General features: G+C 43.6%; 3 protein-coding genes across 3 annotated transcripts; all 3 read left to right on the forward strand.

The window, feature by feature from the left end:
- Nucleotides 1-3224: 3224 nt before the first annotated feature.
- On the forward strand, nucleotides 3225-25255 carry MATN3 (matrilin 3). Its single transcript, XM_056126272.1, has 8 exons — nucleotides 3225-3438; nucleotides 6917-7483; nucleotides 10802-10927; nucleotides 11931-12056; nucleotides 14042-14167; nucleotides 19255-19380; nucleotides 21272-21382; nucleotides 25200-25255. The coding sequence occupies exons 1-8, from the start codon at nucleotides 3225-3227 to the stop codon at nucleotides 25253-25255; spliced, it is 1452 nt and encodes a 483-aa protein (XP_055982247.1).
- A 5626-nt stretch (nucleotides 25256-30881) lies between these two features.
- WDR35 (WD repeat domain 35) lies at nucleotides 30882-94572 on the forward strand. Its single transcript, XM_056123261.1, has 27 exons — nucleotides 30882-31013; nucleotides 31877-31994; nucleotides 37069-37140; nucleotides 38495-38587; nucleotides 40437-40565; nucleotides 42835-42968; nucleotides 44796-44961; nucleotides 45099-45244; nucleotides 46512-46637; nucleotides 49783-49968; nucleotides 54249-54309; nucleotides 63517-63661; nucleotides 65404-65473; nucleotides 67402-67455; nucleotides 71528-71637; nucleotides 72876-73086; nucleotides 74850-74930; nucleotides 76681-76817; nucleotides 77073-77276; nucleotides 78421-78567; nucleotides 78982-79114; nucleotides 83583-83693; nucleotides 84565-84729; nucleotides 86560-86700; nucleotides 87241-87397; nucleotides 92885-93125; nucleotides 93561-94572. The coding sequence occupies exons 1-27, from the start codon at nucleotides 30990-30992 to the stop codon at nucleotides 93709-93711; spliced, it is 3513 nt and encodes a 1170-aa protein (XP_055979236.1). The 5' UTR covers nucleotides 30882-30989; the 3' UTR covers nucleotides 93712-94572.
- A 4395-nt stretch (nucleotides 94573-98967) lies between these two features.
- On the forward strand, nucleotides 98968-104087 carry TTC32 (tetratricopeptide repeat domain 32). The gene is made up of 3 exons (XM_056127479.1): nucleotides 98968-99266; nucleotides 102568-102734; nucleotides 103767-104087. Exons 1-3 carry the CDS (start codon nucleotides 99115-99117, stop codon nucleotides 103892-103894), a joined length of 447 nt encoding a protein of 148 aa, XP_055983454.1. The 5' UTR covers nucleotides 98968-99114; the 3' UTR covers nucleotides 103895-104087.
- Nucleotides 104088-144179: the final 40092 nt, after the last annotated feature.

The raw sequence follows: 144179 nt of genomic DNA on the forward strand, positions 1-144179 counted from the left end.
ACCCTTGGCTTCCTAGTGTAAGAACATATGTCTCTTGCAATAGGCCACTCATAGTGCGTGTAGTTAAATTATTGGCTACATACAAGTACATGTATATTTAAGATATTGATGAGTAGTGCAGTGTCACCAGAGGTGCACAAGGAGTAAGGGGGGCAGGATAATTCCTTTTAATTTTGTATCTAACAGTTTAATGCTCAGACCCATTTTTTAGAAGGAGTCCTCCAAAGGTATGCCACTCTTCATGATACTTTTGCCAACTAGATTAGATAGTTCAATGCTTTAGCTAGCAACTGATTATGCTTGAACTCAATGGTGCTGTGGGTGGTGTCCAGGGGCACTTCAGGGCTACATCAGGGGCATGACGTTAGTCAGGGACCATGAGGTGCCATGCCAGGATTCAAACTTGCAGAGAATGTGTCCTCATCTTTTGGGTTAGCTAGAATACTATAGATCTGAAAAACCCAAAACCCATCTTTCAAGATTCCCTTGCAGCTATGGGTGCCCTTGTGATACAGTGTGGCCAGTAACATGTCACCTGGAAATATCTCCTTTTTGCCATTTGCCCTTTGGGTTTTTTTTTTCCCTTCCTTAAGCCTGGAATGCTGACACAAGTCTTGGCAGTCACAATGCCCTGGGCACAAAATCCAAACCCTAAGGGTGGCAAGCAGGAAGAACCTTGACTCAAAAGGCTGTGGCTAGAATCCTTCAAATATAAGAAAAATAACCCTGCTACTACGGTGAGCCCGTCGCCTGTCAGAGGTGATGCAAAGCTAAAAATAACTAAACATTTGGTATAGTTATTTGTGCCTTTCATAAAATTGACCAAATACATATATTACCGATTCGAAAATAATTTTTTAAAAGTTGAAATGATTACAAAATATATGTAAGTTCTTCATTACTTTTATTTTTTAATGGTTCATGAAATTTGTTTGGCTTTTAAACTAAGTCTTAGATGATCAAAGCATTCTAGTTTTTCCCTGAGTGTTATACTCCAGTTTGGGCTGGTAGCTGGTGCATTAGGGATAGCCAGATAGATGCCTTGGGGCTAGGAGAAACTGCCAGAGTAGCTACCTCTGTTTTATTTAAAAGTCATTGGACCTCAAATGTGAGTGTGAACTCTTATGGTAAAAATTCTGGAGATACCAACCTATCAGACAATTTATATTCCATTTGAGGCGATGTAATATCACTTTTCCAGGTCTTTTGAGTTACTGGGAACTCATGCGCCCGTTTTTATCAAGTTGCTAAGTCCTTGATTTATTTTGAGCTCTTTGATACACCACCCCCTAGTGGTACTTAGAGGGAAACCTTATACTTCTAAGGTACTATTCCAAGTTGTCCGCAGAACCCATCCTAACTTATAAAGCACATGGAGCAGAAAAAGCATATGCACTATTATCTCAGAGTGAACATTAAAAAGTCATCCATTTTCAAGATGTCTCATGGTTATTAATATGGATTCCCAATTGTTCTAATACATGTGTGGTAGCCATGAATGTGAAGTTTCACCACCCATATGTACCGATGTCAAATAGCTCATTCTTGATTTCAAGAAGAGTCTGAGAGTCCAGATTGGAAGATACACAGACAAAAAAACAGTCTCAAATTAGTCTTTCACTTTGCTAGGGGGGACAGGTAGAGCCACGGCTTTTGGGTCACACATCCACCGCTCACTCCGAAATCCCAGAGCTCCAGCTGTGATCCCCACTGTGATCCTCTCCATGGCCTCTTTGAAAGCTGAATGTCTCCCCATCCTTAGAGAGTGAAGTCTGCAAAGCACTGGCTTCTCTTCGCCATTATAACATTCCCCCTCATTACTCTCACTGCTCTAAAAGCGGTTCCTATAGATTGATGGAGCCAGAGTATTCTGGGATGCTTGTTCAGATGAGAACATGTTTGAGAACCACTAATCTTCCTGGATGCGAATGAAGTGGGTACGGAGCTAATAGGTGCCAAGGCCACAGGTGCGTACAAGCCTGGCGTTTTCCAGGACAGAGGAAGACTAGTAAGGTGTGTGCCCTTAGAGTTCTAGATGTGATCAGTACCATGCGACATCAAAGCAAAACAGAACAAAAACTGCCACAAGCCTTCTTGTCCACAAAAAGGAGTTAAGAATGTTTATTTGTTTTGCTTTCCCGGCCAAATCAATGGTGCTTGAGGGCTACCCTTTGATCAGTGGTCTGGGGGAGCTCCTTATGGTTCTGGGGGTCATACTTGGCTGTACCAGTGGGATTGAACCTGGGTGTCCTGCATGCAAAGCACCTGCCTGTTGAACCATCTATTCCCCTGCCCTTCAGAATAGAGAGTTTACTGGAAGTGAAAAATGTACTGGAAGGTTTCAAAAGAGGGAACCATTTGAGATTTCCATAGACCATATTTGAAAGGGCAAAAGTCTGGAAGGTCAATAGCAGGAAAGTTCCATAGAATCCTTTGGGACTCCCATTCATCTTTTAAAGTGCCGGTCAAACGCCTTCCGCTTTGGGGAGCCTTCCTGGCTTCCTGGGAGCAGAGGGCGGCTGGTTTCCTCAATTCACCCCTCTCGATCTGTGAAGTTCACTTTTTCCCAGGGGCTTGGGAGGGTTTGGAGGAGCTTCTGGACCCCTCTAGCCCTGAGCGGTCACCCTCCCAGCCCGGGAGAGGAAACAGGGAGGACAGGAGCACCCTCTGGGGATCCTCTGTTTATCCTTCTTTTCCCGGCAATGATGGAATTCCAAGGTGTGCATGTTTGAGGCTGGGATGAAAGCGTTTCTATTCCCGCTGCGAGATCCCGGGGAGGGAGGAGTGGTGTGGTGGTGTTTCTGGTTCCTTTTTAGAACTCCAGCCCCAACTTTGGGTGGAGGAATGCGGAGTGGGGAGCGAGATGAGGCCTTGCGGCAGGCGCACCTGGACGGGGCGGGAGCCGGCGGCGTCGGGCGGGGGAGCTGGGGACGGAGGCGTCGGGACGGGCGAGGGTGGCGGGGTGAGGCCGAGCCAAGGCGGCACCCGGCCGAGCCCACCCAGACGCCCAGACCCCGGCCGCCTCGCCCCAGACATTCCGCCCCGGCCGCCGGAATGCGCGGACAAGGCTCCTTGTGGGCCCGGGGCGGGGTCCCCTCCCTCCTGCGCCCCCCGCGTCCCCGGGGCGGGGCCTCGCGCCGCGGGACCTTTAAATAAGCGGGGGGCGCGCGGGACTCAGGCCCGCGTGGACGGAGCGAGCGGCCGCCCGAGCCCCCCACCCCACGATGCGCCACCTCCCGGGACCCGTCCTGCTGCTGATGCTGATGCTGCTGCCGCCGCCCCCCGCCGCCCCCGGACCCCTGGCCCGGCCCGGCCCCCGGAGGGTGGGGACCCGCGGCCCCGGGGGCAGCCCTGGACGGCGGCCCTCTCCGGACGCGTCCACCTCCGGCGAGCCCTACTCGGGGGGCGGCCAGCCCGGAGGGGCCCGCGGCGGCGCAGGTAGGGCGGAGGGGGTCCGAGGGAGGGAGGACACGGCGGGACCGAGCACTACCTGTACCCTAGCCTGAGCAGGACCGCGGGGAGGGAGAGAGAAACCCCCTTCCACCCCTCCCCAGAGGAATACAGGGTTGGGGGGGCGGGGAACATGTGGAAACTGAGGCACAGGGAAGGCAGAAAAGCTTCCTTGGGTTCTCGGGGTCTGGAAGAGGACCACCAACTCCAGCAGCTGCACCCTGTGGCTTGGGCAGGGTTCCTCAGGGAGCAGTGGTGGCCTTGGTGGCACCTATGTACTTTGTAAGGGGCCACCTCTCAGCTCTCTGCCCCGTGCCTTCTGGGCTTCTACTTTGAATTCCTGGACATCATTCCCTCAGGTTTAGGTGAGAGGTGCGGGGAGGAAGCTGGCCATCCACCAGCTTCCCCCAGGGCCCCTCTGGTCACCATCTCCTACTCCACCTCCATCCCCCTGCCCCTGAGGGGAGGTTCTTTCTTTCTTTCTTCCTTTCTTTCTTTCTTTCTTTCTTTCTTTCTTTCTTTCTTTCTTTCTTTCATTTTTATTAGTGAGACACCATGAGGTACAGTTGTAGACTTACAAATTTTGTGCTTGGGTTTCAATTATACAATGATCAAATACCCATCCCTCGACCAGTGCCCATTTCCCACCACCACGAATCTCAGTATCCCTCCCGCCCCCATCCCCCCATCCCACCCTGCCTCTGTGGCAGGGCATTCCTTTTTGTTCTCTCTCCTTTTGGGTGTTGTGGTTTGCAAAAGAGGCATTGAGTGGCAATCCTGTTCGGTCTATAGTCTACTTTCAGCATGCATCTCCCATCCTGGGAGGATCCTCCCAACACACTGAGGGGAGGTTCTCCTTGAACAGGTGGAATAGCTGGGTTAGCACCCCGATCTGTGCTTGCTGCCACCCTCGGACACTCAGGCCCTTTTGTTTAGAAGTTGGCTTTGGTGAAGGTGCTGGAGCACTGGGAGACCAGGGCACTCACGGTGCAATGGTCCCTCTCCGAAGCTACATAAGCCAGCACTGGAGGGTCAGCGCCTGGATGGAAAACTCAGTGAGATGCCTGGAAGATTTTTACCTTCTTCCCCTTAAGTGGAGCTTTAGTCTTGCTCAACAAAGGCCGAATAGAACACTTTTCTGGGTGTGCAGGCTTGTCTCGCCAGATGATGCTTTGGACATTGGACAGGGATGTCCCCTGACCATCCTGCTACTTTCTGGGTGATGTGGAGAAGGGACCAATGGGTTCTTCTGCACCAGCCCTAGTGGACTTGAATTTGAAATGGCAACAGCATTATCACTGGGCCAGGAACTGCCAAGGATCACAAGGGTCAGATGCATTTGGTAGCCAGCTCCTAGCTCCAGGCCAGGAAGGTGATGATGGGAGTGGTGGTGGTTGGGGGGGGTGTTTGGGGGGCTGTGTGGGGGGGGCGTGAGGTGATAGATTCTGTGTGCGGTGGTTATGTTTCCCTTGTCAGTACTCAGTCTTTATTCCATGGAATCCAAACCAATACGGAAGAATATTCCGTTAATAAACACTGCATTCATTTCACATTGATCTAAATGCCTTTTTTTTTTTTATGAACAAGAAACAGTAGGGCTTTGCTATGGGCTTTTATTTCTCCCAGGACTGCCAGAAATGGGCAGTGTAATGACATAGTGAGCATGGAAACATTTTAGGAAGTTCAGATTCTCACTTTCTCCCAAGAATCAAAGTGCTGCTTTTTTTTTTTAAAGTATGGGGAAGTGAGATTTAAAAATGATAAAAGATGTTGTCTGGGGATTCCAAGCCAGGAGGTCATCAGTTGTTCATGGAATTGTCCACTACCCAAGTCCAGCCTCTTCTATTCATTTTTTATTCTTGCTCTAATAAAATGCCATTAACTTGGCTTAGTAGCAGCACGCGTTTAATTCCTCGAGTTCTGTAGAACCACAGTGTTGATACCAGTCTCCCTGGGTGGCACCAGTGCTGTGTTCCCTTTGGGTAATCTCAACTACAGCTTGCAAATCACTTTAGCCACAGAAATTAAGATTCTTGCAACTTTAGAGATTCAGATGGGGGCTTTTGGAGGGATTGGAGGGGTCACACTGGGCCATGCTGGGGGTTTGCTCCTGGCTCTGCACTCAGGAATTACTCCTAGTGTTGCTTGGGGGACCATATGGGATGCCGGGGATCGAAACTAGGTCAGCCGCATGCAAGGCAAATGCCCTCCCCACTGTGCTATCCGTCTGGTCCCAGACAGGGGCTTTTTTTGTTGGATGGGGGTGAGGTGGAGTTCTGCTCACTGTATCCTGTGGAACCTTGTACAGAGGGGCCTGTGTAGAAAACCAAGTCGAGAAGGAATGAATCATGCACACTTGCAGGAATTTATTTGTATTTGTAGGAACATTATTCGTAGGAACATTGCTACGTAGGAACGTGATGTTAGTATGAATGTGACGTTAGTAAGGCTGTCTTTTGGATGTTAGTGAAGGCGTTGTCATGTGTGGGGTCCATGCCATATGCTTTTTTTTTCACTTCAGTTTACGCAAAGCTACCTCCATCCTTCCCCAGGAAGGATTTCTGACACTGTTTTTCCTCTTTGCTCCTGATGCATGGTAATCAAGGGCTAGAAGGGAATTCCGAAGTTGTTAAAAAGAAAAAGGACTTAATTCCTTTCGACTTAACTAAATATATGACATAGAGCATGTTTTGGGGCTGTGGCTCACAGTCAGCAAAAAAAAAATGTTTACAAGTACATGAGCTAATGTTGATGTTTGTGATGGAAACGGTTGCCTCAGCGAAGCCACGAAGCAGTGAAAAGCCCCTGCAGGCTGAAGGAAGTCAGGGGACCCCACATCCCATCAGTACTCTCTCAGTTTCTCTGTCTTACACCTCCCGTAGCCTTAGGTCTCACCTGTAAAGCAGGCTTGAAAGTAATCTCCATATTGCTGTATTGTGATGACCAAATGGGGGGCAATTTGGGGCCATTCTGGAGCAGTTTCAGCCCCTGGAAAGCAAGGGAAGCTTCTGGAAAAAGCCCCAGTGAGCCTACCTCAGATTGGCTTTTCCGAGGGCCCTGAGTCCTGGGCAATAAAGAACACAGAGAGGGCACCTTGTTGACACTCCCTCCACCTGAGCAGGGATACTTTGTCCCATTGCATCCGACGGCTGTAGTGCCCAGGGAAGGTCTGGCATCTACCCATTCCCAGAGGTCAGGTGAAACCCCATGGGCATGAGGCTTTTATAGGACGATACAGTTTAGAGGTGAGCTCTTTGGGGGAGCTTCTCTCTTCTCTGGTGATTCCTCCAGAGTCTTCTGAAAGCTTTCCACCCGCAAATGGAGAATGGCAGTGGAGTGTTTGGGGGTACAGGCTGCTGCCTTGCCTGGCTCCCTCTCGGGGCTCACTGGGTTGTGCATGACCCCATTTCACAGTGAGATCCCGGGGTTGCTCAGCTGTCTCTGTGTCCCACACTCTCCTCGGCAGGTGTGTGCAAGAGCAGGCCCTTGGATCTGGTGTTTATCATCGATAGTTCTCGGAGCGTCCGGCCCCTGGAGTTCACCAAAGTGAAAACCTTTGTCTCGCGGATCATCGATACTCTGGACATCGGGGCAGCAGACACGCGGGTAGCAGTGGTCAACTATGCCAGCACGGTGAAGATCGAGTTCCACCTTGGGACCCACACAGAGAAGCAGGCCCTGAAGAAGGCTGTGGCTCGGATCACGCCTCTGTCCACGGGCACCATGTCAGGCCTGGCCATCCAGACAGCAATGGAGGAAGTCTTCAATGTGCAGGCAGGCGCTCGGGGGCCCAATGCCAACATCCCCAAGGTGGCCATCATCGTGACCGATGGGAGGCCTCAGGACCAGGTGAACGAGGTGGCCAGCAGGGCACGGGCATCTGGCATTGAGCTCTACGCCGTAGGTGTGGACCGGGCAGATAAGGAGTCCCTTAAATTGATGGCCAGTGAACCCCTGGAGGAGCACGTTTTCTACGTGGAGACTTATGGGGTCATTGAGAAACTTTCCTCTAGGTTCCAGGAAACCTTTTGCGGTAAGTCTTTGCTCCCCTCTAGAAGAGATGTTTGATTCAGACATTGTGTACTCCTAGAAAAAGAGAGTTGGGGGAGGGTAGAAATTTTAATGAAAACGTCAAAAGAAGCACTACTCTTTTAGCGCCTTTTTGGGTACCAACTTAAACACACTTTGTTGATTCAGGAATATAGAGCTGCCTTCTATATAACTTGGTTTGCTCATAAAATCTTCATGTTTGCATTAGAAATGTGAAGGTCTGCAAATATAAAGGACAAATGATCATGCTGTTCCCCGATGGGGTCAGAAAGAAAAATAAAAATAAAACCCTCAAAACGTCTCTTTTCTCCCTTTTGCCTACCACTACATTTTTTCCAGATATTTTCTTAACTTCACCATCTCTAGTTTTAACAGAACTCTGCTTGTTTTCCTGCAGAAGAGGAGAAAGGAAGGACCTATGGGCCAGTGTAACAGTCAGTGGACAGTTAGTGAACACTAGTTCAGGTTTGGCTCCTTCTCTGGTGTTTTTTGTTATTGTTGTTGGTTTTGGGTCACAACTGCTGGTGCCTGGAATACTGTGGGGTGCCAGGAATTGAACCTGAGACTCGGGCACTCAAAGCATGTCCTCCAACCTTTTGAGCCATCTCCTCTAAAGAGTCTGAATGGATAGGCAGGATGAGGAATTAGGTAGATTTCAGCTCACTCAAGAGAAAGCAATCATCAGATTTAAAAAAATATCCCTCTCATGTTGGAGATCTATTCCCAATGATGGAGGTTATGCTTTGCATGAAAGAGCCCCTGGTTTTATCCCCAGCACTGCATGGCCTCCCAATTCACTGCAGATTAGGGGGCAGTGACCTCAAGTGACCACACTCAGAGCAGCACTTGAGCACTGTCAGGTATGTCCCCAAGACACAAATGAGTAAGAAAAAAAATCATGATTACTGTCCTTCTACTTCTTTCTTCTTTTGGGGTGGAGTTTGAGGATGAACCTGCTAATGAACCATTTTAGCATCAATTAGCCAGTCTAGGACTATGAATTCATGGAAAGGCGGGGTTTTTTAGACATTAATCAGATGTATGAATCTTTAGATTATTATTGTTTGAAAATGTTTTTACTTTTCTTCTTATCTACTACCTTCTTGCTTTATTATTATTTTTTTATTACTTGGAGATAATTTTTCTCTTTCTTTTTGAAAGTAGAAAGGTTTATTGCAAAGTAGAAGAGAAAGAAAAAGGAACTCCCCAGGTGGGGAGAAACTTAGCATAGGACTAAGTTCACTTGGAGATAATTTTTCAAAGCCCTTTATGAAATTAGCCAAGGAAGTGTGGACCAACTTCTAGTTCAGATAAATTTCTAAATGTATGTATGTTTTTCCTAGAGAAACTATTCCACATTTATTTATTCAATTTATTTATTGATCATGGATAACACACCATTCCGGGGAGGGGGGGCTTCTACCTGAATTAATGTGAAAGTCAGCCATCACTAGTTTTTCAAGAAATGGAGCTGAGGTCTTGGTGTGGGGCAAGTTTGGCCTCATCTCAGACCTAGCTGGCATCTCCTCTTTCTCCTGTCCCAGGATACTGGACCATCACAAATCATCATTGACTTTGGTGGCATCTACTTGGTATTTGTTGATGCCACAGCAGAAACTGGCTTTCTTTCTCCCAGGAAAATCCCCAGGGCTTGCGGGTGAGGGCTTTTCCATAAAGATGCTGGTCTGTGGCTGAGTTGGGGTTAAAGCTAACAACTGGGGTTGGGCTAGAAGGCCAGAAAGGAATAGAGGTGAGTGGCAATCTTTTTTCGTTTTGGTACAAAAGACCTGCTTGTTCTGGGGGGCAAAATGTCCTCTCTATGGAAAACAAGACTGAGGGGCAGCTTGTTGTAGTCAGTGGGCTGGATCATTCTGTGAAAAAGCCCTTCTTGGGAAAATATTAGCCTTGTCACCTTGCCAAAGCAGGAGAGGCTGCCTTACCTGCCACAGGATGCCTGCCTCCTCCAGCACGTCTCCTTGATTTCTCAGAAATGACTTCATGCTTTGATTTTTCTCGCAAAGCATCTCACCAGGAAAAAAGAATCCAATGAGATATAAGTGGCTCCAGGAACAAGAAGATGAATGCAACTTGGCTAATAAAAAGCTCATTAATTTCTTTCTTTGAGTCTATTATCCTGGTAAATATTAGAGGTCTTGAAAGTGCATTTGTGTACATTTAGACTCAAGAGTCCAAGCTGAATATTCAGAAGGCAATGAACCACATTGCCCTCCACCATTTGTATGTTTGTATGTTCTCTTACGATGGCCACCCAAGAGAGAATGAATTCTGGTTCTGGAAGAATGCCTGTATGTAATTTCTGTGCACATGCAAATTATAGAACACTTAGGAAGTAGATTCTGATTGCAACAAGACCTCTACTTTGTAGATCTTTCAGGATGCATGTGATTATTCTTCCTCTTTTCTTCTTTCTTGTTTTGGGGTCAGACCCTATCAACGAGGGGTTATTGCTGACTATGTGCTCAGGGGTGAGGCCTGGTAGTACTTGGGGGACCATATGTAGTGCTGGGGATTGAACTGGGATTGGTGGGATGCTAGGTAAGTGCCTTAATACTGTTCTAGCTCTCTATTACTTTCTCCTCTTTTCTGAAGTCTTTGTCATAAGAGATCAGATATGTTGAAAAGAACACCAAGTTGTCTCACCCATGAAACTTCTCAGTTTTAGCTCCAAATTAAAAATTCCTGAGACTGGAGAGATAATACAGAGGATAAGACATGCCTTACCCACAGTCAACCCAGGTTTAATTCCCTGTACGGCATGCAGTTACCCAAATTACCACCAGGAATGATCCCTGAGTGCAGAGTCAGTGAGCACAGCCATGGGTGACCCCCAAACCAAAACCAAAACAAACCCAAGATTTATTTCTTTTTTGAGAGAATTGACAAGATCTGATTTGACATTAGTAACACCTTGTGTTTAAGATCAGTGTTTCTAAGCTGTCAGAGGCAGAAAATAGTCCATTTTTAATAGTGAACTAAAAAAGAATCAGAAAGGAAGCTGGAGTTTGTTTGTTTTTTTTTTTTTTTTTTGCTTTTTGGGTCATACCTGGAGATGCTCAGGGGTTACTCCTGGCTCATGCACTCAGGAATTGCTCCTGGCGGTGCTCAGGGGACCATATGGGATGCTGGGAATCGAACCTGTGTCGGTCATGTTGGCTGCATGCAAGGCAAATGCCCTACCCGCTGTGCTATCACTCCAGCCCTGAAGCTGGAGTTTTGACATGGCAGAAAATGTCCAGAGAGTTTCTTTGGTGTCATATTGTTGTAAACATTCTTTACACAGCTGTGGACCTTTGTATGCTTGGCACACACCAGTGCCAACATGTGTGTGTCAGTGACGGGGACGGCAAACACCATTGTGAGTGCAGCCAAGGGTATTCGCTGAATGCTGACAAGAAGACGTGTTCAGGTGAGATGGTCTGGGAGGGTGGCCGATTGACTGGGCCACCTTTGGGGACTCATCAGGCTTTGTACCAGCCTTGTGCTTTCTTCCTAACAGTTTGATTAATGTACTTATTTGGTTAATTTACTTATGCTTATGGGCCTGAGCAATAGCACAGTGGGTAGGATGTTTGCCTTGCACGTGGCCGACCTGAGTTCGATTCCTCCACCCTTCTTGGAGAGCCCGGCAAGCTACCCAGAGTATCCCGCCTGCATGGCAGAGCCTGGCAAGCTCCCCATAGCATATTCGATATGCCAAAAACAGTAATAGTATCTCACAATGGAGACGTTACTGGTGCCTGCTCGAGCAAATTGATGAACAATGGGAGCACAGTGCTATTGGACTGATGCTTATCAATCATTTATCCTGAAAAAGAATGAGGGAAAAAATTGAGGTAACATAAATTATCCCATTGATTTTTGAAAACATGCTACTGATTTTTCTAAAAACAGTTAGTAGGGAAAGGACTAGTAAGGGCATGGGCTAAAACTCTTGGTCCTTTAGATTAGTTGGAGATTTTCTTTAAGGAAAAGTGAGGATTTTACTGAATGAAAGACAGGCTGCCTCCTCTCTGTGATCATGGCTGTTCATGGAATCTAGACGTTGAAGAAAATGGAGAGTGATCCTCATGCATGTGGTGTGTAAATACTCACATACAGCCAACAAAGAGTGGAAACTAGATCTATTTTTTAAAAACCAGAGAAAAAAGTTTTTGAGAGAAAGGTTAGCGATTATTTAACATTTTTTATTTTATACCCAAAATAGGAAGAGCATGCTCCAAGAAGACTAGGAAACAGGTGTCAATTTGGGGCTCAGTGGCCTTTTTCTGGTGCTCCCTGCCCTGTGTTTGTGTGTGTGCGTGTGTGTGTGCTGTGTGTGTGTGTGTGTGTGTGTGTGTGTGGAGTGTCCCATCATTATTTACTTACCAGTTTCCTTGTGGTTCACAAATGTTCCGATCATCTTTTGATAGAGATTGACAAGTGTGCTCTTAACACTCACGGGTGTGAACACATTTGTGTGAACGACAGAACTGGCTTTTATCACTGTGAGTGCTATGAAGGCTATTCCTTGAATGAAGACAAGAAAACTTGCTCAGGTAAGAAGAGGCGGAGACTTTACTACTGCATCTCCCTGTTCCTCCTCCTTCCTTCCCCACCTGTTACGGAGTAAGTCACATGAATGGGCAAGTTGGTCTTTTGTCACTCTGGCCATCACTGGCTTTCTCTGTGTCTTATTTTGAGCATTAGAAATGTAGCTTCTATGTATTACCACTGGGCTGGTGTGTTGTGTTCATTTCTCTCTCTCTCTATACTCAGTCCTATGGCTACTTTCCAAATGCTAAAGGCAACTTACTAAGTTCAAATCAACTGACACCCTACCAGAGGTGTCTTCCTTACAAAGAAAAAAAAAGAGTAAATTTATAGTGGAGAAACTTGAACATCACCTGAACCAGGTGTCAAGGTTAATTAACATCATAGGTGTTGACATCATATGTTTTCTGATACGACATGCTGAGGATACAGCAATGCTTTTGTGGTACTCTTGAAAAAAATTTAGAATCATAAAAATCATTAGACAGATACACTTTGAGAGACATTCTAAAAATTAACTTTCCAGTCCTTTGCAAAAGTGACAAATTCATGAAAGTCCCAGAGAGATGAAGCGAATATTCCAGATTAGGAGGTACTACGGAGACATGGCAACTTAATGCAACGTGTGACCCAGATTGGATTCTGGAACAACAACAACAAAAGTAAAATGGTGGTGGAACAGTTGGCAAATTTTAAATAATTCCATAGAGGACTGTCAGTTCTATCACTGACATTCTCTTGGTTTTGATGATATGGTGATGATGATGATCTCTTGGTTTTGATCATCTTATTATGGTTGGATGGCATTTGGGGAAGTAGTACTCTTTGACATTTTGGTAACTATTTTTCTCTCCACAATCCTAAAATACTTCAAAATTAAAAGTTGAAGAAATAGAACGTGGTTTAAAGAAACATCACCCAAATCGGACTGCAGCTCATCAGTGAGGTCCTGTTTTGAGCCCCAGAACCACTAAAAATCATTTCAATACAGAAAGAATTGCAGTAGGTTAAAAAAAAACTGGGGCACTGAGTTCTGATGCTGCTGCTGAGTTCATTGACTCTTTGGACTCAAGTTTCCTTAATTATAACTTTCCAGTTAACTTTCCAGTCCTTTGCAAAAGTGACAAACTTATGAAAGCCCCAAATAGATGAAGTGAATATTCCGGATTAGGAGGTACTAAGGAGACATGGCAACTTAATGCAATGTGTGACCCAGCATGGATTCTGGAACGAGAGGGGTGAACTACGATATATTTAAACTTTCATTTTACGCTTTTCTGAATCTAGCTTAAATGAGCCACACAATTGTTGATGTTCTTCTGATTCAGAATACGTACAAGAAACTAAAAAATATTGCCTTATAGAAGTGTTTTATATTTGTTCTTTGGACTACACCTGATCATGCTCAGGGTTTACTCCTAGCTCTGAGCCCAGGGATCACTCTTGGCAGGCTCAGGGAACCATATGTAGGCACCAGGGATTGAGCCCGGGTCAGCTGTTTGCAAGGCAAACACCCTACCTGCTGTACTCTATAGCTCTGTCCCCAATATAGCAGCATCTTTTAACCTTATTTTTAGACTTTGTTTCCTTTTTTTCACTCCCCATCCCACTGGTTGGCCTTCTAGTCTTGTGCCCTTGGTTCCCTCCTCCCCCAAGATTTTCACCCTTGGAGTATCTTGGAAGCCTGCAGGAGTCATATGACCCCTGGTGTAGAAATACTTCTTTAGAATATTTATCAGATACTTAGACTATAAAAATTCATTGTAAATGACTTTGAAAAGGAAATGGGGAAAGTAGAATAATTATTGGCATGTGGGAGTTAGTTTGACTCAACTCTCTTCTAAGTGAAAATTCTACTAATAGCTTTAGCATGGTTCCATTTGTTAGTAAGTTTTCCTTTTGCTAGTTATAGTGCAAATAACATTTATATCATACAAGTAATAAAAGGTTTTCCCCTTTTAATTTTTTTCTCCTGGACCTCTGTTTGCAGCTCAAGATCAGTGTGCTTTTGGTAGACACGGCTGTCAGCACATTTGTGTGAATGACCAAACTGGGACCCATCACTGTGAATGCTTTGAGGGCTACACTCTGAATGCAGACAAAAAAACATGTTCAGGTAAGGCCTGCTCAACAAAAGCTCTCATTTTCACTCTTTCTATTGCAGTGAAATCCACTTGCAATTCTCTTTCAAAAAAGAGATTCTTTTTTTTTTTTGTCTTTGTGTTTTGGGTCATACCCAGTTTTACTGAGGACTGTGCTCAAGAATTCCTCCTGGCTGGACTTGAGGTGCTGGGGATTGAACTCGGGTGCACCATGTGCAAGGCAAGTACCCTACTTGCTTGCTATTGCTCCAGCTCATAAGAGAGATTCTTTTTTTTTTTTTTTGCTTTTTGGGTCACACCTGGTGATGCACAGGGGTTACTCCTGGCTCTGCACTCAGGAATTACTCCTAGCAGTGCTCAGGTGACCATATGGGATGCTGGGAATAGAACCCGGGTCGGCCACGTGCAAGGCAAACACCCTACCTGCTGTGCTATCACTCCAGCCCATGAGAGAGATTCTTATAGGTAATTTAAAGAACCTGGGTTCAGACATTACTGAGCTTATAGAACAAGACACACATTACTCAAGGTTCAAAGTTCACTAGGTTTTGCAAAGCTTAGATCACTCCGTAAAATTACCGGAAAGTGGTAGGGAGCACTGAGTATGAGAGACACTCACTGCACATGGGATTCTTTATTTTTTTTAATTTTTATTAGTGAATGAGATACAGTTGTAGATCTACAAATTTTTGTGCTTGGGTTTCAGTTATACAATGATCAAGTACCCACCACTCCACCAGTGCCCATTCTCCACCACCACTGATCCCAGTATCTCTCCCAACCCCCTCATCCCCCCCATTCCACACCACCTCTGTGGCAGGGCATTCCCTTTTGTTCTCTCTCTCCTTTTGGGTGCTGTGGTTTGCAAAAGAGGCATTGTGTGGCAATCATGTTCTGTCTATAGTCTACTTTCATCATGCATCTCCCATCCTGGGAGGATCCTCCCAACACCCTTTACTTGGTGCTCCCTTCTCTATCTGAGATGCCTTTTCCCCTAGCATTTTTTTTTTGCACATAGGATTCTTATCTAGGAAAATGTCATATCTCTTACACTGGAAATTTGCAAAACAGAAAAGTTTAGAGGAAGTCAGTTGGACAGTGACTATTTGGTGTCAGAGTTGGAATGTGTCTTTTTCCAGTTAAAACTTGGCCTGAACCTTTTCTGCAGTGTTAATGCTTAATTAGAAAAGGTTAATTATTTAGTAAAGGGGACTTTGTCATTGATTGAATTCAAATCATACAGATCTTCCAGTAAACTTGAAGCAAGTCATTTCCTGACAGCTCTTAGATGATCAGCCTTTGGTGCATCTGAACTTTCTGACTTGATTCTGCCAATACTCATTAATCCTATTAACTTGATTTCAATTCACTGGCAGAAACAGTGTGGCATTTATCATATAAATACACTCCTAAGAATAATTCCTAGTTCTCAGATGGTATTTTGATTTTTTCACATTCAATATTATTTTAGATTTTATGAATATTTTTCTCTCCCTTGATAATATCTATTATGTGACCTTTTCCAAGATAGATAAAGGGAAATGGCTTATCGCTGGTACTTACCCCCCTTTTAAAAATTTTATTTTATTAGTGAATCACCATGAGGTATAATTACAGAGTTTAAAACTTTCCTGCTTGCAGTCTAGTCACAAAATGATTGAGTATCCATCCCTCCACCAGTGCCCATTCTTCACCATCAATGATCCCAGTATCCCTCCCACCCCACCCCCGACCCTGCCCCAACCCTCCTCTGTGGCAGGGCATTCCCTTTTGTTCTCTCTCTCCTTTTGACTTACCCCCTTTTATTTATTTTTTAAAAGTTTTATTTATTGAATCACCATGAGAACAGTCACAAAGCCTTTAAGTTTATTTAAGTCTCAGTCAGTCATACAATCATCAAACACCCGTCCCTTCACCAGTGCACATTTTCCACCACCAAGAACCTCAGTATACCCCCCTCCCACACCCCCCCAACCACCTGTGGCAGATTTCCACTTTGCTCTCTTTCTCTACGTTGATCACATTTAATATTACAACAAAAGACCCAACATTATTATTTGGAATTTTCCCCAACATGCAGACCTGCCAAAAAGACATCATTAGATAATTTGTTTTCTATTGCTGATTATGAAGAGCATATGATGTTGTGTGGCTGCAATAGCCACACAATTTTGGATTTCTTATATTTTAGTAATAAGCCTAGAGGGATTATTGCCAAAAGCCCCTGGGTTCTGAGATTGGTTTGTGTGCCTCTGGGATCATGGTCCTTCAGGAGCTAGAGGAGGCGTTTGTGGGTGGCAACCCGGGGCCTTGTCAGGGAGGGGAGCAGGGCCGATTCCACCCCCATCCCATGAGGCCCCGTGTGCCTTGTCAGTGCACTCTCATTCCTGGCTGTCCATTAGGCTCTAAAAGACGAAGCTACCATGTCGCAGCCGCAAGGGGGGACAGGCGGAGGGACAAACACCCTTCCCCTCTCAGGGCTTACCTCCTTTTAAAGGGGAATACCAGCACAGAAGTAGGCAGCACCTCTTTTATTCCCGGGGCTATAGCAGAGACCTATAGGGATGCAAAGAAGCATACATTTCTACCCCTTACAGCCACATGCAGGCTGGGTGCAAAGAGAATCAGCACTGTTAGAAGGCAAAGGGTATTCAGAAAAAGGAAACATGCTGTCACTCTGGGTTGTGGAGAGGAGGAAGAGACAGAGCAGGGGGAAATGTGGGTGCGACAGGATGTGAACCGTGCAGGGTGGGGGAGAGCAGAGTACAGAGGAGTGACTCCTATTGGTTTGTGCTGGGGTGCTGGAACAAAGTCCTCAGGAGTGCAGATGACCCAAGGCTGCATCATTGGGCTTACAAGGACAGCAGGTCCTTGAGTAACATTGTTTGTTAGTGTTCTGACATTGCAATGATGAGAAAAAGCAATCCTGGGAGGCATTATAAAAGATAATCTTATTCCCTAAAGAAGACATATAGGCGCATATGCTGCCTGAGCCTATGTGTGCTTGTGCTTATGTGGCCGAGCACATGTGGTGCCCGCATCTCCCCTCTTGAGATGTGTACTTTCGTGCTTTCGTGTCTAATGCTAGGATGTGTGCAGGGGCTCTCTCCGCCCTTGGAGAAGCCCATGTTCTCTCTTGAGTACGTTACTCTCTCTCACTCTCTCCCCCTCCACACCTTAAAAATCCTCCAAATAAAATCTATTTATTTTAAAAAAAGACATATAGTTGGCCAGGAAACATCTGAAAAAGTGCCCATCATCATTCATGATTAGGGAAACGCAAATCAGAACAGCAATGAGATTTCACCTCATGCCTGTGAGAATGGCACATATCAAAAAATCTGGTTAACAGTCAGCATTGGCAGGGTTGTAGTGAGAAAGAAATCCTTACCCAGTTTGGTGGGAAAAAGTTGTCTGGTTCAGCCTTTATGGAGATCTATGCAATATGTTTATTTAAAGTAAATAAACAGGGCTGGAGTGATAGCACAGCGGGTAGGGCATTTACCTTGCACACGGCCGACCCGAGTTCGATTCCCAGCATCCAATATGGTTCCCTGAGCAACACTAGGAGTAATTCCTGAGTGTATGAGCCAGGAGTAATCCCTGTGCATTGCTGGGTATGACCCAAAAAAGAAAAAAAACCTGAATAAACAGAAAGTACCTTCTCCACAACCCCAAATTGTGCCTGAGGTTCATTCCAGTGATTCACCGGGTAGGGACTATTGCCCACTTTGGAAAACTGGCCTAACGATCAAGAGGAACTGCAGATCTGGGGTTCGAGGGGAACAAAACATTCAACTCTTAGGCATTTTTATGAAAAATAGCTTAATTGTTGTGATTCAGATTTAGAAGAGAAGAAGCAGCCCAACAGTGCTGAGGCTTACTCCTGGTTCTGTGCTCAGGATTCAATTTCTTGAGGGGATCATATGTGGTGCCAGTGATCACACTGGAATTGGCTGCACACAAGGCCCCAGCTATCTGCAAGAAGTAAAAAGGCAAAGGATGTGTGGCAGCTCCTTGACACCTGGACTCTTTCTCCAGCTCTCATGAGACCTTTTATGAAGATGATAGTGGTGGAGGCTAGTACTTTGCCCCAAGCTACTTTATAGGCTGCACAGAGCCCTGGCAGGTTTTTAAGCATGAACTGACCCTTGAGAGATGCAAGGGAAGCTGGTGTGGACCCCCACAGGGGTAGAGGGAGGGAAGTTCCTCTGGAAGTTACAAACAGAATTCCTACATCTCTTTGTCCTGGGCTAGTTTTGGACATGGGGCTTTTGGAGGTGCTTCTCTGCTTCCCATGCAAATTTGGGCAACCTGCCTTCCTCAGAAATATCTTTTCTGGGGATGAACCCTCACTGCTGCAGTAGCAAGTCACACACATTCTGCAACAGCAGGATTTCATATTTGTGTGTGGGAGGACGCGAGGGAGGTTTTCACTTCCTTCCAGGCAGAACCTCGGCTGTGGCCCATTGACCCGTCTTCTGGACAGCCTTGGACTGAGCTCCATGTGCACATAGAACCTGAGTTCTCTCTGGGAGCGGTGATGAGTCTTTTGAGAAGTGGAGATGTTGGCAGCTTGGATGGCCATCAGAAAGGGCAAATGGTGGGGCTGGAGTGATAGTACAGTGGGTAGGGCATTTACCTGGCATGCGACTGACCCGGGTTCTATCCCTGGCATCCCATATGGTCCCCCAGGCACTGTCAGGAGTAATCCCTGAGTACAGAGCCAGAAGTAACCCTTGAGCATCACTGGGTGTGACCCAAAAAGCAAAAAAAAAAAAAAAGAAAAAAAGAAGGCAAATGGTAAGTTTGGGCATGTAATGGAACCTCTGAGCAGCTCCAGGGTTGCAAGCCGGAACAAAGAGAATGCAACCTCAGATATCTGCAAGAAGTATAAAAGGCAAAGGTGTGTGAGAGAGCCAAGGTGAGGCTCAGGGGATATAAGATACGGACAAGGAATGTTGGGAGACTTGGAGCTCTTTGCTGATTGGAGGATCTATTCTCTGCGTGATTGTGTGCAAAGAACCAACCCTCCCCTCGGTGTGTTTGCTTTTCTATTGTGATATGTGGGGTCTTTCCCTCCCTGCACGCACATGGCCAGCGCGGGACAAGTGTGCCCTGGGATCTCACGGATGCCAGCATATCTGTGTGAATGACGGAGCCGCTTCCTACCACTGTGACTGTTTCACAGGCTACACCTTGAATGAGGACAAGAAGACGTGTTCAGGTAACCACGTGTCGATTCGTTCACAGGACGTTCTTCTGGGAGTGTGCGTACTTCTCCTTACTTTTGAAGCCTGGTGCTGAGTCTGTCTCCTTTGCAAATGGCTAATTGTTCCATAACCACACTGAAAAGGTGTTTTTATCCTCTATTCGCTATCTTGAAACTTATTGAAAATGAGTTGGCTACAAATGTAAGTTAATCTTTGGATTTTCAGTTCTAATTACACTCATCGACACAGCTATCATTATGCCAGTGCCATGCAGTCTTACTCATTGCAGCTTTGTAGTGTTTTCAAACCAGGAAACATGAGTCCGTTAGCTCTTCTTTTATGTTGTTTGTCTGTTTTGGCTTTCTTGGATTCCCATTTACATTTTTGGATCAGCTTGTCAATTTGTTTTTTAAATTGTGATTTACAATCCTGTTAATGGAAAGGGCTTCATGTATACGATATTACAATACCACATCTTTCACCAGTGTCTGCTTCCCTTTACCACTGTTTCAGGGTGGCCTCCCAACCATGCTTGACCCCCTGTTGGTATACTCAGTTTTGTAAACCAATTCTCAGGTGATGTTATCTTTGATTACTTGTTAGTCCCTTAGTGTGTGTATGTGTGTGTTTTAATATCACACATATGGGATTATTTGTATCTATCCCTCTTTCATTTTACTGTCACTGTCACTGTCCTCCTGTTGTTCATCGATTTTTCTTGAGCAGGCCCAGTAACATTGTGAGACTTGTTGTTACTGTGTTTGACATATCAAATACGTTAAGGGTAGCTTGCCAGGCTTTGCAGTTCGGGCGAGATACTCTAGGTAGCTTGCTGGGCTCTCTGAGAGGGGCGGAAGAACTGAACTCAGGTTGACCTGGTCAGCTGAGTGCGAGGAAAATGCCCTACCAGCCGATACACTACAGTTCTATTCACATAGTAGCAAATTGCCTGATGTCATCTTTTCTTGTAGCTTTTTGTGATAGTGTTTCATTCTGTATATGCATCAAAGTTGCTTTATCCAGTCATCTTTTCTTGAACATTCCGATTTTGTCAACTATGGCTGCTGAAACTTTTATACTGTTGAAAATATCAATCTGAAGAGTACTGGCATTTTAGACATTTTCCAATCCTTTACTGTGGCATGTCTTTCTATTTAGGGGTTCATTTCAATGCTATTTTGTAGTTGTGGTTTATAAATTTTGCATCCTATTTAATTATAGGAACTGTGATAGGAATGGTTACCTCAATTAATTATGAAGGAAATTGGATTTAACATTATTGTTCTCTTAGATTCTCTACTTAAATGTCAATACAAACCTGAAGTTTTTTCCCTAAGGAGCTTATGAATAAAAAGAACTAGAATTCTCGATTCAAACTAGTCAATGTAATAATGATTATTTGTTTAGGAGTGCAAGAATGATCTAGTTTTAATCCTTGAAATATTTTGACAATAAAATATAGAGGATTATTTCACTTCTATTTGTTTTTTGGGTGATGGACAATTAAATTAAGGCCTTCATACATGCAGGGTAGGTGCTATGCTCCTGAAGCACACCCCTAACCACCAATTTCCATTTTTTAATGAGGACACAACTTCACAAGAAGATTGTCTTATCTTTTCAGTATTCACTTTCCTTTATGCCAACTATTCTTTTTTTTTAAAAAAAAAACTACTTTATAACACAGAAAATTTTAATTACAGAGAATAATACAATATACTCACACATAAATCAGCTTTGACTGGTATAAACTCCTCTCTAGCATCTAATGCTTTTCTTCGGTGACATTAATATTTCTGTTTCCCCCTCTTTCTGTTTGCCTGGAAAATTGAACTTAGGCAACTATGAATTGTAGACTTCCTGATTTGCTGTCACTTCTAATTAGCTCTAACATTTTGTGTAAAGCCATTGAAGAAGCACGAAGACTCATCTCCACAGAAGACGCTTGTGGATGCGAGGCCACACTGGCATTCCAGGATAAGGTCAGCACATATCTGCAGAGGCTCAACACCAGACATATCCTTTCTGGAAGATGTTCTGTTTCTGCTTAAGGCCAATTTAGGCATGACACTAGAGATAAATATTGTAGGATAGCCCATGGGATCAGGATCCTAGTCATTAAGTGTAATGATGTGCAATACTAATAATCCTCTGATTTTATATATTTTAAAATGGACTATTTTATCCATTAATATATCTATATATATTGAAGTTGTCCTTCTTTCCTTTGTGTTTCTTCATAGCAGTATGAAGTTCAGCGTTCCAAATTGAGCTCTTATTAACACATGGTGCTATTGGCTATGCTGCCATAATGTGGCTTAGTTCAGAGTCCATACAAGTACAGCTGAGTGATGGGCTACGAATAATCAGGTGACAAGTGGGCTGGCCAGGTTGATCAAAAATTAGATTTCTAAGTGAAACATGGTGTTATTATAGAAATCTTTGCATTTAGATTGGTTTTATTTTTTCAGACAAAGGAATTACTGAGGAATAGTGTTCTTCATATAGTCAAACTTAACACTGTCACTGGAGTCTTAGCTGAGAGGAGGTCATATCCAGAGGTGCTTTATTTTGTCTAGAGCCTCTTTTCAGAAAAAAAAAAGAAAACAACAATCATTCAGGGGCTGAAGAGCTAGTATAGTGGATAAGTGCTTGCTTTGCACACAATCTACCAGGTTCGATCCCCGGTTCCCGCATTTAGTCCCTCGAGCCTGGAGAAATCCCTCAGAGTCAGAACCAGGAGTAAGATCTGAATACTGCTGGGGGTGGCCTTCAAACCAAAACCTCCATTCCCCAAATATCACTCCCTCCTGGAAATAAGTGATCAAATGGGAAGCAACCCCCAATTTCCTTTGAGCCTGCTGGAACCTTCCTGGATCACTGAGGGGATGTGTCACCCCCACTTTGCAAATACTGCATAGATGCCTGATGTATGCAGAAACCAGATTTTCAAGAGGCATACAGGAGGACTGCACACAAAATTTCAGAAGATTCATTTCCAGATCTTTCTCTTCCTTTAGTTCATCTTCCTAAAATGCACTTGCTGTCGGGGCTGCACTATTGTTTTCCCCTCCTGCTTCAGTTTTCCCATTCTCCTAACTTCACACAAGAACGGCAAACCTTTCCCTCTGCCTGAATCTTCCTTATACTTATTAAGGTTGAACTTACTGAAATAAAGTAAATTCTCAGACAACCAACAAAGGAAGAATTAAATAATCACCCAAAAAAGTCAATGATTTTCTGGGCTGGAAAGATATGACACAAGGGTTAAGGCACTGCACTTGCTTTTCATGTGGTCAACCCAGCTAAATCCCTGGCACTGCAATCCAATCCCCTGAGTACCACCAGGAGTGATTCTTGAACGCAGAGCCAGAAGCAAACCCTGAGCACAGCAGGTACGGTCCCCAAACCAAAATAACAAAACAAACAGTGATTTCCTACAGAGTGTAAGCCTGTGCCTGTCCACAGTAATTTCCTGTAGTCCATGAAAGTTATTGCTTAACACATACTGTATCTGTGTAAAAATTTTATTTTATAATGTTAGATTTAAAAATGAACAAACAAAATATTATAAATAGTGGCTTTATTTCTGCCTTAGGGATTCTTGAAGTATCTCTCCTACTTTCACTTTGAAAACCAGTCTTTTTGAGTGTTATCCCCAATTTTGTAACTTTATTAAGTCATCAGTTTAGTTACTGACTTTGAATATTCCAACACCAATGCCCCCACCATTGCACCTTCCTACCACCATTATATTGAATATACCAACACCAATCCCACCACCATTCACCTCCACACACCATTATTCCCAACCACCTTTTAAGTTTGCCCCTATGCAGGCCCTCAATAACTTATTTATATTGCTTGCTATAACTCCTTTGCTAAAAGGATGATCAATGTTTCCCTGGAAGAAATTTAGTGAAGATGGTTGTATCTCACCATGGAGCCATTAAGTCCTGGTATGAGAGATTGCTAAAATGCTGTTACAGGTCAAACCTTCTGTGTTTATATTTGGTCAACCGAGATTGGTTGCCTTCTACACTAAATCCCACCCAATCCTGGTTTATCGGTGTTCAGTGTTGTAGAGTTTGAGATGTTGCTCCAGGAAGTCCAAATTTTTCATGGGGTGATACAACCGTAATTAAGTTTTTCACGGGGCATGTGTGTGACTGCCAGAGCTTCTAGAAGTTCAGGGATATAGGGGAGGGGGTGAGGTAGCCCATCTCTGAACCTGTGAAAGCCTGAAAGTTTCAGTCACAAAACCTGCAAATCTGAGTTTGTCAATAGATTAACTTCTGGATGAGGCTTATCCGAGCAGTGGAGTCCAGCCAGGAGGATGGCAGCAATTGTGGAGTGTGGAGGTTTTTGGCTGCCAGGGCTCTATTTGGATGGGAAGGAAACCACTGTTTTAAATCAAAACTTCATAAAGATCCCGTCTCTTCTCTCCTCAAGCCTTCCTTTAAGATATACACTTCCAGTGAAATTTTAATTTATGTTTTAGTGATTTTGTGTCAAAATTTTAATTTGGGGAATCAATTATATGCTCAGAATAGTTCTAACAATAGTTTTAATAAGGTAATAGCTATAATAATCCAGATGCTTCTACAATTAATTGACCAAAGAAAATTAATTTAAAGGTAAATTTCAAAGACCAGAAAGATAGTACAGGAGGCAGGGCTCTTGCCTTGAATCTCTGGCACAACAAATGGTCTTCTGAACACCACTAGGTGTGATTCCTGAGAACAGAGTTGGTAGCTAAAAGAAAGAAAAGAAAAAGAGAAAAAAAAGGAAGGTAATTTCAATATAAATGTGCGTGCTTATTATTTGCTTAAGTTTACACTAGAAAAGTGTCATGACATTAACATCTTGAAGTCTTTCAAAAATGAATTTAGAATAAAACTCTGAGACAAAGAAATACAAATGCAAGGTAAACCAAATTTATTTCCTTAAAATATTTTATTTTAGAAAATGATGGTAGGCATCAATATAGTATATTAATATTACATGAGAAACTTGTAGTAATACATGTAATACTACATGAGACTTAAATGTTGACCATTTAAATTATATTGATTTATGATAGAAGTGCTCTATTTTATAATTTAAATATATGGTGAAAATTTTCATATAACTTAAATATGCAAAAGACATAACTTATTTATCAAAATATTTTAGGTGATATTTAAGGAAAATATTTGAAGATCACTGCTTTATATCATGCTCTCTAAAGAATATAATTTCTTAGATTTAGACATTTGATGAGAAAACAATTTAGTTTGCTTTTTCCTTTTTCAATATTTGGGCCCACCTTAGAAGTGTTCAGGGCTAATTCCTAGCTCTGCACTCAGGGATCACTCCTGGTGATGCTCTAGGGACCATATGGGGGGCCTGGGGATCGAACCAAGGCAAGTGCCTGTCTGCTGTACTATCTCACTGGCTCCAATTTTACTCTTCTTTACTTGCAATATATATATATGTATAGATATATGTGTGTGTGTGTGTGTGTGTATTGCTGTATATACTGTACTATACTGTCCTCCCTTTGTTCATCTATTTGCTTGAGTGGGTCCAGTAACGTTTCTATTGTTACTGTGTTTGGCATATTGAATATGTCATGGGGAGCTTGCCAGGCTTTGCCATATGGGTGAGATACTCTTGGTAGCTTGACTCTAAATAAATAAAATAGTAATATATGTGTGTGTAAATACATATATGTGTATATATATGTGTGTATGTGTGTGTGTGTCCTCTCATCTTATATAGGGGTGTTTAAAGCGTGGTTATGTCTTTTAATGTATAAGAGTAAATGGTATTGGCCTTAACAGATAGCCACTTGATGACATTTTAGAAAAGCTGCAAGCAAATGAATATGGACAAATACATCGCTAAAATGCTTAAAATTTTCACCTGAAAATATGGAAAGTTTGGTGTACATAATAATCCTTTTGTGCACTCCAGTGCAATGATAGCTACATGAGTATACTGGTTCAGAAGTGTGAGGATCTTCATTGTATAATTGAAACCCAGGCACAAAAATTTGTAAGTCTACAACTGTACCTCATGGTGTTTCACTAATAAAAATTAAAAACAAAAGAAACATGAGAATCATCTGGAGAAGCTATAATTTTAAAAATCATTATTAAGAGCAAACTTTAGTGTCTCTAAGTTATGACTGTGAATGGTAGGAAATAGTATGAAAAGTTTAATGTTTCTTATTCACCAATTGAGCCACTTAATTTTAAAATGATTATACTAATGAGCATATTTAAAATGTTAACTTTGAATCTATTTTTCCCTATTGTATTTATAAACATAATCATTTTTATGGGGAGTATAAATTGTACAAAGCATGCATAAAAAGATTATATAATTGAGTGAATATAATTGAAAACTATTTAACACTCTCTTTGCTCATTTCTCTAGAATATTATTAAAGTTTTTATCAGAGGATTTTTAACATTCAAAATTTGCTAAAACAGATTAAATCACTATGTATGTCACTTTTATTCATTCTGATGTTAAGAAGGAATATACAAATTAAGACTTTAGTTGTGAATTAAGAGTATTTTAACTTTTGGCCAAGGAAAATTCCATGCTTACTTTAGGATTTAATCATTAAGATGATATATTAACAGATATTTCTATAAGAAGTAATAAAACCTAATGTTTTCTTTTAAATTTTTTAGAAACCTAGCTTTTCCTCGTTTATATAACCCATTATATGCTTTTTTTCAGTTTTAGAGCTGCAACTTTTACAAGAAAGCAGTCTTGTAAATTGTATAATACTCAGTTCTCTTTCTGGTTTATTTTGTCTTTAGTATAATTAAAACATATCATTCAAAAGTCTTTACATTATTGTTATGCCTTCTTATGACATGTCAATTTTTTCTATTAATATAGTTCCTTAAACCAAAATAAAATTTGAATATCATTTCAAATGTATTGCAGTTTCTTTTGAATGGAAAGAATGTTCCCTCTATTTTCAAGTCAAGCTCTTGAAGTTCAAATTTTCAGGTTAAATAGAAAGGTTTTAATCAAGAATGCTGTTGGGGGCAAGGAGATGACTCAAAGGGCTTGAGTATATGCTTGACATATGATTGCTCAGGGTGGTTTTAAGACTTCCTGGTCTCCAGATCAGCAGACTGCTGTAGGAGGTAAGAAAACAAACAAACAAAACCAAAACAAGGACAAAAAAATGTGGGAGAGGGAATAATGCAAAATTACCAAAAGTGATAAAATGATGAAATTTACATTAATATACCTAAAGCAAATAAAATCTACTGAAACAAAGAGGATTTCTGGTGGTGCTTGGGAGACCATATGTGGTGGTTGGGTTAGAACCGGGATCGGCTGACTACAAAGCAAGTGACTTAACTCCTGTACTGTCTTTCTGGCCCCCCAAATCACGATCACGATCACCACCATCCTGTTGTTCGTCGATTGCCTCGAGCAGGCCCCAGTAACATCTCCTTCATCCTAGCCCTGAGATTTTTAAAAAAGTGCCATATTCAAGGCTCTTTCAGGGTTAGGAGAATGAGACTTCTCATTGTTACTGGTATTTGGCATATTGGGTACGCCACGGGGAGTTTGCCAGACTCTGCCGTGTGAGCAGGTTACATTCGGTAGCCTGCCAGTTTGTCCAAAGTAAGAATGAGATAATGAGATGTCGCACGGCCGTGAATGTGGCCGTGCGCTTCTGGGAGCTGAGTTTTATAGTCTCTGGGTCTTGGCCGTTGATGGGATTACACGGCGCTAGGGGGCCAGTTGGTGGGTGTGACCCCTGCCTACTGGAAGTTTACATTAATATACCTAAAGCAAATAAAATCTACTGAAACAAAGAGAATTTCTGGTGGTGCTTGGGGGACCATATGTGGTGGTAGGGATAGAACCAGGATCGGCTGACTACAAAGCAAGTGACTTAACTTTCTGGCCCCCCAAATAAGAGCTTTAAAAGAAAGATGTGAAAAATAGATATATCAGTGCAGACTATGTTATACAGAATAATATGTTGTGTCTCAGTATTTTTAAAGGACAATATGTAGAGCACACTTCTTTTCTAAATTTCATGTACACAGAATCAGTAACATACATTAATATATGACACAAAAATAGTGCTAGCAAAGGAATGTGCACTCTTATGCAGGGATTAGGGAAAGGTTTTTAAAGATTTTTTTTTTCTCCAAGAGTGTGACCATGAGTAGCTATTTTCAACTAATTGCGTCTTCAACTGGACCAGCTGTCTGAGATTCCATGGCTTAGCTGATACTCATTTGTGTCATGAGGATGCCATGGGGAATCACATCAGGTGCCAACAGCTCTGGGGAATTTAGTGCTGAAAATGCAGATACATTCCTTTGAAAACAAAAATACTCTCTCAATGGGATGGGATGAAATTTGGGAAAATTTTCTCTTTCCTGATTTGTGCATTTGCTTGGGCACATCATAAAGTATATAAAATAAACTTGAATGGAAAGCCAGAGAGACTGGCTGTGGCAGAACAGATATGGGCTTGCTGGGTGGGGATCAGGGAGGGCACCAAAGTATAGATTCTTCTGGATTGCAGGAAGATTTGATTTGGGCTGGAGCCCAAGTATGACAGAAAGGCACTAGGGACCATGGTCAATTCTTAGTGTGCGGGGTCCGGCAACAGACTTAGCTCAAAGGATTGAAATATCACTTATCTGAATTTGGGGAAGTCTCCAAGTGGATGAAATAAACTCCTGCTGTACAAAGGACAAAGGACATGCTAAATTATACAAATAACACTGTTGCCGCAAAACAAATCAAGTTACCAAAACACATGAGGTACCTATCTGTGCCAGGAAACTGTAGGTCACATATGAAAGACATAGAAGGAGACCTTAGGAAATGGAAAAGAATTCCATGTTCATGGACCGAAGAATCAATATATTGTCAAAATTATCATCCTACCTAAGTTGTTACACAGACTAAATTGCAATTCTAGTCCAAATTCAATGACATTCTTCAAGGATTTAGAAAAGTCAATAGATACATTAATAAAGTTTGCATGGAATAAAAAAAACCTCTGAACAGTCAAAAACAATGGTTTGAAATTTAGAGGTATCTAAATTTCAAAACTATCATAAAGGCTATGTTAATCAAAAATAGCATGGTGGGGCTGGAGAGAGAGCACAGCGGGTAGGGCGTTTTCCTTGCACGCAGCCAACCCCGGTTCGATTCCCAGCATCCCATATGGTTCCTTGAGCACCGCTGGGAGTAACTCCTGAGTGCAGAGCCAGGAGTAACCCCTGTGCATCACCAGGTATGACCCAAAAAGCAAAAAATAATAATAAATAAATAAATTAAAAAGTAGCGTGGTACTGGAATAAGGATAAAATCTCTGACCAAAGTCTTAGAACCGAGTACCCAAAGACAAATCCCCAGAGCTACCGTCAACTAATATTTGACAGAGGAGCTGGATACATGAAATGGAGTATAGACAGTCTCTCAAACAAATAATGATGGGAATATTGGATAACCACATGTGGAAAATGAAGCTGGATTAAATCTCACACCTTAGACAAAAATCAATTCAAAGTGCATTTAAAACCTTGAGGTCAGAGCAGAATACATAAAATACACAGAGGAAAATACAGGTATAATGCTCTAAGATTTGGACCTCAAAAATGTCTAAAATGATATGATTCCACTGACAAAGGCAATTGAAACAAAAAATAAACAAATGGGACTACATCAAATGAAAAGTATCTATATGGCAAAAGAAACACTCTCTAAAACTAAAAGACATCCAAGTGAATGTGAGAAAATAACCACCCAATACATCAGATCAAGGGTTAATATCTAAGATATATAAAGCACCAACAAAGATCAACAACACCAACAAAAATCCAAAAACCCTATTGATATGTGGGGAAAGGAAATAAACACTCTTCTCTGAAGAAGATGGTCAATGGCATAGAGAGGCAAGAAAGAGCTCATCTTCACTAGTCAGTGAAATCCAAACTGAAGATATAGGAGGCATCACACCAGTAAGAACAGCATATGTAAAAAAACTTGGGAACAATCTATGTTGGCAGTGGTGTGATGAAAAAGGTATTTTCATCCACTGTACACATCTATACATATGCATTATCTATACATATACTAGTGGTGCAGATACGGATATGTCTAAGGCACAGAGCCAACAATACAGTAGTAAGCATAGAACCTAAATGACAATAACCAAACTTAAAAATATTTCTGTTAAGGAAACAGGATTGTGTGTGTGTGTGTGTGTGTGTGTGTGTGTGTGTGTGTGTGTAACCTGGGGACATCTGTGAAGTTGACACTGGAGGTGGGTGGGATTAGTATGAGGCCAGTGTAGGCCTGAAACTCTATTAAGAACAACTTTGCGTATCAGATGTCTTAATGAAAAATCCAAAACAAAAACCAAAAAAGCACAAATACATGTAGAAGGGAAAATCAAACACAAAAACATGCATGAGACACAAAATAATTTCATGGCCTTTTTTTCTGCCCTAAGCCTATTATTGTAACTCTCCAAACATTCGTCTTGGGCAAAACAAAACTACGAATTGAAGAAAGAAATAAAGTGGAAAAGAAGAAAATAGAAACATTCTACTCTGGGAGAGAAAGGACCAAACATCCCGTTGTTTATTGGTGGTGGTGAATGGGCACTGGTGGAGGAATGGGTACTGGATTATTATATGACCAAAACCCGAAACGTAATCATGAAAGTTTATAAATCTGTAACTGCATCTCAGGGTCACTGTCACTGTCCTCCAGTTATTCATCGATTTGCTCTAGCGGGCCCAGTAACCCAGTAACAACAAAAGTCTCCAATGGAGATGTTACTGGGCCCGCTCGAGCATCTAAGGGTGATTCATTTAAAAAGTTTAAAAAAAAGTGGGGGGGGGGGCTAGCAACGCCCCCAAGTCAATTACAGGGCGTGAGGGACCCTGTGAAATATTCTTTTTAAAAATAGGAATCCTCAGGCTGCAGTAAGAGTTTAAAGCCCTTAAGAAGTCCTGAAATAAACACCGTCTCCTGCTCTCGGAAACAGCTCAGAACTTCTGAATACCCGCTGGCCGCAGACCCCCCAACTGCAGGCGCCAGGGAAAGCCTTGCAGCTTCAGAAAGCTCTTCTGCATTCGGATTTGGCGCGGGTGCCAGCACACCGAACAAAAGACTTTCTCGGATCCTCAAAGTCGGGGCTTTGGGCTCCCAAAACACCCCTTGGGGGTCTCCTCCGGGCGTGGTACTGACCCAGGTCGACCACAGCCTTCCGACCTGGTGCTTACACCGCGCCTGCGCGCACAGGAGGCAGTTGGGGTCTCCAGGAGGGTCGCCCGCAGCTCCCCAGGCCCGCGCGGTAAGGTCTAGAAGCCGGGGGGCCGAGCCCCCTGCAGCATCCGGGCCTGGGCGCCCCTGGACCACTGCCCAGCATCCGCGTCCGCGCAGGCGCACGGCGCGCGTCTCGGACAGCGCCACCCCGGAAGTTCGCCCCGCGGAGCCCCGGATGCTCCGAGGCGGCGGCGGTTGCCAGGGCGACCGGAGCTTGCGGGGAGCTGCGGGCTCTCGGGATCGGCGACGCAGCCCAAGTTTCCCGTGGTGGACTCTGAGAGTTGGGGGCGTTTGCAGAATGTTCTTTTACCTGAGCAAGAAAGTGAGTTTCCCCGGGAGCCGCCTCTCCCGGGCCGCGGTGGCGCTTCCCCGAAGGTGCCCGCATCCCGCTGCCGCTGCAGCCACCCGGCCAACCCCCAGCCTCCACCTGCATCTCCCCGGGCTGCCTCCTGCGGCTTCTTCTGGCTCCTGCGCTCCTGCAGCAGGTCCTGATCGCGGCCAGCAGCCGTCTCGCCCGCCTGTCCTCCTGCCCCCGGGGCCTGGCCCTTCTCCCGAGGGATGCTGTGATGGGGAGGGACCGGCAGGACACCGCAGGCCAGACACGCGTCTCTGTTTCCCGCGTTGCTGATCCAGGTGATCCCGTTTGGGATCATCGCTGGCACTCCGGGCAAGAGAAAAAGGCATGAAAGTTAGGTAGCTGGGCTTGGAGATGTGGCTCAGGGGTAGAGAACCCTGTGCGTTGTATGCGGGAAGCTCTAGGGTCAGAGATTGTGGCATGGGTGGCCCTCGGCGCACGTTTGGCAGTGAGGGGTCCCAGACCCCTGAGCAACCTCAGAAGTGCCTCCCCTCTCGTAGGACAGCAAAACAGAATAACCCCCAACAACTGGGTAGCTTAAATGTTATGAGGAATATGGATTGACGATAGGTATGGATTTATACTTTTGTTTCCCCCTTAAAAAAAATAAAATCCATCCCCCTTTGGGCTTCTCCCCAGGCAGTGACTTTCTCTTCTGTGCCTGTCTCTTTCCCAAATAAGCAGTTCGAGGAATTTTGCCCATGTTCATAACAACCTCCCTTGGTACTTCTGCACCGCGGGATAGTTTCTCTTCTCTGCGAACTTTCTTCAGGGTCCATTTCCTTTGGATTTTCTTTGTGAAAAGTGAGGGTGACTGGATTGCTTTTCAGATTGCCATTCCCAGTAATGTGAAGCTGAAATGCGTATCTTGGAACAAGGACCAGGGATACATAGCCTGCGGTGGTGAAGATGGATTGCTCAAAGTCCTGAAATTAGAATCGCAGACAGGTAAGTGCACGCAAGCCCCAAATGTTTGAACTTGATGGAAAATTGGCTTAGTAGCATTGGTTCATCAGTGAAGTTTGCTTCTGGTATTTGTCTTCATGAATTCCATGTCTTTCAAAAGTGAGAGAAGAAAGCCCCAAACAGTGGTATTTTTGCAATGGAGTTCAGAGATTATTGAATGTAGCCACCAGATGGGTTTTGCTCAAGTTACTGATGGAACAAAAAAATGAAAGCTAAGTGGCTGTGTTGTCCTGTGCTGTGTGTTTTTATACATCTTTTAGAAGTCTAATAAAAAATGATGTCAATAAGTATTTCATTAATGTCAAAGAATATGGCATTTTCTTTCTCCTCCTTCTCTTTTCCTCCTTTTTTCTTTTGCTGTGCTGGGAAATCAGATCTAACACATGTGAGGCATTTGCTCTTCTATTGGTTGAATCTTACATTATTGTAGAATATTATGTATCTTTATCCTTTTTGCTTACTGCTTAGGAGATGTGTTGATACTTATTTACTTTGTCCGAGAGCAGATTTTTTTTTTACATTTAAAATAATATATTTCTTTGCAATTTTATTTCTCTTTGTCCTAGTTCCCTGAACCCACAACATTGTTACTGGTTTTTTTTTTTTTTAGTTTGGCCGCACTCATCTCTGCTCAGGGTTTATTCCTGGCTTTGCACTCAGGAATCACTCCTGGTAGAATCAGGGAGCTATATAGGAATCTGGGGACTGAATTTGGGTTGACCCCATGCAAGGCAAGCACCCTATCTGCTGTACTATTTTCTGGCCCCAGCACTGTTAAATTTTTATTTACTTATTTATTATTGTTTTTTATTTTTTAATGAATCACTCTGAGGTACAATTACAGACTTACAAACTTTTGTGCTTACGTTTCAGTAATACAGTGATCAAGTACCCATCCCTCCACCAGTGCCATTCTCCATCAACAATGTTCCAAGTATCCCTCCCCCCACTCCCCTTCCCCTGCATGTCACCCCCCCCTCCCCACTCCTACCTCTGTGGCAGGCACATTCCCTTTTACTTTCTCTCTATCCTTCAGCATTGTTAAATTTTTAAGCAGCCCTAGTGCTTCTCTCAACTGGAGATCGAGACTACCCCCAATATACACTGCAGATCTGGATAAGGAGAAGGGAATTGGCATTTTAACTCTACCACAAGGTGACTTTCAGTAAGTTACTGGCTGTCTCTGGGTTTTAGTTAACTCTTGTGAAATGAGAGCCCCAAACAACACCATATACTCAGGCCCTGGCATTGAACCTCCTGCCTGGGAATTGGAAATGGAGCCACTGGGCCTCTTGTGTACCACTGGGGAGACTTCTCTCACTCTCTCACTCTCCTCACTGCTCCCCACAAAGTCATCTTGAGAGGTTGTTAAGGTGGATCCCCCAGCCTCAGATTGGGACAGAGTCTGAGAAGGTGCATTTCTAGTGAAACTGGTATTGCTGGTTCACAGTCCATACAAACATGATTAGGACTGCCTTTTAGTCTTATGGAACGAATCATAACTATGTATATCTATGAAGTATGCATAAATATATAAAAATATGTATATATATGTTTTATATATATGTATATATTGTGGTGCTTTATTGAACCCAGGGCATCACATATACACGACACATGCTCTCCCTCAGAGCTGTATCCCTGGCCTCACGAATCATAAATAATTATTAGCATTTCTGTATACAAGGTGTATAACCTTTCAAATCTTGTATAACAAGATTTATAAACTCTTGTTTATATGTTTAGCCAAATTACCCTTTAGAAAATTCGAACTAACTTGCATTCCCAGTGGAAGTATTCTTAGACATTTCCCTGCCTACTAAAGAAGGGAAGTGAGCGCCCTGCCCTTTGACTTCCTAATGATTGTGGGATGTGGGTTTTCCAGATGAGAGAACTGAGTAGATGATCAATTTATAATTGACCCATTACCTGTGGGTCCATGGCAGGTGGCAAGGCTGGGATTGAATCTGTCTCACTGCAAGTATTTTACTAAATCTCTGCATAAAGTGCACATAGACAGCCTAAGGGAAGAGAGGATAATTGTTTTGATGTCCTCCATTAATTATATAAAATAAAAGACAGCTATGGAGACAGAGTTTTCTGTACTATTTAGATGTTTGGCTTCTGATGTTTCCATGCTTTAGTTTTCTTAACTATTTCAGAAATTTTTTTCTATTATGTTTCTCAAGTGCATGTATAAAAATATATGTAGGCATATTTTACATAAAATACGTAGCAAGTTTTAGTTGCCTTAAGCAGTGCAATGTTGAAAGATATTTAAAAAATGAATTCTTGTTTTCCTGTTCTGAGCAGAATGAAAAAAATAGTTTGAGAGATTTGGAAAATGGAGTAAATTGTTTGGTTTAGATCTTAATGTAGAGCTCAATGAAAAATATGACTGAACCATTCTAATAAGGTCAGTGTATTATATTTAATAATAATAGTTGTGATGCATCAAAACCCTCCAGTAATAATTTCCATAAATTTTTATATAAGACAGTTCTAGATAACTTTGTTGTATTAAAGATGTGACATACTGTCTTTTTTTCATCCTAGCAGTGCTTATCAGTAAAGCATCTTAATCACTTATTTTATTTTATTTTATTTTGCTCTTTGGATAGTGCCTGGTAGTGCTTAGGCTTACTCCTCACTGGTTGAGGAATTACTCCTGGTGGTGCTCAGGGTACTGTATATGGAGCCAGGGATCTAGCCTGGGACCACCGTGGGCAAAGCAAGTGCCTTACTTGCTGTACTAAATCTCTGGCTCTTAAAGGATCATTTTAAATGTCTGTTGAGAATTCATTATATTGGTGTACGACAATTTCCTTAATCATTTTTATTTCGGGCATTTCAGTATCTCCACTGTTTTACAATGAAAGCAACAAGATCTCTGCACTGCAAAGATATTTTGGCAAATTAAATATCTAGAAAGAGAATTCACTGCATTTCTAAACTCTTGTTTATATGTTTAGACAAATTACCCTCTAGAAATTTCACACTAACTTGCATTCCCAGTGGAAGCATTTTCAGACATTTCCCTGCAAAGGAAGGAAGGGAAGTGAGCGCTCTGCCCTTTTATGTCAGCTTATGGTAGATGGGCACTTTTCTTTTCTCACAGATAAACTTCCATGTGTTTTGCTGGCTCCTGCTGGCCTGGTGAATTGCTTGGGGTTGCTCCCCGGTGGTTCTCAGGGCACCATGCCATGCAGTGCTGGGAATGGAGCCCAGACTCCTCCCTGCAATCTATGTCAACATCAGCCGTCTTCCTCCCCAGTGACTTCCACATTGAATCTAATGGACAGCTTTCTTAGTTTCTTAGTTCCCTCCCCTTTTGGCTGCTAATAACTTTGATAAAAGCTAACAACTTTAGTGAACTCAAAGGGCAAAGACTGATATTTCGACAATTTTTTTTTTAAGATAAAGTATCAAAGTTTTCTTGTGCTTGGTTAGTGGCCTTCTTGGCAGAGTCTTTGGTTCTCTTACATATTTCCTTCTCAAGCTGTGTTGCACTTTAGGGGCTGGAGTGACAGCACAGCACATAGGGCGTTTGCCTTGCATGTGGCCGACCCGGGTTCAATTCCCAGCATCCCATATGGTTCCCTGAGCACTGCCAGGAGTAACTCCTGAGTGCATGAGCCAGGACTAACCCCTGTGCATTGCTGGGTGTGGCCCAAAAAATCAAAACAACAACAACAACAACAACAACAAAACAAATCTGTGTTGCACTTTAGTCTTTTAAAATTCTTTGGACTTTCTGGGCTTCTGAGACATATTTCAGACTGGAATTTACCGACTTGGTTCTGACATTCTTCTTTATGGGTTTTAAATACCAGTTTTTCCTGATGCCTTCTTTCAGTATTTGAAATCCAAGGTTACTGCTATATACTTTTAGGTGGTACTGCCAGAGATGATTCCCAATGCTGCTTTGGTTTGTTATCTTGTTGGCCGTGGAGAGTTCCATGGTGCTGGTTTTAATCTACCCCATTTAAGTTTATAGCTGTTTGTTTTTTGTTTTTTTATTTTTTGTTTTGTCTTTTGGCCAGACAGATAGTTAAAAGGGCTGGAGTATATGAATTGCATGATGGAGCCTGGCACTGCATGGTCCTCTAAGCCAGGAATGCCCTTACACCTTTGAGTTCTTTTTGGGCAATAGAGCTTTCAGGTAGATATGTACCCATATATGTATGTATATATGTACATATGTTGAAGCAGCAACTTTATATACATATATATATTATGCAGTTTTTCCTCAGTCCTCCTCGGAGAGCCTGGCAAGCTACTGAGGGCATTCAGCCTGCATGGTGGTGTATTCGATATGCCAAAACCAGTGACAATAATGGGCCTCATTCCCCTGACCCTGAAAGAGCCTCCAATATGGCAGCATTGGGAAGGATGAGTACGGAGAGTCTGCAAAAAATTCAGGACTGGGATGAATAGAGACATTACTGGCGCCCGCTCGAGCTAATTGATGAACAATGGGATGGCAGTGCTATATATAATATAATATAATATAATATAATATATAATGTATATATTTTATATATGTTGTTTTTCCAAAGTTGCCATTTCCAAGAGGCAATGTTCAGATGTAGATATTTGTTGATTATACAAATAGGCTATTCTTTTGTCAGCATGTATTTTGTGAAGAATGCTATACTGGTTTGCTTTAATAGGAGAAAACATATCTGCCTGGCAAATCTGTGAGCTCAGACCACATAAACAAATTGAAGTATTGAGCTGCTCTACCACACTTCCAAATGTATCAGGTCCAGAATCACATATTATATTGGTTACAGTGACTAAAGGCATTAGTTAGCATTGACTTTCAGTACTCTAACTTAAGAAAAGTGTTTCTATGCCACATTTAAAAAATATTAAAAGGTTAATTGTCTGTTTCTATCATGAAAAAAATAGATGACAACAATATAGTCTTAAAATATTTCTAATATCTTCTAGCAATAGGAATTCCTTTTTTATTAAAAAAAGAAAGAAGTAGAAAAATCTTATAATCGTTATTTTTATAAACTTGCCATAATTTTTTGGTTTGATTTTCTAGATGATGCAAAATTGAGGGGTAGTTCTACCCCTAGTAACCTTTCAATGAATCAGAATCTCGAAGGTCATAGTGGTGAGTCATATAATATTTGAGATCGTGATTGAATAAGTATTTAGAACTGTCAACATTTTGAATAATATTTCTAGTAATCATTTCTGTTGAACCGCAGTAAGTAGAGACTATGGTTATTCAACAGCTTTTACACAATTTAACAATATCTTCAATAAATCTGAAAGAAGTAGCTATTATATATTAAAATACTGGTATTAGAATGAACCCTTTTTAAGAGTGTATAATCCTTTTAAGAAATACCTTTTAGATTAAAAATTAAGGAAACTAAAGGGCCTGAGAAATAATTGAGGAGTTAAGCTATTGTTCATAACTGACCCTAGTTCTAGTCCTGGTGCTCTGTATGATTCCCAAGCACCACTGTGACTGATCCCTGAGCACCGCTGGATGTGACCCTGAAAACAAAACATCTAAAAATAAAGGAAAGTAAAGAGACATACCAAATGAATATACTAGATGATCCTAGAATGAATTTTGCAGTGAGAAAAATAGCCATGAAGGACATATATTTGGATAATTGATAAAATTTACATATGGATATTATTTGCCTAAAACTCAACTATCAATGACTGTATATCACAGTTCTTTAAATAAAAACATTTAAAAAAATTTAACATGGACTGTGAATTAATGATATTCACATTCATTGTGGTAGTGGTAAATTTACTGATTTTTAATGTGATAATGAAAGAGAATGTAATATTCTTAGAAAAAATATATTATTTTGGAATTAAAGAAACAGGTCAAGGAAAATAGATCATACATAAGAAAAGAGATACTATTATGAATTAAAAAAACAAGAAAAATATATTGTATGTAGAAAAATCATATACTATTTATGGATTAAAGAAAACAAACAAGGAAAATTGATTGAGATATGATGAAGTCTATATTGCAAATAGAATGGAAAATAAGGGATGAGGAGAGAAAGATTAGGAGACATATCAGCCCAAATGAAGCTATTTATTTCATTAAAAGAAACAAACCCTAAATACTTAGTATGCTTTTATCATTATAGTCCTTGGAAGTCAGGCTAACTGAATAAAATTATATTGGTTTCTGCCATTAGCTGCCATTAGCTATTTGATAGTTTTGTTACAATCACACAAGAGTTGTAAGTTTCTTTGTTGGCACAGATAGGAATAAACATGAAAAATAGTATTATAGTATTATATATCAGTTGTAGAAAACTGGTGATAATAGTGCAGCCTAAAAGTATTTTTTAGTTATGTTAAAGATTGATTCATTGTATAGCAACTGTATTTATTTGAACATGCCCTGGGTATTTATTATAAAACATATATTTGAAATTTAATTTTTGCCTTTTAAAGTTTTTAATCCTTTTGTAATCTTTTAGGTGCTGTTCAAGTTATAACTTGGAACGAACAATATCAGAAGTTGACTACCAGTGATGAAAATGGGCTTATTATTGTTTGGATGTTATACAAAGGTATATTTTAGGCCAGTGCATTACATCTGTAAACAACTGGGGTCTGGATTACAGTATTTGAATGGGGAAAAAGTCTTCAAAATAGACCCCCCTTTAGCCAATAATAGTTAAGCCCAGCTGCACAATAATGATGTTTCTGGATTTTTTTTGCTGTCTGCTTTTCTCTTTTAAATTGTTTCCTGTGAACTGTGATTTCACATTAAAAAGTGAATTAGGAGACTGTTGGATATTTCCAAAATGAACTTAAACTGGCAGGCTTCTAAAAATAGTTTCCCTGTGGTCAGTGATGATAGCTCAGAAGATAAAGTGCACCTTTCCTCTGTTGAATCACAAAGATTGCTTTCAGGTATCTAGGTGTTAGTTACCTCTGACAACCTACTCAAAACTTGTGCCTTTTTGCCCACAGAGAGAGAAAGTCAGAAAATTGTACAATCATGTGTGTGTGTGGTGGGAGTAGAAAGTGGAAGCACAGGAGAATGAGCAAGCTATTTTTTTTCTTCTAGATCGTAAGCTTTTTCTTTTTTTACTTCTAGGTAGGTCTTTGCCAGGTGTCAGTCTTGACTCTGACTGTGCTTGGTTCTGTTACTCCAGATGACAGGATTATTTGCATGGCTGCAGGTTAGAGTTCCTACTATATGAATAAATAATACTAAATAAATGGGGAAAAAATAACCTCGTATTGGGGCCGGAACAATAGTACAGAGAGTAACGTGCTTGCTTCGCATACAACTAACCCGGGTTCCATCTGTAGCACCTCGTATAGTACCCTGAGCCTGCCAGGAATGATTCTTAAGCCCAGAGCCAGGAGTAACCCCTGAGCAAGTTGGGTGTGGTTCCAGAACTACAACAACCAGAAAAAAAAATCCCAAAGAAACCAACCTAATAATTTGCCTCATCATTGGTCAAACCATGAGACAAGTTGCTCTCACTCCAGGACTGTGCACTGCAAGAATGCAGAGTGAGGTGGTATCACACTGCCATGACATGAACCGTGTTGTCTTTAAGCAGGTTTAGGGTTTTTACATAATGTCGTTAATATGGTGTGTTTATGCATGCATATCAGATTATTGCAATTTTTGTTTATTCTTTGGTTATTACATAAAGTGTGTTCATGTGGGGAGAGTTAGGCTTTGAGAAAAGTTCACCAGTTTTGCTCTGTAAATGAAGCAAATGAAGTTCTGTTTAGTTGATGGTTTTGGGGTCAGACCCAGCAGTGCTCAGGATTACACCTGACTCTGTGCTCAGGGATCATTTCTAGTGGGGGTCAGGGACCATATAGGATACTGGGGATTGAACCTGGGTTGGCTCTGTGCACAGCAAGCACCCTCCCTGCTGCACCATTGCTCTGGTCCCCTGAAGAATTATTTTTTTTTAATTGAAAGAGAAGAAAGACTGAAAAGAGGAAAAGAAAAAAAGAGAGGGAAAGAAAGAGAACAAAGGTAGGAACTATACAGCAGTGCTTTTTGCTTGTGATGAATTTGAAGGTTTTATGTTTAATAGCTCAGATTATAGAAAACTGTGTAGTTATTTATCCCACTGTATATTTTGTGGGGATGTTTTCAAATCCCAAGTACCATTTGATAGATATAATAGATTTGCCTTGTCAGTTTTTTTCTTTTGGATGGGTGGAGTATCTGGGCCATACCTAGTGGTGTTCCGGGGCCACTCCTAGTTCTATGCTGAAGTGACCCCGGCATTCTTCTGGGGATCACATGTACTGGACATTCTAACCAGGGTTGCAGCTGCTATCTGCAAGATGAGTCCCTTACCTCTTATACTTTCTCTCTCTTTCTGGCCCTCTGACTGACTTTCCTTTATTATTATTCTTCTTTTTACTTTGTGTAAATAGGCTCTTGGTATGAGGAGATGATCAACAACAGAAATAAGTCAGTGGTTCGGAGTATGAGCTGGAATGCGGATGGGCAGAAGATCTGCATCGTCTATGAGGACGGGGCTGTGATAGTCGGCTCTGTCGATGGTAATGCGTCATTGCACACCGTGCTAAGAAAATCAGCTAACATTCATTTCTTATTATTTTGGGGCCTTTGGGCCACACCTTGTGGCCACACTTAATTTAATCTTTATAAAGTTGTTTACAATCTTTGATTATGTTTAATATTTGAACACCGGGCTGGAGCGATAGCACAGCGGTAGGGCGTTTGCCTTGCACGCAGCCAACATGGCCGACCCAAGTTCGATTCCTCCGCCCCTCTCGGAGAGCCCGGCAAGCTACCGAGAGTATCGAGCCCGCATGGCAGAGCCTGGCAAGCTCCCCGTGACGTATTCGATATGCCAGACACAGTAACAACAAAGTCTCCAATGGAGACGTTACTGGGCCTGCTCGAGCAAAATCGACGAACAACGGGAGGGCCTTTGAACACCAAATCTCACCACCATTATACCTTCCCACCACCATATTTTGGATGTTTCTATCCCAAACCCCAACCCCTACCCCAAAACAGAACAGAAATAATTTATTGTGTATTGTTTGTTATGAATAAACCGCTGAGTGCTCTTTTTAGAGGAAAGAATGCGAAGATTGTTGTATTTCACCCAAGGACCATTAAACCCTTCTATAAGAGATTTCTAATCTTGTTAAAGTTGAGCCTTGTATGCTTATACACACACACACACACACACACACACACACACACACATCTGTAAAAATATATTCCCCTCTAAGATTGGTTACCTTCTACTTTAAACCCCATCAAATGTGATGTGCTACCCTTTGGAATATGAGTGGTGTGAGGTATGAGATATCACATGGCCTTGGAGCTTCAGTTATAGAGATTTTTGGCTACCGGGGCTGAGTTCTAGGGGCAGGGAGGGGCCTCACCCGTCCTCTTCTGGGGTGCCCTGAATGAAACAGCCCGATGCAGGGTCTGGCGGCATGCCTATGGCAAATCATGCTTTCTTCTGAGAGATTTATGATGAGTCTCTGGATCATGTCCATTGATGAGATTATCTGGTGTCAGAGGTGACTTGTGGGCATGACTGCCAAGTTTGCTGGATATAGGGAGAAATGGGGGTGGTCACCCATTCGGGGTTCCAGTGAACCTGGAATTTCTAGTCTCAAGTTCAAAGGCTCCTTCTGTGGCTGTCTGCCAGCATTATGTGGCCCATGAATGATGTCATACATATCTAAATGGCTTGTGGCAGAAAAAATGTTCCCCAGTCTCTTGGTAAACATATTTTTTGCAGCGCAGAAAATCTGTACTGAAGGCATAATTAGGGGGAATGACTAACTTATAGATGGTAATTTAAATAATTGGAATAGGTAAAGAACCAAAGGGCCCTCTGTGAAATAAGTGCTTCATTTAAGGGCTAGACAGAAGAAGAGAATTCCATAAAGTATTCTGAAAAGTTGAAGCCTGGAAGTGTTGTATTTATAGACATCCAGAAAAAAGGGATATGGTTTAAAAATTGTATTTGTTGGATTTTGCAGCAGCAGGCTTTAGGCATTTTTTCTCTCAGTTGACCTCTCTGGGTGGTGTCAGTGGAATCCAGTCAGATTGGGTTGAATTGAGGGTCCATTAGAGGCTGGGGAGGTGGGCGCCTGGTGTGTGTGGAGAACTCTGTCAGGAAGTTTGGCTGGGAAGGGAATGGTTGAAACAAAGTGGCTGGTGGAGGACTTCAGGCTGAGGGAAGGGCTTTCTGTTTTGTTTTTATTTGAGGCGAGAGTTTTAGAGAGGAATAGATCTGAGTATGTTTCATACTTAAAAGGTCTAGAGAGAAGAATTTAAAGAGAAAGGAAATGAGAATAGTTAACGAGAGGGATTTTTGCCAAAGTGAAAAAAAGGAAAGGGCTCAGGTCAGTGAAGCATCCCAGGGATTAGGTGAAGGTGGGTGTTGGGTGCCTGGCTGGGGACGAGCCTCTTCCTTTACACTGAGAACAGCAGAGTGTCCATGTGGTGATTCACTTCTGTTCTGAATGTTTGAAAATAGGAATGAAGAATTTCTTCTCTGAAAGTTTTGTTTTCTTTCCAAGTCTGAAGATGCATGCATTTGCCAATTGGGAGATCAGAAAATAGAAGAGAAGGGAGAAAGTTGGTAATGGTGATAGTTAGTAAGGTGTTGGGCATGTAGTAGCCTACATTCCTGAATAAATCTTTATGGACTGAATAAAGGGACCAATTGCAAGAGTATGAGAACTCTTTAAGACGTGAAGGCTTTTTAGGACAGTTGCTGGAAAATCATGACCTTGAACTTATAACAAAATCATTATGTTTTATGTCTTGCTTTAGGTAACCGCATTTGGGGAAAAGATCTGAAGGGGATCCAGTTATGCCATGTAGCATGGTCTGCAGACAGTAAAGTCTTACTTTTTGGAATGGCAAATGGGGAAATACACATTTATGATAACCAAGGGAATTTTATAGTAAGTAAGATATATATTCTTTAATTTAGCTATATATGTCAGATTATTTATATACCATTTTTACAAAGGTTTGTATTTATTCAGTTATGATGGTTTGTATAATCAAGACAACCTTCAACAGTTTAGGCATTTTTTTTCCCAATTGCCTAATGGTTTTTCATGGAAAAGCTTTTTGGATTGCTTCACCTTAAATTAATACAGTATGTTAAAGCTTTCCCCAGTTTTCTAATCACTGGAAGGGATAAGATTTCAGAGAATTGAAGATGAGAGTTAGTGAGTAGGATGAAGTTCCATTTACTCTTTGTGCCTTCTGATGCCCAAAGTTTAAACAAGATGTCAGATATTTTTTTTCTTGTTTTTTTTGGGGGGGACCACACATGACTGTACTCATGAATGACTCTTTGCCGTGTTCAGGGGACTATATGTGGTACTGGCATCAAACCTGGATGTGTAAGACAAGCACCTTCACCCCGGAACTATCTCTCCAGACTCAGAGATTTATTTAAAGCTTTATCTGACCCCTCCTGCCACCTTCCCTCTACTGATATTTTTATCATGATAACCCATCATTATTTCAATGAGTAAAGGAAATAATGGAAATAATGACAGGAAGGTGCTCCCGGGGATGGTGCAGGTGTGCGGGTCAGGCCCCGGCGGTTTCACGGGGCCTCGTGTGGGGTCTGCAGAGCTGGGAATGCTACACCCCATCTCTCCTGCCAGAGGGTGGGTCAGTGTTACTGGGCCCCCTTGTCACCCAGAGCCTGTTCCTGGGACTAGTCCCTTGAGTCTCTCCCAGCTTAACCCTGATGGCTTCGAGAAGGCGCCTGTCCTCCGCTCCCATCTGGAGCTGGCCTTGTCTGGGGCCAGAAGGCCACCTGGCGGGTCGGGGCAGGACTGAGCTCAGCAGGAGGGAGGTGGGGGTCTTTGCCTCCTTGATGTCAGGCTCCCTGACTGGTCCTGGGTTTGATTCCCAGCATCCCATAGGGTCCCCTGAGCTGAGCATCCTCCACCCAGATCCTCCAAATTCCAGTAGGCGGGGGTCACACCCACCAACTGACCCCCTGGCGCCGTGTAATCCCATCAATGGCCAAGACTCAGAGACTATAAAACCCAGCTCCCAGAAGCGCGCGGCCGCAAATGTGGCCGCGCGACATCTTATCATCTCATTCCTACTTTGGACAAACTGGCAGGCTACCGAATGTAACCTGCCCACACGGCACAGTCTGGCAAACTCCCCATGGCGTACCCAATATGCCAAAAACCAGTAACAATGAAGGGTCTCATTCTCCTAACTCTGAAAGAGCCTTGAATATGGCACTTTTTAAAAAAAATCTCAGGGCTAGGACGAAGGAGACGTTACTGGGGCCTGCTCGAGGCAATCGACGAATAACAGGATGGTTGTGATTGATTGATTGTGATTGAACCCATCATTGGTGGGAGCAGTAATGACCAGCTGTGTCTGACTCTGCTCCTCTCATAGTACTTTAACTCCCATCACTTGATTCTCGTTTAGCTATTATATATATCCTCGTTTTGCAAGTGAGGTAAAGTAAAGCTTTGTCAAAGTGATTTGTCCAGGATTAATAAATCCGTGACCAACAGAGCCTGCACTTCAAACAAGATTTCTACATCCTGTTTTTCATGTTCCTTCTTCAATACTCTGTTTAAACTTGTCTGTTTTAAAATATAGACTATTAGGAGCCAGGGAGATAGCCCAGCAATAGAACAATTACCTTGTTCGCAGAAGGTGCTGGGTTGATCCTGGGCACCCCAAGGGAAAAATGCAATCACTCAATATAAGATATTAATGAACTTGATTTTATTTAGATGAAAATGAAGCTGAATTGTTTGGTGAACGTCACCGGGGCCATCAGCATCGCTGGAATTCACTGGTACCACGGCGCGGAAGGTTACGTGGAGCCAGACTGCCCCTGTCTTGCCATTTGTTTCGACAATGGGAGATGCCAGATAATGAGACACGAGAACGACCAAAGTATGTCATTCTTTCTTTGTCTTTAATGCAGAGAACACACAAAAAATGGTTCATCACAAACCTTTTTTTTTTTCCCAACCACAATAAACTCCTGGTTTTCATGTTCTGATTTCATGAATATGTGTCTTTGTGACTAGACCCGGTTCTGGTGGACACTGGCATGTATGTGGTGAGCATCCAGTGGAACCACACGGGCAGCGTCTTAGCGGTGGCCGGCTCCCAGAGGACCACCAGTCAGGACAAAGATATCAACATGGTGCAGTTTTTCACCCCCTTTGGCGAGGTAAACACAGTCATGGTCTTACCTTTCCACTGAAATAAGTCACAACTCAGGTAGGGGAAGAGAAGGGAGGAAAGGTCTCTGGCAAATTTTCTTGTGGATATATATCTTTGAGTAACACCTTCAGATGATAAGCCTTCAGAGTTGTATTTTATTGCGAAACTTATTTTATACCCTGTATATTTGGAAGATGAGATATTTCACATCAAGAATCACCATGGAATATATATGAAATAATTTCCCTGTGATATTAATGTGTGTCAGTTTTCTTAGAGGATTTTGAGCTGGTTTTAGTGTAATTTAGTTTCCAATTAATTTTTCTTATAAATGTGATATGTCAAATGTGTATAGGATATTAAATATATTTATTACATGTGTCTGTTTTTAACTTTATTTAGAGGTTTTTTTTTTTTTTTGCATTTTGGGTCACACCCAGCGATGCTCAGGGATTACTCCTGGCTCTGCATTCAGGAATTACTCCTGGCGGTTCTTGGGGGACCATATGGGATGCCAGGGATCGAACCTGGGTTGGCCACAAACGCCCTACCCACCGTGCTATCACTCCAGCCCCTAGAGTTATTTTAAGAAAATCTATTTTAATAATCTTTGGTGATGCTACATTAAAATACATTATTTTTGTAAGAGCAGGGTTTTTTTTTCCAATAATAAATATTGTTAATTTAATTTTTAGAGACTTTTTTTGGAATGGCAATAGAAGTAGGAAAATTAGTAGATTCTGTATTTTAAAGAATTAAAAAATAATAACAGTCATTATTCACAAAAGGTTAAAATATCAATAAAAGGCTAATCCCATAATTTATTTGAGAATCAAGAATCTATTTGGTGGAATAGAAAGCTGTCAGAACAGTGTTACTTAGTGGCTGTGGAGATGACAGTGATTACAGATTGAATTTCTACTAAAATAATTCAATTCTAAGATCCCTCTAAAAAAATAAAATAAAATTGGGATGCATCCTATAATCACAGTCATCCAGTTTCAATTAGCCATTCTGTTCCCCGTAATTGAACATAAAAATAAAGAAGCATAGTTAAATATCTTGCTTTTAAGAGCTGATGAAATTTACTTCTGAATTATTTGGCTGTAGCTCTCAAACTTCTGCCATATTTATGTTTTTTTTTTAACTAAAAATTCAAGGAAAATGATGTTGAAGTGAATATCAGCCTTATACCTCTTTTGATCTCTGGAACTGATTGGTGGCAATTTGTATTTGATATACTTGTGATATTTAAGGTATGATTATTTATTCAGCATCTAGGTGTTCTGAAGGTTCCTGGAAAGCAATTGACTGCACTTTCTTGGGAAGGAGGTGGATTGAAAATTGCACTAGCTGTTGATTCTTTTATCTATTTTGCAAATATTCGACCTGATTATAAGGTGAGTATTATGAGCATATGTTAAAAAAAGAGAGAGCGAGAGAGAATCAGCTATTGTTTAAAAAGGAATAATTTTGGTACAGCTCAAAGTGTAATACTTATTTTAAAAATCTGGGCACAGGCAGGGTATACTTTTCTCGACTGCTTTGTCTTAGAGTCCAGTGAAAGGAAACTTATGATGTGCAGTCCTTAGAACCAGTAAATTTTTCTATAGTAAAGTTCCTTCAGTGCTCAGGGTCCCAGTGGGGAAGGTTAAGGGGATCTGCAAGGGTGAGAGCAAACTTTCAAGGGACAGAAGTGTTGTTCCTGCTCCCATAAGAGCTGTGACTTTTCAGGAGGGGTAGCCTATGGGAGCAGGGTTCTTTCTGGTCGGTCAGACAGAGAGAGATTGAGAGAATAAATATTTCAACCCATCTCTCCAGATTCTGGTGCCTTCTGTTCGCCAGACCCAGCTGGAAACTGGGAGGCCAGGCAGACCAGGCAACGGAGTTCATAAAGGTCAGCTCCAGGGCACAGGGCAGAGTCGAGAAGGGCAAAGAATGGATCAGACAGGAAAAAGAACGTGCAACATAATGACTAGTCAGTTTTTACCTAAAGTTTAACATTTGATCTAAAATAAGCTTCAAGTGTGAGATTGATTTGGTAAACTACCGAGAATATTTGCTATTAAAAACTTGCATGTTTGGCTTTTGAAGTGCAATGTTCCTTAGAGAAATGACTGTTTCTAGGGTTGGGGTGGGGAAGTAGAAGAAAACATCTTATAGCTCTAGAAAGTAGGCATGTGTGAGAGAAATGAACGGATGGGAGCAGGCCCAGGAGATGGACGTGGGGAGCCTTCTTGAAGGGACTCCCAGTGGCTGACATGGGAATGACTAGAGCAACACAATTAATGGCCACGAACACACAGAGATGTGAACGAGCTGTTTGAACAAATGAGTCGGGGAGAGGAAGCACAAGCTTCCTTACTGGAGTCTTCTGATTAATTAGACACCACCTTCCCTGGAAATATAGTCCCTGCCTCCGTCACCTTGAGTGTGGCCTGCAAGTGACTGACTTCCAGAGGGTTGAGTAGAGAGAGGGGGAGAAAGCAAAGTGACCGTTCAGAGGCTGTGCCCTGGCCAACCTACCCTGCTGCAGGTCAGACCCAGCAGCAGCAGCAATGACACAAGGGTTATCATGTGATCTCGGAGGTGCCGTGATGATGAGAGATAAGGAAGACCTCATCGTGTCACAGAGAATCCAAGTTTAAGCATGAACAAACCCAAATTAAAGCATTAGACGAACCCAAGTTGAGGGACATTCCACAGCACACCAGACCAGGATTCATCAATCCCATCTATGTCACCAGAACCAAGGCAGGATTGGGGAACCATCCCGACCCAGAGAAGGCTGAGCAGACTCGTGTGATGACTGTATGATGGATCCCAAATGGGATTCGGGAATAGGAAAAGGGCATTAGGGAAAAAGCGATGAAATCCAAGTAAAGCATGCAGCTTAATCAGTTTTGAGTAAATGCAAATAAAGTTAATTGACATCAAGAATCTAAGCATTGGTGTTGATTTCTCAGTTGTGATGGAAATGGCACTATTAACCCCACCAGGTTGACAATAATGGCAAATAGGAAAATATAGGAAACTCTATGATCTTTATAACATTTCTATCAATCTGAGGGTTTCTTTTTTTTTTTTTTTTGCCACACCCGGCTGTACTCAGGTGCTCAGGGCTTACTGCTGGCCCTGCATTCAGGTTTCACTCCTGGTGGTGCTCAGGGGACCGAATGGATACTGGGGATGGAACCTTGGTTGGCTGCGTACAAGGCAAATACCCTGTCTGCTGTACTATGACTCTGGACCTCAATCTGAAGCTATTTTAAAGTAAAAAGTTTATTTTAAAAAAGCCACATGGTGGACCAGAGAAATAGTATAGCTTTCCTGGCATATAACCAAGCTGGGTTTGATCCCAGTACTGAATATGGTCCTTAGACTACCACCAGAGTCATCCCTGAGTACAAATCAGGAGTGAATCCTGAGCACAGACAGGTGTAGCTCACAAACAAAACAAAACAAACCAAACCAGTACCATGGGATTTTAAAGTAGCATAACTTAGTTTTGAGTCATAAACACAGTCATATTAATGGTGATGCTGAATATTGATTTTTCAAAATTGTACATATATATCGGGAATGACTCTTAACGTTCTATAATCAGTATGCTTGTGATCAATATATTTGATCTTAAATAGCTCATTTTATTTTTGTCTCAAGCCATTTACAATTATTTGATGATAAATTATGAACACACATTATTTAAAATTATTTGATGATAAACTATGAACAAACGTTATTCTCATAAAAAATGTGGGTGGTAGAAAAAGAGATTGAAAACTGTTTTTTTTTTTTTGGTTTTTGGGTCACACCTGGTGATGCTCAAGGGTTACTTCTGGCTCTGCACTCAGGAATCACCTCTGGGGTGCTCGGGGGACCTTATGGGATGCTAGGAATTGAACCCGTGTTGGCTACATGCAAGGCAAATGCCCTACCCGCTGTGCTATTGCTCCAGCCCCTGAACAACTGTTTTTGCAGTTCATGTTGAGGGCCCCAAATTTAAACTTTGAATGAACTTGCTTTTCCTGATGTCCCCTAAGCTGCTGTTAGTGACTGAAAAATCTGGAATGTCACCACTGAAATTTAATACATATCAAAATAAGGAAAGTCAAAATACTATTTATTTTTGCAGTAATTGTTTTCTAGCTATCTTTATTGCTCTTAGTTTTTTTTGTGAGAAAAGATACTAAAGTGGGTGTTTAATCCTTCTGTTTTGGAAGAATATATTTTGTCAGACATAATAGAATGTCTACAAAAATTTCTAGAGTAATAATATGATAACGTAGTGCCAGAGTGATAATATAGTGGGTAAGGTGCTTGCTTGCCTTGCATGTTGTTGGGTTTGGTCCCTGACAAACCAGTCTCCTGAGCCCCGCCAGGAGTGATTCCTGAGCACAGAACTAGAAGTAAGCCTTGAACACTGCTGAGTGTGGCCCCCAAACGAACAAAAATGTATGATAATGTTATTTTTTATTTTCCACTGTTAAATATACTGTTTATGTTTCTCTTTCTCTCCTTTTTCTTCTCCATTTTTTCCCCTAGTGGGGGTACTGCTCAAATACTGTTGTCTATGCGTATACCAGACCTGATCGTCCAGAGTATTGTGTCATCTTTTGGGATACAAAAAATAATGAGAAATATGTCAAATATGTGAAGAGTCTCATTTCTATTACTACTTGTGGAGATTTCTGCATCTTGGCTACAAAAGCAGATGAAAATCATCCTCAGGTCAGTTTGGTACCTTTCAACTTGGGGGTGGGTGATTGACTGGGCTCCAATTATCTCCCTTCTCAGCCTGTTTTCTAAACTGGCAGACACAGGGAAGTATTGGGTCTGTTGGCCACATCTGTCTACTCCTCTGCGTTAGAAAGCTCTGCGATTTTATTGGTTCTGTGTCTTGTTCCAGTCAGTCAATTTGCTGGGCAGTTCCTATTGACCAGTCCTGAAACCTTTAATCTCTGCAACATATTAAAAGTACCATAATTCATTTCCAAGTTAAATTCCATAAGCCAGAATGAATAGTTAATATTTACTCTAAGTGTTTAAGAAATTGCTTAACAGTAACCATTTTAAAAACAGTGCTAGCTGTTGACATTCAGAAATGTGCTCCTATTTGGAGTTAGATTACTTGAAAAGTCAGTCTCAGTGTAAGATAAATAATACAAGCAATGCCCTTTTTAAAAAGCGTGCTAGTAACTTTGATATTTGCAGAAGGATTTCTAGTTTTCAAAAAAGGTCTACCCGTGCTTTTATCTTAAAAAATATTTTATCCATTAAAAAGTATAGAGATTCACAGACAGCCGTTTTTGAACAGCCACGTTCAACTCTGTTCTCCTGGACCTGGTTAAAACAACACTAAAGATGTCCTTGAAAGCCAAAAGTCAACAGGAACCAGAAAGCGAGAAGAAACAGCACTGTTGTTTTGGAGGTTAGGAGCAAATCTGAAGTTTTCAGTAAAGCATCGCAGTGGCCAGTGTACATTACTGAACCCCCAAAATTCAGGAGAATTCACGATAGGAGGAAGAAAGAAACTGACAGAAAAGCTCTTAGGAATAACCAATGATTATTCAGGAAGGAGATTTAAAAAGTCATATAAAGACAGAGAGTTCCAGATATTCTCCCCTCTACTGGTACAGAGACCTCTGCCCTTTGACCCCCCGGGGAAGCTAGTGGAGAAGAGAGTTTCTGTCCTGGAGGCCTTCGGTCCCCGGTGAACAGGGCAAAACTGCTGAGAAGCTCAAGAATTTGGGCGGCTACCCAGGGCTCCCAGGGTTCTTTCCTCATCTGGTTCCGGAGCATGGGCTCTGAAGTAGATAGAACTTTCCAGTAGGAGATGGGAGATATCCTCTCCTGAGATGCTGAGCAGGTTAAGGGGGACTAAAAGACCCCAAATAGATTGATATTGGGAATCATGCAGAAAATATCCTTGCCAAGTCTCTTTAGTACAAGGCCCACATGAACAAATAGGATTCCAGTAGCTATTTAGGACCACACTCTTAAATATGAGGAAATAGAAATGGGCTATTGGATATTCAAGGACACCATTGATGTAACAAACACCAGAAATAAATAGAAGAAGAAAAGAACTGAGAGGACCCTGCAGAGGCTGTCCATGAAGAGTCTTAGTTTCAGAAGAACTGTTGGTGTCTTCTGAGGGCTAAATTAATACATCCACAGGCAAGGAAAGGCCACTATAGAAAGGGAAGTTTTTACAAATTACAAGTGAGATAACAGCAATGATAAATTTCGCAGAAGAATTAGTCTGTAGCACTGTCCTCCCATTGCTCATCGATTTGCTCGAGTGGGCACCAGTAACATCTCCATTGCGAGAGTTGTTACTGTTTTTGGCATATTGAATATGTAACGGGTAGCTTGCTAAGCTTTGCCATGCGTGTGGGATACTCTTGGTAGCCTGCCGGGCTCTCTGAGAGGGACGGAGGAATTGAACCTGGGTCACTCCTGTGCAAGGCAAACTCCCTACCTGCTGTGCTATTGCTTAGGCAGAAGAATTACAAGATGAAATAAAACTATAGGGGAGCAAAAACGCCAAGAAAATGGTGATGAGAAGAGGCTTAGCCCTAAAAGTTCAGTATTTACATGATAATTCTTAAAAAACTGAGTAGGCAAAAAGGAGTAGTGATTCTGAAAAAAAAAATCAAGGAACTTTCTCTTTAGTTTCTAGATTAAAAGTACCTACCTCTATGAATAAAATGATTTTCAACATCAAGACACATCAGAACAACAAGGATTTAAAAAAAAGATCCTATAAGCTCTCAAAGAGGAAAAACAGATTTGTAGAATCAGGTGTCATGATGGCATTGGATTTGTCAGTCGGGAGATACTTTGGAGGATTCCTTTCACAATTCTGAGAGAAATGGTTTCCCATTTTGAATTCTACACAGTTAATGATTTATGGACATCACTAATTGAGTGTGAAAGTTGAATAAAGATGTTTGAATATACAAGGCTACTCCACGTGTTTATTCCAAGATTCCCTCTCTGAGGAAGTTACTTCAGTGTCTGACTCACCAAAAATGAAGACTTAAACCCAGAAAGAAGAAACAGGAACAGTTGACAACAGTGGTGAAGGGTGTGTCACAGTCACAGGGTGCTCTTGCCTGATGCCACCTGGCCAGAGCGGGTCACATACTCCGAAAGGGATTTAAGATAAAACGGAAAAAAAAAAAAGAAACTTACTGTGGTTGATTCTTCCAGAAGAGACATGCTTAGCTTACCTGGAGGATAATTGGGATAACTGGAAGGAAAATTTGAAGAATAATAAATACAGAGAAAACCGAAGAGAAAAATAAAGACTGTTGTTGACTAGAGGGGAAAGCAAAAAATGTTTTTAAAAGGGAAATAAGTCATGTTTAACTTGATGACTGAGATTTGAACAAACATTGAAGTAGTCAAAGTGATGTGCTCACTGTTTTTTTTCTTTTAATGAAAATATTCATTGAAGTAAAATGAACATTCAGTTCTTAATCAAGGCCTAACAAAAATGCAGGGTGAAGGAGGGAGGGATAGGAGTGTGCCTCTGTTTGATGGAGGCTGAGTGGGCCTGCAGGGGGGTGGGGTGAAGGTTCAACCATACAGCTCACTGGTGGTGGGAAAGCAGCCGTTAATTCCCTCATGGAAAGCAAACCAGAGTAAACTGGAAGAGCCTTCGGAACATGTTACTTGGATGTGCAGAGTTAAAGAAATCAGTTAAGTTGCTCAAAGGAATTATTTCAGGGCGCAGGACATGGGAAGTTGTCAGAAAACTTTTAAGTTAGAAACCTCATGGCACCCCTTTGAGTCTCTCAGCTAGGAGCCTGTAAATGAGAAGTAAATGGAAACATTGTATTTTGTGGCAGTAACTAAACTTATTTTAAGAAATAGAAAAGTAAAATCATGATCTTTTAAAAAAATTATTTATTCATTTGTTTACTGGCTTTTTGGGGTCACATCTAGCTCTGTGCTCAGGATTTACTCCTGATGGTACTCAGGGGTCCACATGGAATGTCGGGGATTCAACCCCGGTTGGCCACGTGCAAGTGAAAACGCCCTAATCACTGTACTATCACTTTAGCCCTCTTATGTATGATTTTTATTGCTTATGAAATTAAGCGAGTTTTAGTTGAGATGCTAAGAAAAGAAAATGCTTATATGTAAGTAGTATATAGAGAATTGGTTTATATGAAATGATCATTCCAGGAAAGCACCTAAGTAATTCTTGTTATTATTTTGTTTTGTTTTGTTTTGGCCACACCTTGTGATGCTCAGGGTTACTCTGCACTCAGGAATCACTTCTCGCAGTGCTTGGGGGACCATTTGGGATGCCAGGGATCGAACCCAGGTTGGCCATGTGCAAGGCAAACACCTTGCTGTACTATCACTCTGACCCCAAGATTGTATTCTTAATACAAGTTATACCACTGCCAGTTATTAAAGATGACTGGCAGAATGTGGAAATGATCAGTTTAGAATAATATGTGCATTATTTTTTACTAATAGTAATCATGACAAGTATTTGTATATGCTTTAAAATTAACTTAATATTTAAAAGTCATTTTTTTACTAAATTGGATTATATATTTTCTGAATTAACGGCATTTTTTTCATGTCATTTATTTATTGCTTCAAAGGACGAGAGTGAGATGGAAACATTTGGTGCAACGGTAAAAAATTAAACTAGCTTTTCTATAGTTGGTTAGAAGATAAAAATGAGTTTTGATTTGAAGGATGAGCAGGAATTTTAGAAGAAAAACAGTGAAAAGTAGCTAGCATACTTATGTTTCTTAAGTAGCCTCTTAGGTCGCAGTCTTTCATTATATTGAGAAATCAGCTTGCTTGAATTTTGATTGAGATTTATGTTTCATCTAGGTCGTTTACTGTTCTTCGCACTTAACAATTTTATTAGTTATTTTCCAGTTAGTAATACCTTAAAAAGAAGCATGCTGTGTGAAGCATTATTTAAAAAATTATACTTAAATAGGAATCCTGATTTTTTTCTTGTCTCTTCACAGTATGTGCTAGTTCTTTGTAATTCTATTGGCACACCCTTGGATCCTAAATACATTGATATTGGTAAGAAATGCTACTGTTTTTTTCTATCTTTAATTAAGTTTTATCTGTAAGATGAATGGCAGAAAGCCTAACAATCATATCATTAATTTTTGCATATTGATATGTTTGTTTGTTGTGGGGCCTGGTAGTGTTGGGGTGCTGTGGGGCTACACCCAGCAGTGCTCCGAGAGCCATGTGGTGCTGGGGTTGAGTCTATCACTTCACATATGCAAGGCATATACTCTGCCACTGGAGCCGTATCCCTTATGCCCAGAATACAAATTCGTTAGAACAAAGGTGACTGTAGTTCTTGGTTTGCCAGTTCCAGTTTGTAACTATTATGATGAAATTATTAATAATCTTTTGTTTCACTCATAAGTATGCAGATTAATAAAATAAATTCTAAAGCGACTAAAATCCACAGTAATCTCACAACTGTGATATTGCCATGATTTGTTTGAAATTGAAAATGTAATTACCTAGAAGTGAGTATGCAAGCATAAAGATTAGTTAGTAATAACTGAGGGTTGTAGGAGGTATTTTGCCACTAAACTATGTTTTTTTCATAATAAACTGCTTGTAAATACCTTTCTTCTATAAAAACACCCTAGCTGCTTGTAAAAGTGAGTTTTGCCTCTTCCAGATTGTTCTAATGAATTCAGTCGATTAATGGGGACGAATTAAAAAAATTTCTGACATTTTTGTTTTCAGAAAGACATTTATTACTTTAGACTTACCATTCATTCTACCCAAAAGCTATGAAAGTAACCATAAAAAATTGCAAATCTTATTTTATTAAAAATATTTATTAAAATATTTATTAAAAGTATTTTATTAAAAATAATAACAATTTGTCATTTCACTGTAGTTTACAAAGTAATGATTTTGTTTTAAAACATGTGCTAGATTGTTGAATATAGTTTTGAAAGATTTTAGCACTTTCACAGTCCTCCCGTTATACATCAATTTGCTTGAGCGGACCCAGTAACGTCTCCATTGTGAGACTTGTTGTTACTGTTTTTGGCATATTGAATATGTCATGGGTAGCTCTCCGAGAGGGGCTGAGGACTCGAACCTGGGCTGACCAGCAAGGGAAATGCCCTACCTGCTGTGCTATCGCCCCACCCCTTTGAAAGATTATTAGATTAAAAACTTTGAAAATCAGGAATATAGCTCAGTGGTAGAGCACATGCTTTTTATGTATGAGGCCCAAGGTTTGATTTCTAGCAACACACACACACAGACATACATAGACACACGCACAGACACAGACACACACACACACAGACACCCCTCCCCTACACACACAGTTGGAAAGTCATTGAGTTGTTTCCTGAATCTAAGAATTAGGGTCATTTTGGGGTCTAAATGTTTATATTTTGCTAAGCTCTTTGCTAAGCATCTTTCATATGCAAGAAAATGTGAGAAATACTAGCCAACCCCAGTGATTTTACTCTATGTTTTCAGTTATACTTTATGTTTATACTTGGTTATACTCATATATACCCTATGTATGCAGTTATTACTCTATGGTCTTGGTTAATTCACTTTTATATGTATAAAAACTTCCTGTTAGTCAGTCAGAAGAAGATCAGGCACTTATATGTGGTATATAGCATAATGAGATGATCCAAGGTAATTAAAAGGGGGGCTACCTAGACTACCATTGGCCCCAGAGTATAGGAAGGAGAAAGATAGGGAATGAAAGACATTGAGGAGGAGGAGTAAAAGGAAGTGGACAGGAAGTAATGGGAGGTGGGGGGTAAGGGCCAAGGGTCTCAGATATGTCAATGGTGTAGGAGGGTGGTATATATGTAGATGTAGATATTTATACACACACACACACACACACACACACACATACATGCACACATATCCAAAGCACACAGTCAACAACACTTAAGCAGGAGATCCAAACGACAACAAACTTAAAAATGTACCTGTCAAGGAAGCAGACAGTGGGGTAGAGGGACCTTGGAACAGTAGTGGAGAGAAGTTGACTCTGCTGATGGGATTGGTATCTTCATAAAAAGATGAATAAACAAAACAAAACTTTTCAATTCATGCCATGTATTCATTGTTATTTAGGTATCATTACATGAGTTTGTGTGCATACAGACTCACATGTTAGTATTTCTTGCTAAAATGTATCTCTTAAAATTAGATTTTTCTCATGAGTATCTTCTATTTATTAGATACTTCTCTGTCAAATTCATTCAGTAGTGAATGCTGTCAATTTTCAGATAATACGCTTTTTTATATCAATGAAATTTAATGTAGAATCATTGTGATGATAGTTTATCCTGAAAGTAATTTTGATCACAGGCAATCATTTCTTTAATAAGGCCAGATGGAAGTCCTTCACCTTCATAAAGTAGCAAATCCTCAAGGGCATGATTATTTGTGTTTTTGAATCACAGAATTTTTTTCTTGCAGTCTTGATGGCTGGAATTTTATCAAAAGGTTCTTTCATTGATTTCCTGTAAACTCAGCCAAGGACTCAACATTTGTTTCATACATATCCTGTAAAATTCCTTTTTAAGAGTCTGACTAATTTTCATGAGAACTGAAGCCTAACCAAAAGAGTATGTAATGGATATTGTTCTGCAAGCTGCAATTTTTGTTTTGCTACCTACTCTTTCTCCTGACAATCTCTGTGAGAATTTTTACAAAGACCCTTATGTATTGCAGAAGTTTAGTTTGTGGTTCTCTGTTCTACTGTGTATGAAGATGTTAGGTTCCTCTCACGGTGCTGTTTCTTGGAGTCCTCAAAAATCCTTTTAATTTTTATTTTTAAATTAAAATTCTATCCAAACTTTATCTTCCCTAGCAGGTCTGCAAGATTTTTTTGGTCTTTGGGCCACACTCTGTCGTGCTCAGAACTCTGGCTCTGCACTCAGGAATCACTCCTAGTGGCTCGGGGGAGCATATGGGATGTTGAGGATCAGTCCTGGGTCAGCTGTATGCAAGGCAGGCCTCCCTAACCCCTGTACTATTTCTCCAACTCCAAGATCCTAGGTTTTTTTTTTTTAAAGACATGTATCTTTATCCATTTCTGTACCTTCACTTCCTAATCTCTAACAGTGTTAGGTATTTGCCCTATAACAAACATTTATGAAAATACTTAATTTTTCTATTCTACCATTCATTTAGGTCTGGAGCGATAGCACAGCGAGTAGGGCATTTGCATTGCACGCAGCCGACCCAGTTGACCCGAGTTCGATTCCTCCACCCCTCTCGGAGAGCCCGGCAAGCTAACGAGAGTATCTTGCCCACATGGCAAAAACTGGCAAGCTACCTGTGATGTATTCGATATGCCAAACACAGTAACAACAAGTCTCACAATGTTACTGGGCCCACTCCAGCAAATCGATGAACAATGGGAGGACAGTGACAGTGACAGTGACCATTCATTAAGTATCAAACCATCAATGAGTACAGACTGTTTCAGAAACGGTCTTGAGCAGAAGGGTTGATGAAAGTATCTTGTTCGCATTTCCCATGGGATGTTTAAATGGATAATTAAAATAGAGTTCATCCAAAAAACAGCGGCTGTTGCTCCCCTGCTGCACGCCAGTGTGGAAGTGCTGGAGAGGTAACATTGGCACAGAGGACCTACTCCAGGGACATTTTTTCCTGCCTCATGGTTTTGTTTGAACTGAGATTGGAAGAAAAGTATTCCCGAAGGTGGTGCTTTATGGGGAGTAAGGGGCATTTGCTGAGGAATGGAGGATAAAAAGTAGCTGGAACCTACTAGTGCCTGTTCTGCATCTCTTTTGGTGGGAGCCTGGGGGGAGGGACGGTGGTGGAGGGGCTTCCTAACATCTAGTCTTCTGCTTATACCAAGAGAGGAGATTGGATGGAAAAATTTTGGTGCAATTTACGTGCTCTTTAAAGAGCTGAGACATGAGTAAGTCTGAAAGTGGGGGAACATTAAAGATATGAACATTTATTTCAGGTTTCAGCAGTAAAATATTGTAAGCAGGTTGTACTCATACAGAATTCCTGGATTGTTTTAACTTACTTTACGTTATTGCTTGGCTAGTAACTACTGCCTATTAGCATTACCAGGTTCAGTTATTGGAGGCATGATTATTTTCCATAACAATATGTTTCCAATAATGTTTCTAAATCTTTACATTTGTTTCTTTGTTTTTGTCTTGATTTGGGTCCACACCCGGCAGTGCTATTCCTGGCTATGCTCAGGGATCACTCCCTCCTGGTAGGCTTGGGAGGACCTTATGGGGTGCTGTGGATTGCACCGTGGTCAACCACATACAAAGCAAATGTCTTACCTGCTGTACAATCTCTCTGGCCCCATAAGTATTTAAAAGTTTTCTTTCCAGGTATTGGATAATTTAGAAGTGTGTAGAGTGCTTTTATCCTGATGTGTTCTTTTCTTCAAACAATGTTAAAATTTGGTATTCTAACTTCTTAGAGACTTAGCTCTAAGAAACTAAGAATTAAATCACTTGGATAGGATGAATCTCTCTCTTTCATTTTTTGTGGGGACACACCTGGTGTGTGTACTCTTGTCTCTGTGCTTAGGGATCACTCCTGGATGTGCTCAGGGGACCATATGGGGTGCTTGGGATAGAACAGAGGTCAGTTGTGTGCAAGGCAAGCACCCTTGCTGCTGTACTATTGACTTAGCCCTTGGTCTTTTGGTTTTTTAAATACTTTGTAAGATTTATGTCACCATGAGTATTTAAATGATAATGCTAAAATTATTACCACATGATCTAGAAGAAAGGTTCAGATATTTGCATTTGCTTTTTGTATTGACTCACTTTTATATACAAATTTATTATACAAACGTATGTATGTAATGAAAACAAAACCAATAGCAATAACTAGATTGCATATTTTACTTGAATTAGAGATAGAAGGACATAGGAATTAAGAGGAAAGATTTAGAGCTGGGTAGGTTGAGTTTATAGCCCAACTTCTGCTCCTTGTTAGTCGTGCAAGTTCAGCAAATTATTTAATCATTAATCCTTCAGTTTTTCATCTGTTAAATGGGGAAAATAATGTTGTTTGCCTGTTATTTAACACATGCTTTACATGTATGTAATTGTATACTAGACTATATTTTAGTTATCACTAAAATATGTCAGACATTGAAAAGGTTTAATAAATAATGGCTTCAAGATTACTATTAAGCACTTATTCAGTGTCAGGTATGGAACTCTATATATCTGTTATCTCTTTTAACTGTTACAGCGGCTATATAAAGTTGATATTGTTATCATCTTCAACTTTCAGCTAGTAAACTGAGGTTCAGAGAATAATTAATTTATCTAAGGCCTTGGGATTAATAAGTGCCTAGTCACAGACTCTGACTTTAACTTTAAACCACTCAGATTTTAATTTTGAGTTAATATGGTTATGGATAATTCTTTGTGAAGATTTGGAATCTATAAACAAGAAAATAATATGAATGCACTATATAATAAAGGTAAACCTTGCTTAGGAAACTGCTTGGGAAAAAATTGTATTTCATTAGGAAGCAGTTTTGTTGACGTCACACCCCATTAAGGCATAAAGTTATCAGTTTCAGCTGATCTGTGGTACAGTTCACTAATTATTTGGCAAATGTCTTACAATCTGGTGACAATGGGGAGAAACTCTGAAAGCTACACAAAGCCTGGGCCTGGAGAGCTCATTCATCCTGTTCATCCTGCGTTGGAGCTGACCACCTTTCTTCCCCCTGGTGGCGATGCATTGTTCCAACCAGAAGGCCTCTGGCTCCCTCTAGAGTTCAGTTTTGTACATGATTTGGCAAAATCTTAATTGCCATAAGTTTTCGTTGTGCATCAGCTATAATATACTAAGCATGAAAAAAATTCTTGAACGAGATACAGCTTTGTAGTGGAGCTCCTACCTTGTATGAGTTTGGTCATAGGTTCAAACCCCAGAACCAGCAAAAAAAACTCTACACCATTTTTTCATATAAATTAACCATCTTAGGAGCCGAAGAGATAGTACAGTGGGTTAGGTGCTTGCCTTGCACGTGGCTAACCAGCGTTCAAACCCCAGCATCCCAAATGCCCCCTCACCCCCTTGCAATTCAGGGAGTAACTCTTGACTCATGACCCAGCAGTAACTCCTGAGCAAGCCAGGTGTGGCCCCAAACAAAAAATAAAAACCAGGAAAGTAAAAAGTTCTTGAATTTGAATTTCTTGAGTTGCTAATCCACTCATGTTGACCTGTTAATGTCAGCTTGGTTTTAAATGACTGGCTAAGTTTCCTAGGTGCATGATGCTTTAGAGGTCTTTTTCTTGGCCTTTGGAAACAGTGCTGCAAAAGGTAACTTATCCATGCCATTTCTTTGTTCTGGCTATGTCAGTTATTACTGTGCACAGAATTTATGAGTTGAAATTAAGAATTAAGTTTTGCACCATTTCAGTTATTCATGGATTTAGAGAAAAGATAGGCACTAAAATATTTTACAAAAAAGAATCTTATTTTTTATATATTGTGTGTGACTGTGCTCATTTTGCCTTTTAAAATTTTTTTTGGTTTGGGCTAGTTCACTGTATCACTGTCATCTCGTTGTTCATCAGTTTCCTCAAGCAGGCACCAGTAATGTCTCCATTCATCCTAACCCTGAGATTTTAGCAAGTGCCACATTGGAGGCTCTTTCAGGGTCAGGGGAATGAGACCCATCATTGTTACTAGGTTTTGGCATATTGAATACGCCAGGGGGAGCTTGCCAGACTGACGTGTGGGCAGGATACTCTTGGTAGCCTGCCAGGTTCTCCGAGAGTGAGAGGGCCAGTTATTTTATTTAATCCTTACCTTTAAGGTATTTTTCATGTAGCTATTTTTTAAATTTTTAAATTTTTTCAATTTAATTTTCATAAAGTTGTTCACAATAATTGATTACATTCAATATTTCAACACCAATCCCACCACCATTATGCCTTCCCACCACTTCAATCCTGTCCCACAGGCAGATGCTAATTAATTTATTTTGTATTGCTTCTTATGAATAGTATGAGGTGTTGTGTGGCCGCAAAAGGAGCTGCGTGCTCCTGGAATTCTAAAATTTTAAATAATTGGGGTCTGGAGACATATCTGCAGCATGCTGCTCTCTTCTGAGATTCATTTGTGAGTCTTTGGATCATGGACATTATTGAACTTAAATGGCACCCAGAGGCAGTTGGTGGGCGTGACTGCCAGGAAACCAGAAGGGTGATGAGATGAGGGGAGGTCGCCCTGGAGTTTTCAGTCACAGTTCCCGCATACTTCGGTTTTTCAGCACATTTTTTCTCACGTCTGAGGAGTTCAGGATGAGCCTGTGAAGATCAGCCATGAGCATGGCAGAATTCGGTTCTGATGATCTTACTCTTTTATAAGAAGGTACATAAGATAAGCATAATTCAGTATTCTTTGAGAAACAAAACAGATGAAAAAGTTCTCTGGGAAAATATATTTGAACTTTACTTAGGAAGAACTTTTCAGAATTTTATTTTCGAAATTAATGAGAAGCTAGTTGATTTTTTTGTCGGTGCATATCAGCTCTGCTCGGGGCTTAATTCCTGGCTCTATGCTCAGGGATCACTATTTGATAGCATTTTGTATGAGTTCTTGTGTGGACATTTGTTTTTATTTGTCTTGGGTGGAAACCTAGGAGTGGGATTGCTGGGACATAGAATTCTGTTTAACATTTTGAGGCACTGTCCCATTTTTCAAAGTGGATCTTCCTCTTTGTTATCCTACCTTTCCCACATTTTTGCTGACAATCATTTTTGCCCATCTTCTGATTCCAGACATTAGAGTGGGGATGAAATCATTGTGATTTTGATTTGCATTTTCATGACGACATTATATTAAGCATCTTTTCACGTACTAAGTTGGTCATTTGTATATATTAATTGGAGAAATATTTGTTCCAGTTCTTTGCTCATAATTCAGGGGATTATTATTATTAAAAGTAAAAAGTAAAGGCCCTCCCGTTGATCATCGATTTGCTCGAGCGGGCCCAGTAATGTCTCCATTGGAGACTTTGTTGTTACTGTGTTTGGCATATCGAATATGTCACGGGGAGCTTGCCAGGCTCTGCCGTGCGGGCAAGATACTCTCGGTAGCTTGCCGGGCTCTCCGAGAGGGGCGGAGGAATCGAACTCGGGTAGGCCATGTTGGCTGCATGCAAGGCAAACGCCCTACCGCTGTGCTATATCTCCAGCCCATTATTATTATTATTATTATTATTGAGTTCTAAGAGCCCTTTACTTTGTTTGGATACAATTCTTTGCCCACATACTGTCACTGTCACTGTCACTGTCTTCCCGTTGTTCATCGATTTGCTTGAGCGGGTCCAGTAACGTCTCCATTGTGAGACTTTGTTGTTACTGTGTTTGGCATATCGAATACGTCATGGGGAGCTTGCCAGGCTCTGCTGTGCGGGCGAGATACTCTCGGTAGCTTGCCGGGCTCTCCGAGAGGGGCGGAGGAATCATTTTCTCTCTTTTATGAGTTGTTTTTTTGCTTTTCTTTTGTTTTGGGGTCACACCTGGCAGTTCTCAGCCTTACTCCTGGTTTTGTGCTCAGGGATCACGCCTGCAGACTCAGAGGACCATATGGGGATCAAGTCTGGGTTGACTGTGTGCAGAACAAGTGCCTTACCTGTCGTCTCTTGAGCCCCATCTTTTTACTGCATTAATACACAAATATTTTAATTTTGATGTTCAATTTATTTATCTTTTATTTTGTAGCTTGTGCTTTGTATCTAAGAAATCACAGCCCAAAGGCCTGTGATGACAGAGATTTACTTTTCTTCTAGGATTTCTGTAGTTTTTGTTCTTATTTTTCGGTTCATTTTATGCTGTTGTTTATTATTTTTTTTGCTTTTTTGGGTCACACCCGGCGATGTACAGGGGTTACTCCTGGCTCATGCACTCAGGAATTACTCCTGGCGGTGCTCAGGGGACCATATGGGATGCCGGGAATCAAACCCAGGTTGGCTGCATGCAAGGCAAACGCCCTACGTGCTGTGCTATTGCTCCAGCCCCTGTTTAGGTTTATTTTGAGTTAATATTTTACATAGTCCTACAAGCTTTTTCATTTTTTCCCTCAAAATGTAGAGACTGGATATATGGTTTATTGTCTATGAAATGTGGATATATGGTTTACTGTCTATGAAATGACGCAGTGAGTGATCTCTGATGCATTCTGTGGTTCTGTGTAAATGTAATCTGACTGTTGTGATATTCTTTTCAATAGTACCATTATTTGTTACAATGACAAAAACCCACGTGATCGCAGCTTCTAAAGAAGCATTTTATACCTGGCAATATCGTGTGGCAAAGAAACTCACAGCACTGGAAATTAATCAGATCATGCGATCTCGAAAAGAAGGCAGAGAAAGGTATATCTTTATTTATTTAATTATTTGTTTTTTAATTTAGTGAAACACCATGAGGTACAGTTGTAGACTTACAGATTTTTGTGCTTGGGTTTCGATTATGCAATGATTGAGTACCCATTCCTCCACCAGTGCCCACTTTCTACCACCACTGATTCCAGTATCCCTTCCACCCCCATCCCCCCCATTCCACCCTGCCTTTGTGGCAGGGCACTCCCCTTTGTTCTCTCTCTCTCTCCTTTTGGGTACCACGGCTTGCATTCAGTGGCAATCATGTTTGGTCTCTAGTCCACTTTCAGCATGCATCTCCCATCCTGGGAGGATCCTCCCAACAAGAAAGGTATATCTTGATGCATTGTTTTAGTTTATAAATCATCATGTTTGAGAGCTAGAAATTGTTTTGACATAAAGAAATAATATTTTTACATTAATTTGAGTGATGAAAGTAAACACTTAGGGAAAAGCCTTGAAACCTGTATGTTCATGTGTTTTTTTTTAAATAAGTAAATGGTTATTCTCATCCATTACCATCACTGTAACAGGGTTACATTAGATCTATGTATCGCTAAGGTTGAATATTTAGCCAAAGCTTCCCTCCACAGTTAGTGGAACATGCCTTTCTTTCCAGTATGGGTCACTGTGGAAGAGGCAGACCTCTGTAGGTATGGTGGGCTACTTTTTCTTGACATGGATGCCAGGAAGTCTGGGATGGAATTATTTCTGGTTAGTGGTGGTGAAGAGTTGCGCCACATAGAGTGGAAGGAGAAGGATGGAGGGTTTCTCAAGGTTTAGGAAAATCACAAGGTACAGGTGCTATTGTGGTGCTTTGGTAAGTTACATTGCGTGTACTAGCAATATTCTAGGTTTGTTATTCTCTTGTTGTTTTCTCATGATTCTCCTTGAGAACATAGGCCTGCCTTGGTGGGGCTGGGCAGTAGGGACTCATGCCAGAAACTCCAGGTTGGTTTTTCAGATCATCTTCACATTCACATTGATATTTTTATTTATTTATTTTTGGACCACACCCACCTGTGCTCAGGGCTCACTTCTGGTTCTGTGCTCAAGAATCACTCCTGGCAGGACTCAGGAGACCATATCAGGTGCCTGGGATCAAATGTGGATCAGTTTGCCATATGCAAGGCAAGTGCCCTACCCACTGTATTATCACTCTGACGCCCCTGCCCTTCTTTTTATTTTTTATTTATTTTTTTATCATTTTTTTATTAGTGAAACACCATGAAGTACACTTATAGACTTATAAATTTTTGTGCTTGGGTTTCAGTTATACAATGATCAAGTACCCATCCCTCCACCAGTGCCCATCCTCCCCCACCACGGGTCCTAGCATCCCTCCCACCCCCCATCCTCCCCCCCACCCCCCCGTCCCACCCTGCCACAGTGGCAGCCCTGCCCTTCTTTTTAAAGTTCACTCATAAACTAAGATAGAAGATAGGTCCTAAGTAAAAGTGTTTTGGTTTTGCAAATTCATGGGAAGAGGAAAGTAAAAACAGCTGAATAGAATCCAGAGCGGTAGTATAGGGGTTAAGGTGCTCGCCTTGCGTATGGAGTCTCAGGGATCCGCCTTCCAAAAATAGAGCTCTTTTAAGAATTCTTCTTAAATAATAAGGATATTCATATTGGGTAATAGTGTTTTGGGGGTTATCATCCAATCTTTAAATCAAACTAGAGATCATAAAGTACTAGAATCCTTACATGCACTTTAAAAAAATTTTTTTTTCTTTCAGAATTTATCATGTCGATGATACTCCTTCTGGATCAGGGGATGGTGCGCTTGACTACAGTAAAGCCATCCAAGTAGGTGCTTTTGTTTCTACCAGCAAATGCTACTATCTATAGATCTGGAAATACTTTCATTTAATGCTGAGAACTGAACAAAAACTTTTTCCCAATAAAGAATATATTCTAGTAATTCTTTAAACATCTTTATGTTCAGAAAGATGTTTCCTAGATCTGATTTTTTATCCTTTGTATTTAAAAAAATACATTATTTGGAAATAATTATAGGTGCGAAGGAAGTTTGAAAATAATACTATCCAGAACCTCCTCCTTACCCAGGTTCCTTCAATGGGGGCATCTTATGTAATTATGATACATAATGTCAAAATCAGGAAGTTGAGCCTGGTTGATCCTGGTACTAGACTGTTACCTAAACTACTACCTGATTCCTCATTGAGTTTTCATTGTTTTTTTTTTTCTGCATGTGTGTATGCGAATGTGTGTGTGTGTAGTTTTTATTTTCCAAATAGTATCAAAAAAAGAGATTTCCTCATGCTACTTACTTGTTTTCACACCCAACCCCCACTCCCCATCCCTGTCCCCTGGCAGCCCCAGTCTCTGTCTCTATAGTTTTGATCCTTTGAGAATGTTTCATGAAAGGAATGGTGTAGTATGTAACCTTTTGAGGTGCTTTCTCCCCTGCCTCCCCAGCCTAGTGCTCTTGGGATCCAATCAGATTATCAAAGATCCATGCCGCTTTGCTCTTCATTCTGGAACTCCTTGGTCCTTCTGCCATTTGTTCATCTCTTTTTCTTCCCAACAATTATTTAATTTTTATTAGTGAAACACCATGAGGTACAGTTGGAGACTTACAAATTTTTGTTCTTGGGTTTCAGTTATACAATGATCGAGTACCCATCCCTCCACCAGTGCCCATTCTCCACCACCAATGATCCCAGTAGCCCTCCCATCCCCCCATCCCCTCCATCCCAACCTGCCTCTGTGAAAGGGCATTCCCTTTTGTTCTCTCTCTCCTTTTGGGTGTCGTGGTTTGCAAAAGAGGTATTGAGTGGCAGTCATGGTCGGTTTATTGTCTACTTTCAGCATGCATCTCCCATCCTGGGAGGATCCTCCCAACACCCTTTACTTGGTGCTCCCTTCTCTATCTGAGCTGCCTTTTCCCCTAGCATGTGCGGCTGGCCTCCAATACATGGAGTGAACCTCCTGGTACTTATCTTGGCTACTCTTAGGTGTTAGTCTCCTATTTTGTTACTTTATATTCCCCAGATGAATGCAATCTTTCTATGTCTGTCCCTCTCTTTCTGACTCATTTCACTTAGCATGATACTTTCCATGTAGTACCACTTGTATGTAAATTTCATGACTTCATCTTTTCTAACAGCTGCATAGTACTCCATTGTGTAGATGTACCAAAGTTTCTTTAACCAGTCATCTGTTCTTGGGCACTCAGATTTTTTTTTCCAGATTTGGGCTATTGTGAACAGTGCAACAATGAACATAGAAGTGCAGATGTCATTTCGACTGTACTTTTTTGCCTCTCTGGGATATATTCCCAGGAGTGGTATTGCTGGGTCAAATGGGAGCTCAGTTTCTGATTTTTTGAGAATCGTCCATACTGTTTTCCAAAAGGGCTGTTGTTCATCTCTTTTGACTAAACTCAGATTCTTGCTTTCTTGCCCGTCATGGTATCTGTTAGAGACCAAAGTCTGTGCTCCTTCATCTGTGCTCCCCTAATTCCGGTGTGTCCCTCTGCTTCCATCAGACTTCACGGTAGCTTGGTGTCTACCTCCTTATCTTCCCCAGCAGACTGTCAAGTAACCCTTGAAGATAATCATCTGAATTATTTCAGTGCCTGGCACATAGTAGGGGCTCACTAAGTAAAAGTTTGTTGAACTCATAATTGTTAAAATATTCTTTTCAGTGACTTATACCAGCATAATCACTTAATAAATATTTGTTAAAGAGTGATTATTGATTTATTTTAGAGCACAAGGGATCCAATTTGTGCCATAACTGCATCTGATAAGACGCTGATTGTGGTAAGTAGTAATAAAAACTTATTTTATGTATCATCATTCATTAAATTAAAATACTAGGTCGGTACACTATGTTTTGGGTTTGAATATCATGTCGTGGGCACCAAGTTTTATTAAGTGCAATGTAAGAAATGAGAAAGGTTAGTACTAGCATTTGTCTTCCCCAGCTTTGATTTCCACCACTTCCTTGCGGCTTCAGTATCATGGGTTTAGCCTAAGCACCACCCCATCCTCGGACCCTGTCACTGAATCACATGGCCCATTGGCTGATTACTGCCAGAGCAGGCCTCCTAAGCAGAGGAGATCTCCCAACTTCCAACTTCCAGCCCCCTCTCCGCCCACCCCCACCCCCACTCACGATCACGATCACGACCATCCTGTTGTTCGTCGATTGCCTCAAGCAGGCCCCAGTAACGTCTCCTTTGTCCTAGCCCTGAGATTTTTTTTAAAAAAAGTGCCATATTCAAGGCTCTTTCAGGGTTAGGAGAATGAGAACCATCATTGTTACTGGTATTTGGCATATTGGGTACGCCATGGGGAGTTTGCCAGACTCTGCTGTGTGGGCAGGTTACATTCGGTAGCCTGCCAGGTTGTCCAAAGTAAGAATGAGATAATAAGATGTCTAGCTTCCGGGAGCTGGGTTTTATAGTCTCTGGGTCTTGGCCGTTGATGGGATTATACGGCGCCAGGGGGCCAGTTGGTGGGTGTGACCCCTGCCTACTGGAATTTGGAGAATCCGGGTGGAGGATGCTCAGCCCCAATCCGAGCAGGCTTGGAGATCTCAGCCCCAGGACCTGCATGCCTTTGTTCCTCTTCCAGTACCTTCATGCGTGTGGAGAGTGGTCTCAGCATGGTGGTGGCTGGTTCTGGAGGTCTTTGGCTACCGGAGCCCTGGTCGGGGTGGGGAGGGAAACTCAATCCACTCCCCTCCAAGGGGCCCCAGTGAGGACAGCCAGGCGTGGGGGCAGGAGACTCTGCGCTGTTCTCTTCCGGGAGCTGGGTTTTATAGTCTCTGGGTCTTGGCCATTGATGGGATTACACGAGTGCCAGGGGGCCAGTTGGTGGGTGTGACCCCTGCCTACTCGGAAGGTGGAGGATCTGGGTGGAGGATGCTCAGCCCCGATCTGAGCAGGCTTGGAGATGCCCACCCCCACTAAAAGGGAGAAAGTTTTAAAGACTGACTCAAGATTGTTAGTTGTTTGCAACATGGTAGTTTAATGAAAGTAGTAGATTTGGGGGCCTGCTAAGAGTGTGAGATTATTGGATTGAACAAATGCTATAGAGGGCTGGTATACAGGGGCCCGTAGATGTGTCTTAGAATATTTCCCTATCGTGTCTCGCTGTGGTTTGGTATTTTGTACTGGAGAAAATGCATTGGCGTAGCTCCATTCATAATACTTAGAATGAAGAGGTGGTATATCTGCTAGCCAATCATTTAAAGCAGTCCATGGCAATTTTTTGCTGAATTTTTGAAATTAATGTTACTGTATATTTTTAGCACTGGCATTTGAAAATCTGTTGGAATGTCAAATAAATGTTTACTATAGTAATACTGCTAGAGTTACTGAATTTCAGTTATGTAAACAGAGCCTCATATAATGGGTATTTCTAGTTTTGGTTACATTCTTTAATCATTAGCTAATGTTATGAAGAAAATTCTTTTAAGAACATAGTATTCATTTTTCTTCCCCAGACGGATTTCAACAATTTGTCTTATTGTCAAGACTGTGAGTTTCTTGTTTTCTTTTTATAGTCTTGATATATGGCAATTAAAAAAAAAGTTGCTGGTGTATTTTTGTGTTTCTGACACTTACAGAAAAAATAGCATGCATCTCGCATCAGCCACAAAAATGGACCAAATTCCCTAAGTGACAAGTTCTACCTATAAGAAACATACTCAAAGAGTTTGAATGCCAACCAAAACTTATAATGGAAAAGATAATTCCCACGTTTAAAACTGCTTTCCACTGTTGAGATGTAAGCAGTTTTTAGAACCATGACTTTTTCAAACACTCTGAGCCAAGCTTTTGGCTTTAAAAACATTTTCATTTTTAAAACCAGATTTTTTGGTATCCTAATGCTTAAATTTTTTATAATCTGATAGCACAGCGGTTAGGCGTTTGCTTGCATGCAGCCCACATGGCCGACCCGAGTTCGATTCCCCTTTCGGAGAGTCCGGCAAGCTACCGAGAGTATCTCACCCGCACGGCAGAGCCTGGCAAGCTCCCCGTGACATATTCGATATGCCAAACACAGTAACAACAAAATCTCCAATGGAGACGTTACTGGGCCCGCTCGAGCAAATCGACGAACAACGGGAGGACAATGCCAGTGCCTTCTTATACATGGAACCCTTATGTCCTTGTTCTTCCTCCTGGTTTCAGCCTTTTTCATAGGCTTCTCCAGAGAATCATCTGCAAAAGCATTGCTGCTTTGGTTAAAAACAGAAGAGGGAAGGGTTGGCTTCTGGAACCTTCCACTGTGCCCCATTGCCAGCCTGGGAATCAGAAAGCTCGAAAACTGCTGCTCTTTCTTACCGGAGCTATTGTTTTCTTAGCCTGAAGGCCATTCAGAGTTACATAGAAACTTAAAATCTTTCTTCATCTTAAAGGCACAATTGAACTAATACTCAACATATTTCTGCTTTCTGATTATATTTTCCCTTTGCCAAAAGCTAGTATGGGATTCAGAGATAGAAATAGATTTTTTATTTTTTATTTTTTTCCTTAAGCATGTAAAGGTAAAAAGGTAAAGGCCCTCCCGTTGTTCGTCGATTTGCTCGAGCGGGTCCAGTAACGTCTCCATTGGAGATTTTGTTGTTACTGTGTTTGGCATATCGAATATGTCACGGGGAGCTTGCCAGGCTCTGCCGTGCGGGCGAGATACTCTCGGTAGCTTGCCGGGCTCTCCGAGAGGGGCAGAGGAATCGAACTCGGGTCGGCCATGTGGGCTGCGTGCAAGGCAAACGCCCTATTTATTTTTATGTAGGAGTACTGCTATTTATTCAGCCAAGAAATAGATTTTTAGTAGCAACTACCTAATATGGTCATCTTATATTTATTTGTCATATGTATAAAATTTACCTTAGGAAGACCTTTATATCCTAAATTTTAAATAACCCTGAATATTAACTCAGACAGCTATAAAGTAACCTTAGATATTTCTCCCTTGTGGTGTAAGGATGTGTATAATATTAAAAGGTTAGTTTTTTTTAATATAAAAAAAACTTTTCTTGATGATACATAAAAAAGTAGATTACCTTTAGCGACTTTTGGTGGTTTGTGTTGTTGTTTGTTTGTTTATTTTTTGGTGATCATATCTAGTGATGCTCGGGGATTACTCCTGGCTCTGCACTCAGGAATTACTCCTGGTGGTGCTCGGGGGACCATATGGGATGTTGGGGATTGAACCCCAGTCAGCTGTGTGCAAGGCAGATGCCCTGCCGGTTGTGCCATCACTCCAGCCCCGCCTTTAGCTACTTTTAAGAAAAGTTTATCTGGAAAGATAGAAAGGGGTAAAGGAGCTTGTCTTGCATGTAACTGATTCTGATTCAATCCCTGGCATCACATAGTCCCCTGAGCACTGTTAGGGGTAAGCCTGGGCAATCCTTAGCACTGCAGGGCCAGAGAAGTGCCACATCGTCAGGCATTAGGATTGACCTCTGGGCCTACTTGGCTAAGAAGGCACTCCTTCTCCAAAATGATTAAAAAGTTTTAATTCATGGGGGGGACCAATGAGCTAGTACCATGGGTATGGTGACCTGAGTTCTCTACCCCCCATCCTGTATAGTTCCCTGAGCACTGCCAGGAGTGAGCCCTGAGTGCAGAGGAAGGGGTAAGCTCTGAGCCCCACCAGGTGTGGCCCCCAAACAACCAACCAACCAAAACATAAAAGAAAGTTTGAATTAAATTAGTAAATAAATATATGCTCAGTAATATGACTCAGTATCAGAGGTGGGATTTCAACTATGACATCCTCCCTTTGTTTTTGAAATGAATGTTCACACATAAAATGCCTAGTGTTAGAACTTTATATTATTATAATAAATATGCATTCATAATGAAAATTTCCATAGGGTCGTGAATCTGGCACCATTCAGAGATACAGTCTTCCTAATGTTGGTTTTATTCAAAGATACTCCCTTAATTGTCGAGCCTACCAGCTCTCCTTGAATTGCAACTCTAGGTAAGTCTGAAAATTTGCCTCATGTGAATATTAGATTTAAAGTTCACCACTGGGACTCTTGGATGTACGTAGGAAGTGCGAAGATGTGTATTAGTTTTAAACTCGTCCTAAAGCTAGGAGTAGTTTCACTGTATTGTATCTGTATTAAAATACTTATGTTTCTGGGGACTTGGAGACACAGTGCAGCAGGTTAGGAGCTTACCTGGCACACGGCTGACCTAGATTTGATCGCCAGCACCCAATATAGTCTTCAAATCAGTCAAGAATAATCCATGACAACAGAGAAATAAGCCCTGAGCACGCCAAGGATGGTCCAAAACCAACCAAACAAAACCCACAGAAAAAGTTTACGTTTTCTGTACTGTATTTGATTTAAATGGCTTTCTTTAATTGGCAAAGCAGGAATTTTAGGGTAGTATATCGTCATTTGCCCACTGGTTTCTCTAATTCCTTTGGAGACCTTTTCCTCACATGGAAGCAAGTTGGAGAGTAGAAGCTCATATCTTCTACCAAATTTGTTTAAAGCCATTTCTGTCTTTTCCTCCATATCTGGTAAACTGATTTAAAGAAGGAGGTGGTTAGGGGGCTGGAGTGATCGATAGTACAGAGGGTGCTGTGCTTATGTTACACACCGCCAACCCAGGTTTCATCCCCAGCATCCCACATCTCACAGTGCCAGGAGCTGAGCACTGTGCTGGGTGTGGCCTCCAAACCTAAATCCTCCAAAATAATAATAATAAAAGAAGGGGGGAATGTTAGGGGCCGGGGCGATAATATAGTGACTAAGGCATTTGCCTTGTAAGCGGCTGACCAGAGTTCAATCCCTGGCACCTGATAGTCTACCTATTGGCTCACTAGGAGTGATTCCTAAGTGTGGAGCCAGGAGTAAGCCCTGTACAGTGCCGGGTGTGGCCCCCAAACCAAAAAATAAAATAAGGAATGTCATTGTCACTGTCCTCCCGTTGGTCATCGATTTGCTCGAGCGGGCCCAGTAACATTGTGAGATTTGTTGTTACTGTGTTTGGCATATTGAATATGCCATGGGGAGCTTGCAAGGCTCTGCCCTGTGGGCCAGATAGTTTGCTGGGCTCTCTGAGAGGGGCGGAGGAATCGAGCTCAGGTCGGCCAGGTTGGCCACATGCAAGGCAAACGTCCTACCTGCTGTGCTATAAATTGTATTCATGATCACCGTTAGTGATTTTCAGCTCTTTCCCCTTCTTCGTTGTCATTGTTTACAGCCGTCTGGCTATCATAGACATCTCTGGAGTCCTCACCTTCTTCGACCTGGATGCTCGGGTAACAGACAGTACAGGACAGCAGGTGACAGGCGAATTGCAAAAACTGGAGAGAAAAGATGTCTGGGACATGAAGTGGGCGAAAGATAATCCTGATTTGTTTGCAATGATGGAGAAGACCAGAATGTATGTTTTCAGGAACTTGGACCCAGAGGTAAAGATACAGAATAATCTTTTAACTTTATAAATAATCAAATTTAAAAATCTGCATATTCCTCCTTTGTTGCTGTAACAAAGAAAAATGTGTTGATCTTGTGAATCTCTGGAAATACGTTGGAGTTTTAAAATGTTTTAAAATATTTACAACATTTAAAAATATTTAAGTGGGAATGGTACTCATCCTGGAAACATTCTCTGCTTCCTCTGAAAGGCATAGTTTAGGCATTTATTTATTTGTGCATTTATTTAAGATGGAACTATACACTATCTTTTCTTTTAAACCAAAAGAAAATTTGGGTTTAAAATTACTTTTAAACCCAAAGTACTTAAAAAAAAAAAACCTCACCAAAAGAAATGTGCTTTTGAATTTGCCTCCTTTTTCTTTCATTTTCTTTCGCCTGTCTGATTCTGGGTTTATCTTATTTGTATCTAATGATATCTCTCACGCTCTTTCTCACCAATAATCCTACAAATATGCAAGTATGGACTGTGACTGATCTGCTCTCTCTGGGATAGCAGGAAGCTCTCATTACTTTAAAAAGGTTCCACTGGAGTTTTGAAATATTTGTATTTTGATTTTCTGCTTCTGACTCACATTAGCTAATGTTCTGAATTTCCCTGCCACTTAATCTTATCTAGATCAATTGTGCACTGCTGTGTTTAGAATTTGAATGCTAGCCTAATGAAGACATCATTAAGAAAATAAATCCACTCATGTAAATTAGATAAGAATAACTAATACTTTATGTTATTAACTGGTTTGTTTGGCTCAACTCTTTCCTCCTTGGGAAGAAGCTGTGTGTTTGGTTTCCTGAGCTATTGACGATATCCTGGACTAATTTATATAGTGTTAAACTCTTTATTCCTTTAATATCTTATTTTCTTTTTTTCCCGCATCTGAGCCCTATACAGGATCTATTAGTTAGTTCCTAAAGGATCTGATACCAGTTGCTCTCAAAGGGCTTGTTAAAGTTTTAGGGAGTCTTGTGGATGTTAGATGCTTTTAGAAAGTCAATATTGATTGCATGGTAATTAGTTTTACAGTATTGCATATAATAATTACTTTTTTTGCTAATAGTAATGTCTCTCTCTAGGAGAAATTCCTTATCTTTTAGAGATAGGTACTGCAATATTTAGGGGTGAGAATCTGTGGCTTACTTATAGGTATCATTTAAAAATACTTCAGCCAGAAGCTGGAGATGTAGCTCAGTGATGAAGACCATGTTTCATATACATGAGACCCCGGGTTTGTTTCCTGGCTCTTCCCCTTCAAAACAAAACTCAAATCTTTCGGTCAAAAATATTGTCTGAAGAGAAACCTCCCAGGATGGAAGAAGCATGCTTAAAGTAGACTATAGAGCAAACATGATTGTCACCCATTACCTCTTTTGCAAACCACAACACCCAAAAGGAGAGAGAGAACAAAAGGGAATGCCCTGCCACAGAGGCAGGGTGGGATGGGGGATGGGGGGTGGGAGGGATACTGGGATCCGTGGTGGTGGGAAATGGGCACTGGTGGAGGGATGGGTATTTGATCATTGTATAATTGAAACCAAAAAATAAATAAATAAATAAATAAAAAATATTGTCTGAGGCATAGTTAGCAAAACTTAAAGTTCAGATGATGCGTATATCGGTGTTGATATTCTCACTTTTCAGCTGATTGGAAATTTTTATAATAAAATGGAAAGCCCTATATATTAAAGGAAGAAAAAATGTGGTACAATGAAACATAACCTTTATTTTTTGTCTTTAAAGGAACCCATTCAGACTTCTGGATATATTTGTAACTTCGAGGACTTAGAAATTAAATCTGTTCTTTTGGATGAGATCTTAAAGGTAATTCTTAAAAGAGAGCCTCTCTGAGTTGTGGCCTAGACTGGGATTCAGTTTTGCATCACGAGTGTGTGTTCCAGCAAGGAGTGTGGAGTCTTGACCTGGAACTTCTGACTCTCTTTTCTCTCACTGTCAGGCCTTTAGTAACATCCTGCATCTTTATGACCTTCACTTTCCTTTACCATTTAAGATCCTCAATTTTTACATTCAGAAAATAATGGGCAATAATATTATTTATCTTGGAGGGTTGTTCATATGTTACTAACAAAGGGCTTAATGCATTGTAAGGACCTAGAATTCAAAACAACGTAGCAAGTTGTCATGGTTTTTAAATTTTCAACTGAAGAAATGATTGGCAACATTTTTTTCCCTTTCTTTTCTTTTTAAACCTTGTTATTATAGATCATTTCAAACACACATACAAATTAAAGAACATAAGGAATAAAATACCCAACAATAACCAGCTGCACCAATGATCAGCCAAGGCCACTTTGACAAATCCGAAGTCCCCTCCAGATGTGGCTTATTGTAAGCTGGCTAGTTCCATGCCAGTTATGGAACTTAATTTAGTCTTTTTTTCTGCATCTAGGATACTTAATACTAGGATACTCCTAGTAACTTATTTTTTTTTTTTTGGTTAACACCCATTCTTGTCCATTTGCCCTCCCCCCAGATGTTATTAAGTAAAAAATTTCAGATTCCAGATGTTTTTGAAACCACCCCTCCCTTGACTTCTATTGACCAACATCCTTTGAGAAATTGTTTTTTTTTTTCGCTAAGAATATAGTGAGAGCAGTTTTATTTATGTTTTGTTCTGATTTTGGCCTTTGGGCCATCCCCGCTGTGCTCAGAGATTGCTCCTGGTGGAGCTCTGTGGACCATATGTGGTACCAGGGATCCCACCCAGGTTGGCTGCGTGCAAGGCAATTGCCCTACCTGCTGTACTATTTCTATGGCGTCTGGGGCAGTTTTATTTTAATTTTATACAAAATAAATGTATGTGTTCAGAGTTGGTATGTGTAATTAGGAGCACTGGCAGAAATGAAGCTGGGGCGAGTCCTTAGAGGAGGAGATCTAGGCCATAGGGGACCATATACCTTGATGTATGGTTTGGACTTCATCCTGGACTTAGTTAGGAGATGGGAGGATGGATCAAAGTTGGGTTGATGGATCAAAGCATCAGTTGGGTTGATGTTTTGAGAAGATGGCCCTGACTTGCAAGGAAGACAAGAAGTGGGGAGAATAGATTCTAGAAAGTTATCATGTAGCCAGTCAGGGATGGAACCTGGGTTTGAGCTTAGATCTGTTTGAATCCGAATGTTCTGCTGCTTCCATACTGCCATACTTGATACTTAGAGCCCCTCCTGAGGACCAGGACAGTGGTCAGGCTGCAGGGTGAGGAGGACTAAGTGGCACGTGAGTTCCAGTCAGTCTGATAGCTCTCATATCCAGGAGCTATTGCTGTTCGGCACCTAGGGTTCTAATTCCTTGAATGCTTCACTTTATTTTTATTACAAGCAAAGTGTAGAAATTAAGGGGAGGGTAATTATGTTTATTTTCTTTCTTTGCCCCTTATCTCACTGTTTCCTATAACGATGGCCTTCAAAATTTTGTTTTATTTTTGTCAGCCCAACATGCTTCTTTATCCTTTAATTCACAATATGATGCATTTATTTTTTGAAAAATTGTAATACTTAAACACAAACTCTAACGACACTTATCTGAATTCCTTTGTTCTTATCCTTATTTTTAGAATCCAGAACACCCGAGCAAGGTGTATGTAATTAACTTTGAGATTCGATCGCTGCGAGATAGTCGAGCATTGATTGAGAAGGTTGGAATTGAAGATGCATCTCAGTTCATAGAGGACAATCCACACCCCCGACTTTGGTACTTAAAATGACCCCCCCCCCACACCCCTCAAATGTTCTAAGTATGTTCTAAGGTTTTAGCCCTGGCATTCTTGCCTTCAGAGGGGACATTGGGAATAGACTTTGGTTCTTGCTCTTCTTTGTCAAATATAGAATTCATTACAGATTTGGAAGAACTCAGCATAAGAATAATATTACATGGACAGTGTTTAAGTGCGTTACATGTTGCTTTTCTTCCTCTTCTTCCTCTTCCTCCTCTTCCTTTTTCATAAAGGCGCTTGCTGGCCGAAGCGGCTCTTCAGAAACTCGATTTGCACACTGCAGAGCAAGCATTTGTGCGCTGCAAGGACTACCAAGGCATTAAGTTTGTCAAGTCCCTGGGCAATCTGCAGACTGAGTCTATGAAGCAGGCTGAAGTCGCTGCCTACTTTGGCAGGTTCGAAGAAGCTGAGCGAATGTACCTTGACATGGACAGAAGGTCAGTAGGGAATGGGCCAGCACCTGGGAGGACACAAGCGCCCGAGTGTCTTACAAACGGGGCCTGTCAACTAGACTCCAGGTGTCAGGCTTTTCTTCTGAAACTTGCTTCCTTGGATTATAGCCTTCATCTCCCACGGACCCCTCATTAGTTTATGTTATAAAGTGGAGGCAATATTTTTCCTGCTTTTCTTTTCTTTTTTTTTTTTTTAGTGAAACATCATGTGGTACAGTTGTAGACTTACAAACTTTTGTGCATGGGTTTCAGTCATACAATGATCGAGTACCCATCCCTCCACCAGTGTCCATTCTCCACCACTGATGATCCCAGTAGCCCTCCCACCCCCCTACCACTCCCCCACCCCACCCCGCCCCGCCTTTGTGGCAGGGCATTCCCTTTTGTTCTCTCTTTCCTTTAGGGTATTGAGTGGCCATCGTGTTCAGTCTTTAGTCTACTTTCAGCATGCATCTCACATGCCAAGCGAATCCTCCAAAACTTCTTCCTGCTTTTATGGTTATTCATGGCAGGTCATAGAGCTTTTCACCTGGAAAAAAAATTACATAACAGTGGATCCTGAGGCCCTTTATCTCAGCTTATTCATTAAGTTTTCTCTTTTGTGTTGGGCCATTGTTTAACTTTCTGTTACCAAGGAGCATGAAATAAAAATAAGAGGCATTGAGGGATTGAGTTTCATTCTTTATCCAGTTTTGATTTACACAAAATAACAAAAGGTATGATTGAATGTTATGAATATTATTTTTATTCCCAGGAGACTACAAATATAATTTCATTCCTAAAAAGAGTTCGAACCAAGTATGCATTTGATTTTGAAATAAGACTGATCATCTCTTAGAAATTGTCGAAAAGAAGTCATTACCATTTAGATAATTATCTTGCCAAAAATTAGAAGTCCAGGAAAATAAAAGGTGGAAAATTATTTATTATTTTACTGTTCCAGGTTCTTCCTTTTCCTCTTGACCTAGTCAGGTTAGGTTTCTGAAACATTTGGAGAGTTACTTGATTAGTCTGCTCACTGCTTGTGTTCTCAGTACCCTAGAGTTGAACTTGGAATATAGTAGGCAATTGATAATTTTTTTTGAAAGAATGAATTAATGACTGAATGAATGACTGCCACTCTATGCAGAGATCTCGCTATTGGCCTCCGGCTGAAACTGGGAGATTGGTTTAGAGTCCTCCAACTCTTGAAAACTGGATCTGGTGATGCAGATGACAGCCTGCTTGAACAAGCCCACAATGCCATAGGAGACTACTTTGCTGACCGACAAAAATGGTAGGTGACCATCTGGATCACCTTCTCCATTCATGTAGCACTTCCGGGGTGTCTGCCTGAGTTCTTTGTAGCATCATGCCAGGGCAGTGATCCCCTGATGCCAACATTCAGGTAGCTCAAGATTTATACTTGAGCCAAGAACTTCAAAGTTGTTTTTGATTTGTATGCTAATTAGCATTTGTGTTTGGAACTATAGCTGTATGTATGATTTAAGCAATATTTCTTGGGTCTTAAGAACCTATTGCAGCTGACATATGCTTTAATAGTCTAGATCTTTTTCCCCCTCTCGTTTATATGAGTCAATATATCTTGTAACGAAAGTGATACAGTAATTCTAAAGAAGGTACATTTTTGGTAAAAGTGCCTGTTGATTAGGATATTTATATTAACTTTGGCATTTTTTTCTTCCCGTAGGCTAAATGCTGTGCAATATTATGTACAAGGCCGGAACCAGGAACGCTTAGCAGAGTGTTATTACATGTTAGAGGATTATGAAGGATTGGAAAATCTTGCCAATTCACTTCCAGAAAACCACAAGTTGCTTCCAGTAGGTATTACTAAACTTTCGCTTTTGGAGTTGTTAGTCGACTTCCTGGGGTTTTTGTATTATAGCTAGAAATAACCTCTGCAGGAGTAAATTAAAAATGAATCTCTAGATTTATAATGTTGCTTTCATTTGAATTGTGAAAGCACTACCTCAGCATTTCAGATGTGTGGGAATGGAAGGAGGACCGTTATTCATCCTCCTTCTCCTTCAAGTTGAGCACTGTCTGGTGTAGTCTCATCAGCTCTATAAAAATGGCTGTGAAAAGTTAGCTGAATGCATGAAATATTCACAGGTACAATAACATGTTGTTTGATATTTGTTTCAAACTAATCCAGTCTGTTCCAGGGAATTAGTGTATGTATGTTTGAAATTTGCCATACCAAAAGTTTAAAACATAGGTTGATTTTTTTATCAGTTTCTATTGACAATAAAGTGTTTAATGTTAAAAAAAAAAGAATACCCTAAAGCTAAATTTAGTGTTTAATGTAAAAAAAAAAAAAACACCCTAAAGCTAAAAGGAGACTTTCTGGAACTTTGTTTTGAATTTGGAGGGGTGGGTTTGGGCTCCCAGTGGATTCTGGGAGTATTCCCGGCTGTGTTTTGGAGTGACCCCTGGTGGGGCTTGAGGATTGAACATGTGTGCAGGCAAGCACCTTACTCATTGTACTCTCTCCCCAGTTCCTTTTTGAATATTTTTAAGCCTCTCTTAATTGTTAAGTAATACTAAGGATGTTTGTATTTTAATCTGTCTGGCCTACAGTGTCGTTAAACTCTATCAAAATTATCAAAATAGCAGTTTTTTTTTTCAGGGTCTGGCCATATATAGTGAGATTTGTCACAAAAACTTACTAGATGATGATAGCATTCTGCTAACTTTTTTTTTCTATTGTGAAAGAGAGCAGTGACCCCTGCAATCATAGTGTGTTCATGCACCCTGAATCTTAACTCTGTGAGTCTCTCCTTTTCTGCCTTTCCCATCCCTTTCCCTTTGTGGTTGATGCTATTGTTGCAGTGTGTGTGTGTGTTGGGGAGAGGGGGCAGGGCGAAACACTTGCTAGGTACCCTGGGGCTTGCTCATGTTCTGTAGTGGCACTGGGGATCACAGATGGCGGTGCTCTTGGCATGTGGGGTGGTGCCAAGAATTAAATTCTGGGAGCAATAAGATAGCTCATTGTTTTAATTTTTTTATTAACTTCTTTTTTCATATATCTGTTAGCAATCTGATGTCTTTGAGAAGGTTTCTGTTTATCATTCTCCCCATTTTTTTTGATGGGGTTGATTATTTCTTGTTAAGTTTTGTAAGTGCTTTATTTTATTTTATTTTTTTATTGAATCGCCATGAGATACAGTTACAAGCTTTCGTGTTTAAGTTACAATCATACAAATGATCAAACACCCATCCCTTCACTGGTACACATTCCCACCACCATAAGTGCTTTATATACCTCAGATATTAACCCTTTGTCAGATGAGTGGTGGGTAAATATTTTCTTCCAGTCTGTGGGTCTTTTTTTTCTTTTATTCTGGTCATCATTTCTTTTTTATTTTATTTTATTTTTTTTTTATTAGTGAAACACCATGAGGTACAGTTATAGACTTACAAATTTTTGTGCTTGGGTTTCAGTGTTACAATGATCAAGTACCCATCCCTTCACCAGTGCCCATCCTCCACCACCACGGGTCCCAGCATCTCTCCCACCCCCCATCCCCCCATCCCACCCTGCCTCTGTGGTAGGGCCTTCCCTTTTGTTCTCTCTCTCTCTCTCCTTTTGGGTCTTGTGTTTCGCAAGAGAGACATTGAGTGGCAATCATGTTTGGTCTATAGACTACTTTTAGCATGCTTCTCCCACCCTGGGAGGGTCCTCACAACACCCTTTATTTGGTGCTCTCTTCTCTATCTGAGCTTCCTTTTCACCCAGCACATGTGGCTGGCCTTCAAGTCATGGAACAAAATTTCTGTTACTAATCTCAGCCATTCCTGGGTGTTAGTCTCACTTTTTGTTGCTTTATGTTCCCCAGTGATCATCATTTCTTTTTCATGGCACAAACTTCTTAGTTTCATGTAATTCCATTTATTTATCCTTGCTTTTGTTTGCTTGGCCAGTGGCATTGAATCATCAAAAATATCTCTTAGATTCAATGTTAAAGAGTTCTGCCTTTTTATTTTCTCATATAAGTGTAGCTTATGGGTTCAGATCTTGTATAAAGGTTTTTTTTTTTTTATCTATTTTGAATTGACATTTTGCATGGTGTGAGAGAGAGGTCCGAGTTCACATTTTAACATGTGATCAACCAGTTTTCCTCTTTTCTTGAAGAGTCTTTCCTTGCTCCACTTCACACTTGTTGATCCTATGTCCAAGATTCGCTAGCTATTCATATACCTGAGAATTTGTGACTGGGTTCTCAATTAAACTCTGTTGTTCTGAGATTGTGTTTTTGGTTCCAGTATCACACACTCTTGATTGCTGTAGCTTAATGGTATAATTTAGTCAGGAGAAGAAAAGATGGGAGACTACTTTTCCTAGGATTGCCTTTGCTATTCTAGAGATGGGGAGCTGAGGGGTTAAGGCTGGGGAGTAGCTTATTGCTCCATATGTTTCAACAGCATTTGGTCTGTGTCTTTACAAAAAGTGTCATGGGTAATTTTAGAGGGATGACACTGAATTTGTATGTTCTTTGGGTTGGATTGTCATTTTGATAATTTTAATCCTTCTAATCCATGGATAGGGGTCGTGTTTCCATTTCCTTATGTATTTCTTTTATTATTGATTTATAGTTTTCTTTGTATGAGTCTTTCACTTTTGTTAAGCTGATTCCTGGGCACTTGGCTTTTTTTTTTTCTTTTTGTGTCACACCCAGTGATGCACAGGGGTTACTCCTGGTTCATGCACTCAGGAATTACTCCTGGCAGTGCTCAGGGGACCATATGGGATGCTGGGAATTGAACCCGGGTCGGTCGTGTACAAGGCAAACTCCCTACCTGCTGTGCTATTGCTCCAGCCCGTTGGCTTTTTTTTAATGGATGAATTTTTAAAAAAATTTTCTCTTTTCTGTTTCATTGTATGTAGAAATGCTGTGGATTTGTGGCTATTTTTATAGCCTACCACTGTACTGTACAAGTTTATTGTTTCTAGGAGCTTTTTTATAGAGTTGTTACTGTTATTCTAAGTTTTTGTCATCTGTAAATAGTGATAGTTTGATTTCTTCTTTTCCTATCTGGATGCCTTAATATATTTCCTTTGCCTAATTGCTATTAGCTAATCCTATTCCCAGTACTTTACTAAGTAATAGTTTGAGAGTGAGAAAATTTGTCTTGTATGTGATCTTAGAAGGAAGGCTTTCAATTCTTCACCACTGAATATGATGTTCTCTGTGGGTTAATGGTAAATGACTTTAACTATACTGAGGAAAGCTTCTACCATCATTTCAATGAGAGTTATTTAATCACAAATGGGTGTTGGGTCTTATCAAATACTTTCTCTGCATCTCCTAATATGATAATAACTTTAATTTTTTCGTGTCTTACACCTTTTTCAACCAAAGAATATTGATTACTTTATAATCAGAAAAATTTAAGCATTATTTTAACAAGACTAGTTTGATATAAAACATACCTTTATGCTGTTTAACCCAACAGTTATAGAGGTGAGGGTGGGGAGAAAAACTATGGCCTGTAAGGTGCTGCTAAAGGGAAAAGAAAGATATTTTTTGAAGTGGAGCATGTGGCTCATCACCCAGGTCTGATGGGTTTTTGCTATTGCCCCTTCCTGCTGAAACCTCCAAGGGAGCCAGGATTTGAGTCTAACTTTCTGGACCAGTGAAGGGTGAACTCTAGTGCCCAGGGCATTTCTCTGTAGAGGTATCTGAGAGTTCTGTGGATGTCTCTAATTAATCATTAACATTGAGGTAATCAATTGCTTTCAATTATTTTTGACCCACTAGACTAGTTTGGGGTTTGTTTTTAGAACTTGAAATTTCTGCAAACTAACTATAGAACTGAAGCTATGAAGGAGAACAGTATCTTTAGAATAGATTTTGGTTAAAAATCAGGTCCAAAGCATAAACCAGTGAAGCACCGATTTTATAGAAGGTGGTGATTTATTTATTATAATTTTGTTTTGTTTTGTTTTGGGGCCACACTGGGCACTGTCCAGGGTTTATTCCTGGAACTGTACTCAGAAATTACTCCTGTGGTGCTCGGGGGACCATTTGGGATTCCAGGGATAGGTTCTGTGTCAGCCACGTGCAAGGCAAGTGCCCACCCTGCTGTACTATTTCTCAGGCTTCACAGAAGGTGATGTTATAATGTCCTTTCTGGTTTGTAGGATCTGTCCAATACCTGTTTAGGAGAAAACCAACTGTAACCACCAGTAATTTCAATATTTTTCCCCCTACAAAGTGTTGAAAATTAAAATATAAGTGATGTCATTGGTCTGTGGAACCTGATAGAATTATTCTGTCCTTCCAGGAAATAGCACAAATGTTTGTGAGAGTTGGAATGTGTGAGCAAGCAGTGACTGCATTTTTGAAGTGTAGCCAACCGAAGGCAGCAGTAGACACCTGCGTGCATCTCAACCAAGTAAGGAACAGAAACCTTCAGGGGTCGTCCTTTAAAGACCCTTGCTGACATAAGGGTGGGAGGACTTGAGGATTTTGTGAAAAGGTGCCAAATAAGTAAAAGTATCTCACTTAGTTGAGCACCAAAGAAATGGTAGAGTTTACTCTTTCGTCTTGAAGTGCTACTGTTAGAGGTGACCCCCCCCTCCCCCCCCCCCATATAATTAACTCAAGATGGGAGCATGAATAGGCTGATGCTTTTTGTCTGGAAGTAATTTCACAATTTTCTGTACTTTATTAGTATTGGGTTTGTTTCCAGAGCAGGATCAGTTAATGGTCATTGCAAGAGGAAGGGATTGAGTTACTTTATCAATATTTATGTTGGCAAATCTATTTTCCTTTCCCTGTATAGAAAACGTGTATTAATAGTTGTAAGGTCTGGAATTCAAGAGAAATTAAAGGTCAGAATTATAGAAGTTTTTGACTATCAATGTGTTCTTTTTAATATTAACATGTCTTATATAACATTTCTATGTGTTTTGTAAAAATAGCTGTTAAATATGATACTCTTTCCATATGAAATTGTATAGCTTGCTTTGTTATAAACAGATATATCTTATTTTTCTCATAGTTTATGCAAAACTAGAATTATAAGATTAAGGTGACTGTAAACTTTGAAGCTTTCCTTTTCAGATGAACTTCTTAAATAAATCAAGTTCTGATATTTAATCATTTTGACACATGGTTAATTTATAAAAGCTAGAGTTGCCCTGATTTTAGGTGATTTTTAAAAACATGTACCAGTTTTTAATTTTGAGATATTATTATAGATTTAAAACTTTATTTTGTGATTTTTTTAATCACTTATTACTGTTTGGTATATTTTCTCTTAGTGGAATAAGGCTGTTGAATTGGCTAAAAGTCATAGTATGAAAGAAATTGGATCACTGTTAGCTAGATATGCATCTCATTTATTGGAAAAGAATAAAACTCTTGATGCTATAGAACTGTATCGGAAAGCCAATTACTTTTATGATGCCGCTAAACTGATGTTTAAGGTAATGTCATATTCTTGGTAAGTATTTGGTTTGGTCTAGTTGCCAGTATTTTCTAATATATAAAAGAAAGTTTTTAACTTTCTTTGGAAGCTAATATTTCTTTGTACTAAATTCGACTTTGTTATGACTCGAAATATGTGTTATAGCTAAGTAATGACTAGCATCTCATTGAGCCTAATTGTGTCTTAATACTGAAATTAACAAAGAACTACAGAATTTTCAGGGACCAGAAGGGGACTAAAAAAAAAGGAACTAAAAATAAAATAAGGAACTAAGAAAAACTAATAATAGAATTGTGAGTCCTTTTAAATGCACAGTTTTAAAGATATTATAATTTCATGTTTGGAGGGAAGATGACTACCAGGCTATAGTCTAATATGGTCTTTTTCTCTTTAATGACAAAGGAAGATGTACTTCAGAATGGTTTAAATAAATGTAAATTTCTAAAGAATATGCATGGTGAAGGGCAGAATCTCTGTGTATTTGAAACATTATTTTTAAAAATTTCTTTGATATAGAAAATACTTGCTTCCTTCATTTTCTATTTTTTTAATTAAAATTTTTTTGAATAGCTTATTTTTTAATTGAATCACTGTGAGATACTGTTATAAAGTTGTTCATGATTGGGTTTCAATCGTACTATATTACAATACCTGTCCCTTTCCCAGTGTACATTTCCTAATACTAGTGTCCTCAGTTTCCCTCTTGCCCCATCCCCCTCACCCCTGGCAGGCACTTCTCCTCCTGCTCCTCCTCTTCCTCCTCCTCCTTCTCCTGCTCTTCCTCCTCCTCTTCTTCTTTCTTCTTCCTTCTTATTCTCCCTCTCCCTCCTTCTCCACTCCCCCTTCTCTTATTCTCCTCCTCCTCCTCTTCTACCACCTTCTTCTTTTTCTTCTTCCTCTTCTTCTTCTTCTTCTTCTTCTTCTTCTTCTTCTTCTTCCTCCTCCTCCTCCTCCTCTTCCTCTCCCTCCCCTTCCCTCCTCTTCCTCCTCCCCCCTCCTCCCCCTCTTCCTCTTTCTCTTCCTCTTCTTCTTTCTTCCTCTCCCTCTCCCTCCCCCTTCCCTTCTTCTTTTCCTCCTCCTCCTCCTTTTCTTCCTCTTCTACTTTTCTCTTCTTCATCATCTCCCTCTCCCTCCCTCTCCCCTCCCCTTCTCTCCTCCCCCTCCTTTCTTCATCTTCCTCTCCCTACCTCTCCTCTTCCCTTCTTTCCTCCTCCTTCTCCTCCTCCTCCTCTTTCTCCTCCTCTTCTCCTCCTCCTTCTCCCCCTTCACCCTCTCTCCTCTACTCCTCTTCCTTATCCTCCTTCTTCCCCTTTTTCTTCTTCTTCTTCTCCCTCATTTCCCCTCCTTCCCCTTCCCCCTTGCCCTCTCCCCCCTCCTCTCCCCTCCTCCTTCCTCCTTTTTTTTCCTGTCCTTGGATAATAGTCTCATACTATGTTTTTTTATATAAACACAAATGAATGTTATATCCCACATATAAAATGTCAGTCTCTTGCATTCCTACTCATTTAATTCAGCATGATACTCTCCGTGTCCATCCATTTATAAGCAAATAATGAAATTTGATCTTCCTTCATTTTGACTTAGTTATTTGTTAGTATCTGTTTTTTTTTCTAATCTTGTTACAAATTCTAATCTATGACTTAAATATTAAGAAAATTAACCATGTACTAAGGAAGAGGAAATTGGGTTTTAAAACACCATAAATGGGTGGCATTTATATTCTGTTTTATTGATTTTCCTTTTGATTTAGAGATCCAGTTTCAGGAATGATTATATTTTTACAAATAACTAAGAAATGTCATCACCCTGATTCTTTAACTGTTTTAAGATTGCAGATGAAGAGGCAAAGAAAAGAACTAAACCTTTGCGTGTCAAGAAGCTCTATGTGCTGTCAGCTTTACTTATAGAGCAGTACCATGAACAAATGAAGAATGCCCAACGAGGAAAAGTTAAAGGAAAGAATTCTGAGGTAAGGCGCAACATTGAAAAACATGAAAATGTCTGAAAATTTAAGGATTTTAAAAAAATCATTCTTCTGTATGGACATGCCCTTTAATCTACTCCTTTGCTTTTATTTCTTTAAAATATGAGCAAAACAATGAGTGGAAACTTTTTCTTTTTCTTTTGGGGCCAGACCTGGCTATGCTCAGGGGTTACTCCTGGCTCTCCCCTCAGAAATATCCCTGACAGAACTCGGGATGCTGAGGATTGAACGCGGCTCAGTCGTGTGCAAGACAAATGCCCTACTCACTGTGCTGTCATTCTACCACTGCTATCATCCTGGCCCCGGTGAGCCCTTTCTAATCAGTGAGTTTTATAAACTTTCCTAATGGGGCCAGAGCAATAGTACAGCGATTATGGCATTTGCTTTGCATGCCACTGACCTAGGTTTGATCCCAGGCACCAAGTATGGTCCCAGGTTTGTTTGTCCAATGTCCCCAATTACCCTCCCACCCCACTCTCCCTGTTCTTTCATGCTGACACAAACACGGGCCCATTCTGCTTCTAGGCCACTTCCGCCTTGGCTGGATTGCTGGAAGAGGAAGTCCTGTCTACCAGTAGTCGGTTCACAGATAACCCTTGGAGAGGGGCTGAAGCTTACCACTTCTTTATCCTGGCCCAGAGGCAGCTCTATGAGGGAAACAGTGACACTGCATTGAAGACAGGTGGGCATATCCCAGAACTGATGTAGATTAGTTGACTGTGAAGGAATAGCTCCTATTGCTTTTATAGTAATTTCACTTTTACATTTATGTATATCATTATAATTTCACTTTCATATATATATTTTTATGGATTTATTTTGTTTGACATATGCTGCATATAATTAGTTCATAGAAAGATCCAAAATTTGAGATATAAAAAACCATTTATAGACTTCTCTATTAATTGGAAGATTTACTAGTCATAGTCTTTTCACATATGTGAACGTACAATGCAATGCATTTGTAGATATATTTTTATATAATATTGGGAGTACAACATTCCATGTACAGGTGTATTGTAAAAACAATAATATGATACAAAATATTTTTATATTAATAGATTTCTATAACATAGAAAAATTTAACATAGATTTCTGTAACATATTTCCTCTTTTAAAATGTAAAAATAACACTTATGGAACAATTTTGACTTCCTCCAAAATACAAAGAAAAATGAAATCAAAATACAAAGAAAAATTATCAGATAATTTATAAAATGATCACAGAATTCAGAGATCATGACTGCTAATTCAGTGACCTTCCTTGCGGAAATTTCTCTATGTATAAAATTATATGCATTAGCTTAATATTATGCAAGAGATGTGATCAGGAGCTTGATTTTCATCCTCATACTTTTCCCACATTGATATACACAGGTCTATGTCATAATTTTTAATACGCTGTATAATTTGCTGAGGTATATGCCATAATTTGTCGAATTTCTTTTTGCAGAAGGTTTTTATGTGTACTATCAAGATCTTCATTTCTGCATTGTACTCCAAAGGAGTATAATTATAAGTCAAAGCACATAAATGATATCATTAAAAGTCCTTTCAGATGGGCCTCGGAGGGGACCGAAGTGATTGCACAGCTGGTCGGGTGCCTGCCTTGCATGGAGCTGAAACTGGGTTTCATCCCCAGCATTGCATACAGTTCCTGGAGTCCACCAAGAGTGACTCCTGAGTGCCAAGCCAGGAGTAACCCCTGAGCCCTATGCTGTCCCACAGCACAGGTGTCCTGGAACCAGGAGCCAAATCCAATGCAGCCTGTGACTGACGATCACAGACACAGAGTACTGACTGATGGCCAATAGACAAGTTTATTCAAAGCATGCAACAATTAGGTAGAGGCAGAAGGAATGGAGGTCAGGTAGGACAAGGGCCTGTGGTAAGGGGAGGAGAAAGGGAAGGTTAATGGTCGCATGTCAAAATGCTGCTTTAGGCGGGCACGAGAGTCTCTAAGCCCCCCAAACAGAAACAAAGAAAGAAAGTCAGCTGAGGTATATGCCATAATTTGTCGAATTTCTTTTTGCAGAAGGTTTTTATGTGTACTATCAAGATCTTCATTTCTGCATTGTACTCCAAAGGAGTATAATTATAAGTCAAAGCACATAAATGATATCATTAAAAGTCCTTTCAGATGGGCCTCGGAGGGGACCGAAGTGATTGCACAGCTGGTCGGGTGCCTGCCTTGCATGGAGCTGAAACTGGGTTTCATCCCCAGCATTGCATACAGTTCCTGGAGTCCACCAAGAGTGACTCCTGAGTGCCAAGCCAGGAGTAACCCCTGAGCCCTATGCTGTCCCACAGCACAGGTGTCCTGGAACCAGGAGCCAAATCCAATGCAGCCTGTGACTGACGATCACAGACACAGAGTACTGACTGATGGCCAATAGACAAGTTTATTCAAAGCATGCAACAATTAGGTAGAGGCAGAAGGAATGGAGGTCAGGTAGGACAAGGGCCTGTGGTAAGGGGAGGAGAAAGGGAAGGTTAATGGTCGCATGTCAAAATGCTGCTTTAGGCGGGCACGAGAGTCTCTAAGCCCCCCAAACAGAAACAAAGCTTATTCTCCTTCAAGGTTTCTGCAGGCAGCCTGCATCCCCATACCCGGCCAATGGTCAGTCACGGTCACGGTCCTCCCGTTGTTCATTGATTTGCTCGAGCGGGCCCAGTAACGTCTCCATCATGAGACTTGTTGTTACTGTGTTTGGCATATGGAATACGTCATGGGGAGCTTGCCAGGCTCTGCCGTGCGGGCGAGATACTCTCGGTAGCTTGCCGGGCTCTCCGAGAGGGGTGGAGGAATCGAACTCGGGTCGGCCATGTTGGCCGCGTGCAAGGCAAATGCCCTACCGCTGTGCTATCGCTCTAGTCCTAATGGTCAGTCATCACTGTTAATCTCTACTTGTTCTCAGGGAAACATTAGGTACCCTGGCCTCAGTCCATTGCCGTTGTTTGAATTTGGCATTTGGAGCTTTCACCTTTATGATCCCCTGGAACGTTCTCACAGGTCATCCAGTCCAGGTGGCCGGGGAGCAGCGCCCACAGAGACTCCAAGGGCACCACCTGTGTGGCCCGCAAACAATCAGACGGGCCTTGGCAGTGCCACAGGCACTGTCATTATCCATCCCAGCCTTCCTGTCGCACAAGTCGGGTCACTGAAATTACCCCCTGAAATTACTCCTTACCGGTGTGCACCGTAAACCGAACACATGACCAATCTCCACTGTAATGGCATGGCCCTGCAGGCCTGGGGAGAGGGCCCAGCACCCTGAGCTTTTTTTTGCCTGTGGAGGTTATCACTGCTTGACCCCCTGAACACTGAGCAGAGTGACCCCTGAGCACCACTGGGTGTGGCCTAACACCCAAAAAAAAGTTTTGCAGAGAAATAGTTCTATTGGAGCGTTTCTAGAATGCCATTGGAATGATTTTTCTTTCTTTTCTTCTTTTAATAAGAGCTCTTTAAGGATTGCCTGATAAATCTCTCTGCCAATAGTTGTGGATTTTCTTGGCATTTCTATTTTATAGTCCCAGGGCCTTCCTGAGCATCAGCTTCTTTTGTGTCAAATGTGGGTTTAGAGTCTCCTTCATAGGGTTGCTTTCAGAATTCATCGAGAAATTTGTGAAAAGAAAATATATGGATTAGGATGCTTGAACACTGTGAACCCTCCAGAAATGGGACCCAGAGGGAAGATACTCCTCGTGTTTTGTTTGTTTTTTTGTTTTGGAGGGAGGCCACAGCAGGCTGTGTTCAGGGCTTGCTCCTGGCTCTGCTCAGGAATCTCTCCTGGCGGCTTGGGGGAGACTGTATGAGGTGCCGGGGATGGTTGCATGCGAGGCAACCCCCCTACCCGCTGTAGTATCGCTCCAGCCCCTCCTAGTGTTTTTCTGATATGGTCCTATCAAGCTGTCTTTTGTATATTTGCTTTGGGATCATGATCAGAAGTCCTCCACTTCAAGCTTATTATATGTTATGTTTTCTTCTAACCTCATAGTTATCCTAGACTCACTCATGAAAGCGTATCTCTTCAGAGATTGAAATTGTACTTTCACGAAACTAAATTTATTCATATTCTTAATGCCTTCGGAGACTATTACTTTCGATTTATGCCTGTCTACATCAGTGATGCTCTCTCATGGACCTTGCTTTCTCTTGGAAAACATGGAAGGTCGGCTCCCCTCCTTTATGAGAAAACAATCTGGGCATTCATTGAACATTTTTTTGTTCATTGTTAACTGAACTTTTTTTGAGGGTGGGGCTTTTGGTTTACTCCCACTGAATTTTGAACTGCATTAGTTTACTATAAGAACATTGGGGTCTTTGATAATTTACAATATTAATTTTCTCTTCTGGAAACACCAATTGTTTTGGTTCTAAAATTCTGTAGTTTTTCTTTGTACTCTGTAGCACTGTCCTCCCATTGTTCATTGATTTGCTCAAGCGGGCACCAGTAATGTCTCAACAAATTTTGAGACTTGTTGTTACTGTTTTTGGCATATTGAATACATCACGGGTAGCTTGCCAGGCTTTGCCGTGTGGGCGAGATACTCAGATACTCTTGGTAGCTTGCTGGACTCTCTGAGAGGGGCTAAGGAATTGAACCCGGGTCGGCCAGGTCAGCCACATGCAAGGCAAATGCCTTAGCTGCTGTGCTATCATTCCAGCCCTCTATGTATACTTTATTTATTTTTGCAGCTGGTTTCTAATGCTGTTTTTCTTATCATAATATTGTACAGTTTTTTTTCTTTTCCTTTTTGGCTCTGTCCAGTGGTACAGGGACAGAGGACCACCAGGGCTCTTCTTGATGGTGGCTTGGGAGGCCATGGAGTGTGTGGACAACCCTGGGCCCTGCATATGCCAGCCACGTGCCTCATCTGGCTCTCTGAGCTATGCTTACTTTATAACCAACCTTCCCCTGATGGTAACTAATTAACATCTGATAGACTAGAGAATGTTTAAAATAGTGTTTTATATAATTTATAAATCATTTCTCAACTTAATATAAGATAAATTAGAACTTTAACTTGCCATTAGTTACTGGGTAAAGCTATCCATATGATTCATTATTTTTTATTTTGGTGATAAAATGATCTGAAACATATGCTCTGTAAATTTTTGCCTGTGAAGCCTTTATGCTCTAAATGTGAAATAAGAGCATTTTCTTTATTATACATGAATATACTTTTCATAAATTTTTTCTCAGAACACTATCGTGAATACTTGACCTCAAAACCAATTTATAGGAATCTAATTATATAATATTCAACATTATTATTTTAAAACGATTTATGAAAAGTTAAATATTATACTATAAAACTTTTTAAATTATGAATTGTAGAGTAGAAAAATATGCAGTTCAGTTCCAAATCTGATGCTGATTCTACAGAGAATTCTTAAGACAGATATTATGCCTCTAGTTTAGAAAGACTGAAATAAGATACAGTAGCTGTCAAAATAAATGATCTGTACTGACAACTTAAAGATTCATTTTTGCTTCTTTTTTTCCCCCCAAAGTACTGTTGTTTCATAAGCCAAATTAAAAAAGCAATTATCTGCTCAAAGAAATACAAAGAGAAAATATGATTTCATACTATTTTGCTTTTAAAATTTTTTAACAAAAAAGGAATGTGATGCTATTTTGAAAATTATGACTAACAGTATAAAATTAATCTACCTTTACTGGAATGCCACAGAAATTTCTAATATTTTTATAGAACAAAAGGTATGTATTTCTACCCCAGGCATTTTGATCTAGTATTCATTTCCAAGAGGCATAGTTTTGTACATCATTTGGTAGATATTATTTTAAAGAAACTGAGTGGTTAGCTGCCGATTAATCAAACTTCTCCCACCATTGTTTTCTTTCAATATTTTCTTTTATTTTGGGGCCACACCTTGCAGTGCTCAGGGATTACTCCTAGCTCTGTGCGCAGGGATCACTCCTGGCAGGGCTGAGGGGACCATACAGGGTGACAGATATTGAACCCAGGTTGGCTGTGTGCAAGGTAAACACCTTTGCCACAGAGCTCTCTTTCTGGGCCCTGTTTCCTTTCAGTTTGCTAGAGTTTATATAGGTTAAACTAATGCAATTTAATGTAGATTCTGTACCATTCATGTTCATGATACCATGATTACTTTTCAAAATCCAAATTGCCTCTCTCTTAGCTCTTCACCTAAGAGACTATGAAGACATCATCCCTGCTGTTGAGATCTACTCTTTGTTAGCACTTTGTGCGTGTACCAGTAGAGCCTTTGGGACTTGTTCTAAAGCTTTCGTAAAGCTTGAATCTTTAGAGAGCCTGAGTTTTGAACAGAAACAGCAGTATGAAGATCTTGCTATGGAAATCTTCACCAAACACATGCCAAAAGACAACAGAAAATCAGAACTGGACAGCTTTCTCGAAGGGTAATTAAAATTAGATGTTATTTGACTTTATTAAGGATGCGGATTTCTATATGTACACTCGATTTTGAGACTTAACATTACACCCTGTTTTATTTTATTTAGTTTTATGAATGCTTTCTCATTGTAAAAAATGTGTGTGAGTGTGTGTGTGTGAGAGAGAGAGAGAGAAAGAGAGAGAGAGAGAGAGAGAGAGAGAGAGAGAGAGAAAGAGAGAGAGTGAGAATATGTCACTGGGCTTTGAAACCAGGACATTATATAGGTAAGACATGTATTCTACCCCTAAACTGTATGTATTCCTGGTCCCCCCAAAATTTTCATTTGGGGTTTACTTGAAATGCTTTTCATTCTTTAATTTTCAAATAAGACCAATAAAGCTTAAAATAATTAGAAGTTTTTAGTGTAAATGTTACTTTTTTTTTTCTTTTTATTTTACAGGGAGGAAGAGAAATTACCTACGTGTGTTGCCACAGGGAGCCCAATCACTGAGTATCAATTCTGGATGTGCAATGTCTGCAAGCACTGTGTTCAGGCTCAGGAAATTAGCAAATACAGCTTCTGTCCCTTATGTCACAGTCCTGTGGGATAAAGGACACATTGCTTATAATTGGAACACAGATGTAGTGTGTTCCAATACAGCTCTAACTGTATATATGGTTGACTTTAATAGCCTTCATGTGAAAATCAGCATCATTATTTCAGAGTTGGATCTTTTAAACAAATTTATGTATATACCTGTCTAAACACATATTAAGTTATACTTCTAGAAATTTAACTATGAAATAATGATGATTATTTTTATTAAAAAAATGGACATTTATGTTATTTACTTTATGTTTATAATCTTGTGGTTGCTAGATGATACTATGAAAATATTCCAAGTAGAATCTTTTCCCTTATAGTTTCAAGGTGCCTAATTTATTGCAAACTCTTGGAACAGAGGAGCAAGCATGAAAATGAGATAAAGTTGAATTTAGAAAACTGACAATCTCTATTAGGAGGTTAAACAATTTTCATAAGAAATCAGTTCTATCTCAGATGTATTTAATTAAATAGATAGTGAATGTCATCTATATTTTATTTTCAAAAGAAATGTTTTTACAATATGAATGAATTGTTTCTAAGAGCCTTATTTTTGTATAACTTTTTCTAACCCTTTTAGTATCTAAGACATAGAATCTGATATTTACTCTTTATATTATTATATAAACCTTTTCTCTATGACATACATTTTTGTTTCATATACAATCTACATTTTGTAATATTTTCAGTTAAAACATTGCCCAGGTTGGATGCTTCGTTTAAACAACTCTTGGGCTGTGGGGAGTGTTTTTCCCTTGAAATGCATGTTTTGATTTAGTGTCATCAAACAAAAAGAAAAATTGTAATCAGTAATGGGTAATTTTTACTTGTTTTGTATTGCTAATAATCTCCATTTATTTCTCATGAATTTGTGTCTTTTAATTATTGTGTCTGAAGACAGGACTCTATCAGTTTCGTTAGTATTTTTTGCTGGTTTGGCTTATGTTTAGTAGAGGTAGGAATTGACAGAATCATGCAATACTGTTATTGCAAATATAATATGCAAATAGTGTATTAAAATATAATAGTGCAAATATAATTTCACACTCTCCAGTGTGAAATGTTTTTGCCCTGTAGCGACAAATAGCTTATTGCAGATTGAGAATGGTGAGCAATGAGAAGAGATTAGGGCCTAGATGAATTTACAGTCGAAGGCTGGCCTAAACTAAATGGGAAGGCTTGCATGTCTGTTTATGTTCATGTGTCTTGTGTGTAGTTCCTTCCACAAAACAGCAGTCTCCGACATGCATCCAAGCAAACCCTTCTGGAGCTAGTGCCATTAAAAGGTTCACACACCAAAATAGGTTACTCAGATCAACTTGAAAAATGCAGTTAGGAAGGAGAAAGTGGAAAAGATGGGGGTAGCGAAGAGTACTTAGTGATGGGGTGGCCCGTCAGTGGGGTAGAAGGGTAGAGACCCTGAACCCAGGGTTGTGTGCTGTTCTCATTTCTTCATTCTCATTCTGCCTCACCAGCTTCCTTGCTCTAAAGAAGAGGCCAGAGGCAAGCGTAGCTACTTGGAGCGAACCAGTTATCCTGCGTGGGTGGGATAATGGTCATGGTCTGGGCCTGGTCATGAATTTTACTTCATGGACAGAGGACGGACAGAATAAGTGTCGCCAAGATCTCATACATATGAGTGCTTTGTAGATTTCATGCCTGTTTGTGCGTCATGAATATGTATTGTCTTGAATGCCTTGTGTTTCTAGTATCTCATCAGTGTGCGGTGTGTTCACGCATGGATGCTCGATTTACTTTGTCTGACCGTATGAACATTTTAACTTGCACATCTAAGTTAAACAAAGTGAACTTTATCTTACTGGTATTCACAGTGGTAGGGCCGACCCGGGTTCGATTCCTCTGCCCCTCTTGGAGAGCCTGGCAAACTGCCGAGAGTATCTTGCCTGCACGGCAAAGCCTGGCAAGCTACCCGTGACATATTCGATATGCCAAACACAGTAACAACATGTTTCATAATGGAGACATTACTGGGCCCGCTTGAGCAAATCGATGAACAAGAGGACAGTGACAGTGATTGTTATTATTATTATTTGCTTTTGGGGTCACACCTGGCAATGCAGGGGTTACTCCTGGCTCTGCACTCAGGAATTACTCCTGGCGGTGCTCAGGGGACCATATGGGATGCTGGGAATCGAACTCAGGTTGACTGCGTGCAAGGCAAACGCCCTACGCGCTGTGCTATTGCTGCAGCCCCCTCTTATTGGTATTCTTATCGGACAAAAGAGAACACTTCCTTAAACCAAAACATAATACCTTAACAAAAAGTTCAATCTCATCTTCAACAGGAATATACCTCCTGTTGAATTTCATTTTTTCTGGAAGGTTATTTTATGGATGAAACTATTTTCTTCTTTATCAGTGAAAAGGACATTTTCAGGGATATAGGGGAAAGAGCTCCTGGGGGGCTTCATATCCAGAGTTGTGAAGCTTGGACCATGGTCTGAGCCTGAGTATCCTTTTCTCTTCCTCCTATTCCTAGGAATCAGCTGAGAACTCAGTTGATTCCTCCAACTTTTCTGTGCCTTGATGTCTCAGCTCTTCTTGACATATCTTTTGGCGGCTCTTTTAGACCCTTCTCATTTGCTACTCATTTCAATCTGATGCTCAAGCCCTTGAATTGTTCTACAACTGATTATTTCATCCTTAACTGCTATCTTTACCCTATTTTTGGTCACTTTAACTCAAACTTATAAACTCTAAAACAAATACATACACACACATACTTGTATAAGCAAATATAAGTATATATCAACAGACCAATTTTTCTACTGTTTTAAAAGCTTATGATTGAAATTTGTGTCTGTGAAAATTTTAGCAAGCTATTCTAATACCTTGGAATTTTCTCTTGCTTTGAAGAGATCCACAATATGCACTTACTCATTGGTTTTGTTCAAAATGAGGAAATGTCAAGATGCCACCACCAACAGATTCTCCCACCAATGAAAGTGGTGAAGCAAAGCAAAATTGTTCATTAGAACATAGTTTGAGGGAAGCTAGACAGAATGAGGCAGTATGGTGAAGATGGTATTAAGTTTTCTCTTCCTGTAAACATTGTTAAATAACACTAACATTTTATCATAAGAGTTGGCCCAAATTTGCTAAATTTCAAAGTTGTGTGGTAAGCCAACAAGTATCGAGATAGAAACAACTGATACAAGCTCTACAGATGAGCAATGCAACATGTTTACTAATCATGAAAAAAATGCCAATTTTGATGTACTTTTTTTGCTAAAATACATTTTCAAATTGTATTTTTGTATTTTAAGAGATCAAATTTTTTTTTTAACTACACTCAGTAATGCTCTGGGCTTACTCCTGGCTCTGTGCTCAGATCATTCTGTATGAAGTGCCAAGGATTGAATCAGGGTTGGCCACAAGCAAAGCAAGAGCCTCAACCCCTGTACCTACAATCCTGAGCTTAAATCTTAGCTTCATGTGGCATTAAGCGAAACAAAAACAACAACAAAATTCAAACAATGGGAGTAAAAGTGTTGAAGTAAAAAGAAATTGTGTTATTCCCTGTTTCCTTTATCTTCAATTTATAACTTGGTACTTTATTTTATTTCAGTGGGGGCAGGGTGGTTAGAAGGGTTTGGATTTCAGAGTGGAGAAAGGGACAGGAGATACAGTTGATGTATAATATCATGTTGGCCAACCAAGAGGAACGTAACAGCAGCTGCCTCCATGGTGAAAGGCATGAGGCAAATGACAAATGATTGGTAGCATCAATGAGTCACATTCTCAGTGAGAAATGGGGGAAAACTATGTTACCAGACTTTGATGGAAAATCAGTGGTGCTTGATTTGATATGAGTGTGCCAACATACTGAATTTCTGAAATGAAAATAGCAATGTTATGTTACCCTCTATTGTCTAATTTAGCTATTTTTTTTTAAAAGAAATGAATCTTTTTTAGACAGTTACATGTTCATGGTAGAAAATTTAGAATGACAAAACAGCACTGATGAGAAAGTTCAATAATATTTTAAATACTTCTACTTGAACATTGTAGTTGAATTTGAAAGAAGATACAGGTGAAATGGAAGATTTGGTTCAATAAATTCTTCATAATAAGAGTATGTGCTCTAGAAAAATTAAGTTTCTCTAAGATTAAATAGCAGACATTTAAGTGGCTTAGAGCTATTAACTTTTTCATTTGGCATAGTTTACATTTTTAGTAAAATGCAGAACTTACAGAAAAATAAGATGCCACTATACACCAACTAGAATAGCTAAGATCAAAATTGACAAGTGTTGGTGAGGATATGGAGCAACTGAAACTCATCCATTGCTGGTGAAAATGCAAAATAGCATTTGGAAAAGCTGGGTTTTAGAAGTTACATACTCTGTGAAAACATTCAAGCATATATGCATACATTATGTGTGTATACATACATACATATATATCTATTTTCATTGCTCCAGACAAGAAAAGGGTAGTTTTACGGAGGATAACCCCAAGATTCTGAGGCTCAGGCTTGAGATAAGGAGCAGACAAGTCCCTTGACATTCTTAGGGCACTGATTGTCGGTCCCACCGGGTTACTTTTGGCAGCTGAGGGCTCTGGGTTGCAGGCAAGTGCATCACTTTCAGCAGATCGTCTTTTTGCAGTTGTATTTCTGATAGTGCCACCTACAGGTGAAGGAGCCGAATGCAGGTGGATTCAGTGGCAGGGCAGGGAGCGAGCTAGTCCTCCAGTACTTTAGCACAAAGGTGGAATGCCTTATTATTAAAAAAAAAAACTTTCCCCCCCAGCATTATTCTATGGTTCTCCTAATCCACGCCTTTTGCCTCTAGTTATTCCCGAGCCTTCCTTCTTTGTGCAAACGAAACGGTTTTCTTCATCTCTTCTTTATCCACTGGAGCTAATTTGCACTCGAACGACCTACGGATCTAGATGTTCTTGCTGCACGGAACCGCCCCGGGTTGGTGTCCCAGCCCGCATCTAGCACCGCGGCCGGCTCCGACCTGCGCGCGAGGACCCGGAAGGCGGCGCCAACCAGGTGCCCCTCCCCCCCCATGTTCCTTCCGCTTCCCTGGCCGCCGGGGAGCCGCCAGGCCGCCACCCCAAGGGGCGCGAGCGTGGGAACACATCACGGCTCGGGCCGGGGCAGCCAGTCCGGGTCGGTGCCTGGAGCTAAGGACCGGTCTTCCCCTCGTGCCCGCGCAGGCGCGACCCGCCGCCGCGGGAAGAGCGCGACGTGCCCCGAACTCAAGGGCGCCGCCATGGCTGGGCGCGCGTCACGGGTCTCGCGAGACGACGGGTCCTCCGAGGGTCCAAACCTCGCGCGCGCACGCCGAGCGTCCAGCCGTCGAGTCGATTCTTCGACGGGCGGCGGCGGCGGCAACGGCAACGGCTGGGGCGCGAACCGCCACCCACCCCGAGCCTCATGGAGGAGCAGCGGGGCCCCGAGAGCGACGCCACCCTGGCCCGCGCCCAAGCTCGGTTCGAGAAGGGCGACTACGAGGCGGCCGAGGCGCTGTACTCGGCGTATATCCGCCAGTGCGTCGGCGCAGCCCCCGGGGGCGCGGCTCCCGGGAGGTAACTATCGCGAGAAGTGGGGGCGGGGGCGTTTTCAGCGCGCGGTGCAGGGCGTGCTAGGGGGCTTCCCTAGGTGTTATCATTGACGTTTGACCCGTCGGGTGCACAACTCCCTGGGTCAACCCCGTGCAAGTCAAACCCCCTCCCCTCCCATTGCTCTGCCCGGGTTAGGTTGTTTTTAGCCCAATGGGTGTCAATCATAAGACAACCCCATTGAAAAAAAATTATTATTATTTTTTTTTTTTGCCTTCCCTTGGCAGCTGATTAGTTGGGGAAGCCAAGTTGTGTCCTGAGAATTAACCCATCATTTGAATTGGATGAATTCTTCCCCTTTCTCCCTCCCCCCACCCCCCACCCCCCTAATGCCATGCAGTAGTGGTTTTTCTTTTGCCCACCTTGAGTTGGTAGCTCACCTCTCTTTGCCATTTGATGCCATTGAGACCCAGCAGCAGGACGAGAACACTTTTATCCACGGTGTTATCGCAGGCCTTGACCCGAAAAGCGTGTAATGTCTGGTTTGTCTCTCTTTTGGTGATGTTGGAAGCAGTGCCTGCAGATAACCTGCTTGTCCTTGCAAATGCCCCGGATGAGTAGCATGTATTGACCTCCGCAGGTTTGCATGCCCAGTGGTGTGTGTGGACCAGGATGAAAAAAAAAAAGGGTTGAACGAATGACTTTATTTTGGAGATAGTTTCGAGTTGTCTGCTCCATCAGGATGCCCTTCTCCCAAGGATTTTGATTTTTCTTAATAGGATGTTGCTTTGTCTTTTAGAGGTTTCCGATTCTTACCCTGTTTGTTAAACTTATTCGAAATTCAGAGAAATAAAATGGCTTGTGCATTTCAACATTACACCACACTACTGATTTTTAGGAGTTTCTGAATGGGTGAATTAACAGATGAAAGCCCTTTCTTCTCCCCCCCCCCCCCCCCCCATCCACCTCCCCCTGCCAAATTAGTAAACATCCTTTTCTGTCCTCGTTTCAGATTCTGAGAATAGACTGATTTAGTGGCTTCAACGCAGGGTGGAGAATGGCCTGGTTGGGTCAGAGGATTATTTCAGCTGCCTGATATCCAGTCCTGCTTCTGACATGCCTGTCACCCCCTAATTCACCTCACGTCCTTTCTTTCTAAGCATATTCTTCATTAAGCATGAAAACAGAGTGTGTTTATTTTCCTGACTCGTGCACTGTTTAACACAGCATTTTGTGCAAATGAAGACAATGTACCAACATGCATGCAGAGAAAACCAGTGCCAAAGCTTTTCCTTGCAGTGTATGTCTCTGGGATCGGGTTCATTGGGGGAATTAAGCAACAAAGCCACCATAAAGAAAAGGTTTCATTTATTATGGGTTGGGTTATTCACAGACCTAACTTACATTATTTTACTTAAAAAAAAAAAAGTTTGGCTTCAGTTTCTTTTCTGTAAAATGAGGCCTCTATTTTCTCACAGTCCTAAAATTCTTCTTGAGGCTTTTGGATGAAAATGGAATTCTCGGGTTTCAACCATTACATATGTCTTTTAGAACTTACATTTATTTTTTAAATGCTGGATCACTGAATCCTGTTGAAACAGTGTTTTTAATCATTGAATGCCTTTCACTGAATGGCTTATGAACATTTCCCTTACTGTCCAAACATATAGTCCTTCGACAGATCCTCATTTCCAATTTTCTTTTCTCTTTACTAACATTAGCAAATGCTAACTAGGTAGCTAGGTTAAGTTCCACTGCAATAATGACTATCATTACAAAAAATACTAAAGTTATAATTTCCTCATGAATAAGACTTCCAGAGTTTATTGCAAAGAGCTTGATTTTAAATCAAGTGTTCTGAGAGCCGCTGAATATAAGACATTTATAATAATGATTTGAAACTTTGAACTTTAATGACCAAAATTTGATTGGAGGTTCTTGGATGCATTTTCTTACAGCTCTGTACCATTAGCAGTTCAAGTGGTTACATAACGGGGAGAGTGATATGGAGGGAATCCTGTTGTCCTCTGAATAGTGATGTTGTAGCCCCAGGAGTGTTCTCTGCCCATTCTCCCTTAGTCATAGCTCACAGAAATGTTTTCTGGAGTTTCAGGCCTCCCCATTAGCAGCGTAGGTTTGAGAGAGCATCCTAGGTTGTGTTCCTCTCCAGGCAGCAGAGGCCCTGTTTTAATACTCAAGATTTCAGGATCCAGATGTGAAGAGGAGTGATGAATAGGAACAATGCCTGTAGTCACGGATTTTATGTGCTCTCCTTGACACCAGGGATGGCACAAAGAAATGACAAGCCTGTGTTTTCCCTGTTGGTTCAAACTTGAGAATTCTTTTGCAAGCAAGCAAGTACGGAAAGAAAGAAAAAGAAAGGGAGGAAAAGAGGGAGAGAAGAAGGGAGGAAAAGGAAGGAAGAGAGGGAGGAAGAGGAAGGAAGAGAGAGGAAGAAAGGAAGGGATGGAGGAAGGCAAATGGAGGGAGTAGAAAAGAACGAGGTAGGGGAAAGGCAGGATGAGAAGGTGGGAGGGAGAGAGGGAAGGAGGATGGATGGTCCCTCATAGGGACCAGCGCTCAGTAGACCACGGGATGCTTTCTCTCTGACAAGGATGTGTCCTACAAGCTTGGAGCTCAGGGGGTGGGGGTGGGGCGGTGGGGAGGTGGGGAGGTTGTGAGTTGCTTAGCTGGGGATTGATCAAAGCACTTATCCTCGGAACCCTCACTGGAAAGGCGGCTGACTTCCACTTGGAGGCAGCCTCTGGTTTATACACGAGCCTTCCAAGTGGACAGGAGCCCTGATAGCTCAGACGTTTTGTGGGATGGCTCCTGGCCAAGCAGATCAGAGGATAGCTCAGTCCCCAGGGATGACTCCTGGGGACCAGTGTGCTGAGTTTTCCCAGAAGGTTCACTTCATGACATGTCCAGAGCACGTTTGACTGCGGTCTGGCTTTCCCTCCTAGCTGGGCAGCTCAGAGGAGACTCTGCGGCCTGCTGGGGTGTGCCTAGGTAAAGAACAATGGTTCTGATATTGGATTCAGCCAAACAGAGTTGGCTGGGAGCAGGGGCATCAGACACCCTGTCCATAAAATGCACGCGATTTTCAAATTGACATTGTCCATCAGAAACCTGCACATGCCGTTAAGACACGGGAGGCAGAAGTGGGTTCCGCTGCTTGATGTCTCAGGGCTTTGTTTTCTTTAGCCTGGCTTCTGAGTGCGGAAGGGGCCCGTCACACACTCTGAAGCTTGACAATGCCCCAGAGAGGCGGGATGGGAGAGGAGTTGGTGACACCATGCTTTTAATGTGAACTTTTTGTTTAAAGCAAATGCCGCCCCAAGGATTTGGCTACCGCATATAACAACAGGGGGCAAATCAAGTACTTCAGGGTTGATTTCGACGACGCCATGGATGACTACACGGCTGCCATCGAGGTCCAGCCCGATTTCGAAGTTCCCTATTACAACAGAGGACTGATACTGTACCGGCTAGGTAAGGTTTGGTTCCTCCTTTCAGGGGTGACTCTAGTGATGATCCAAGTGGCCAAGGGAGCGGAAATTCAGGTTTCGAGTTGGGAGCGAAGGAGCGCGCCTGAGTTTATTTTAGACTTGCAGAGACACGAGCCACCACAGTGGGACCCCGGGGTGGGAATTGGCCCTGCGAGCCCAAGCGAGGGTGACCCCATTACTTGGTTTCCTGAGTGTTCCCGACTGTGAAATGAGGGTAATGCCCGTGATCACCTATGAAACTGTGCTGGGTTTGTCTTTGAAAGCACAGGAGACCATGAAAATAAGGGGGCTGGGAAGCTGGGGGTGAAGGCACCGTTTCTCCTGGAAGGCGTTAAAGGGAAAATGTCCTGGATCCGAATTTCACAGTAATTATGTCAAACAGGTGATACGATTTTGCTGAGACTGGCTATTTTGTAAATAGCTCATTAGATAAATCCGTTGCTATTCTGAGAATATATAGAATTATTTTGGTCTGTATAGCTCTATATCATATTTTTTATTTATTTATATTTATGTAAATATTTTTGTATTTGGGCTGGAGCGATAGCACAGTGGGTACGGCATTTGCCTTGCACGCGGCCAACCCGGGCCAACCCCGGGTTTGATTCCTCCGCCCCTCTCAGAGAGCCCGGCAAGCTACTGTGAGTATCTCGCCCGTACGGCAAAGCCTGTCAAGCTCCCTGTGACGTATTTGATATGCCAAACACAGTAACAACAAGTCTCACAATGAAGACTGGTGCCCGCTCGAGCAAATCGATGAACAACGGGAGGACAGTGCTACAGTGCTATATTTATATTTATATCAGTTTTTTCAGCCCGTGGGGGCTGGCGATGTGACTCAACAGTACAGCCCCTGCCTTGCCTGTGTGAGACCTTGCCCCCTCCCCTCCCCAGCCTTTTGTTGGTGATGATCAAAAGGTCAAATATAGAAGCAGAAGTCTATATGCCAAACTTTGCACAGTATTGTGTGTAGACATGCTCAACTTTTCTTTTCCATTGTTTGTTCCTGGAACAGGATATTTTGACAGTGCTTTGGAGGACTTCAAGAAGGTCTTAGATATAAATCCTGGATTTCAAGATGCCACCTTGAGCTTAAAACAGACTATTCTAGACAAAGAAGAAAAACAAAGAAGAAAGTACTGAAAAAAAATGTGAAAATTTTAATTGATCCTTATACCTGTACCTAATCATCTCTAATTTAAAGTAGACATTGAAAGTATTTTAATTTATGTTTAAATTATCAGCATTTGTGCTGAGAAAGTATTTAATGTAGTTAGTGGTAGATTGAGAAGCTATTTAGTGTCGACTAAACATGCTTTTAATAAAGTGTACATAAGAAATGTCAATGTGTAGTTGTGCATCATTACAGTAAAATATCTAAAGAAACATGTGGTCCTTTCTTCACTAACTCCATTTTAATTATTTTGCGTTTTGGTATCACCCCTGGTGGTGCTCAGGGAACCAGGCAATGCTGGTGTTCAAACCAGGTTGGCCGTTTGTAAGGCAAGTGCCTTTTCCTTTGTACTAGTCCACTGGCCACAGCACAATTTTTTGCAGTTTTTGAAAAAATGATCGTTTTCTATTAAATTTTTATATCTCCTGCAATGTTAAAGCATAATAATAATAATAATAGACAGCTATAAATTCTTTACTCAGATCCATTCATTGTTAGCACTGTGCCAATTCGTTTTTTATTGAGCCATTATACTTCACACTAAATACTTCTGCCTACATCTTCTCAGAACCACTTTTCTTTCTTACCATTGTAATAAAATACCATTATGTTATCTAGGAAAATTAATACTTCTACATTATCATCCCTCTCCGGCCCATGTTTGGATTTTCTAAACTATTTCTAATAGATCTTCTGTAGACTTCTATTTCCAGGTCTGGATTCAATCAAGTTTCTTGCGTTTTGTTATATGAGTTCTTTGAACCTCGACTACCCCCCTGCCCATTTCTCCTCCCTCTCCCACCTTCCCCCTTGCCCCCACCTCACTTTGAGATAAAGCTATGCTCCGCAGCTAACATAAGAGAAAGTACATTTGGGCTTAAAAATAAACATATGGCCTATAGGAGAGGAAATTTCAAAAATTTAGCCTACACTTGGTTTTCTTTTTGTGAGAAGCCACTGATAAGACAGATTCATGATTGAATGTTGAATAGCGCGTTTAGTCTCTGGACAGCGACAATCACTACGGTTATCATCAACATTGTCTCTAAGCCCGGTTCCCATTCATGTGGAGGTAGAGTGGGGGTTGTTAGAGAGGTGAGAGACCAGTGAAACACACTTAGTCAACATAAAACTTTCTCAAAGATGCCTTTTGGCCAGGAGGAATTTGAAAGGAAAGCAGGTCCCCAACTTAGCCGTGTGTGTGTGTGTGTGTGTGTGTGTGTGTGTGTGTGTGTGTGTGTGTTAGTTTTGGGATCACCCAGCAGTACTCAGGGCTTGCTCAGAGCTCTGTGCTCAGGATTTGCTTCTAGCTGTGCATTTGGCCAGGAGGAATTTGTTTATTTTTTAAGTCACACCCAGCACAGAGGTTACTCCTAGCTCATGCACTCAGGAATTACTCCTGGTGGTGCTTTGGGGACCATATGGGATGCTGGGAATTGAACCCAGGTCAACTGCGTGCAAGGCAAATGCCCTACCGGCTATGCTATTGCTCCAGCCCCTGGCGAGGAGGAATTTGAAAAGAAAGCAGGTCCCCAACTTAGACGAGTGTGTGTGTTAGTTTTTGGAACACCCAGCAGTACTCACAGCTTGCTTCCGGCTCTGTGTTCAGGGCTTCTAGCTATGCATTCAGGGATTACTCATAGGGTGGCAGGAATCGAACCTGGGTCAGCCACATGGCAAGGCAAGCTCCCTCCTTGCTAGTACTATCTCTAGTTTCGTGTGAGAGTTTTGTTTTTATTGTTGAGGATTGGCTTCCTAAAATGGGAATCCTGCATCTTGAGTTTCCCAAAGTAGTTCATCACTACTGTGGGATTACTGTTCTAGAGTGGAGATCACCCTCATCAGCAGAAAGAAGAGTGAGTTTACTCAACCTTCCCTTAGGAAGCAGGTTCTGTGTCAGATGCTGTGACCCTCATCCACCCTACAAAGGTGCTTGTCTAATCCCTGCCCCCCCCCCCACCTTTGGGCTTTATATGAACTTTATAAGCAAATTACAGTTGAGCTGGTGGATCAAGTTGACTTTTAGTCATTACCTCATTATTCCAATTTAAGTGAGCTCACGAAGCAGAAGAAGTCGTTTCTTAGTTTGATGTTCATACATAATACCTGGCAGGGTATGTAGAGACTCGGGGTTGCAGGTGAATGGAAATGAGGAGGAAATGACGTTGGAATGGAAATGAAAGATCTCTCTTTCTGGAGCCAGGCCCTTTCCCCAAAAGGACTTATCTTTCCATTTGTTGGAAGTGTCTTAGAAATGTCTTAGAAAAAGAACTGATAATATTGCATTAAACTGTAGACAAATTCCTCTAGGAAAACTTTCTTTTTTTATTAAAGTGAGGTTCCTAGATTGTGGGAGAGTGTAAAGCCTTTCTACTCAGAAAATCAAATCTTAAATAATGTTTCAATCACTTTCTTTCCTTCTGGCACAAGCTCTCTGTTCTTTACTCTTGACTGGGATTACATGTAATATGAAAAAAAAAAAGCTTGTTAAAGTTTTTCATTTGGTTTGTTGGATTTTATTCAATAACACTCACCCCTGCCTTTTTCTGGCCGTGCTAGGGACTGAACTCAGGGCCTCATATGTGGAAGGTAATATTCAGCGTTTCTTTATCCTAAAATGAGGATGACTTAAGTTCAGAATCATCCCTTTCTGAATTGGAAACTTTTTCCTTTCTTTTTTTTCCCAAGTGACTGGAAATACTGAAAGAAATTACCTTCCTCATTTGTCTTGAAAACTTTACACATTTGGATTCAAATCATCTGACTAAATCCGAGCTTTTATATATCTTGAGACACATTTGCTCATGGACATATTTTTCACGTTTCAGTACTTGTTGAGGTTTTTCCTTCTTTCACTAGCAAAGTACCCAAACTATATTATTTTTCAGGTTTTTCCTTTGGAAAAAACAAGACAAGAAAATTGTGATTTCATATAAATAAAAGTTGTGGTTTCATATGAAAAAGGGTACATAGAATAAATGGATCTTAATTACTTTGGGACATAGAAAAATCACTTCTATAGCTGAAAATCATGGAGCGCTTTTATTTATTTTTTTAAAAATTTGGTCGTCTTTAACATTCCAGATGGTCAGACTTCTTCGTGAAGATCATGAACGATCGGTTTGAGGCCCTTCATGTTCCCGGAGCGAACAGATGCCATTGGGCTACACTAGCACGCGACAGGGACAAATGGAGACGTTACTGGCGCCTGCTCGAGCAAATCGGTGACTAACAGGAAGTTAAGTGATTAAGTGAAAATTTGGAGCTGGGTGAAGCCTTTGGGCTTTATATGAACTTTATAAGCAAATTACAGTCGAGCTGGTGGATCAAGTTGACTTTTAGTCATTATCTTATTATCTCTAAAGAATTGCCCTTTTTTCCTGGTTTTCCCATCTGTCTGTGACCTCTGCCCTCCACACCTTTCAGGGTCTTAGCTCCCTACTACTAGTCTATATTTCATCATTCTTGATGGATGTAATATATTTCAATGCTGTCCTCTGGGAAAATGCACTCAACACCAGTGCTCATCTCAACATCTTATCTCTGCCACCTCTAGGCCCTCTAAAATCACTGTGATTTCAAATAATTATATTTCCTAACTTCTCACTTGACAATTTGAATTTGTCCCTGAAAATTCTTGTGTTTTGAATTACTTTGGGACATAGAAAATCTATATCCATTTGTGTGCATTAAAAAGAATGCACCAACAAAGAATGCACAAATGCACCAACATTAAACTGAAACAAAGTTGATTAATCTTAACTGGGAGAATGATGAAATTCTACTTAGCCCCCAACCCCCTCTATTTTTTCAATGAATGAAAAGTGTATTTGTTGAGCAATACGATTGCAGAAGTGATAGTTTTGAAATGACAGTTGGCCACAATTAGGGAAACTGTCATGGCATGAATACTTCCTATGTTCATTTTTCCTTTGTGCACCATGTAAAAAACAGCTTGGCCGAGACATAATTCACATATCATGTAGTCCCCCCCTTTAAGATGTCCAGTGCAGAAGTTTAAAAACAGAGCATTCAGCTGAAGAGAAGAACAACATGGAGGGCGGGATCCACAGATCCCGAAGGAAAAAAAAAAAAACAGTTTCCAAAAAGAGCCGAGATCATCGGGAAGTCCGAGATGGGGTAGGTACCGCATCCCCGCCTCCCCCAGATGGAACCCCGGTGACCAGAAACCTCTACAAGCACAGCTCAAGTATGCGGGAACTAGGACTTTTCCTCAAAAATGCCGGGACTACACCTCCCAGGTAACCTCAGATTCCGGAAGTCACGCCCACAGCCCGTCCCCCAGCGCCATCTTGACAGCATTCAGCTGAAGAGAAGAACAACATGGAGGGCGGGATCCACAGATCCCGAAGGAAAAAAAAAAAAACAGTTTCCAAAAAGAGCCGAGATCATCGGGAAGTCCGAGATGGGGTAGGTACCGCATCCCGCCTCCCCAGATGGAACCCCGGTGACCAGAAACCTCTACAAGCACAGCTCGAGTATGCGGGAACTAGGACTTTTCCTCAAAACCGCGCGGCCGCATAAGCAGCCGCGCGACATCTCTCTATATACAAAGTGATCCATGGGAAGTAAACCACCTAACGTTTCTCTCTGAAAATCATAGTTAAGCTTTGAGCACGGCCACAGCCCCAGAAACACAAGGACTTAATGCATAACCCAGCAGCTTGGAGCAGAAAAGTGAACGGGCTATGTGTTAACCCAGGCCATCAAGTCTGCCAGAGGGGAAAGGGTGTTGGTCCCTTCCGCCCTCCTCCCTCTGGAAAGAAAGGTGGCGGCCACATGGGAGCCTTGTGGACAGCAGGTATGAGCCGGGGGTGTGGGGGCGACTAAAACCTCATGGGAAGGGGGGGCGTTCCGGTCCGTCCTTCACGCCCTACCGAGGCCACCAGTTGCCCCCCACGAGCGACTCTCCAGCATGGCCACAGCCCCAGAAGCACAAGGACTTAATGCATAACCCAGCAGCTTGGAGCAGAAAAGTGAACGGGCTATGCGTTAATCCAGGCCATCAAGTCTGCCAGAGGGGAAAGGGTGTTGGTCCCTTCCGCCCTCCTCCCTCTGGAAAGAAAGGTGGCGGCCACATGGGAGCCTTGTGGACAGCAGGTATGAGCCGGGAGTGTGGGGGCGACTAAAACCTCATGGAAGGGGGGCGTTCCGGTCCGTCCTTCACGCCCTACCGAGGCCACCAGTTGCCCCCAGCGAGCGGCTCTCCAGCACGGCCACAGCCCCAGAAACACAAGGATTTAATGCAGAACCCAACAGCTTGGAGCAGAAAAGTGAAAGGACTATGCGTTAATCCAGGCCATCAAATCTGCTGGAGGGGAAAGGGTGTTGCCCCATTCGCCCTCTCCTCTCTGGAAAGAAAGATGGCGGCCACATGGGAGCCTTGTGGACAGCAGGCATGAGCCAGCGAGCGGGGGCGACTAAAACCTCATGGGAAGGGGGGGCGTTCCGGTCCGTCCTTCACGCCCTACCGAGGTCACCGGTTGCCCCCCACGAGCAGCTCTCCAGCACGGCCACAGCCCCAGAAGCACAAGGACTTAATGCAGAACCCAGCAGCTTGGAGCAGAAAAGTGAAAGGACTATGCGTTAATCCAGGCCATCTTGTCTGCCCGGAGGGGAAAGGGTGTTGGTCCCTTCCGCCCTCCTTCCTCTGGAAAGAAAGGTGGCGGCCACAGGGGAGCCTTGTGGACAGCAGGCATGAGCCAGCGAGCGGGGGCGACTAAAACCTCATGGGAAGGGGGGGCGTTCTGGTCCGTCCTTCACGCCCTACCGAGGTCACCGGTTGCCCCCCACGAGCAGCTCTCCAGCACGGCCACAGCCCCAGAAGCACAAGGACTTAATGCAGAACCCAGCAGCTTGGAGCAGAAAAGTGAAAGGACTATGCGTTAATCCAGGCCATCTTGTCTGCCCGGAGGGGAAAGGGTGTTGGTCCCTTCCGCCCTCCTTCCTCTGGAAAGAAAGGTGGCGGCCACAGGGGAGCCTTGTGGACAGCAGGTATGAGCCGGGAGTGTGGGGGCGACTAAAACCTCATGGGAAGGGGGGCGTTCCGGTCCGTCCTTCACGCCCTACCGAGGTCACCGGTTGCCCCCCGCGAGCGGCTCTCCAGCACGGCCACAGCCCCAGAAACACAAGGATTTAATGCAGAACCCAACAGCTTGGAGCAGAAAAGTGAAAGGACTATGCGTTAATCCAGGCCATCAAATCCGCTGGAGGGAAAAGGGTGTTGCCCCATTCGCCCTCTCCTCTCTGGAAAGAAAGATGGTGGCCACATGGGAGCCTTGTGGACAGCAGGCATGAGCCAGCGAGCGGGGGCGACTAAAACCTCATGGGAAGGGGGGGCGTTCCGGTCCGTCCTTCACGCCCTACCGAGGTCACCGGTTGCCCCCCGCGAGCGGCTCTCCAGCACGGCCACAGCCCCAGAAACACAAGGATTTAATGCAGAACCCAACAGCTTGGAGCAGAAAAGTGAAAGGACTATGCGTTAATCCAGGCCATCAAATCTGCTGGAGGGGAAAGGGTGTTGCCCCATTCGCCCTCTCCTCTCTGGAAAGAAAGATGGTGGCCACATGGGAGCCTTGTGGACAGCAGGCATGAGCCAGCGAGCGGGGGCGACTAAAACCTCATGGGAAGGGGGCGTTTCGGTCCGCCCTTCACGCCCTACCGAGGCCACCAGTTGCCCCCCACTAGCGGCTCTCCAGCACGGCCACGACTCCAGAGCACAGAAACCAATTTCTTAACTATCTGACTTTCAGTATAAATACTTCCAGGGTCAATAAGTAAAATAGCAGAAATCCAAAACCAACATTTAATTCTTGAACCCAGCTGTAGAAAGCAAATCACGTCACAATGCTTTTTCAGCATGTCTGATTTGGGGGGGGGGGTAAACTCTAAATAATAGTGGTGAATCTTTTATTGAAACAGTGAATCTAATCAAAGCAGATAGAGTGTTAACTAGAATTCATCTGCCCCACAGGGACTGGGAGGGGTGGGGGGTGGGGTTTTATTGGGGTTCTTCATGGTAAAAAAAAAGTATTGGTAAAGGGAAATGTGTTTGATATTTGCATGACTGAGACCTAAACCTGAAAGCTTTGTAACCTTTCCCACGGTGATTCAATAAATAAAAAAAAAAAAGAAGTTTAAAAACATATTCAGAATTTCTGAGTCATTTTTACTTATTTCTATTTTAATGGTATCATTGTAAAATACACAATTGCATAGTTGTTCATGGTTGGGTTTTAGCATACAATGTTCCAACATTGTCCCTTCACCAGTGTACACTTCCCACCAGGATGTCCCCAGTTTCCCTCCCTCTTCCTCACCAGCCTGCCTCTATAGCAGGCACTTCTGTCTGTCTGTCTGTCTGTCTGTCTGTCTGTCTGTCTGTCTGTCTGTCTCTCTTACTCCTTTTGGGTGTTATGGTTTGCAATACAGTACTGAAAGTTTATCATGTATATCCTTTTACCTACTTTCAGCACTCGGTTCTTGTCCAAAGTGATCATTTTCAACTATCACTATTGTGATCCCTCTCTGTCCTAACTGCCCTCCACTCCACATACACTTGTAGCAAGCTTCCAACCATGGACCAGTCCTCCTGGGCCCTGTTTCTTCTGTCCTTGGGTAATAGTCTCATACTGTGTTTCTTTTTGTGTGTGTGTGTGTGTGTGTCCCACAAATGAGTGCAATCATTCTATGTCTGTCCCTCTCCTGACTCATAGCTTCATTTTTACTTGGGGCTATGTAGTATTCCATTGTGTAGTTGTACCATAGTTTCTTTATCCAGTCGTCTGTGCTGTTTTGAAGCTAACTTTTTGGAAAACCAGTTTCGGGTCTTAGGATCTCACGTGCAATGTGAGATCAATAACACTTGATGAAATTGCAATTTTTGGATAATGAGAGGCAAAATACAGGAATGCTTTACCCCCTGCTAAGAGCTGAGACACTAGGTGGTGCTGTAAAAGGTGTGGCCACCTCTGGTTCTGGTTGTGAATCTTGCAGGAACCCATCTGTCTCCTGTGGTTTTCTCTGAGCAGAGCCTGGTAGGGGAGGACCCGGAGGTCTCTTCCTGAAGCTAAGCTGTTGATTTCGTTGTTGTTGTTGTTTTATTTTGGGGCACACCCAGCAGTGCTCATGGGTTACTCCTGGCTCTGCAGTCAGGAATAACTCCCGGAGAGCTTGGGGGACCATTTTGGGTGCCACAGCTTGAATCTGCATCAGCTGTGTGTTAACAGCTGTTTGTACCTTACCCACCTACCTCTCCAGCCCTTGAAGCTAGGATGCTGACATTTCTTTTCCACTTGCACATTTATTTCATAGATTTTTGGGGGTGGGGAGAAGAGGGATTCTAAGCAGTGCTCAGGTGGGGGGCTCAGGGACTACTTCTGGTGATTCTTAGTCAAGCAGGTCAGACAACTCAATGCGAGGACCCGAACAAGGGCCGTTCTGCATGGGCCCTGTGGTACTGGGAACCATCAGGTGCTACTTGTGGGCTCCAGGTGGTGCCAAGCATTAAACTGGAATGCCGACATAGACTTGGTGCTCCCCAAGTGCCAAACTGTTTCCCCATCCCCAGATTCAACCCAAGGCCTTGTACATGCTACACACATGGTCAACCATCAAGCTCTTTCCTCTGTCAGGGGGTCCAGTGAAAAATTGAATTTGTTTAATACATCTAATGTAAGGGAGCCCCAAAATACACCATTTCATTCTTTGGAAAAAGGAAAGAAGGATGAGAAATATAATTGCGTTAGTAACTATTCAAGTAATTGGTAAGATTAGAAATGAGAACTTATGCTTCTTTCAGTCACCTAGAGGAGGGTGCACAGTTGTCCATGGAGCAAAGCACATACAAGAAGAAACTTATAAACTTCTCCGGAGCAGAAATTTTGTTCCTGGGAATATGCTGAGGCTGAAATATGCACAGCAGTGAAATCCCAAAACCTGTCAACGTACCACATTGCCCATACCTGCAGACCTTTACACAGAGGAGGAAGCTTTGCTCACAATACTGTGTCCAATGTCTGTCCATAGTCTCAATAAACATTGGTAAATGTAGTTCCTATTGATTGATGTTTTGTTGCTGGAATCAACTCAAAGCAGATAGGTGACTATATGTGATATTTTGGGGAGGGGCAGAGAGGGGGAATATGTCCTAATACAGCTTAAATTGCTCATTCAATGTTTTAGTAGCCATCAAGGTGAATTCAAAACAATACTCAAATGTATTTAGTTTTTAAATGAAACATTTTTATGATTCCAGAATTCCTTCTTGGTGATTTTTCTTGGTAATGTTTGTGTTTCAATCTGATTGAAAGCAGATTCAAAAGATGGTGAGAAGCAGATTAATGTTAAGAGCAAACTCCGTTTGGAACATTCAAAGCCACAGCTGCCAATATGTAAATTTGTATCTTATGTGGAGCAGAAGAATCCAACATTCAGAAACGAGGCAAAGGGAGGACGGTTGGTGACAGACCCTGGTCCTCTTTGCCCCAGACGGCTGCATTCTCTGTTGGGTGTTTCTTTGAGTTTTCTAGTCACCCTGGAAGGTTCTATGTCATTTGTAGATTTTTGTTCAGAGAAGATGCAAGTGATTTCTGTCTGGCAGAAAAGATAACCTGTATTTTATGGTTTTTAAATTTTTTTTGAGGGGAGGGGGGAATACAGCCAGCAGTGCTCAGGGCTTATTCCTGACTCTGCCCAGGCATCACTCCTGGGCGACTTAGGGGACCATATGAGGTGCTGGGAATCCAACCCGGGTAGTCTGCATGCAGAGTAAGCACTCTACCTGGAAAACCATCTCTCCTGCCTCCTATCTTTCTGGCTTTATTGCCCTAGGGGCATTACCCAGTTTGGATTCTAACTTCATCACTTCAGACCCACATTCTTTCTTCATTGGCCATAAACTCTCAGATCCTCAAAGGCTCGACCCTCCCGGGGGCCTTCTCATTCCTGAGCTAAACAGCTGTGCCCTGAGCTCATTCTGGGTTTCTACAAGAGTTGTGCTCCACTTTAAGCCAAGTGCATTTGGGGACTGAAGAGACAGTAAAGGTGTTAAGGCTCTTGCCTTCCATGTGGCTGACCGGGATTTAATCCCTGGCGTAGCAACTGTTCCCTCAAACAAAGCCAGGAGTGATCTCTGAGCACAGGACCAGGAGTAAGCCCTGGGCGCTGCTGTGGGACCCACAGAAAGTGCATTTTGATCTTCTATTGAAAACACAAACCCAACTTGAACAGAGCCTATTATTATTATTTTTTAATTTAATTTTTATTAGTGAAACACCATGAGGTACAGTTGTAGACTTACAAACTTTTGTGCTTGGTTTCAGTTATACAATGATCGAGTACCCATCCCTCCACCAGTGCGCATTCTCCACCACCAATGATTCCAGCAACCCTCCCACCCCCAGCCCATTCCCCGACTCTGCCCTGCAATTGTGGAGGGGCATTCCCTTTTAGAGCCTATTATTTTATAGTCACCAAGGTAATTTTCTTCTGCCGGTAAGGGGAGTGAGAGTTTCTTTTGCGTATTTACTCAAAACATTTCATAATTTTTGTTCGGTCAGTGTGGAGGTTTAATTGAGCCCTGGCTGAAGCAGGGCTGACCTTTTCCTAATAGTAAGTCTTTTTGGAAAAGCAGACAAGAACCACAGAGAAAAAGGCTCCAAAGCAAAAGCTCCACGCCCCAGTCTCTTCCCATGCTCACTCTCCGGGGGTAACCACGATTCAATTTATAGCTCTCCTTCAATACCATATTCCACATCCAAATATATGGCAGTACCACTGCCCATATTATATGGTGTACATGGCATTATCCAGGAACTTATATCTTTGTTTTCTCAGATATTCTCAGATACTCTAGGAACCTAGAAACCGACCTCATTCGGCTCAGATTCATTTTATAAAAGCTGCATTAAAAATGCTTGCCAGGCGGTGGTTTTAAAGTTCGCGCAGGTGGCTGGGGATGGGCCAGCAGTGCGGGAGCGTCAGGGGGGCGCAGGCTGCCTCCACTCGCACATCTCCCCCAAACGGGGTGGGACGAAGGGGCAAGCGGCCCACTTTCTGGTTCCCATTGGTCACATCCTAAACTTGCGCTCTCTTTCTGCTCCCTGCCTTGGTGCTTCTGAGCCGCTGGGTAGCCCTGACCGCGTGTGCTGGGCAGCTCTGACCACACCTGCTGGGCCGCCTCTGAGAGTGTCCCTGGCCGGCCCACCCCCCTTTACTGGACCCCCCTTCCATGGCAGGAGAGGGCCCCTTGGAAGCTCTCAGTGGACTTAGTGCCAACCTGATTTGTCCCAAACTGAGCCCATAGGCTTCCTCACTCCCCTGAGGGGTGTCTCCCTGCCCTTCTGGTGGCCAGAGCCCACATCCCCAGGGCCCTGGCACGCAGGTGGGCGAGGGAGCTCTGTGGAAGAAGGAGTGAGTGTTGGTTAGAACAAGCCTCTAAATTGAAGATTTCCCACCGGGAGAGGCGAGGCGGAGGGAAGAGACTCTGGTGCCCCTGTAAGGTCTGACCCCCATCTGGATCTGGGAGGGGGGTGGGTCTGTGCCTTAGCACTCAGAGAACATTCCATTTCACCCCACTGCCTGCTGGGAAGTTCATAGCCACCCACGTGCCTTTGGCGCACTCAATTCCTGGAGGTTCAAGGCTCCTGAGTTGGGAGCAGGGAGTGGGGTTCTCTCCAGGCTGCTAAGGGATCAGGCCTCAGAGCAAACCAGGGGCTGTGCCGGGCGGGGCAGGAGATGTCAGGGGTGGGGTGCTTGGGGGGAGGGGTGTCTGGAGCAGCAGGCGTTGTTCCCCCTCCCCCTGCCTGGAGATCCAGGGAACTGGTGCTGCCTTGTGGATGGAGAGGGTTTCCAGGCGTTGACCTGGGAGCCCCTCACCCACATCTGCTAGTCAGGCCTGCCTGCGGCAGTAACTAGAGTCAACCTCTCTGTCCTGTGTTCTCTGCCTCTCCTGACTCTCCCTCCTTCACACAGGAAACTCCGTGTCCTTTCATCATCAGCAGTGACCATTTCCCATCACTGTCTCTCAGAGACAGAGAGAGAGAGAGAGAGAGAGAGAGAGAGAGAGAGAGAGAGAGAGACAGAGAGAGACAGAGAGAAAGAGAGGGGAGGAAGGAGGAGATAGAGTAGAGACAGAGACAGAGACAGAGACAGAGGGACAGAGACAGAGACAGAGAGACAGAGACAGAGAGAGACAGAGAGAAAGAGAGGGGAGGAAGGAGACAGAGACAGAGACAGAGGGAGAGAGACAGACAAAGAGACAGAGACAGAGGGATAGGGAGAGAGACAGAGTCAGAGAGAGGAAGAGGGGAGGAAGAAGAGAGACAGAGACAGAGAGACAGACAGAGAGAAAAAAAGAGTGGAGGAAGGAGAGAGATGGATGAGGAGAGAGAGAAAGACAGAGAGAGAAAGAGAGGGGAGGAAGGAGAGAGAGGAGAGAGAGACAGAGACAGAGAGACAGAAACAAAGAGACAGAGACAGAGGGAGAGAGACAAAGAGACAGAGACAGAGAGACAGAGAAACAGAGACAAAGGGAGAGAGACAGAGAGAGGGGAGGAAGAAGAGAGAGGAGAGAGAGACAGAGACAGACAGAGAGAGACAGAGAGACAGAAGGAGAGTGGAGGAAGGAGAGAGAGATTGAGAGAGAGAAGAAAGTTGTCTGCCATAGAGGCAGGCTGGGGTGGTGGTGGTGGGGTGACGGGAGGGAGCCTGGGGCATGTTCACTGGGGGAGGGATGGGTGTTGGAACACTGAAGTCTATGACTGAAATCTAATCTTGAACAGTTTGTAAGGGTTTCTCTCACAGTGATGCAATAAAAAACAAATCTATAAAAAAAGAAAGAAAGAAACAAAGAAATGAGTGGGCCCTCCCCCACAACCCCAGTCACTCCTGAGTGAGGAGAGTTTGCATTTTCCCTGCTTGGGACAGGGGCGTGTCAGCCGGTGCACTGAGGCGTGGAAGCCTGTGTCTGCATTCCCTCTTCTGCGTGAGCTCTTCAGAGTGAATCCCCAAATGCCACCTTTGCCCCCTCCGTCCCCAGTCTTCTGGGTTGTAACTCATGCTTGGGGAGGTTTTGCTGTGCTCGGGTTTGAGAACCCCGTGTCAGCTCATAGCAGCCTGACTCAGACGTGAATGACGCTTTATCTCTGGCATGTTTGTCTCTGCAGGGTTGCTGGGGGGGGGGCAGCACCCCTGGGGGAGACACCAGTGTGGGTCTCTGCACGGTGCCTCAGTCTAAGCATGTGAGTTCCAGGCTGATGCCCTGGGGTCCCCCCACTCTGCTCTACCCCGTGGAGAGGGGAGAGTAGGAAAGGCCAGGAGCCTGGTCTTCCTTCCCCTGGGTATCCCAAGGATTTGAGTCTTTGGGGACCGGGGGATGGCACTGTCTCCTGTGTCCAGTTGGAGACCGAATCTGTACCGTGTAGTTGGGGCTGATGCGGGATCTCAGGGTGCCGAGCTGGGGTCGGCCTAGGTTCAGAATTCTGTCTGTGCTCTGGGTAGGGTCCCCTCCCCAGAGTCCGGGTTTGCTACTGAGCGAAGAAAGCGGAACTGGCAAACTGCTCCTTCTTTCTGGGCCCATGGGGATGTCCTCTGGGCTTGGGCGGACTCTCCCGGTGACCAATGCCAACGAGAAGACAGTTTAGACATGACTCATTCCTGGCCTCCCTGGGCTTCTGACTGTGGGGTGCTCGGCAAATCCCATCGTGTTCCTCCGACCTGTGTGACCCCATGGACAGCAGTCCCAGGCAGGGTGCAGGGGTCCAGCCTGAAATACTTGTGCCACCTCAAACCCTCATGGGGCAGCTGCTCACTGAGCCCATTTCTAGATGTGATTCTTTTTGAATTCCTTTATGGGCATAGAATTTTTTAATTTTAGGTTTTATTTTCTTCCAGTTTGAAATATATATATATATATTCATATATACATATATATTATTGAATCACCATGAGATCCACAGTTACAAAATTGTTCATGGTTGGGTTTCAGTCATATAATATTCCATCATCTGTCCCTTCACCAGTGTACATTTCCCACTACCCCTGTCCTCAGTTTCCCTCCTGTCCCCTCCTTCCAGTCTACCTCTCTGGCAGGCACCTCTCTCTCTCTCTCTCTCTCTCGCTCTCTCTCTCTCTCTCTCTCTCTCTCTCTCGCCTCCCTCTTCCCCCTTTAAGCTTTATGGTTTGCAGTACAGTTAAAAGGTTATTCTGAAGCACCCAAACCAGAGCTGAGTCGAAAATCAGCTGTAGAACTTTTTTAGACTTACAGTATGGCAGCAATGACATTCAATCCTCCTGTTGAATCTTCAAACACCAAAAGGAAGGATAAAACTTTACCAGGGGACTCATTACTGAATCAAGATTTAGATCAGCTAATCAAAAGACATTGCAATGAAGTTGATACTCATTTCCCTCTGGATTTTGCCAAATATTTGAAAACATCTCTACAGTAGTAGACGAATGAAGAAGTGGACTTTCTTGTATATTTGTGTGTTTGTACAGGAGATATACTGTTCACGTGGGACTTTTTTTTTTTCCAAGAGAAAATTCTTTTTTTTTTTTTTATTAGTGAAACACCATGAGGTACAGTTATAGGCTTATAAATTTTTGTGCTTGGGTTTCAGTTTTACAATGATCAAGTACCCATCCCTCCACCAGTGCCCATCCTCCACCACCACGGGTCCCAGCATCCCTCCTAGCCCCCGTCCCCCCCCATCCCACCCTGCCTCTGTGGCACGGCATTCCCCCTTGTTCTCTCTCTCTTCTTTTGGGTCCTGTGTTTTGCAAGAGAGGCATTGAGTGGCAATCATGTTGGTCTATAGACTACTTTTAGCATGCTTCTCCCACCCTGGAAGGGTGCTCACAACACCCTTTATTTGGTGCTCACCAAGAGAAAATTCTTAAGAAATAATGGAGGAGGAAGAATTACCCTTTGGGTATAGGTTTCCATCCCAATTCAGAAAAATATTATTTTGTTTAGAAAGAAGAAACTTCTCCCTACCTCTGTTTATGCATTTCTTCTCTGTTCTGATTTTTTTAAATTAAAAATTCAGTATACATATCAAGTGATAGCTTTTTACAAAAATTCTTTGGAACAGAACTTATTAAAATTATTAAAATGAAGGCACAGAGGGAAAAAAGGTTATTGTGTTTGTGCCTTTACCTCCTCTCAGCACCAATTCTTTTTTTTTTTTTACTTTTTAAATTCTTTTTTATTAAGACACTGTGATTTACAAGGTTATTGAGACTTGAGTTTTTTTTAAAATTTATTTATTTTTTTTATTAGTGAAACACCATGAGGTACAGTTGTAGACTTACAAGTTGTTGTGCTTGGGTTTCAGTTATACAATGATCGAGTACCCATCCCGCCACCAGTGCCCATTCTCCACCCCCACCAATCCCAGTATCCCTCCCACCCCTCCCATCCCCCATCCCGCCCTGCCTCTGTGGCAGGGCACTCCCTTTTGTTCTATCTCTCCTTTAGGGTGCTGTGGTCTGCAGAAGAGACATTGGGTGGCAATCATGTTCTGTCTATAGACTACTTTCAGCATGCATCTCCCATCCTGGGCAGATCTTCCCAGCACCCTTTATTTGGTGCTCTCTTCTCTATCTGAGCTGCTTTTGCCCCTACAGTGTGCCATGTAAGCACACTCCCTTCTAAGCCATGGAGAGAACAACCTGGTATTTATCACAGTTGCTCTTGGGTGTTAGTCTCCTATTTTGTTACTTTACGTTCCCCAGATGAATGCAATCTTTCTATGTCCGTCCCTCTCTTTCTGACTCGTTTCACTTAGCATATTTTCCATGTAGTACCACTATCTCAGCACCAATTCTTGTCCAGAGTGATCATTTCCAACTGGCTTTGGCATGGTGGTCCCTTCTCTATTCTACTACCCTCATCCTCCCCCCACCCCCTTTACTTGTCCCAAGCTTCCAACCATGCTGAGTCAGTTAGAGAGCATAGAATTTTAATCAGATTCTGTGACACTTGAGCTGGGAGAGCATGAGAAATCATTCTTCCTAAGGACATTATTGCCTTTCCATTTTTCTTGCCTCCACTTCCTGTGTCCCTGTTGCCCTCGTGATAGCTGATGGTCCCACATGTGGGGGAGGTGCTGGCTGGATGTTGTGTTCTTCTGTGACAGGGACTGCAAATACCTGGCTGTGCTTGCTCACAGTTGTGGCTTCAGGGGTCCTGGACAGCTAAGTTGCCTGGACATCACTGAGCACATGTGGGCAGCACCAGGGATCGAACTCATGGCTTCCCACTTGCAAGGCAGATACTTTTAATCATGGAGCTACCCCCTCTTTGGTGGGTACTAGAAGGCTCTCTTAGAGCAGCTTTAGGTTTGCTGCTTGAGAGGATGATTGAGAGGAAGATAATGGAGATTCTGAATATGTCCCCTCCCCCACCACTGCACCCCTCAATGGAAGAGACTAGTCAGAACAGTACATTGTTAACCAATGATTCATCTACTTTGACATTCGAAAAAATTTGACATTCCCAAAGCTATAGTTTATCTGTAGTTCGGTACTTGGTGTTGCCTGTTCCTTGGGTTTGGACACATGGACGACACTGTCCCCACCATTGTAATATCTTTTTTTTTCTTTTTGGGTCACACCCGACGATGCACAGGGGTTACTCCTGGCTCTGCACTCAGGAGTTACTCCTGGCAGTGCTCAGGGGACCATATGGGATGCTGGGAATCGAACCCGGGTCGGCTGTGTGCAAGGCAAACGCCCTACCCGCTGTGCTACCTCTCCAGCCCCCACCATTGTAATATCTTACCTGGTAGTCTTGCTGCCCTAAAAATTCTCTATGGTCTGCCTGTTGACCTCCCTGCCCTCCACGCATGCCACCTCTGTACCCCTTGATTTTCCAGGTAGACAAATAGGGAGCAGGTTCTTGCTGCAAGATTTTACCGGTGATTTACCACAAATCCTAGATGGATCAGCCTCAACCGTCACTTCCAGAGAGCAGAGATCTTCATTTTTTTTACTTCTTCCTGTTCATCTTGCCACCATATACCTTCTCCTGCTTCACAATCCAAGTCTGAGCCCACAAGTGCCCTGCAAAGCCAAGCCCCACAGGCTTAGCTTGAGATGTTGGGCGATGATCCAGTAACTCAGCAGAATTTGTCTGTGTAGAACACTTCCCACCCTCAGTGGACCCCACGGGAGACCCCCGCAGCATGTGTTAAGTCCCGGGGCCCTAGTTGTTGATGTAGGAAAGGAAGGTGAAAGAAATTTGGAGAGAAGGGGCCATGTCAACCTAACAGGGTTGTCATCCACTTAATGCTGGTTATAAGTTGACTTTCTAAGGAGAGCGGGGAATTCACCTAAAACCGGGGGTGCAGAGGTAGGCAGTTTACTGGGACAAAGAGGGGAGACAAGTTAGAGAACCTTCGGAGAGGAAACCACCCGTCCTCCTTGCCGCGTCCTTTGCAGGCCCTGGATATCCTCTGGACGGGCACTTCTGTGTTGCCGTAAGGGATGGGTCCTGGCTCCACTTAGCCTTCAATTAGGCCAGAGTTCAAGTTTTTAGAGTCCCAGATTTTTTCCCTGGCACCTAAGCTCTCTGTAGGGTGCCTGGATTGTCCTGATTTGCCCGGGACTTTCTTGGTTTGGACCCAGGCGAGTGTCTGTGCAGGGTAAACCCAGCTCCTGCCCTGGGAATTTTGTTGACAGGAGCCATTCTGGGCCCTGAGGGCCTGGGTCTGGTGGGCCTTGTTCAGCTGTCAGTGCCTGTGCATTTTCCTTGGGGCCTGGTCAACTCGGGAGAGGGCTGTCTGTCTGGGTGCAGACTCCGGGAAAGGGGGACTGACAAACAGGAAGACATGTGAGTCAGCCCTGGGGGAAGAGGCCAATCCCTGTTGTTTCCGTCTTGGGAAAATTTAGGTGCATGGATCAGAATCTTATTCAGAATTAGCTGAAAGGGACTTTAAGGATACACGTTTCACGGGCTCCAAGAATATGTTGGATGAGTGGGCTTGGAGCGAGGGGTGTGGACGTGGGCTTCTGGCCCGCCAGCCCGCCTAGTCCAGTCTCCCCTGCAGTGAAACAGCCTCGGGCTGAGACGCTGACAGTGCCTCAGCGGGTTGCCTGGCTCCTGTGGGGGGAAGAATTGGGCTCTGGGTTAGTGAGGGGAACACTTTTCCAACAGCAGAGCCTTCAAATGAGCGTCCACGGAACCCCCCACTACTATGCCACACTGCAAGGAGGATGGGGTGGTTGATGCCACCCCTCGCCCCCTCCCCACCCCAAGCCTCAGAGGACGGTGGGGAAGTGAGGAAGGGGTATTGTAGGATAACATTGGTTTGTCCTTTCTGCCTTGCCACAGGGAGCTTAGGTTTATGGGGTTTCTCCCAGTACAGTGCTCTCATTCCTCTGTGTTTATTTGTAACCTCTTCCTTTGTGCTCTGCTTCACCAACTGGTCAATCACCTTTATTTGCTAATCAAACTCCGTTACCTTGGAAATGTTGTTTTTTTCCTTCTCCTTAGGTCCTTTGCACAGTCAATTCAGAGCAATGTCCTTTTTGTATAGACACAAGAAGACAGTTAATGTTATGCTTTTGTAACTTGGAAGTTAGGGTGTTCGATCTGGGTTCGATTCTTCTGCCCCTCTCGTAGAGTCCTGCAAGCTACCAAGAGTATTTCACCCGCATGGCAAAGCCTGGCAAGCTACCCGTGATGTATTCGATATGCCAAACACAGTAACAACTAGTCTCACAATGGAGACGTTACTGGGCCCGCTCGAGCAAATTGATGAACCATGGGAGGACAGTGACCGTGATAGATATTCACTCATGGCCATCTCTTCTCGATCTAAGCCCCAGTTGCTCTTTCTTCCTAGCACCCAAAGGCAGGGTCCCGACAAGGGACTGGATGGACCCAGGGCAAGCTGTGAGCTACCCTGGCATCAAAATGGGCCTGGCCAAAGTGCCATAATAATTAACTATAAATTAAGAGCATGGTCATGGACAAATTCTGTCATGATCCAAAAAGTAACAACTAGATTCAAACCTTGCTAGGGTTAGGAACGATTAATCTGGCTTGAGCACTGTAGTCTGAGATCAATAGCGAGACGTCCCCAGGAGAGCCACCCTATGAGCTTAATGTATCTCTTACTGTGTCCATACAAGATAATTAATATTAAGAAATAGAATTAAGACATTAATTAAGATGTTAATTAAGTTATTGGACTAAGGAAAGAAGAAAAACCCCTAACCTAAGTGTTTTTTTGCCCTTGAGCCTGATCTGAGATCAGGAAAGGCTTTGATATGTTGATTGTGGACACTACTTCCACTACCCAGCCGTCGCCACACTCCAGGACGCTTTCCGGACCTGCGCGGCAGCTCCGGCCGAGACCCACGCACAACTGAAGACCCACAGAACAAGATAAGTGGAACTCTCTGAGACCTTGGACTCCAGGCTCGGCGGACCCAGGGACAGAGCTTCTCTGCTTGCTCCCACCACCACAGGTGACAAAGGGATTCTAATCAGGAGCCCCACCCTACCCTGCCCTGTCTGCTTCCATCAACCACCCAGGGATCGAATTGTGCACAGGAGACCCACCCTACCCAGATAAATACCCCACTGGCAGATTTCCATTCTCGACACTACTTCCACTACCCAGCCGTCGCCACACTCCAGGACGCTTTCCGGACCCGCGCGGCCGCAAGCGGACGCGCGACACATCATAAGACACTAAATACCCATCTTCTGGAATTGTCGTACCATATTTGATAGGGTTCAAATATGGTAACACCTACAAGGGTGATTAGAGGTCACCCCAAAAGCCTCTATACCTCTCGGAAAGACTGGCAAGCTACCGAGAGTATTTCGCCCGCACGGAAGAGCCTGGCAAGCTATCCGCTGTGTACTCGATATGCCAAAACCAGTAACTACAACTGGTCTCATTCACCTGACCCTGAAGGCTTCACCGACATGGCAGCACTGAGAAGGATGAGAAAGGAGAGGCCAACAAAATCTCAAGGCCGACCTAGGCTGCCACAACGAAGGAAGACAAAAATGATCGTCTGTACTTTCAATGCACGTACGCTAGCATCAGATGCATCCATCGAGGACCTGATGGTACAAGCGCGAATGATCAAGTACGACATCATTGGTCTGACCAAGACAAGAAGGCACGAATCTCACCATGCCGTTTTCGACACTGGAGAAGAATTGTTCCTCGGAACATGCGATAAAAGAGGTGTTGGAGGCATCGGTGTCTTTGTCAACACAAACTTGGCCAAGAGCATTGATTCATTCGAATGCCTAACAACCCGAATCGGACGTTTACATTTGAATAGATGTGGCTCACTGCCTGCAGTTTCTATCTTCGTTGTCTACGCACCAACATCTCATTATGATGAAAGAGAAATCGAGAAGTTCTACATGGAGCTAGAGAAGTTCTATAAAGAAGACCACACCTTCTACAAGATCATTGTGGGTGATTTTAATGCCAAGATAGGACCGAGAAGATCAGCTGAAGAACTTCACATCGGGACCCATGGCCTAGAATGGAACGAACAGGGTGAGAGACTGTCTGAGTTCATCATGTCGACCAAGACCATTCATGGTAACTCACAGTTCCAGAAGGCAGAATCTAAACGATGGACATGGGAGTCTCCTGGTGGACGAGTCCACAACGAAATAGACCACATCATATTCAATCGACGGTTTTGCCTGACTGATGTCGCTGTTGTCCCAAAATTTCGAATGGGATCGGACCACCGTCTCCTTCGTGCAAAATTCTACTTCACAGAGCGGGGAGAAAGGGCTGCAAAGTTCAAAAAGAGAACTCCCAGAACGACCACCAACTGGGAACTCTTTGGTACTATTGCGGCAACATGGGAAGATGCCATTGTTGACAACATTGACGAGGAATACGATCGACTGGTTCAGCACCTCCATGAATGTGCGAGGAACGCCAAGAGAGAGATAGCCACAAAAAGTCGCCTATCTTCGAAAACTCTTGAGCTAATTCGCCAGCGTGGTTTGGCGCATGCCTCAGGCAACCGCAAGCTAACGTCCGAGCTTGCAAAGCAGTGCAGAGATGCGATCAAGGAAGACCTCAAAGAGAGAAGAGCAGAAGTACTGGTAGATGCGGCAGAAGCCGGGAAAAGTATTCGTAACGCCCGCCTGTCCTTCGCCAACTATAAGACCAAGATGACTGCCCTCCGACGTCCTGATGGATCCATCACATCCTCCAGAACGGCAATGGAGAAGATTATCCATGACTTCTACTCAAATCTCTTCGATAGCCATGTCCACTTGCCGACATACCAAATTCCACAGGATGGGTATGTCGTTCCTAACGTTCTCCCTTCCGAAATCCGACACGCCATTTCGTTGGTAAAGAAGCAAACAGCACCCGGCCCAGACAAGGTCAGACCTGAACACCTGAAGAACCTGCCGTCAGTACTCATCAATACACTGGCTCGGCTCTTCACTCGCTACCTGTCTGAATGCAAGGTTCCGTCCCAATGGAAAACCAGCAGGACCGTACTACTGTTCAAGAAGAGAGACATCCATGACATTGGCAACTATCGCCCGATCTGCCTATTGTCTGTCATCTACAAGCTGTTCACTCGAGTCATCCTGAATAGGATTGGCAGAACACTAGATGAAGGACAACCATGCGAGCAAGCAGGGTTCCGCAAAGGATTCAGCACCATCGACCATATCCACACGGTAACCAAGCTCATTGAGGTTTCTCGGGAGTTCAAGATGCTGCTCTGCTTAACGTTCATTGATTTAAAGAAGGCCTTTGATTCTGTTGAGACGGAAGCGGTCATTGAAGCCCTAGCCAATCAGGGCATTCAAGCCCAATACATCAGGATCCTCCGTGAGCTGTATTGCGGATTCACTACCAGGATCTCACCATTCTACAAAGAAGTGATCGTTGATGTCAAGAGAGGGGTGCGGCAGGGTGATACCATTTCACCGAAACTCTTCAGTGCCACCCTCGAGAACATCATGCAACGACTGGAATGGGAAAACATGGGAGTGAAGATAGATGGTCGGCAACTACACCACCTCCGCTTTGCTGATGACATTGTTTTAATAACACCAAACATCAGCCAAGCGGCACAAATGCTAGCCGACTTTGACCGTGAGTGTGGAAAGGTAGGACTACAGCTGAATCTTACGAAGACAATGTTTATGAGAAACAGCCTTGTTCCTGACGCCCCATTCGCTCTCAATGGAACGATCATCTCTGAATGCAACAGCTATGTGTACCTAGGTCGAGAGGTCAACATGACAAATGACCTGGCACCCGAGCTGCGCAGGAGGAAGAGAGCGGCTTGGAACGCCTTCAAGAACGTCGAAGAAATAGCTAAGAGGACGAAGAACCTCCGGCTCCGGGCACATCTCTTTGATTCCACTGTTCTTCCTGCATTAACATATGCCTCAGAGACCTGGGCCCTACGCAAACAAGATGAGAACGCCATTCAGGTCTCCCAAAGAAGAATAGAAAGAGCTATGCTTGGAATATCACGTTTCACTCAAATGAGAGAACGAATCCGGAGTTCTGACATCCGTCGACGATCAAGGATCAGGGACGCTGTCTCATATGCCAAGGTGTCGAAAATCAGATGGGCTGGTCACGTAATGAGATTTAAAGACGACCGTTGGACTAGAGCTGTTACTGATTGGATTCCACGGGATGTCAAGAGACCGCGTGGCCGCCCACCTACCAGATGGTCAGACTTCTTTGTCAAGATCATGAACGATCGGTTTGAGGCCCTCCATGTTCCCGGAGCGAAGAGATGCCATTGGGCTACACTAGCATGCAACAGGGACAAATGGAGACGTTACTGGTGCCCGCTCGAGCAAATCGACGACTAACGGGAAGTTAAGTGATTAAGTGATGTTGATTGTGTTGATTGTGGGACCTGGGTGTGTAGTTGCTACTCCAATGAAGAGGAGTTAGAGAGAGACTAGAGAGGGACCCAGGTGGCCAGTCAGAGTGCAGAGAGATGAGGGAAGGAGACAGGAGGAGACAGGAATGAGGGACTTAGACTGGAACAGGCGTGTGGGGAGAATGGAATAAATGACAACTGATCACCAAGCGGCCTGGCCCTCCTTTTCTCCTTCTTTCGGCCATGGCATCAGCCGTCCCTGGTGGGGAAGTGGCCTGAGACCACCGAACACAGGCGGTGAGAGAGAGCCGCAGGCTTCCCTAGCTGCTTGGTGATTAACACAGGGTGTCCTTTCCCCACTGGCCAGGGAAGTGTCTCCACTCCAGGCTGGGTGTGGCAAGACCGGAGAGAGGGTGAGGGGCACTTTAGAAAGCTTCACCCATGTGGAAGGGGTAACAGGAGGTGGGGTCTGTCTCTACTTCCCCCGTGATCCAGCTACAACAGTAGCCATGCCAAGGGCATTTGCACCTGCTACTGCTCAAGCTTAGCAGCCCCTTTCCAGAAGGTTCTGGACATCTATTTCCTTCTCTCCTCAGAGCTGTTGACCCTTCTCCCCTGCTTATGTCATTCAGCTTATACCCCCTACTTGGGGCCTCTGGTTGACTGAAAGCAAGTTTAAGTCAGGGAGTCCCTGCACAATTTCTCTCTTTGGGGCCCTTGAGGGTTTCCTTCATATAGAGTCAAGACTTGCGCTTAAACAGTTCCTTTTTCTTTCATGCACTTGGGGGTTCTGAAGTCCGTATAATGAGCCGGGGGTGATAGAGTTCAGCAGCTCCCAGCTCTTAGGGCCCAGCAGGGGTCCTGGTTTGTAGGGTTAACAACCGGGACAAAAACTTCTGTCCCTCACCAGCCTCAAGATGCACTGTGATACTCAGCTTGGTCGATGAGATGGACCAATGAGGAACAGTTCCTTCTGAGATGGTTATTCACGCCAGGAAAGCCTGTGGGTTGCATCCATGATAGAATGACCTGGAAAGAACATGAGAGATACATCCTCAGCACTCTCCTCTGAGACTGTTTCAGGGGGTCCGCCAGGAGGGGCACCCTCAGGCTCAGTGGAGGGGAGAGGTGGTACCAGTTCTCCGGTCAGTGAACTTCTATGTTGTGATCTTCCAGATGGTGCCCAGCACTGCCCCCTGGGATGGGAATTGTTAGGCACCATCACTCAAAAACACACGTTTCAGGAAAGTGGACAATCGGCTGTGTAGAACTGCAAAGGCCAGGACGGGGTTCTCACAGGCTAGCAGGCCCGAAGGTGTTAGCCTTGTTGAGGAGCAGTTTCTGGCCCGTTACCCTCCCTGAGAGGAGGCAATAGACATTCTGAAATTCTCCCTCAGAACTTGACCCCTGGCAAGAGGGAACAGGACTCCACAGTCTCTGAACAAGTCTGTCAGTCACCTTTCCTGGCTGAGGTCCAGAAGGGTGCTGGGAGCCCCTGAGACAGGGAGACTGAGGTTTCTGAGCTCATATGGACCTTCCCCCAGGCCTTCCTTCTAGAAGGATAAGCAGACCTGTTAAACGTGTCATAAAATTCCTGAAAGTGAGCATAGCCAGACACGAGACAAGCACGATGGCGGGAGCCAGGCGGCCTTGCCCAGGAGTCCTCAGACTGTACCCAGAGCTGCAGGCAAAGTCTCCTCAAGCAGAACCTGCTCTGCCTGAGAGAACCAAACGGGCCCCTCTGAGGGCTTGCTCTGAGGTGCAGTGTCCTGTGGAGAGACTCTGTGGGCAGTTCCCATGAGGAGGACAAGAGGACACTTCAGAAGGCCGGGTTCCTGCAGAGATGCTGGCCAGGGGTGGATTGCTGGGCAGAACTTGGCATCACTACTTACAGCATGTAGCGGGGAGCCCTCGCTTCTCCTGCTCTCCTCCTCAGGGTACCCCTGGTCTGGACTGTACCCCAGAGTGTGCAGGGAGCGGCAGACTCAGCCAGGCAGTGAGGAGAGAAGTGAGAAGCAGAGTCACATCGGCACAGGGAGTCTACCCAGGAGAGGCTTTTGCTACACTGACATCGAGAGCCTTCCCTAAACCGAACAGGGTTCAAATCTCCATGTTGCTGACGGTGAGGTTCAAAGTGAAGAAATGACAGGCCTGGCCAAGGAAGTGGCTAAGTTGAGCATCCGCTAAAGGCCCAGCTGAGGCCAAGCAACCTCCCTCCGTGTTTAGTCTGATGACTTGCTCCCATTGGTGGGACTTGACCTTTGAACATGGAGCTCAAATCACCAAGTCAGAATCTTTTCTAGGAAGTACTTAGGGACTTAGACTCCCAGGATTTTTGCTCAGTGTCTCCATGCTCTCTGTCACTGGGAATCCCAATATTTGAGGTGCACCTAGCTTTGTGGTAAGCCTTTGCACTGTGGTTTCCAGTACTGCTGCTGATAAGGCTTTATACATAACACTATCTTTCAGCACCTCCTCCTCCTCCTGGTTGAATGTTCCCCTCCAGCACAGCCATTGCCTGGAATTGTTCCCCCAGCCTCCCCACCCCAAGGGACATGTTCAGTAGGAAGACCAGTTCTCATGTTCTTTCCATTGCCTTATTATCCTACCATTATGTTTTCTTCCTTATATTCTACCTATGAGAGAGCTCATTTCGTATTGCTCTAACCACTTAGCATGATACTCTACAGATCCATCCATGTAGCACCAAATCGCATGATTTTATCTTTGCTTATGGCCGAGTAATATTCCATTGTGTATATGTGCCACAGTTTCTTTATTCAGTCATCTATTCTTGGACACTTGGTTTGTTTCCAGATTATTGCAAATAATGCTGCAAGGAGCATAGGAGTGCACATGTCTTTTTTCTATTTTGTTTTTGGGCTCTAAGGGGGTATATTTCAAGATGAACAGGAATTTCCACAGAGAAGAAACACAAATGGCCAAAAGACACATGAAAAAATTTTCTGCTTCCCTAATCATCAGGGAGATGCAAATCAAAACAACAATGAACTATCACCTCACACCCCATTGACTGGCATATTTTAAAAAGAACAAGAACAGCCAGTGTTGGCGTGGATGTGGGGAAAAAGGAACTCTCCTTCACAGCTGGTGGGAATGTTAACTGGTCTAGCCTTTCTGGAAAACAATATTGACTTTCCTAAAAAACAAAAAACAAACAAAAAAATCCTAGTTTCCACTCAGAAATTAAACATGCTTTTGCTTTTTTCCTGCCTGAAAAGGCCTCAATGCTAAGGGCCTTTGCTTCCTGGAAATGCTGGTCTCTGCATTCCCTAGAATGCAGATCTCGAAGTCCCCTCCCTTGGGCTGCTCACCTTCCTAGAGTTCTCTTCATGGGGATCTCCCTGGAAATGAGCATGAAGGAGGAACAGGATGGGTAGAGCTGTCGGTGCTCTCTTCCCAGGCAGCACCAGCCCTAAGACCTTTATGTTCAAGCAGGGGCAAAACCATGGACCATCCGACAAGAAAGGCCAGAAGCATCCAAGTCACTGTGCCTGTAAGGAGATGGGCAGGGGCAGGTGTGGGGAGGGCAGGGAGGGCAGGGAGGGAAGCAGACAGCCAGCAGGGAGTGCAGGAGAGTGCCAGGACGGACACACTGATGCCTTGATGATGCTTCCATGCCAATGATGCCTTGAAGCTCCCTCTTCTCAGCCCCCCAGAACCCATGAACGTGACTTTATTTGCAGGAAGAATCTTTGCAGATCAATGCCAAGGATCCTGAGCCAGAGAATTTATCCTGCTTTATCTGTGGAGAGACTGAATGTGGGAAATGCTTCATTCAATCTGCAATTTTTTTCCCCTTAGCGTACCAATCTTTACACACACACACACACACACACACACACACACACACACACACACTTTTCAGGAGCAACTAAATTTGTTTATATGTATTATCAAAAGGGCTGGAGCAATAGCATAGGGGGTAAGGCATTTGCCTTGCACGTGGCCGACCCGGGTTTGATTCCTTCATCCCTCTTGGAGAGTCCGGCAAGCTACTGAGAATATCTTGCCCGCACGGCAGAGTCTGGCAAGTTCCCCATGGCGTATTTGGTATGCCAAACACAGTAACAACAGGTCTCACATTGGAGATGTTACTGGTGCCCGCTCGAGCAAATTGATGAACAATGGGAGGACAGTGCTACAGTACTACAGTGCTATGTGGGTGGATCCCTACTCCAGTGGCAAGTGTCCTGAGAAGAGAAAGGCAGCGGAGTTTGGGACGGGGGCTGAGACTGGAACAAAGGGGCCACAGAAGCCAGAGGGAACAAGGAGGCTTCCTCTGAAGTGTGTGTGGAGGGAAGGGACTGAGCCCTGCGTTGTGATTTGCAGCTTCCTGACCTGGGGGAAGGGTTGTTGGGGGCGGCTGAGCAGACGTAATCCATCGTCCAGCTGGAAGGAGCTGAGTGGGGCGCTATCTCTCAGGACAGAGTCTGTCTTGGGCTCTTCCCAGGCTGCCTTGCAAGTTTCAGGCCCTGGGCCCAATCCATGGTGTTGTGAGTCTACATAATGGTACCACCCCACATAGCTCTGCTACCTGCCACCCCTAACCTCCCTCACTCCCAAATGCTCAATTCACTCATTGGAAAAATCAAAAGGATGTTTATTTTCTATTTATTTTTTAAACATTATATATATTTTATTGGATCACCGTGAGATACGGTTACAAAATTTCATGATCATGTTTCAGTCACACAATGCTCGAGCATCCATCCCTCCACCAGTGCACATTTTCCACCACCATTGTTCCCAGTGTCCCTCCCCCCACCCCCACCCCATCTCACCCTCTGTCTCTGTGGCAGGTACATATCTTCTTACTCTCTCTCTAATTTTGAGCGTTATGATTTGGAATTCAGATCCTAAGAAGCCAGGATGTGTGGTCCCATCCTGAGCGTTTTCTCCAACCATCATTTACTTAGTGGTCCCTTCTCCATCCCAACTGCCTCTGAAAGGATGTTTAGGACAACAAATCCACCCAGTATGCAGTTCTGCTTTTTCAACGGCAAAGCTTAAGAAATTTAAATACAGATCGAGAATGTTCACAGAGAGTGTCTACATGGAGATGTCCTGTGTTAACTCCAGAGCAGGTCTAGAAGAAAATAATAAAATATCAAGAATAAAATATCAAGAAAAGTATAAAATATCTCACATATATATGTGTGGAGCCGGGGATCAACCCCAGGCCCCACAATTGTGGGGTTCTGCCCCTGAGCCAAATCCCCCCAACTCTCGTTGGTTCATCACATATTTGGGTATGTGAGACCAAAGGAAACTAGACTGAGCTTAAACACACCTGCTCGCATCAGCACCCAATCTTGAAGGTAAGTTGCTCACAAGGGCCCAGGGGCTCTGGATCTGTGAACCCAGGCAGAAGTGGTTCGCTCTAACTCAGCCCTCAAACCCCCCTCCCAACCCGCCCACGCTCCCAAACACCCTCACTCCAGGGATGGCTGCTGGGATGGGGTGCTTGTCTGGGGTCCTGACTCAGAGCTGGGGTCTGGAGCCCAGGTTGCTGCTGAATTCCACGACTTGATCCCGCTGGGACCCCCGCACCACTGTGCGACCTGAGTGCAAACCCCATGGAGGGTTCAGCAGATTGTCCACTGCTGGGATGGGTGCCCAGCGTCTGCTGTGTGTGTGTGTGTGTGTGTGTGTGTGTGTGTGTGTGTGTGTGTGTGTGTTCAGTAGTTGTGCGGGCAGGAGCCAGAGAGACCGTGGGCAGTGGGAAGGGCGTTTGCCTTGTACGCGGCTGACTTGGGTTCCATCCCCAACAATCCAAATGCTGCCCAGGAGTGATCCCTGAGCTCAGAGCTAGGAGAAAGCCCTGAGCACCGCCAGGTGTGGCCCCCAAGCCAAACCAAACAATAGTTGTGTAGGCAATCCGATGGCCGGGAGCCAGAGGAGCCCCCTCTGTCTCTCTTGGGAACCCGGGACTCTCAGCGGGGAAGCTGTGAGATGAAAAGGGCCAGAATCTCCCAGGCACCCAGAGCTGAGGTCCACCGGCTGACTGTGACAGTTCAGCCAGGATGAGTAGGGCGGGTGCCATTTTTTTGATGGCCACTGGGCGTCGCTGTCGCTCCACGGGTGGTCTCCACCGTCCTGGTCTCAGCCTCCTTGAGGGCTCCTGGCTTAAGGCAGGTCGCGGGAGGTGCCCCGGGCTCTGACTTGCCTCTGAAGGCCACGCATGGGCCTCCCTAGGCTGCCAAGGGCGCTGGGGCCTCCTGAGAGCGGTGCTGTGTGTGGGCAGCGTGAGGAGTCTCTGGAGCACTGAGCAGGTTGCGTTTGGAGGACTCACCAGGTAAGAAGAATCCCTCTAAGGTCCCATTGGTGCCTGTCCCCCCGCTGTGTCCACGCTCCCTCCTGCCCCTCAGGAGTGCTGCTAGTGAGGCCGGTGAGCGGGATGGACGCACCTGGAGGGCCAGCAGGTGAGGGGCTGCTGAGACCTTAGGGAAACTCTCGCTCAGGTGTTCCCAGAACACAGGCTTGTCCTCCTGGGCCCTCTCGGTGAGTCTGTCCCCATGTCCCTGCTCTGCAGGGGACAGGATGTGCTTTGCCTAACTGGGCTGTGGATGTTTGTTAGGGAGTTGTGAGACCATCTGGGGCAGCCCCATAGGACAAGCACCTCCTCGCCTCCTCGGCAGGGATTGCTGGACACAGACCAGAGCAGGAGCCAGCCTGGGGGAGCGGTCTGCATGCCCGAGATTGGGGGTGTATGACCCCCAAGTTAGGGGCAGGCTCTGAAACAGTCCCCCCCAGCCCTCAACAGGAAGTAGCTCTGTAGCAATGTCATCGATTGCTGAAATAGGCACCAGTAAAGTCTCCATTGTGAGACTTGTTACTGTGTTTGGCATATTGAATACGCCATGGGGAGCTTGTCAGGCTCTGCCATGCGGGCGGGACACTCTCGGTAGCTTGCCAGGCTCTTTGAGAGGGGCGGAGGAATTGAACCCGGCTCGGCCGGGCCAGCCGTGTGCAAGGCAAACACCCTACTGCTGTGCTGTCGCTCTAGCCCTACTATAGGAAGTAGACCTGTCTAAATATGGTTATTTTTGGTGGGGGGGCGACTCTGTTGGGCCACATCCTGCTGTGCTCTGGGCTACTCCTGACTGTTTAGGGGTAACTCCGGCCAGTACTTGGGGGGTTCCTATGAGGTGGCCAGGGATGGACCTTGACTTGGCCCAGTGGAAGGCCACATGCCTTGACCCCTGTGCTCTCTCCCTGGCCTGCTGTCTGGGCCTGGGCCCTGCGCTTCCGGCTTCCAGAACTGGGGCCGATGAAGGGTGCATTTGGAGGAGGGGGATGCGTCCTGTGTGGAAGCCCCATGCAGCCCCGTGCCACAGCTCACAGGGGCTCACAGTGCTCTGAGAGGAGGCGCCCGAACCTGGATTCTCCCCTCTGGAAGCTGGTTTGGTTAAGAGGCTCCTTGGCATTCTGAGGTGACCACTGGGCTTTCCTGCCCCCGTTCTCCCAGCCTCCCCGTGCCTATCTCCACGGATCCACACAGCTCAGGGTGGGGTCCTCCAGCAGCTGCAGACCAGCCACTATCTCCTCGGTGGCCCTCGGGCACGGCTCCTCAGAAGCCCCGAGCTCTGTCCTTTCCAGAGCCTTTCACTGGGTAAAGGAGATTTTCCATGTGTCATCACTGACATCCCCCAAAGAAACCCCTCAAACATGACGAGGAGGGGGGGGTGTAGGTTCTCCTTGTGTGATGTGAGGTGCTGCTGGCTGCTGAACTGGCCTGGTTTTGGCTGCTCCCCCAGCGGGGCTGCCAGTGCCTGCCTTGCCTGGGGGTCCCACCCCTTCTCTCCTCATGGAAGGTCACTAGGAGGTTGGACTGAGCTGGTGTCCTGCGCCAGTCTGGTTGGCCCTGCGAGTGGGTGATGCTTGCAGCCAGGCCCCCCACCCCCCCCCCGCCGTGGCCTCCCTGCAGGGGTCTGGTGGATGCAGCAATACCCAAATGCAGGGTAGACCCCACTGCTGGATGTATTCATTTATTGATTTTTGCTTTTTGGGTCACACCTGGCAATGCACAGGGGTTACTCCTGGCTCTGCACTCAGGAATTACTCCTGGCAGTGCTCAGGGGATGCTGGGAATATGGGATGCTGGGAATTGAACCGGGGTCAGCTGCATGCAAGGCAAATGCCCTATCCACTGTGCTATTGCTCCAGCCCCGTGCTACTGGATTTAATGAGAGTTGAGTGACTGACACTCTTGGTGTCAGCTGGGGTGCAGAGGAGATGGGACGTGACCTGCAGGGAGGAGACGCAGCGGGCAGAGGCACCTTCGGAATAGGGGCCATGAGACTGTCTCTCTCCCAGGCCAGGGGATGTGTCCAGATATGCCGGGTCCTGGACCCAGGGCTGGATCAAGGGCTGGGGAGGGGAGCAGAGGCCCTGTGGGGAGGGGGAGGGTGGAGGTTAGCCCACTTCTCCTTTGCGAAACTCCCTCAGGGTTGGTGGGCTCCTCCCCACTGTTCTCCTCTTGGGGTGATTGCTGTGGGGTAAGCTGCATGCTAGGTGGGGTCAGAGGTGCTCCCCTTGTGAAAGAGGGGTCCACTGGGGCTGTCTCATAAACCCTGAAAGGCCGACTCCACCACTCACTCCCCCCGCTCCCTGCACCCGTACTGACACAGTTTGGTGAGCAGTGAGCACTAAGTGGGTGGGTGGGGGGAGAGTGTGTGTGACTGATGGGTGAGGAGTTCAGGGAGAGGTTCCTGGACGAGGTGGCCTTTCAGGAGGGCAGGGTTTCTTCAGGAGGAAGGACAGGGAGGCCGTCCAGGCAGAGTTGTTGAAGGAGGAATTGGGATGGGGGTGGAGGGAGAGCATTCAAGCAGTGGGCTGGCCTTCTAGATCCTCTGGGGGCAATCTGGCAACAGGAACCGTCACCCCCAGGACCTGGTTCTGCTGTACCCACATCTCAGCTGCCTCTTTTCTACACGGTGTTGGTCCTGTCTCCTCTTCACGGGGTCTACGTGCCTGCCCCGGCTCCCTGCTTTGCCAGCCCCCCACTCTCCCCCCATGCTACTTTCCTGATTGCATTGCTCAAGGGGCCCTGCTTCCCTGGGAGGGGGTCTGGGTTCCAGGATTCTCAAGGTCACAGCTGGAGGCAGGCGGATCAGGGACCAGCCCACTGCCTCCCACTCCCACCCCAGCTTGGCCAGGCCTGGCCTGGGGCAGCGGTCTCCCCTGACTCTGATCACGTCCTCAGTGGGCTGTGGGGCTCCTTCTCCTTGGTCGTGTGTCCGGGCATGTTCTCGTCCTTCCCTGGACTGTGAGGGCCCCGGGCTTTAGCAGGGACAGAGTCTGGCCTCCCAGAGAGAGTTTCTGCTTCCCTATGGGAGCACTAGGCCTGCAGCGCGTGCAGAGGGAGATTCCTGGGCCCCAGGCTCTTTCTCCTCTTCCCACAATGCCCGAGTCACACCTGCCCATCACTGCGTGCTAGGAAGCCGCCTTAGCCCAGAAGAGTATGTGAATAGTTCTTGGATGATACGACACGAATGGGTTGGAGAGTCACAGAAGGTCACAGGAACGTGGACGCTCCAAAACCAGACGAAGAAGTGTGGCGAGCCGTTGTTTATGATTGATAACCCGGTCTGGCTCTCACAGGCCCTCACGAATGAAGTCAGGGCTGTGGGAACCAGGCAAGGGCTGGCCAGGGTATGTGTGTGTGTGTGTGTGTGTGTGTGTGTGTGTGTGCACAGGGGTGTGTGAGGGTGGGAGATGTATGTATATGTGAGCATGTGAGTGTGCTAGGGTATGTGTGAGTGTGATTATGGATGTGTGTAAGTGTATAGGTGTGTATGAGTGTGCGTATGTGTGTATGAGTCTGTGTATGTATTTGAGTGTATGTGTAGTGTGAGTGCATATAAGCACATATGTGAGTGTGTGTGAGTAGGAGTGTATGAGTGTATGGGTGTGTCGGCATGTATGTAAATGTGAGCATGTGTGTTCGGGTATATGTGAGTATAGTTTTGTGTATGTGTGTATGAGTGTGAGTATGTGAGTCTGTATATATGAGTGTTAGTATGAGTGTGTGTTAGTGTGAGTGTATGTGAGAACATATGTGAGTGTGTGAATATAAATGTGTGTATGTATGTTTATGAGTGTGTGTATGTGAGTACATATGTGAGCATAAGTGTGTTAGTGTGTAGGTGAGTCTATGTTCATGTGCATGTGAGTGTATGTGAGCATGTTTGTGTGTGTTTGTGTGTGTGAATATTATATGAATGTGAGCATATATACATGCGTGTGCATGTGTGTATGTTTGTGAGTGTTTGTGTGTTTCTGAGTACGTAGGTGAGTGTAAGTGTGTCAGTGTGTAGGTGTGAGTCTGTGTTTGTGCGCACATGAGTGTGTGTGAGCATGTATGTGCGTACGTGTGGTCAGCGTGAGAGGAGAGATGCTGAGGCAAGAGAAGTCGGCTCCATTCCTGCTCTGCCTCTTCCCAGCATGATCCCTGACCTCCATCTCCACCTTTGGACCAAGGGGCACTAGAGGGGCCCTCACAGGCCCCCTGGGATTTCTCAGGGTTCAGGTGTGAGGAGTGCCCTGGGCGGCAGCATCTTGGGCACAGGGTGGTCCCCAGGCACGGGTGCTGGGGCTCTGTCAAGGCGGGTGCTGCTCGAGTCTGCTCTTGCCGGAGCAGAGACCCCAAGGCCTCAGGCGGGTGCAGAAGCCTGGTTCTCTGCACCCCCTGACCTGGAGCCTGGGAGGAATGAGGGCATCTGCTCCTGCCAGCTCAGCAGAGCTTGCTGCCTCCCCGGAAGGAAGCACTTCCTTCCAGAAACATCTCTGACAACCACTGCTCTCAGAAAGCCTGAATCTCTGCAGCCTAAGGCGCTGGGCAGAGGTGGGGTGTGCTGGGACTCCTGGGTCCGGGAGGGTCCAGTTTATTGCGATCACCAGCACCCGCTCCTCTTCCCTTCCAGACCCCAGACGAGGCTTTCCAAGGGCGGAAAGTGACGGCACTGAAAGAGATTTGGATCCTTTTGACTTGGCTTTGGTGCTCACATCTCAGAACTGGGTGACAGAGTTCCTGCCCACACCTGGCGGGTGTGTAGAGATGCCTGCGGGGGGAGAGTGCCCGTGGGTCCAGAGGATGGCTGCGTCTCACGCCCCTTATCCCCTGCTCTAGGTGACGTGTCTTTCTGCCACAGAAACACACCCCTGACTCACTCTCCAAAATGGGAGAGGAGAATTGGTCATGGCAAAAAATTCAGGGTCGATGGTGGCAGAGAAGCGCTGAACAAAGCTGATTCTTCCCAGAATCATGTCCCTCCACACTCAGCCCGTGCCCAGCCTCAAGAGCTGCTGGCCCAGCCCAGTCCACTGGCCGAGAGTTGGAAGGGCTTCCCGAGACTATCCTCCCTGCAAATCACAAGTTTCCCAGAGGTGCTACAGGAGCACGTCAGGAGGAAGGACACCTCGATTCCTGCACCTGTGCGGAGCCCTGGGAGGGTGAGAGGGCGAGGCCAGCCTTCGTGCCTGCGGTGACCAGGTAAGTGGGGCATGCTTGTGCTAGGGCACAGGCAACTCTTCTTCAGTGCATAGCTTTGTGCTCATGGCTTTCTTGCTGCACGGACAGGGGTCTCCTCTGGGGGGCAGCACATGGAGAATAGTCCCCCTCAGAGTGAGCCGGTTCCTTGTCTCTTGAGTGTGAGTAGGTCGTGGCCAGGGCCTGCCATGTGCCCGGTGCTGCCCACCACACACTCCTTACTCTTTTCTGGCCCTTGTGGGAGTGATAAACAGTGTTATTGGGGCCAGAGAAATATCACACACAGACACACACACACACAAACAGACATGCACACACTCACCCATGCATGTGCACCCCCCACATACCCATGTGTGTACACACACACGCACACGCACACTCACACACATACATATGAATGCACGCATGTACACATGCACACATGCACATACACACACACACATCACAGTATTGTGCTCTGTAGCGGGCGATACCGGGTTCATCTGAGGACACTAGTCCATGCTCAGGACACTGGTCCAGGCAGAGGAATGGGAAAGTGCGGCCCGCCTGGGTTGCTGATTGCTGTCAGATCTTGCCCTGATCTAACTTTTGGTTTGTCAGATAGTGGAGAGTAGTTGGGAAGTGGTTGTTTGCAAAACTTGGAGAAACATTACCCTAATTTTTCTTTTCTTTTAAAAAACGTTTTGGACCACACCCGGTGATGCTCAGAACTTACTTCTGACTCTGCACTCAGGAATCACTCCCGGTGGGGCCCAGGGGACCATATGAGATGCCATGGATGGAACTCATGTTGGCCATGTGCAAGGCCTTATGCAGTGTACAATCTCTCTGGCTGTGGTTTTTTATTTTTTAATTATTATTTTTTTAAAAAAGATGGTATGGCTGTGGTGGCGGTCAGATGGGGTTGGATCACACCCAACAGTGCATGGGAGCTAATCTTGATTCTGACCCCTGGTGGTGTGGAGACCCTATGCAGTGCTGGGGATCAAATCGGGCTAGCTGCATGCAAGGCAAGTGTGCACTTGGAAAGTTTGTGTGTCTTTCCAGCTCTGCAGAATGTTCTAGTGTGCCCAGGTTTTGTCAGGAATCCAGCAGTCCTGCTTCCCACCTCAGGTTGTCTCTCCTAATATTTCTTACTTTTTTTTAAATTAAAAAACATTTTTTTTATTGAATCACTCTGTGATACACAGTTACAAAGCTGTTCATAATTGGGTTTCAATCATGCAATGTTCTAGTATCCATCCTTTCACCAGCATATACTTCCCACCACCAATTATCCGTTTTCCTTCTCACTATCACTATCTCTGTTCTCTCTCTCTCTCTCTCTCTCTCTCTTTCCTTTTGGGCATTATGGTTTGTAGTATAGAGACTGAGACGTTAGCATGTTCTCCCTTTGCACACTTACAGCACGCAGTTCTTATCCAGAGGGATCATTTCCAACCATCATTGTCCTAGTGGTCTCTTCTCTATCCCAACCGCTTTCTCCCCCCGCACTTGAAGCCTCATCTTTCGAAACTTTCTGGGGTGCCTCATCTGACTGCCTGGCACTGTTGGGGAGCTTCCTTCCTGCTGCCATCCTGCCATGGTGTCCTCTTGCTGTGGCCATTGGTTCCATGAAGACTGGTTCAGCCTCGGGGCTGCCTTAGCTTCCCTCCTGCAGTTGGAATCAGTGTAAGGGGTGACGGTGTCTTCTCTGTGACAGAACCCATGGTGTCAGAGGCTGTCCAGGGCTGAGAGGTGAACTGAGACAGGGCAGACTCTGCTCTGTTTGAAGGGTCATGGAACTGGACACTCTGCAGTGGACAAGTGGACACAATGACACTCTCTGGGACTGTGCACAGGTTTTCAGGCTGAATTGTTAGAGGTAGTAAAGTGAGATGGAATAACCACTTTTTATTTTTTGCTTTTTTGGGTCACACCTGGCGATGAACAGGGCTTACTCCTGGCTCTGCACTCAGGAGTTACTCCTGGCGGTGCTCAGGGGACCATATGGGATGTTGGGAATTGAACCCGGATCGGCCGCGTGCAAGGCAAACGCCCTTCCCGCTGTGCTATCTCTCCAGCCCCATGGAATAACCACATTCTTTTTTTTAAAAAAAAAAAAAACCCTAATGTTAGGAAAGGAGACAGAGAGATAAAGATAAAAGACTTTTTTTTTCTCTTCATTTTGCCTTGCAAGGTAATTTGAAAAAAAAAATCATGCTTTGACATGTTGCCAAAGTGAATGAGTGAAAACCGGGGCAAGTTCTGTGAGAATCCGACTCTGGTTTCAAATAAGGTAAAGAGCAGAGCTTTCCCATCATTCAACACAGACACGGAGCCCCGAAATTTCTGAAAAATTTGATTTTGTTCTCCATTTCAAGGGGGGAAAAATAGATTGTGAACTGCATGAACCCGGTTTCCTGGCCACGGCAAGTTCTCAGGCACAGGGACTCAATTTTCAGGGGCGCCCTCAGCTGAGCCTTTCGTCCCAGCGCCTTGCAGGGCTCCCCTGAAGTGGAGTTCTGGGGGGTGTGTGGCAGGGAGGGGAGGGAGACTCCGATCAAATTGGATGGGAATATAATTGATATTTAAGTCTCTCTCTGGAAACTTAAACTTTGATAGTTTACATCTCCGCTTAATAGCATATTAAATCATTTTATAACCCTTAACAACTGTTTAATCTTTTCGTTGTTGAAAAATGAGGTAATTGATCTAAGACATGTCAGAAGATGCCAGGAAAAACTTATTTCAATGTACCACCCGTCACCCTTGGCATTTGGGGGTTTCCAGGGGTCCATGGGGGCTTTTGAGGGCCCACCTCTCCCACGATGGGGGTCTGACTCTGGAGGGAGCCAGGGACTAGAACTCCCTAGCGCGGGCATGGAACTGGGGGAGCGTGTATTGGTGGGGGGATTTGGCTGCGAGGTGTGGGGTGTTGCAGCCATCTACATTTTGGCTCCTAATTGGGCATTGTTGAAAACACACAATTTCTGGCCGACAGAATGTTCTAGGATCTCTCACTGTGTTTAGCAAGGTTGCTTGTGTGCCCTCCCAATGAGAGAGAGAGAGAGAGAGAGAGAGAAAGAGAGAGAGAGAGAGAAGAAAGAGAGAGAGAAAGAGAGAGGAGAGGAGAGGAGAAAAAGAGAAGAGGAGAGGAGAGACAAGAGAGAGAAAGAGAGAGAGAGAGGAGAGAAAGAGAAGAGGAGAGGAGAGAGAGACGAGAGAGAGAGAGAGAGAGAGAGAGAGAGAGAGATCTGTTATTCCAAAACAAGTATGCCTTCTCCTTGGGAATGACACCAAAGAATACCTTCTAAATGAAGTATGTTTCCCTTCAGAGATTACGGCATCAGTGGATCAAAGTCCCCTGGAAATAGCTTTTGGCAGCTCAGAGGTTCCCTGTAACTTTTCTTTGACTTGAACAGGGCAGCCGGTGCTGGAAGCCGCCGCTGTCCCATCTTGAGGGCTGAGGCAGCCAGGGGAGGGGACAGATAGGCGTCCTGTCCCACAGGTCTGCTGACCGCACGGCCCTCTCTGTGACTTGTCATTGGCTTGGCTGGACGTGGTTGTGTTTCTCCGGAAAATTGATTGTGGTGCACGGGCTGCTCCTCTCAATCCAAGTAATGCAATACAGGCATCCTTGAAACTTAAACAAGGCTCTGGCACTGCTGGTGAAACGTATTGTCGTCGACTCCGTGTCCTGACGTCCTCCATAGAGTTGAGGAATGTTTGGACCTTGGTGCCCCCACCCCCCCGCCAGTGCCCTTTCTGGTTGAAGTTTAATGAAAGTCCGGGCAACACACATGTCTACCTGGCAGCCAAGAAGAGACCCTTCATGTTAATTCTCGCTAAGCTCAATGCTCGCCTTCCAAGCCCCATATACAACCCTACACATTTGTATACATTTTGTATGGTCTATTTCCATTATAAATTGCCCACAAATTAAATACAGATTTTCTTGGGAACATCTTAAAAAAAGGGGGGAAAAAGATCCATGTGATCCATGTTTCTGGTATTGGAGGTGACACAGGCTTTAAGGGGGGGAGGAGCAGGACCTGAGCACTGGCCCCCAACACGGAGGTCAGGCGTCTGGGTTATGGCAACCTGAGTTGTGTGTGAACGGACATGCTGGGTGCCTTTCCTCCACCCTCTGTGCTGGGAGCTCCGCATCGGGATTCAGAAAGGGATGGAGACGGATTGATTGACCTAGACAGGCTGGAGTGCGTCCAGAGGAGGACCGGATAGGGAGGGAAGGGGAGGCAGCATCTCTCTACAGAGAGGGTGGCTGGGGGGCAGGGGGACATTCCCAGGAGAGCTTCCTCAGCCCCGTGGCTGTGTCCTGAGGGGTTGTCTTCAGCAGAATTCATTGCTGATAATCAAACACTCCTCCATATCAGAAAAGCAGATTCCAGATTCATTCATTTGAAATGTCTCCCACCCCACAACCCCCTGTTCTGCCCTGAATGGACACCCCAGGGGCGGTTTGATCCAGATGCCATAAAGTCATTTCCTTCCCCAGATGCATGCTATCTGGGTTCCAGTCTTGGCTACCTCAGGACCTTTGCACCTGCCAGCCTCTCTGTATGACCTTCCTCTCTGTTAGGCTTTTACTCAAGGCTAGACTGCTTCATTCAACAAAGGCCTGATGACTCCCGCCCTCTGCCTTACTTTCTTTTCCTTTTGTACCGCTCTTTGTTGGAGGTACTCTGTATTCCTCTTATTATCATAAGCACTCACAGATAGAGGGCCAGTAAGGGAGGAACTTTTGTCTCTTTCATGGTCTATTCCACTCAGAAGCCCAGTATCTAGTAAGCAGTTGCTCAATAAAATGTGTTGATTGAAAGCATGAAAAAGTGTGTGCAGATGTGAATGTGGTGTTACACTTCACATGGTACGAAAGAGAAGATGCTGCAGAACGACTGCTGAGGGGGACTAGACTCAGGCTGCTGAGCAGAAACTGTGGAAGGGAAGAATTTAGCCATTTTTTTTTAGTAAGCAAAAGTAAAATAAAAACTTTCCAAGATGCAAGTGTCCAAATGGTGTGCGGGTGGCTACCTGTCGGGTGGGGGAGCGGCAGGGGGCTGGGAGGGCAGGGGAATTTTGCAAACATTGCTCTCTTTTCTTCTTTTCTCCATGCTCCTACTTTAGGCTGTTCAATGCTCCATCACGGGTTGCCTAAGGTTCAGTCATTTGGAATTCTGGTGTCAGCAGCATCTGGTGTCACAGCTCTGGAGAGGACCTAGGTACTTCTTGCTCCAAACATGTGTCTCCAGTCTGCTGTGATCCTGTTCCCTGTACCTCCCAGGGAATTCTGATCTGGGCGGTCTCTTGGCAATGATTTTTTTTTTTTGCTTTTTGGGTCACACCCGACGATGCTCAGGGGTTACTCCTGGCTCCTGCACTCAGGAATTACTCCTGGTGGTGCTCGGGGGACCATATGGGATGCTGGGAATCGAACCTGGGTTGGCCATGTTGGCCACGTGCAAGGCAAACGCCCTACCTGCTGCGCTATCGCTCCCGCCCCCTTGGCAATGATTTTTATGGACTACTAAATCTATTTCCCATCGTGTGATGGTGCTACCAGTTGCTTTGCTCCCTGGTAAAGCACTGTTCCTTTATTCTCCTTAGCAGCAACCAGAATGTCCCGGGTTCATCTCTTGAGTTCCTCTGGTGATTGTTCTAGTTCCCCGAGATGCTGGGCTCCAAACTCTCTCAAACCCTCTCGGTGATCAGGAAGGCAAAGGGCTGCCCCTGACTGACAAGTTGTTCCCTCATGTTGCCAGTTGGTTAGGCTGTGTGGGCCTGCAGGCTGCAGCTGCAGAGCTGAGCAGGTGAGGCTGAGTTTCCAGTACCATTCCTCTAGGGCTCAG

This window comes from Sorex fumeus, unplaced genomic scaffold (genome assembly GCF_029834395.1).
Source record: "Sorex fumeus unplaced genomic scaffold, SorFum_2.1 ptg000006l, whole genome shotgun sequence".
In the NCBI taxonomy this organism is placed as follows: Eukaryota; Metazoa; Chordata; class Mammalia; order Eulipotyphla; family Soricidae; genus Sorex; species Sorex fumeus.

Excerpts from the sequence above, each read along its gene's own strand:
- WDR35 (XM_056123261.1), top strand. The coding sequence starts at position 30,990 with ATGTTCTTTTACCTGAGCAAGAAA. Across the intron at positions 31,014-31,876 it reads TCTTTTACCTGAGCAAGAAA|ATTGCCATTCCCAGTAATGT; the intron begins GTGAGTTTCCCC and ends ATTGCTTTTCAG. Across the intron at positions 77,277-78,420 it reads TACCTTGACATGGACAGAAG|AGATCTCGCTATTGGCCTCC; the intron begins GTCAGTAGGGAA and ends CACTCTATGCAG.
- MATN3 (XM_056126272.1), top strand. The coding sequence starts at position 3,225 with ATGCGCCACCTCCCGGGACCCGTCCTGCTGCTGATGCTGATGCTGCTG. Across the intron at positions 3,439-6,916 it reads AGGGGCCCGCGGCGGCGCAG|GTGTGTGCAAGAGCAGGCCC; the intron begins GTAGGGCGGAGG and ends TCTCCTCGGCAG. Across the intron at positions 14,168-19,254 it reads AGACAAAAAAACATGTTCAG|CGCGGGACAAGTGTGCCCTG; the intron begins GTAAGGCCTGCT and ends GCACATGGCCAG.
- TTC32 (XM_056127479.1), top strand. The coding sequence starts at position 99,115 with ATGGAGGAGCAGCGGGGCCCCGAGAGCGACGCCACCCTGGCCCGCGCC. Across the intron at positions 99,267-102,567 it reads GGGGGCGCGGCTCCCGGGAG|CAAATGCCGCCCCAAGGATT; the intron begins GTAACTATCGCG and ends TTTTGTTTAAAG. Across the intron at positions 102,735-103,766 it reads ACTGATACTGTACCGGCTAG|GATATTTTGACAGTGCTTTG; the intron begins GTAAGGTTTGGT and ends TTCCTGGAACAG.